The sequence below is a fragment of the Anastrepha ludens genome, chromosome 4 (genome assembly GCF_028408465.1).
Source record: "Anastrepha ludens isolate Willacy chromosome 4, idAnaLude1.1, whole genome shotgun sequence".
Classification (NCBI taxonomy): Eukaryota; Metazoa; Arthropoda; class Insecta; order Diptera; family Tephritidae; genus Anastrepha; species Anastrepha ludens.
Genome location: NC_071500.1, coordinates 16,673,627 through 16,803,417, shown reverse-complemented (window position 1 = coordinate 16,803,417; position 129,791 = coordinate 16,673,627). Strand labels below are relative to the sequence as shown.

The following is a 129,791-nucleotide window of genomic DNA, read 5'->3' as shown; positions in this document are numbered from 1 at the left end:
ATTCAAATGCTCGACAACATTTATAATGTCTTCTTGGCTCATTGAGTTTAAGTTAATGGTTGAAGTAATAAGGGCTCGGAAATACGTCCAGTAGGTTTTACTGTTGTGGAGACAATTAATTCAGCTGAACCAGATACACACAGATCGGCCTCTCTATCTGTTTTCCACAACAAAGTTCATCGTTTCTTGAATAGCATACACCTCCGCTTAAAACCTTGCCTTACCTTGAAACCATTACCTTACTAAATTTTTGTCATAGATGTTTCATGTTCCGTTTGACTCTTCATTTTGAAACACAATAAATGTCGCAGGCTATCCAATTAAAAATACAAAGGCGTAAATATATCAGTATTAACAGTCAAATGCAAGTTTTAGCGCCCTAAAATAGAGGATGATTTTTTCAACTCCCTGATTCAGTTAGTTGATATCAGAGTTGGGCATATTGCAAGAACTACCACCACTACTTCCATAGTAGTAGTTAAAACACGCATTTCATAATCACTGAAAATTTAGAGATAGTGAAAAAATTGCACTATCACTTAACAATTTTCGTTATCACTAAATTTTTAGTAAGATTTTGCCTTGTCATTCGATTGATCCTGCCGGCAAAGCATACAGTCTTTGTGAAAGAACTATGCTGTACAAGGTGAAGTCCAAAACAAACAAGATTGGCGTCATAAAAATGTTCTTGACGACGCCATCTTTTTCATGAGTTAGTGTGTTGGAAGTTGTATCCCTAGCTGACTTCCAGTGAACGTTGGTGTCATTCGGTTTAGTGGAAGCGAAGTTATTGTGTCTAAAGTGTCAGTATGTTTGTGTCTAATATCAAATTTTGTTTTAAAATCGGTAAAATGATGAAAAAAGTTTAGGGAGATGATTGTCTACCTCATGACAGAGTTCATGAGTGGTTTACGGGTTTCAGAGATGGTTGTGAGGATATAAATGGCAATGAACATACGGGCCGCCCAAAATCAGTAATCACCGAAAACTCCATCGAAATTGTTCGTAAGTGTATCAAAAACGAAAAGAAATCATTGAATATCTCCAAAACATCGATTTATCGCATCTTAACTCATCATTTGGGCTTACGAAAGGTCTGTGAACGTTTCATTCCCCACAAGTTAACTGAGGACCAAAAATTGCTCAGAATTCAACATTGGAAAGGCCTCATTAAAGAGGCGAGAAGAGACGAGAACTTCTATTGCAACATTGCAACTGGTGATGAAATGTGGTGTTTCCAACATGAACCTGAAACTAAGCGTCAAAGTGCCGAATGAAAGGCCCCAGATGAGCCACCAACCAAAAAATCGCGTTCGAAGAGGTCAAAATTCAAGTCGATGCTCATTTGTTTTTACAATTCCAAGGGAATTGCCCACAAGGAGTTCGTGCCAATAGGTCAAAGCGTCAATGCAATTTTCTATCTTGGCATTTTGAAGTATTCGTCGAATTCGCCCTTAATACCGCGAGTGAAGAAGCTGGCGCTTATTACATGATAATGCACTATCTCATGGATCCACTCTTGTGACTGATTTTTTGAGTAGAAATCGCATATTAACCATCAATCACTCACCTAGTATTTACTGATTTAGCTTCTTGTCACTTCTACTTATTCGGAAAATTGCATTTGGTCATTAAAGAAAAACGTGTTGCGTCCATAGAGGCCATCCAAAAGGCTTGTACCGACATCCTGAAAGACATTCCGGATTCCGGTCACTGACCGGAAACACTCTTTCGTAAGGGTTTTAGATCGCGCAAAACACTATATTGAGGCCAGACTATTTTGAATAAATAAACTCGAAGTGTTTTCTATAGCGATGGTCTCTCGGCAGGCAAATGCAAACCTCCGAGTGTCAAGAAAAAGCTCCTGACAAAAACCGAAGGGGTCGGCTTAAAGCTGTAAGTCTTCCTTCTTTTGTGGAGTAATACTAAGACGTACCCTACAAATAGAAGAAGGAGCTCAGCCTAGCCCCCAATTAAGGATGTAGACGCCAATAAGGGTATATTAAATATATTCATTAAAATTTGAAGTCACCACCATTAGCTATAATGGCTACACATCTTCAAGTCATATTTTTTGTTGACTACTGCACAAATCGCAAAATCGGTCGAATTCATCTTGATAACTATTTGACCATCCATATATGTTTTCCTATGGTTTCAATCCCACTTTGCTGTTCTCACTCTATGCATCTTCGGTTTCGTTGCTTCCGGTCGTTGTTTCTTATGCAATCCAAAGTTGGCTAGTCCACCCAAATATCTTCGCAGATGACGGTAATAATGCTTTTTGGCAAATTTTCTTCCGCAAAACTGCATCCAAATTGGTGGTAAACACAAATAAGCGGCTAAATCCTTTTTCGGATAAGCGGTGTGTGATACTGAGAGTAGCGATTTTTTCACTGTGCTCCGGATTTTGAGGTCTCGTGTACATAAACATTCTCGAATTGTGTCTTTCGATACATTAACAAGACTTTTTCATAAAACTGATTCGGTTTCATCCAACGATAAGTTCGGTTTTGTCACACAAAAGTCAGCGATCTTCTGGGCTTGCTTTGCAGAGATACTTTTTTGCCCTCATCCGGGGAAGTCGTCAGCGTTTTTTGAACTTCGGTACACCATTGCATCCATTTATTTATGAATGTCTTCGACTTCTTCAATATTTTTCTACAAGTGACATTTTTGGATCTTTAAGTTATGTACATAAAAAGACTGCTTCAAATGGTTTTCATAGGCGGAACTCATTTTGTAAGAACAACGTGGGTTTTATAAATTAGTTACAAAACTATATTAACAAATTTCTCAACGCATATTACGAAAGGGAAATGCCTTTTTAGCAGCATTTAAATTTGTTTCATAAGGGAATTTTGAATTTTGCCGGACACGCTTCTATTAGACAGTCTGTCCATTAGTAAGCAGATGCGGTGTATTTTTCACTCGAATATAACACGAAAAGTTGATGACGACACGCAATACAACTTTCAGGGATTACCGAGCATAGTTTCAGATATTAATGAAAAAATAAAAAATTTTAAAAATTAAAAACGAAAAAAAAAGAATCTCAAAAATTGCTAAACCAAAAAAAAATTTTTTTTTTGAAGAAGAATGTTTTTAAGAAAGTTTATTTTATTCCAAAGAAAAAAACTAATTTTTACACTTGAAAAAATTCTAAACACAAAACTTGGAATAAATCTGAAAATATTTGAAAATGTTTCTTACTTCTACTTTATTTTACTTCTTTTTATACTCAAACCTACAAACAAACCAATTTCGGAAACTTTTACGAAAATGCCAAAATTCCTTGAATAACTGAACGTAGAATCGCTTCAAGTAAAGTACGATAATTATGAAGTCTTTATAATATTCTTTGTTCTAAACTTATTTTAATCCAATTTTTAAACTATATTAAAAACATAGAATTGACCGATAAGACTTAAAAAATATGTAATTTTTATTACCAGATTCATTGTCAGAATTTGTGAAGTAGACTATTAACATTCTTTTGTTTTGCACGCGTATTTTTCAAGAGATGAAATATTCGAAATATTTAGCGCTAGTGGAAGCGCTAGTCTAAAGTGATCCGATTACCATAACACCAACGTAGTCCAACTTATTGGAGCAGCGTAAAAAGTGTGGATGAACTTTGGTCACTCTATGGTGAACACTAAAACTGTATCGAAATATATACACACACATACATACATATTGTACATATATATAATTGACGCATACACCCTTGTTGGGGGTTTGGCCGAGCTTCTCCTCCTATTTGTGCTGTGCGTCTTGATGTTGTTCCGCAGTTTCAAGCCGACTCCGAAGGGCAGATTTTTTTATGAGCAGCTTTTTCATGGCAGAAATACACTCGAAGGTTTGCCATTGCCTGCCGAGGGGTGACCGATATTAGAAAAAGCTTTTTCTTCATTTTGGTCTCTCACCGAGATTCAGAACGTAGGAATGGTAGTCACGCACCAACACAATCCAAAGAAATAATTTGTTAAATATCACATTTGAAGCCAATCGTGTAAGATTTAGACGTTTCGACTTGCCTCGAAAAATTAGAAGGTCACACTCGAGTCGTTTACTAGAAGTTATTGAAGCCTACTCTGAATTTTTCCGGAATGGCCGCCAAAGAAAAAGTTTGCTTCCACTTGCCCGAATCTATGCAGCATGCACATTGGATATTTAAAGGCATTTATCTATTCCTTAAACATTTATGTTTTTAGGGACGAATTCAAGTTGACAATGAGAAAGAAACCAATCGGACATACAAAAAATTCATGTTTGTGGTTCTGCTTATGTTTCTAAATCTGGTAATGGAATAGAAAATACCACTTTTAAAAGCTCACGGGCATTTAAGGGTTTCGAGCTCTGATTAGATGATAAACTAGGGTGACTCCCGACCTTGGCAAATGACCAAAGTCCTGGAGGAATGTCTTCCCTCCTATATTCCTATACTCGTACTATTATCTTTAGCGAATCACTGATTTTTTGAAATTTTTTGATAATGAAAAATTCTTTTGGCATACCGTCATAAGTCTGGAAGCAATTCAGATGTACTAAATTATCGTCCGATCCACAAAATCTCTAGTACACCTTAACCGTTTGAAAAACTTTTCTTTTTGTCGGGACAGCCTAGCAAGTACAGCACTCAGACACAATTAAGTCCCTTGTACTGCACTCGGTTTCCCTGTTTAATTTTCTTTAAATCTACTCGACCTCCGAAGGAATATGACTAGATCTTGTAGTGCCAAGAGGCCAAGGTGGACGCTTCTTAACATATCAGTGTCAAAGACCTTAAACCTAATTCGAACGAAGGCTGAGCAGACGCATTGAAAGTGGTCCGCCGTCTTGGTTTGATTTTGTTCCAAGTTTCAGATCTCATATCGCCTTATCAGCACGACTTTGTTGAGGGTAGATCTACTGTTACGAATTTAGGTTTATTCGCAATTTTTTTCTTTAACCAAGCCAACAATGATGTCTTATTTATCGATGTCGGTATGTATGACAGGCGTACGATAGAGTCAGCCGTAGTATCCAACTTAAAAAACCGGGTTCCATTGGTCTTACTCCTAGCTTACTTAAGTGGCTTGCATCTTATCACACAGATAGAGCTCAATTCGTTCGTATAAGCAATATAAAATCAGATGCCATCAAAGTTACCTCAGGTGTGCCTCAAGGTAGCCACTTGTGCCTCTTGGGCCACTATTCTTCTAAATCTTTGCTAATCCTATTCCAGGCGTTATTGTGGCATCGCTTTGTCTGATGTATGCAGGTGACTTGAAAATTTACATTCGTATAGAGGACGCAGCTGACTGCATAAGACTTTAAAAGGATTTAACACGATTGGAAGCTTAGTATTATGATAACTTTTAATCTCTTAATGCTGGTAAATGTCAGCACTTGTCCTTCAGTATTTTAATGTATTTAAATATATTTGTAAGCACTGTAGAGAAGTGGAGATGGGACTAATCTTGAGCTTCATACGCGACTAGGGATAGTCATGATTTTCAAAAAACTGGAATTTTGTTTTGCATTTTTTTTAAGTATTATATCTTAAAATTATTGTGGGAAAATCTGAAGTGAATCCGAAAAATACTTTTCGAGTTATTCAAGAATCAATAAAGGGCGATCGGGCGCTCCGGAGTGTTCGTATGCTGAAAAATGGGATGCTGAATGTATGAATGTGGCAGATAAGCGCGCTAACGATAACATGGGAGATGGTAGAATACTACGTAGGCAACAGCAAATCGATATTTTGGTAGCTGCTATGACGGCTGAAGAACTATTATATAGCCCAGGAACAGATAACAGAGTGTAAGTAATTAAATAATTAGTATAACTAAATCGATAAATTGCTAGCAAAACTTTAAATGCGTTTTTCTCAAATCCATGTTTTTTGAACTGGTGATTACTGTAACTTAAAAGCCGCTTGGTAGATTTCAATAAAATGTATACTGCTTTTGAAAAACAAAATAAAACGTGCCTGATCAAAGAAATTTTTTATTTTTAATTTCAATTTCTTTTAACAATTAATTGTCGGTTTTTTCTCGAAAATCTGGAAAATATTTACTGAGGCCGTCATATTGTTTATTCTGAGAAAAAAAACAATCTTCGATCAGGCAAATGAATATCGTTCCGCAAGCACCGTATTCGCCTGATATGGCTCCATGTGACTTTTTCCTGTTTACCAAGCTCAAGTTGCCGCTCCGTGGAAACATTTTGAGACAACTGAAGCCAGAAAAGAGAATTCGAAGAACACACTCGAGCTTGACTTGTTTACAGTAGCGCAGAAAACAAACTATGTGACATATCACGCTGAAATTTGCCATGTAAGCTTATAACAGTCCTACCAAAAAACAAAAAATTTATTTTTGCCATATGTCATCCGCGGACCGTTTTATTGATAACGTCTCGTTCATATTTGAGCAGAAGGTATTAATAAAACTAATTTCTCTTGTCCCATTGATTTTACATGAATCTCCAAGGACTTGTGATGATCACTGCAATGGACTTCTGGAGCAACGGGCTCCACACAAACAGCGATAACTTTTACAATAAATTTTTTTTTTTAAATTTTACTTAATTTAAGTCGAAACATGATGTATTGAAAATCATCATTTTTTCGGCCCTCTGATTACCCCTAACCCCATAAGAGCCACAAAATGGTTCCACAAAGGAAAATAAACGAGGTTCCCGAGGCATCACAACAGGCCTGTAAGGTCTAAGTGAGTTGGTCGTACAGACCGACTAGCACCATAACCCAACTTCAGCACTGTATAGTCGTTGTTAGAAAAAAAATATATGGTAATCATATTATTAAGCTAACTTTTTGCTATGTAACGTAGCTAACATCTACATGTGTCCGGCCCCTCTGTCAGCAACATTCTGCTGTATCGTTGTCGGTTTCTTTTGAATTCCCCTTCCTTCCTGTAATGCCATTAAATGTTGTTATTTACTACGAGCTGCCTTTATTCGCCTATTCGCGTTGGTCCCTCTTTCCTGTTTTATGTCTCTGTTATTATATTTTACTTGTCGTGTCAACATGTAAGCGATATTGCATGAGGGGAAGTGGAGGTTTTTATTTAAAATTATGTTACAGTATTCACATCCATTTATGACATTCAACAACGGTGATTGGCCAAAGGAGAAAGCAGCAAAGAGTAAGCGAATGCCACTGGTACAAAGTATATGTATGTATGTAGGCTGGCAGGTCTGCTCGTAAGCTTTACGGCCGGCTGCGCCACCTGCCCCGGCTTTGTGGTATGAGACGTGTACTTAAGTGTAATTTATGTTGCAATTAAATAAACATGAGCTACTTTTCAACAGGAAAAAATGATTTGGCATTCTTGACTTGTTCTTTGCTTTGGAGGAAATAAGTTATCATTATTTTTCTACACGCTTTCACGACTCACTTACACATACACGTCAACTTTGTGGCTTGTTATCGCAAACTTTTATTCACATGTACGTACATATGTAAGCACAAACACCATCTTTTTTGGGCTATATCAACACCTCGTTTGCATTTTCACTACACTCACTTTTCGGTCGCCATACAGCCTTCTGGTAGGCAACAGATAACACTGGCGGTTGGCAGCTGGCTGATGGCACATAAACTAACACATCAATGGTGCAGCGGCAGATTCATTAACTGCAGTTTATTTCTCGCTAACCAAACGGACCATATAAGAGCCCATGAATGAAAGTGGCAACTACGTAATGCGGCTGGTGTATTCTTGTAATGGGTATTACTTGTACTTAGCTACCTGATCAATAGCGTTTTAATTATCATCACCTTTTTTATTGATTTAATTAGTATGCTAGTTTGGCTTAATATTGCTCTACACGCATTTACATATATTTATTTACTTTAATTCGTAATTTTATGATGCACTTTTTAATAGCCCCTTATTGTGATTTTCACATACAACCGCACGCACGCACGTTATCCGAACTACGTACGCAAGAGCAACAAATTAGCAACATAACGCACCACAGCACCGGAACACAATATGGCTTTAGCACTTTGTTCACTTACACGTGTACTTCCGGCGCCAGTTGTATTTGAACTGAAATTGGAATTTGCCGAGCAACGAAGCTGTGGCATCGTACTCATATTTCCTTCTAAGCAAGCACCAATGCGACTGTTGCTGCTGTAACGAAGTCACAAAGGAGTAACATTCGGCCTCCAATCGGTTTAATCGTCATGAGAGTTTCGAATTCGTTGTTTTTGGTTTCGTACGAACTTCGAATGAAGAGTAATAAAAATATTGTTATGAGCGCCAAAAGCAGCAAAAAATATGTTCGTTTTTCGAACTTCCCTTTATACAACATTGTTTTTTAATTTACTCGAAATTTCGGTATTTTGATTTTACTAGCCGGCATTTTCAGTTTTTCAAAGAAAGAGAGAGAGAGAGAGTATTTCCTACTGATAAATACTGTTGCTCCAATATGCGATTTTAACTATAATGTAAAGCACGTGTTTATGTTCCTCCTATAACAAAATTGTACTATAATGCAATGATTAGAAATTAAATTCTGCTGCTGACTTCAACAAAAATGCAAAAACATTTGTGGCCACACAAATCACGCCCTTTCTATTAGTTCAGTATTGTTATTGAGAACATGTTTTCTCTCGCTGTTTGGGAACACCTATCTCATCCTAATAAATTCTTCGAATGTGACAGGTGTGGAATGAGGATATAAACCTGTTAGTCTACACATATTTCCAAAGTTCTGTAGTATTCCTTGTGAGAACATTGTTCTCTTTCCTCGAATCTGATGCGTTGTTATCTAAACTCATCATGAGCTGTATGATTGATATCTGCCATAAGTTCTGTTACAAGTTAACTCCGTTATAGATATGAAATTATAATACTTTTTATAATATAGATGGTTTTATTTAATCACGCAAATATTAAAAAAGAAAACTTTTAATTTTCATTCGAAATGGTCACCATTTACTTTTACACAAGCCTTCAAACGTTTAGGCCACTCAGCTATTGCCGCACGCACGGCTTCCATGGATATTGACGCTGCTACTCGAATCAAAGATTTTTTGAGACCCTCCAAATTTCTGTGAGGTCTTCAACAGGCAATGCTCTCCAATTCTGACCACAAACTGTAGTCCTATGGATTCAGATCTGAACTTCCAGAGAGTCAATATTCTGCGGCTATGAACCCAGAAATATTGTTTTTAGCCACTGCTGAGAGGTTTTTACCTTGTGGACTGGAGCGAAATCTTGCTGGAAGATCCAACGCTCTCTATTGAACCGAGTACTACTCAACTGCTGCACTACGCCTTCTAAGGCATCTTCCAGGTACACTTTTGCTCCGGTCCTTACCTCTTTTTCACACAAATGAAGAGGTGTAACGTCTTTACAAGGCTCTCCGGAAGCTAGTTGGTGGTCACGCTTGGAACAACATTTTTTGCGTCTTTAGAAGTTTAAGCATAGATTTTGTCATTTTGCTCATTAAAAACTTCTTCAAACGTGAAAATTTTCTCATCTATGAAAGGAATATTTTCCCGGCCGTTGATCGCGTGTCACCGAAGAAGCTGCTTGCACCTGTCGAGTCTAATTGTCTTCAAGCACCTTTTCAAAAGATGACCAGTTAAGCGGCTGAAGGCTTTCATGTGGAGATCATCTTTAATTAATCGTGACATGGATCTGGTCGATACATTCATTTCCCTGGATAGGATTTTTTGCTTTATAAGGGGATTTCTGCGAATTCTTTCTCGAACGGCTTTTATGGCTGCACTGGTTCGAACCACGCGAGGACGACCACTTCTTTTTGTGTCTGTCATTTCAGACATTTGGAAAAAACGATTGATCGTGCGGTGAGCAAGCATTCTCGAAATACTAAGTTTTCTCATAATCTCATTTGCACTTTTACCACTACAATACGATTTTCCTTAGCTCCCCACTTCAAACGAAATTTGTCACGAAACTGAGTATAATTTATGAGTAGAAAATGCATTCGAACAAAGATTGATAGAAAGAAGATTGCGCCCATCAGAGAGAGCGTGACTTTACATTAGGCGAGTTGTGCAGTGTTGCCAACATTTGCTCTTCGCCATAAATTTACTGATTTTGTATACCCAAAATGCATAAGTTTTTCAGTTTGGTGTTTGTTTTTTTTTTTCATTTAAAGCTACCGAAACTGTAAGCTAAAACAAACTGTAGGTTAAAAAAGTTCACTCTGAGATGGTTTTAGTGCTAATGAAAATTGTTGATTCTTATGAAATTTGATATTGAAAGTGAAAATTTTATTTTTTTGCTCCTTTTAAGGTTAAGCAAAAATATTAAATCTTTCGCTCTCAACTCTTGTTAACATTGAAAACCTTCTCACACATTCTAAAAAGCGTTTACATTTACTGAATGCGAGGAGGTGTAATCGTGTCTTCCGGTCCTCCATCCTTAGTGAGACTTAGGGCATGAAGAAGTGTATTCATAGTAAAAATAAACCACAAAATACCTGAAAATACTGAAGGAACAAAAGAAATTTTCACAAAAAGAGTACCTTATCTTATAACATAACCTCAAATATAGCAAAAAAGTCCTTTTCTTAACAAAAGAGTTCGTCTTAACAAAAAACTCATAAATTAAATTGTACAAAACCATAAAACATTTATTTAAAAAAAATGCACATTTTAAACACAATTTGCCACGCTTACAAAGTTCTTTAGGTGATTCAATTAAAATTTGGTATTTTATTTTATTTAAATGGGCATTTTGGTGTGTTTTTATATCCAAAGCTAGGTAGCACTTCAGTAGCGAGAGAGAGAGATTTTACTGGTCGAAGGACCGCAATAACCGCAATCGCGGGCAAAGTGACCAGATGTTAAAAAAAGTAAAGCTAAATAAAACTGAGTGAATTATTGAACTAATTTTCAAAAAATGTATATTTTAATTAGAACAGGTTAGAAAAATGTCTTGAAAAAAGAACTAAAACTACAAGACTACGAACTTCTCGCCGTATGCATTGCATTCAATTTCCAAACTCGTAGCCGTGTTTCCCGGACACTGGACGATCGGCACTCACGCGGAAAAGCTAGGCTTACCATTTAACCTCCATTGCAGAAGCTGTGGGGACCTTTCAGAGCAGGACACTGTTGAGCATTTCCTCTGTGAATGTCCGGGTTTACCTGCTAGGCGACTAAGGTCACTGGATGATCCTTTCTTCGACAGCCTGGGGCTGTGTGCCAACCTCAATCCCATCAATCTTCTTCATTGCATCAAAAGCTCTGGCTGGCTGTAGATATCTGCCTGTTGGAGGCCTCATATTGTTATCAAAACAGCTCTTCAGTGCTACTTGAGGAGTGCCAAACTGGCACTTCAATTATTTCACCCTTGGATTACACAGTTCGTCACAGAATTTATGGCAAGACTAAGTACATACTCGTACGTCCATATCTATAAAGATTCCTTTATGATGTTGCATTCAACCGTTATATACTCAAGTGTGTTCGAATATAAAAATTATGGCCATACATTTTAGTACGGAATTCTCTCAAGCATCGAGAGCGGATTATTCTGTTAGCTACTGAGTGATAGTAAAATATAATATTAAGTGTTACCACTCGCTCACGACTCAGAGGGCATGCATGCTTGTTTTTTTATTTCCACTATAAATAACACGTGCTTTTCCACTTTAAGAGGCATTTAATAAACAAAAACAGTTTTCGAAAATAAACAATTTGTAAGCTTAGTTAGAATATATACACACAAACACGCATATCTATCATAAATACTGATACGTATGACAATGAAGCCTCACCGTTAGTGTACGAGCTTTAGATAAATTGTGATGGTAAAGTATTGTGTGAGGTCTTGGAGACCTTTGAGACTGTCGCTTAAGCACCAAGCCTTGGCACGTTGGTGTCAATTGTTGATTTTCCTGGACTTAAACGATACTGATAAGGTTCACTAAGTTGATTAATGTAGGCTTCAGTTTTTCGTTCGATAGTAGTTGGCGCGGATGGCGGGGTCACACCTCTTATGGATTCCATATTTTACTGAGCGCTGATGTATACACTTCCCAGTTCCATGTTGCCATGTTTAAATAACTGAAACCTCCGTCGCCTCCCTCCGCTTTGTTGCTCTTTCACCACTTTATTGCTATTCGCACTTCGCCTTGGTCGGCTAACGGAACGATAATCCCATCGCCAACGATTGAGTGGTCGGAGTCTTTATCTTCTCTGGGCTAGCTAGGACACGACTCCGCTCCTTCGGTAAGCCTTTCCTACAGCAAATTAAGGAGATCTCAGACATCGATATAAAGGATTTGCTGTTATACTTGAACATCACTAAATGGATCTGACTTGGAAACAAAAAAAGAAAACAAGACATCATCACACGAGGCAGTGGTAGTAAAACGGTGCTGGTCACTAATTAGGAGTATTTCAGTGCAAATATTCAACCATTTCAAGAACAACAACAAAAACAACAACAACCACCACCACCTTAACTTAAATTCTTATCCTCTGGATGTCAGTTACCAGTCTTTATTCTTACAGGAGATGGCCGCGGCCTTGAAACGTTCTACATACTGCCAAACTTTTTAATAAAACTTCTGGGCAGTTTTCCTCTTCACGAGCATCTCGAGTTATTCTCACTCACGTATCTCGGTTTCTCGCCTTTTCTTTCGGATAATACGTCTCTCTGTCTTCCGTTAGCGATTCCACATACAGTGGCTCACAGCTTATTTCGTGTGCCCGTTTATCAAAATAAAAAAGTTTAATATTTTTGTATAAACTTTATTTAGAAAAAAAACTTAAACGTACATTCAAAGATAAATTATTTCTTGTTACAAACATACATAAATAAACTTAAATTATTTCTTCTTAAGTAATATATTTACAGCAAAATCAAAATTATAAGTAAATCCACGTCACACCTTATTTCGTGTGCTTAACCAAACTAGAAAAAACATGATTTTTTTTATTTAATTTATTAAGTTTTTACTAATCTAATATTTTGTAGGGTAGCGTTTTTGTTTTAATACAGCTTTTAACCGGGATTGCATGGAGCTAACAAGTTTTCCAGTGTATTCAGGAGATATTTTCTCCCACTCCACTTGCAATGCTGTTTTTAGATCTTGTTTGTTGCTTATGTTATGTTTTCTAATTTTTTGATCCAGAATATTCCATAAATTCTCAATTACATTGAGATCAGGTGATTGTGCTGGCGTTTTTACCACATGAGGGCAATTCCATATAAGCCACCGTTGCACTAATTCCGACTTATGCTTCGGATCATTGTCCTGATAGAACCTGAACCTGTACCGAATGCCTAATTTTTCAGCACTTTGTAGTACATTATTTTTTAGTAAATTCAAATAAACTGTTTTATCCATAATTTCGTCGATAAAAACCAAGTTTCCGACACCAGCTGTTGACATGCAGCCCCAAACCATTACATGGCCCCCACCGTGTTTTACTGTGCCACGCAGATTCTTCGGGTCCAGCTCCGCGTTGGGCTTACGCCAAACGAAAGACTTTCCATCGGAACCAAAGAGGTTGAATTTGCTTTCGTCGGCGAAAATAACGTCATTCCAAAATGTTTGGTCTTTATTAACATGGTTTTCGGCAAACTCCACCCTTAATCTCCTGTTACGCTCATTAACAAACGGTTTGTTTCGAGCTGTACGACCATGGAAATCAGCTTTGCGCAGAATTCTTCTTATTGTTTCAGGATTACATGACTTACCAAGTACTTTTTCAAGCTCTTTTGTCAAAGCTGGCGCACTAATTCGTGGGTCTTTTTTAATTTTTCTTAATATGCACCTTTCATCAGCTTCTGTAAAAATTTTGTTTGGAGCTTGGCGGCCTTTGTCAACCACTCTTTTTTCACGAGAAAAGCGTTGAATAATGTTCTGTACTGTGGAAGTACTTAAATTTACAATTTCGGCAATTTTTTTCTGCGACTTTCCATTTATGTAATGCGTAATCACTAATTCGCGCCTTTCAATCGACGTACGACGACCCATCATGGTATTTTTAAATTAAGCTGGACAACCGACTACTTTCAATGTGTAAACTAAATAAGGATATAATCTAATATACTATGCAAAACAAATTTCCTATAATTGCTAACCGGTTTACTGGCGCCGATAACGGTAAAAGTGAACACACGAAATAAGCTGTGACGTCAATTTACCTAGTATTCTGTTTTTGTTGTAAATATTCTACTAAAGCAGAAAAAATTTGAATGCATTTATACATGATTGTAATTAGAAATAATTTATCTTTGATTCTGCATTTAAATTTTTTTTAAAGTAAATCAAATAAAAATAATTTTACAATTCTTTAGTTTAACATACAGCCACACGAAATAAGCTGTGAGCCACTGTAGCTCGTGTTACGCCCGGTCGTATCTATATGCAGCGTCCTTTCTTTCTACGAGAGCCCCTTTGGCTGTACCGCCGGTTTTTTGAGCTTGTCGAAATCCAATATATGCTACGTAGAGATCGAGAAATATGGCTCTATTGCTCACGCATACCGGCTTGTTGAGCAGCACTAGCTGAGAACAGGATTAACAGTCAAGTGGCGAATCTTCGGGTTGTCTGTCGTGATTACAGCTTTTTGTAGTCGAACTTTCCGCGAATTGCCGCATAAAGACTTATACAGGCCTTGGCTGCATCAAAATAATGATACAAGTAAATGTTGGGCTCTCAGGTCATACGCACGTCTATAAAACTGGAAGCGGTCTCCCATTTATATCAGTAAGATCGATTTGACCAGGATTCAGCCACGCAGCTCGATGAATACTTTTGTGCTGACTTTTGGTGCTGAAGACTACCACGTATCGGATCCCGGCAAAATCGTTCAGCCTCAGTCTATTAGCGGATGTTTCATCGGGTAGGCTGCCTTTTTTGGACTGTGTGGTGTTGAAGTCGGCAAGCACGACTTTTATTTCATGGCAGGAGCAGCGTTTACAGGCGCGTTCTAGGTGCTCGTACAGGCGGTCCGTCAATTACATCTCCTGAAACCTTTTCAGCCTTTGGTCTCACGACCACATCTACCAGCTCTGTAGAGGCACATTTCCCATTAAGGAACCGGATATTCTGCCTACATGACCTCAAACAATTTTGGTATCTGATTTCTGGGCTTAGACGATCAGGAGATTCAAAGTGTGATCTCATTAGCATCTTTATATGTCCAAAATATATGTCCTCTATAACTAAAAACCCCTGTAACTAGAAACTTGTTAAAAAAAAAACATCAATTAATTCATTGATGACGAGAAAAAGTTTCGACCGCTTCAGCTTTTCTTAGCCAAATTTGAGTGTACTTAGTTTTAAATGTCCAAAAGAGAGTACTATAGATATTTTAGACATAAGATACGAGGGTTCAATACGGTTCAATAAGTATCAGTGTTTGATGAAAGAGGGCGTTCCTGAGGGAAGTTGGTATCAGCATCGAATGCTACCATCTATCAGACTACTGCTAAACAAATTTCAGACTCAAGAGCAGAATCGTTCGGTAATTCGCTTTTTGGTTTTGGAGGGGAAAAATGGACCAGCTAAAGCAAAGTTGGATGCTGTCTATGGGGCCTCTTCGCCTTTTATAGCCACAGTTAGATATTGGTTCAACGAATTTAAACATGGTGAGGAGCGATCTGGACGTCCGATAGACGTGGTTACCGAGGAAATCATTCAAAAAGCCCACGGCATGATTTTCGCTGATCGACGAACGAAAGTGCGAGAAGTAACAGAGGCCGTAGGTGTGTCGATCGGAACGGAAATTAATATTTTACATGATAAGCTTAGCTCTGAAAAAATTGTCGGCCCGGTGAGTGCCGCCATTGCTCATGGGGGAGCACAAGCGGATGCGACTGTTAACTTCGAAGCAGTGTTTGGAGCAATTTAAGCAAAATGCGAAGAAATTTTTGCATCGAGTTGTCAAAAATAACCAACAATCAAAACAATGGATTTCTCCTGGTGAATCTGCTCCAAAGAAGGCGAAGACAGTATCATCGGCTGGAAAGGTCATGGCGACGATTTGCGGCAGAAAAATTTAATTGAAACGAGGAAGCCATAGCCGAGACAGAGGTGTATTTTGGAGAGTACGACAAATGCTATTTTTTGGAGTGTTTAAAAAATGGCTGGAGCGTTGGGAGATGTGTAACTTTCTAAACGGGGACTATGTTGAAATATAAAAAATAGAGAAATGGTGTCTTCATTTCAAACACGCTTACTTAATAAACCCCCTTCGTATTACCGCGATGGACCCAATAGAGTATGGAGGCAGCCGTTGAAAACACGGGAAGATGGAATATTACCTGTATACCGAAAATGAAATTTAGTAACTTCCAGTTATAGTGTGGGGATGCGTTTCCAGCAAGGGAATGGGTGATTTGGTGTTTATAAAAGATAAGACAATATTTGAATATTCTGCAATGCCATTGGAAAAATAGTGGAACAAAATTTGTCTGCATTGTTGAAACCAAACTTGAGTTTTTTATGCGTGTGACCTCTCCATCGTCACTTTCTGCGTTTGAATTGCCATAGAATGGTCTCTTCATTCGTTGATCCCCACAGCGCTTCATTGCTGATAGTATTCGGTCAGAATATTCTACAGATGATGCGGATGTAGTTGACTTCCGTGCAATGATACTGACTTCATATATGAGCAGTTTAGAGCGCATGAGGATTTGCGAACTCGCCCATACTGTATGCATTCGTCCGAATGCCACCCTTGCTTTGCTTGGACTCTAGTTGACATCTTCATCTGCTATGCCGTCTGCCGCGAGAGTGAAGCCGAGCAAATTCCACCGGGCACCCGTCAACCTCCCTGGACTCCCCAACAACCTCAAAAAAAAAGTCAACATTGGTTAACATGCACTGACTGGGCGCTTGGAGATTCACGGTAGTCACAACTGGCTGAGACAATGTCAGCCCTGGGCAAACCGCAGTTCAAGAGTCTCGAACAACTGCCTGGCTTAGATGTCAACAACCGAATAAGGTTCTAGAACCGCACAGACTGGATATAGCCATGCTGCAAATAACCATTAAACAAGTTGGTAGCGAGGGGATGTGGCAAATGGTGGGCAAGCGCTACTAGGATACTGGATGAGTCACCATTTCAACCAACCTACCAAACATGGGAACGCACGAAGTTCCCGGAGTTCAAGTTCTAGTACAAAACTGTAGGTACGTCCACAAAGATATTTTGATACGCTTCATTGACTTTGAAAAAGATTTTGATAAGGTACGGCACACGAAACTATTTGACATTTTGAGAGAAATAAATATTCATGAAAAAAAATCCAACATTTATTGGCGCCAAACTGCAGACGTGAGACTACAAAATGATGTGACGTGTGGTGTAGCTATCAAGAAGGGAGTTCGTCAAAAACGTCTGATTTGGTATCAAACCTTTATATGGTTTGGCAGAGAGCGGAAAATATGACAGTCGGTCGGTGCAAGGTTCGAAAAATATGACGGATGCCGAAGGACCTCCCATTCGAGCTCTTGGAAGTATAGACACCATTTTCATCTCTCATGATGATGTGGTACAAAAAGAAGAAATTTGAAGGCGACTTTCTTTGCTTTATTTTTTTGTTGAGTTCGTGAGGCACCCAAGCTCTCAGGCTTCCGATTTTTTGCTAAATTCCATTGAATGATGGTGATTGAGGTGATTTGAGACGTTCCTCATCGAATTCAGAAAGCCTTCCGCCGCGGTGTGTGTCAGCGACGTTAAAGTCACCTTGTTTGAAATTTTGAAAACCATTTCCGAGCTGTAGACTCGCCTATGACACCTTTTTCATAAACGTTACAAATATAACGGGCTGCTTAGGTAGCTTTTTGAGTTCCATAAAAGCAAACAAGAACAGGTGTCGACAATGTTTTTTCTTTATTTTTGCCTCCTGGGTATTCCATTTCTAAGACTCAAAACTAAACAAAAACTAAATAACTCAACAATACAATTAATATAGTTTTGTAGAGCAAAAAGGGTTCTATCGAATGAATACTTACCTTTTGCCAAAGAGCGAACAAATCCAGGTAAACTAAAGAAAAACCAAACGCACGTTTGTTTCAAAAAAACTTACAACAAATCAGCAATTCAAATAAAGGGTTTTCCAATAAAAGGTCTTATTCCCGTAAAAGATCAATGGTTTCGTTGCTTGCGTTGTCCAGATCAGTAGCATCCAATTCTGGCCATGAAAAAGAGGTTGTCTGTAAAGTCGGTTTACTGACGATAGTTTAACGTGACAACGTCATAAGAAAATATTGATGGAATGGTTGCATTTTACAAAACAAAATTTTAATTTTATTTGTTTGATAGATATTTTGTATGGATATAGAGGAGGAGGTAAATGGAATTGCAATGGAATAGGTCAAGTTACATTTACACAAACGTGAAAAATTACGAAACATTTATCAAATTCATGAAAGATATGTTTAATTTCGATTGGGCATCAGACATTAATAAGTCAACAACACTAAGAGGCACCATCATCGATTTGAGTTTTTCAAAACACATTACACTCGAAACACCTCCTTTCATCTCCTACTTTTCCTATCATCGTCCTATTCTCAACAGAGAAATGGTTCATTACCATGCACATAGGAAGAAGGCATATGCAAATACAAATACGTGAATTTATATACAAATGCGCATATACATACATATATATGCTCACTCAATTAGGAGAGAGCCAGATGTCGAACGTTGCCGAACGCGGGGGCCGATTGTGCCTCTTTGTCGTTCGTTCCGCGCTCTCGCTTGCAGTTCAAGCAAGGTAACGACGAATGAGCAAGATAACGACGATTGAGCAAGATAACGACGATTGACCAAGATAACGACGTATTTTTTCGTGCGTGCAGCCGGCTAAATCGAATTATAAGGAGTTATCACGTCAAAAATCGTTAATCATCTCTCGATCCATTCACCGTAACTTTTGCTCCAGCTTCATTTTCGAAAAAGTAAGGTCCAATGACTACGCCGGACCATAAACTGCACCAAACAGTTACATGTTGAGGATAAACAGGCTTTTCAACAATAACTCTTGGATTTTCTGAGCTCCAGATCCGACTATTTTGCTTGTTGACGAAGCCATTGAGGGGGAAATGGGCCTCATCACTCAAGATGATTTTTCGATGGAATTCCGGATGATTGTCATGCATTTCAACAACTCAATCAGCGAAGACACGACGTTGTTGATAATCGACCCGCTTGAGTTCTTGTGTTAACTAGACTTTATAAGCCTTAAGACCCAAATTTTTAATGCAAAATACGGTGTAATGTCGTTTGTGGAATGCTTAACTCCAAAGAACGACGAGGAATGTACAAATCTGAGTTTCCTTCAACACTTTCGGCTACAACAGCGATATTTTCGGTTGTTCTTGAGCGACGTGCACGGGCTTTATTCTTCACATCACTAACTTGTCCCAACAGCTCGAACTTTTTCACCAATTTCTGTATTGCGGTCCGATAAGGTGCTTCACGATGCCCCAAAACAGTTCGAGTTCCACGAACCGTCTCTGCCAAATGTTCACCATTTTTATAGTGAATTTTAATAATTTCAATGCGTTGTTTAAGCGTGTATCGTTCCATTTTGATGAATGGCATAGTTTCTTCTTGTCAAATACTCGTATCGAAAAATGACAGCTTCAAAAGTGGCATCTACCGAAATAGCGGGCTATTCACAATAACACCTGTTATTGGAAAACCCTTTTTAAAAATGCTATGAACTTATTCCCCAACGTAATATGAACACACAGAAAACCAAATTCATGGTTGTTTCAAAAAAATCGTCAACAAATCACCAATTCAAATATTTAAGTATACCAGAAGCCGATCCAAAGAGCGTCGCGAATTAACTGCCTAGAATTTGGGTCTAGCGAAAAACGGACAAATGGCAGAGAAATTTGCCGTCGGGTTGAATTAATTTTTAAATTTTTTTCCTTCCCTTACCCTTGTCACTCTGGTTTCCATTAGCTACTCTGCTCAAATAAAATTATACGCTCCCAAAAAATAAGATCCAAATTTTAATTGGTATTGCCATAATGAAATTCTGCCATGAAGTTTGCAAAATTATCACGCTTGAAAATATGCCTTCGAGTGTTGCAAAATTTTGACGGCGTGATACTTATTGCAATTTTATGTGGCAAACAACAACACCACAACTATTTCGGTTACAAAATGCTATAAATATGATTTAATGGACATTTTGTAGCGATTTGGGAACACCTTTGCCATTTCCGTTCGGTAGAATTATTAAATTGAATTATACATTTTACCGCAGCGAATCATTGCGAATGGTCGGAAGTAGACGCAAATAGCACACAACTTTTCAAATTGTTACATACATGCTCTTATTTGAATCCGTAAATGTGTGTTTGTGTGTGTGTATATGAAGTAAAACAAATGCTCACATTGTGCGCACAAGCGCTTCACTGCATAGGAATTAAAAATTTACTCTATTTCATTTGTCAATGCTAGATTTCATTATCGTTTTTTTCCCATCAGCATTCATTAATTTAAAACAATAATAATAATAATGCATTTTGCGGTGGAGCAGGTTAACGCGTTGGCAAATTGAACCAATAATTGTAATTAATCACGGCATAGTTAGTGGCGTGCGAGCACACACGAACGCACGCACACATACACTTAACGATTCGTACGTGATTTGCAATTTCAGCAATTAAGTGCTAGCTATTAAGTAGTAACTTAAACAATTGCACAGTTTTTTATAAGCCTACATATACGAGGTGTGTTCAAAAAGTATCGCAAATTTTGTGTTTTTTCAAAAACTATTTATTTCTTCATTAATATCTATTTTGTCCCCTTCAAAGTAATCCCTATGAGATATTATGCACTTGTGCCAACGTTTTTTCCAATCTTAGAAGCACTTCAAAAAATCATTTTTTTTAATCTTGTTCAGCTCCTCCTTCGATGCCGTTTTTATCTCGTCAATCGTAGCGTAGCGTCGTCCTTTCATGGGCCTTTTCAGTTTCGGGAACAAGAAAAAGTTACATTAGGCCAGATCTGGGGAATACGGTGGCTGTGGCACCATTAGTGTTGTTTCTGGCCAAAAAGTCGCGCACAAGCAACGATGTGTGAGCAGGGGCGTTATCGTGATGCAAGAGCCAATTTTTGTTCTTCCACAAATCCGGGCGTTTCTAGCGGATTGCTTAGCGCAAATTGATGCACAATGCCCCTGCAATCGAAGAAAACGGTAAGCAAAACTTTTACATGCGACCGAACTTGGCGCGCTTTTTTCGGTCTTGATTTGTGCGGCAGCTTCCATTGAGATGATTGAGCTTAGGTTTCCACGTCATAACCAAAAAACCCACGATTCGTCACCAGCTGTGACCCTCTGGAGCAACTTTGGGTCGTCGCGGACAGAGCCCAACATCTCATTAGAAATGTTCATGCGATGCTGCTTTTGGTCGAAATGGAGCAGATTTGGTACGAAATTTGCGGCGACCCGTCTCATGCCCAAATCATTGAAAAAAAATCGAATGGCACGAGCCAATCGATATGTCTAGGTCTTCAGCAACTTCTCTAACAGAGATTCGACGACGGGCCAATACTATTTTCTTCAGTTCATAAATTTTTCGTCTGTTGTTGCGATGCTCGGGCGTCCGGTACGCTTCTCGTCGCTGGGCCGTCTTAGAACATTTTGTACCACCGATAAACGTTGCTTTGGTCCAAAGTAGCTTCTTCGTATGACACAGTCAACATTTGAAATGCATCCGCGCACTTAATTTCGTTTTTTCACTCAAAATTTGATACAGGTTCTTTGATCCATCTTTTTGGATAGGTAAAAATCGAAGAAATTCAAATATACGTAACCTGCGAAAATTAAATACTTTTTGAACACATCTCGTATAGGCGTGCTATACATGTGGGAACGATGAGTAGTAGAGAGAGTGAGCAAAACTTGTCAGCAGTTGAGTTCTAGCCGTGGACGTGGACGCAACGAATTGTGTGGCTGAGCTGTTTGAAAAGGCGCTGTGGAAACGACTAAACGGAAAATTTATCTGTGCTGTACTCTATTCAGGGCTGCATAGTAACATTAATTTTAATAATAAACAAAATTTCGTTATTGCTGAAATAATTGAAATTGTAAATGAATTATACGTAACTTTGAATTAAAAAATAAAATAAAAAACCAAAACAACAAAACCATATACATACTTATTGCGCCTTGTGTGTATGCAACACAAATGGACATGTGAAAAAGTGGTAATAAATTACTTTAGCGCATGAATTTTTCATTCATTTCAGGACTAAGTATTTTGGGTATAATTTTTTGTATCTATTTTTTTATCTATTTCATCTTTTGTTTTTAATAAATTGTTATTATATTGCCTAACTTTAGTTCAACGGATTTAATGAAATTAAGATAGGCTATAGTCAACAATACTAGGTTGTTCAATAAGTTTTGTGGTTCGATAAAAAAAATACAATTTTATGGTTTGAAATGCTCTTTATTATTTAGTATCGTCTCCCTGAACATTAACACACTTGTTCGAGCGAGACTCTAATTTATGAATTCCATCCCTAAAGTGAGAATCTGAAAGGGCTGCAAAATATGCTTCCACATCTGTTATGACCTCATCATTTTATCAGAAACGCTTTCTTGGCATGAATTTCTTTTAGGTCTGGAAAGAGATTGATGTTGCTAAGGACAAATTCGATAAATACAGTGGATACTTCAATAATTCGCACGTTTTTCATGGCCAATCTTAGCGCCAAAGTCGCCTGTTATTAAATTCCTTTCGTGGGCCTTAAGGGGTTATAAATATAAAGGGTTTTTTAATAAGAGGTGTTATTTTGATATTCAAAGAAAAATGCTATTTTTTAATATAAATGATCGAATGTTTATTTCATTATAAAGAGGAAGGTATGCCGTTAATACTGAAAGATAACATCAAGAAAATTACCACCACGACCACGCTTACAGGACAATATCCTTTTCATGAAATTTCCATAACCGAATTGCAAAGTGGCTGCCCTATGTCCTGGATAGCCTCACGAATTCCATCTTTGAGGTCTTAAATCGACCCTGGGCTGTTGGCTGTTGGCGTAGACCTTCTCTTTCACGTAGCTCCAAAGAAAGAAGTCACAAGATGTTAAATCACAAGATCTTGTTGGCCAATTGTGATCACCTTTGCGAGAGATAATACGTTGCGGAAACTTTTCCCGTAAAAGATCAATGGTTTCGTTGCTTGTGTGGTACATAGCGCCGTCTTTTTGAAATTAAACGTTGTCCAGATCAATACCATCCAATTCCGGCCATAAAGAATCGTTAATCATCTCTCCTGCATCCTCTGTAATCAAGAAACCAAACAGATTTCGTTAAAGTAATGATAAATCCAGTAATTAATCGAAGAAATGAGCAAAACAAACTTTTTTGATAAAATGGCGATTTCTCAAACACAAAATCGATTTTTGACCAACATTTCGGCCTTAAATTGTTTATAAAAAAAATATATTTATCGGTGAGTAAAAATCGTCGATTAATTACTAAAAGATATACTTAAGAAGCTGGTGTTAAAATTTGTTGGTTTTTAAAACACCATTTTGAGAGAAACGCGTTTGAAGTTTGAAAAGCACTTTTCATAGGATACAATGTTTTTCTTTTAACTTACATGGAGTTCTCTATTCCAAGACCATTTGATACACCCTCCACCGCTTCGGCAGCTTCTAATAACTGCAGCTGATGTTGTCTGCGGGCCATTCTTCCATTTCGGGTGCTCTCGCGAGCTCTGAGATCGGAAATATTTACACGCTGTTCATCTTCTTTTTCGGCATATGAATGCGCATTGGGCCCAAGTGCAATTCCTATTGCCTTCATATAATACAATAGTGATTCCATTTCTTTATAAAATTTCCGTCACAGATATTACATTTCACATGTTCAGAAATTGCTGCAAACATATAAAATTTATATATTTTATAAAATTTCAAATGCGATACTTCCTCAGACGGATCTCGCAGAACTGAGATTTCCTCTTGTTCTTTAAATTTTTTCGCCGAGGCTCTAAAACTATTTTCATCCGTTTCAGCTGTTTTTGGATTAAAAACATTTTTGCGCTTTTTTTGTTGTCGACTTACGTGTGTTAAGAGATTTTCTCATTTCTCTAGAAGACTTCATTTTCGCGAAAGAATTACAGCAAAACAATATTAACGAATTCACAAGTTTACTGCTTGGCTTAGCTGCTTATACTGACTACCACTTCTTAAATATTCTCAAGTTTGGGGAGAGAAAAATAAAAATTTACCTTTCAGGTATAAAAAACAAACAAATAACACACTGCTGCTTTAGCCATCTAAATACATTAGAAGGCAACATTTACAATAATTATGTGCATAAAGGGGACAGCGTTCCAAGTAAATGCTGCCGCTCCGGCCTTGTACTTTCAAGCACTCTGAAACGCCTTTTCAAATTTGTGTATAACTTCGAAAATATTCACCGATATTAAATTTTCTGTGTGTATTCCTAAAGACAGGTACATTAAGAAAATAAAATTAAAAAAAAATCGATTTTTTGAAAATTTCAACTGTTTTCAACTTTTTTACTTCATCATAAAACTTTTCTATTTCTGCATCTGATTTTTCTTATGTCGGAGCATAAACCTGAATTACATTGAAATTAATGGGATTGGAGTTAAATTGTATCAGCATGGCTTCATCATTACATCACAAAACAAGAATGCTATATTACTTTTTTAAAATTTCTCAACATGCATCGACTTTTAGCCCTTCAGTTGCAATCTGTTGCTCAATGCATATGTATGCGTGTATATTTCTCACGTACAGCGAACGAAGCAAATACATACGAAATATCGCTTAATACTGGGAAGAAAAATTAATTAATCAACTTCAACTGCTCGTTACGGATAAATTAAAATCCACATAAGAGCTGAGTGATTAATACATTTACCTGCATTTACTTACATAATTCAATTGCCGACTAGCATAAGTACGATGCTGCTCATTACTTCAGAATTTGTGTGTTCTTTTTTAAGATGTGAAAAATGTGTATTTTAATTACTTACCAAACTTTACTGGGGTGATTTTGTTAAGCGACAAAGGTTAAATGTTTATTTAGGTTGGGGAGTAAGTTTATAGCATTTTTACCGCAGATTTATATTTAAACAAAACACATAAACTAATCAATAAGTTAATCAATTACATATTCGCCGTTGCTGTTTGTAACCCCTTCCCACCTCTTGACTAATTTGTTGATGCGGTTCCGCCAAAAATCGCCTGGTCTGGTGTCAAAGAAGTTGTTGAACCAGTTTTTAAAGACCTTTTTGTTATCGAACGGCCTTTATATGATATGACAGGGAGCAGAAAAGATGATAATCGGACCGTGCAAGGTCTGGAGCATACGGCTAATGCCGAAAGACCCCCCATTCGAACTTTTGGAGTACGACTTTGACGACCTTTGCAACATGGGGTCGGGCGTTGTTCCATAAGGAGTGTGGTTTGACCATTTCGATCGGGTATTTTCAATAGAATCACCTCATTCATGCGGACCGTGGCATTCTTTGCGAGCATTTCACAGTCCCCCCAAGCATATCATGATCTTCTTCGGATAAAGATCCGGCTTGACTCTCGGCATTGGCGTATCTCCTGGAGCCACCCACTCCTTTTTTTTGCTTCATATTGATGTATAGGCACCATTTCTCATCTCCCGTGACGATTCGATACAAAGAGCGCTGTCTATGACCGCTTCTTGCTCGATTGCGGGCGACATGCTGAGAAGCAATTTGATAGCGGCTTTCTTTGTTTTTTTTTTTTTTTTTCGTTGGGCTCGTGAGGCTTCGCTAAATCCCATTGAATGAAGGTGATTGAAAATCGTTTTATGATCGCAGTTCATTTTTTACGCCAATTCACTACTGGTTTGACTAGAGTTCTCCTACAAAAGTGATTAGAGACGTTCTTCATCGAATTTAGAAGGCTTTCCACTGTGGGACGTGTCATCGACGTCAAAGTCGCCTTGTTTGAAATTTGCAAACCATTTCCGTGCTGTGGACTCGCCTATGACATCTTGTACATACACGTCGCAAATGTCCCTGGCTGCTTCGGTAACTTTTTGACCTCGATGAAAAGCAAAGTAAAGCAGGTGTCGAAAATGTTTGTTTGTTATTTTTGCCTTCTGGGTATTCCATTTCTAAGCCTCAAAAGTAATCAAAAATTAAATAACTCAAAAATACAATTAAGGGGGGGGTAGGGTCACAAAATCGAAATTTTTTTTCTTCACTCATCTTATAGTAAATCATTTCAAGAATGTTGTGTCAAAATTTTAAGTGGATCAGAGCAGAACTCTCAAAGTTATAGCCTTTGTAGGCACTCTACCTCGAATGCGGAGCATCGATAATTTCTCAGAGTCATTTTTTCAAACACGTTTTTCCCGAAACGACTTCTTAAAAGTCGGTGCCAATCACAACTCCGAAACAATTCAACCGATTCTTTTCAAATTTGGCACACGTTTTCTAAATCAAAAATACCTCCCCCCTACGCTGTTTTTTTTTATTTTTTTTTTTAAGGTTGTTTTTCACTTACAAATATGGCGAAATTTTTCGCCAAAAATGCTCGTTTTACGTTTTTTTGCCACCAAAACTACAAAAATTAAAAAAAAAAATTTTTATTAATGTAGGGGGGAGCATTACGTCATACTTTAACTGAAAAATTCGACTTTTTTAGTTTCAGATGATTCTACGACGAATGCCGATTGGCACCGCAGAGCGCCTCTCGAAAAACATATCTCCAAAAAAACTCTGTCATGGGCTTATTTGTCAATATTTTATTATTAATATTTTTTAAAAACTTATTGAAAAGATGTACAATAACATGCAACTTATTTTATTAAAGTATCTTAAGCCATATTTCTGTAAAAAATTCAAAAAAAAAGTGTTTTTTTTTTAGCGCTAAACCCTACCCTCCCCCTTAATACAGTTTTTTTGAGCAGAAAAAGTCCTATCGAATGAATACTTACCCTTTGCCAAACAGCATCCAAACCATTTAAAATAAGACAATATGTATATAAAAACGTTATGAACTTATTCACCAACCTGAAATTGAAATTAAAATTTGAAAAGATCGAGCCAAGGAGCACCAGGAGATTTGGTAGCTCCTAAAACACTTAGGCTAAAAAGCCCATTGTATGTATTTAAAGTTCTGGAAAGAAGATAGATAGTATGGGAGGGAAGGAGAAAAGTATAAAAGTATCAGAGAAAGAGATAGGAAAGAATAGAGACAAAGATAGAGATAGTTAGTTCTGTGAGAATTTTCCAGATTCTTTGGCAAATCTGTAAATATCCTCCAGTTTTAGAGAACGAATATTACTCATTCTGACCACATCGGAACCCAAAACTCGTAGCCGTGCTTTAGCAAAGGCAGGACACTCACAGAGAAAGAGATAGGAAAGAATAGAGACAGAGATAGAGATAGTTAGTTCTGTGAGAATTTTCCAGATTCTTTGGCAAATCTGTAAATATCCTCCAGTTTTAGAGAACGAATATTACTCATTCTCACCACATCGGAACCCAAAACTCGTAGCCGTGCTTTAGCAAAGGCAGGACACTCACAGAGAAAGAGATAGGAAAGAATAGAGACAGAGATAGAGATAGTTAGTTCTGTGAGAATTTTCCAGATTCTTTGGCAAATCTGTAAATATCCTCCAGTTTTAGAGAACGAATATTACTCATTCTCACCACATCGGAACCCAAAACTCGTAGCCGTGCTTTAGCAAAGGCAGGACACTCACAGGCAAAGTGCTCAGTGCTAGCCGCCTCCTCCAAGCATGAGGGTTGTGTCCCAACCTAATAGTTTGTTCATTTTCAATTGAATGGAATTCTTGAATAATTTATCAAGGAATAAAAAAAAGTTTCCCCTGTTGAGCGCGAAAATAAAGTATATTTTCAGTTGCATAGTTGTACTTTTCCGGAAGATACGAAGTAAAGGGGAAATAATTTATGAAAGGGGAAATAATTTTAGGGCATGCCTTTTGAAAAACATTCACAAAATATGTTCTTTAAACTTTTAACCAAAGAAAAAATTAGTTTATGAGCATAAAAGAAAGAGGTATTCGTTGAACTGAAATAAATCAGGGTTTGGTATGGAAATTGGGAAAAAACTATGCAAAGTCCTACGTTGCATTTTATACCCTCTTTTCATCCATTAACTTTGCATCTTTGACACCGACACAATGTCTCCGATTGGCCAGTACTACAAAATGTCCAGTCTGATCATAACGAAGAGTGTATTAAGCTCGATCTAACTTTTGTGCATATCTGTGGCAGCACAACGCATCAGATGATTTAGGTTTAATACCTTAATGCTTGCAATAGTATACCGCTAATTGGCGTCGTAACTCCAGCTGTGTCATTGTCGGTTGCCCTTTTCGATTAAGCAGCCAAGCATTTTGAGCACCAGCATCTATCAGCCAGGAAAAAATGCTGGACGACGATATTTGAATCCTCTGCATGCGATGCGGTATTGGGAAAAATTTTGGTCGAGTCAGTCTACTCCGCACATACATTTATGGTATTCCGTGAGCGCACAAGTACAGGGTACATTTAGTTTGGCTCCTCGGAATAACCCCGTGCCATTCATTCCGGATTTTCACCAATGATGGTAGATAACATGCAGGCAACATTATTATCGTTCCATTTCACCAAACAAATGTCAATTCTTCTCATCGCAAATAACTCCGCGTAACCTCTTTCCACTCACTTGAAGATTTGTGTATGCAGCAGTGGAGAGCCTGGCGGAATACGATTTGTGCGCATTGTTCCCGTCGCATTATATCCGCGTAGTTTTAAAAAAGACAACAAGGGATAACTGCAAATAAAATGCGAAAAACATGTCCACTAGGCAGCATAGGATTGCCTTAAGTAAAAATGTAAAAGCAATAATAAATTTTAGTTTATTTGTTCAACAAATATAAATTCGCATTTTGTGGTTTAGGTATTTCATGAGCCACCAATTAGTGTAATTATTACTAAAATCGTTTTAAAAAATATTAGTATTTATGTCTACTAACTGCTGTGATATATAGGATAACAGGTATTAGTTACTTTTTTTGCCACCTCAATTTGACATGCGATAACTTTGCTAATTAAACTCTGCTAATAACAGAAACAAATTTTTTTTTGCCAATCCACAAATATTTTGTATCAAACAATGTTTTTCTATTGTTATTGCATTATGTAGAGTATTGCGCTGATTGTTGTGCGGGAATGAGTTTGGATAGGATAGGATTATTTTCTTTAGGGTTTAGGGAGTGAGTTGGGAGATTTTGCTGGGGTTGGAAAATTTATAGATACAAAGAATGCGATGCCTGCACAAATGAGGCATCATATGGAGTTTCATCAGACAGCTTGAGCACCTGAACTCCGCCGATGGCATTTGAATCCTCTCTCTTAAACTCACTGATATGCAAGCGAAGGCTGACAGACTAGTCACGCTGGTACGCACTGTCACGCAACATCACCAATGCAAAGGCTATGAAAGTCAATCATAACAAAAAACCTATATTGGTTGACGGATGTCCGGTGGAATTTGTCGAAACCTCGGGTGTACTATCACGGTAGATAAAGATGTCAACTACAGGCAGAGCAAAGCAAGTGCGGCGTTCGGGCGAATGCATTCAGTATGGGCGAGTTCGCTAGTCTCCAGGCGTACTAAACTGCGAATATTCAGCTGATGTGTAAAGTCAGAAGTAGTAGTAGTAATTCTTAATTTATTCATAAATATTGCATTTTACATTTCAAAAAATTTTACAAAAATTCATTTAAATATGGGCATGAATACATAAAGAAAGAAATAATAAAGTTGTGGCAATAACAACGTTGTCTGTCACACTCAAAATTAAACAAAAATTAAACTCTGCAATAAGAAATGCTTTATGGCGTAAGATTGAGTATATAAAACAAGTTAGTCTTTTCCAATTGCGGCCATTAAGTATATCTATCTCTTCTGCTTCATTTAGCTTCCTAGCGAGTAAGTATTTGGTTCTGATCTCCTTCAGTACCGAACATCTTCCTAAGAAGTGGTGCATATCTTCTTCCGCGTTTAAATTGCAGAGGGTGCATATTTTCTGGGTATTTCCATACGTAGGTGCATTTAGCTTTAGTAAACTATATTTTGCTCTGAAAATTGTTGTAATGTCAGCTAGTCGCATATCTTCTTTAAGGGGGTACTCTGGTCTAGAAATTTGAAAAAAAAACGATTTTTTTTTTGCATATTTTCATACCTTCAAAAATATGCCCTTCAACGGATTTTTCAAAATTCGAATTACTTTAGGAGATTCAGCGGATTTCGTGCATTAAAATTACCTTCGTTGAAGCGACGGAACCAATCTCGGCACGTTGTTTCACTTAAAGCGGCAACTCCATAAACTTTTCGTAGCTCTCGATGCGCTTGAGCCGCCGTTTTTTTTCGAATGGAAGAGGAAAATCAACATTTCCCGCAAATGACGATTATTCGGTACAAAATCAGACATTTTTACAAAACCAAAAGTATCTGATACCAAAACAAAATCACTAATGTGTCGAAGTATGTTTACCATATGTCGAAACTTGGCGATGCTGGCGGCATCTATTGACAAAAAGCGGAAACTTAATATAGTTGCGCACCTAATAATATTTTTTCTTTACAAAAAAGGAAGTGCAAAAGGGAATAACTTATTTTAATAAACAAATTTTGTCTGATTTATTTATGTTGATTACAAAAGGCAGTACATTCCATGGCGCAATTTAATGGAGCCCTGTTTGAACAGCTGTAGCGCCACAATTTTTCTTTTTTGTAAAGGGTGGTTAAGTTTTAAGGGCCGGTGCTGATTTTGAATAAAATACAATTTTTTTAAAATATTATTGTCATTTCTCTTTATTATGATAATACTGGTATGGCTCAATTACGCATGAGACAAAGTACGGCCTAAAAGCCGCCGCGGCTTCGGCGGCACACCTCCATCCGATGGTCCAAATTTTCTATGACGCTGAGGCATAATTGAGGTTCTATGCCGTTAATGTGCCGAATTATCGCATCCTTTAGCTCTTGAATTATTGCTGGCTTATCGACGTACACCTTTTCTTTCAAATAACCCCAAAGAAAGAAGTCCAACGGTGTCAAATCACATGATCTTGGCGGCCAATTGACATCGTCGCGACGTGAGATCATTCGGCCATCAAATTTTTCGCGCAAAAGAGCCATTGTTTCGTTAGCTGTGTGACAAGTGGCACCGTCCTGTTGAAACCGTATATCGTCCACATCCATATCTTTCAATTCGGGCCATATAAAGTTCGTCATCATCTCACAATAGCGAACACTATTCACAGTAACTGCCTGAACGGCCTCATCTTGGAAAAACTACGGCCCAATGATGCCGCCGGCCCATAAACCGCACCAAACCGTCACTCTTTGTGGGTGTATTAGTTTTTCGGCAATCACTGTTGGATTATCATTCGCTCAAATGCGGCAATCTGCTTATTGACGAATCCACTGAGGTGAAAATGTGTTCATCACTCAAGATGATTTTCTTCACGTTGTGCGCGATATGCATTTTGATTTGAACGGCAGTTTTCACAATAAGCCTGAATAACTTTAATGCGTTGCTCGATTGTGTGCCTCTCCATTGTTCAAATTGAGTTATTTTGAAATTGAGAATCGTCAAATGAAATGTAGAAAAGACTTGACGTTTAGGTGTAGTTCACATTCAACATCGGCCCTTAAAATTTAACCACCGTTTTTAAAAATAGAAGTGGTGTATATTCATTTAAGTATGAATATTAATATGTAATTTATTTTAAGTTAATAAATACTCTCAGTTTTTCCGCAAAAATTATTGAAAAACTCCTTGTCTCGAGGAGCTGCCCCAGTGTTAAAAGATTTATTTGCGAGGCTGTCTACTCCACCTTAAAGCCAGAAAGTATGCACCCAAAATAATTAAAAACGCCGAAATTTCTAAACGCCATTCGAAATATTTCACTCAAATTTCTGACAGCAATAAGCTCCCCGCTGCCTCTGCTACCTCCCAAAATGCAAAAAATTCTAGGTACCGAAATACTTTTCAACCGCATAAAATTTATTTCAATTTGCTCAGCTTACCAATAAAATGCGCTTCCCAAAAGAAAAAACGAGTTGTCGTAGAACCGTGAACTTTTTCTCCCTCATTGGGCGTTTATTACATACAAACATATTTATGTATATAAGCAAATATCGCCACTTGGAATTTCATGGTCCAAAAACTTTAAGTGCAAATTAATTTTCCTCATCGATGCTTAGGTTAAAATGCAGTTTTTGGTATGATATGAAAAATTTTGAAGTACATTTTTATAAGACACGCAATTAGAGCAAATCCGAGTGTTGATTTGAGTAGCTGATGCAACAGCAGTAGTCTGAAAATAAGCAAAAACAAATAGGAAGTAAATAAAAGTTCCTGCGCAAACAATAACAATGTGAATATGGGTCTAACAGCGAAAGAACATAAAAGGAAATTAAAAAGCCAACTTCTATTGTACGTACATAGTGTGCATTTGCGCTTAATCTACATATATATGTGTGTATGTATATATGGCAGCTTAAGCGCAAAGAGGCCATACGGCCATATCTTAGCTCACCTCAGGCCAAAAGCCATCGAGTTATGTAAGCATAAGGCGAAAAGCGAAAAGCAACGATCATAAAGTAATTAAAAACTACTTAAGATGGAAACAAATAAGCGCTCGTTTCCATACATACCTGCTACACACATACATACGTACATTTAAACAGATAACTGAACATTTTTGTATACGCAAATATATACATTCATACCCAAATACTCGTACATACTTAAATGAGGAAAACTTATGTACCTGCGATAAAATATACGTCGCTGCTGCAATTTATTATCATTATCCTTGAAGAAATATCGCCGTATACCACTTAGATACGAACGAAAATATTCCTTCCAATTAATGGTAGCCATATTGAATTGTAATAAATTCCGTTCTTGTGTCTTGCCAACCATCGCATCCAATTCATCAATATTATTGTGGGCGAATCTCCAGTCTTTCAAGCCAAACCAAGACATCATATAAATGACGCGCGAAATTTTACGATACGCTTTTATATAGCTGAGCAGGAGAGAGAGAGAGAAGTAGAAGAGAAAACCAAGAAACGTGAATTAAGTATTAACGTCGAAAAAAGCCATGAAAAACATACCACAGATACACACAAGCATATGGGTTTAAATTGTATTTCCGCGAAAGTTGGAGGATACCAACAAAATAAATATGTACTTATATAGGAGTAAATGAAATGTTTAATGGTAGCGTACACATATTTTTCAGGTAAATATTTACTGTTGTTGCACGGTGCCGCAAAATGAAACACCTATTAGGTACTTTTAAGGTGGCGTAGCAGAGATTGTTTTGATATTTCTCGACGAGTATAAGACCAAATCAAGACTAAAAATTTCGATACAGTCTAGGCTTTCCTATGGCATTAACAGATAATCCAACTTCTATATTTTTTTTTAAATATGACAACAACAAATTAAATTTTATTTACACGACATTTAGGTTAGATGAGGTAAGCCTAGTTGGCAACAAGCCACGCATAGACCTTTTGTTCCCTAGCGATACCAGATGGAGTTACAGGACATTTAAATTTTTAAATAAAAATTGTGCCTATGTGCTAGAGCTCCAGCTACCGGGGTAGAGCGCAGCGTCAGTAACTCGAAACTCGTTCACTGCTCAAATGGTAAAATGTTTGTTCGAAATTGCCGAGATTTCGAACACTTTAAGCAAGTAAACAAAAATTTTCAATTTTATTTAAAAGCATTTCTGAAAATAACCCAAAACTAAGAATCAACTTAATTTTGCTCGATATTACCACCCTTTGCCTTGACTATGGCCTTGAGACGGTCCAGAAACAAATCGCAAACTGCCCAAATGTGACTTCCAGGTATTTTGGCAGACTCGCGGACAATGTCTTTTTTCAGCGCCTCGAGACTGGTGAATCTTCAAGTCGGACCTTACTCTCCAAAATGGCGCAAAGCGAATAATCCATCGGATTCGCGTCTGGTGAATTTGATACCCATTGTGTGGATGTTATGAAGTTCGAAACGTTGTTTTTTAGCCATTCTTGGTGCACTCGAGCTTTGTGAGACTGTGCCAAGTCCTGTTGAAACGTCCATGATCTGCTACCGAAATGTTTGTCTGCCCACGGCTTCAAAACAATCTACAGAATATTTTCCCGATACTCTTTCACTTCTACCTTAACGACAGGCTCGACAAAAATGATTGGAGAGCGTCCAGCTGCGGTTACAGCGGCCCAAGCCATTATCTGTGGTGGGTATTGTCTCCTGGTGGCCAATCGATGACTCAAATTCTCGTATGAACGGTCGGTCAAATGGAAGTTTACGAATTGCTCAATTTGAAAAATTTTCTCATCAGAAAACACAATGTTCGGAAATTGACGGCTTACGGCCAAGCGAAGCAACTCCTTCGATCTCTCAAGTCTGACTTGTTGATCCTTTGGTGTGAGATCGTGCGCCTTTTGGATCTTGTAAGGCTTGACCTTGAGATCATATTTCAGTATGCGGCGGATGCTACGGTCGGTTATTTTCAGTTCTTTCGCCATTTAATTGACACTTCGCCGGGGATTTCGCTCAAGTCGCTTCTTCACTTTTTGAACCATTTCACGTGACGTTGCAGTCTTTTGTTGACCACCTCCATGACGTTTCCCGATGTTACCAGTATCATTGTAACGAGTAATGGTGCGATAAACAAAAACTTTATTTACTTTAAGGAGTTCGGGCTCACGAACAATCGGTGGTTGTGATTTTCCAGCCAAATATAATGCAATCACACTATTCCGTTTAAAATCCATTACTGACTTTCTTTCTTCGCGTTTACTCTCGGCAAAATGCTTCCGCGCGCTTGTAGACAATACTGTGGACTGTCATTTAGCCAACTGACAGACAGCTGGTGGCCGTGCATCAGCTGCGCGAGAGGTTTCAACTCGGTTACACTTCGAGTGCCGGACCCTGTAGTGCTCGAATTACTCGAAAAAGCTCAATGTTGTCGAGTTCAAGCTCAAAACTTATCAAGTAATATAATAATATGAAATTGTTATATTGGGTATGGGAATAAGTTTCCGCCCTAAAAGAGGTGTCGCTGCTGATACTATTTTTGTGTTCGCTCTAGTAATATACTGGTGATTTGAAGGTGTATATGTGTGATCTCGATCGCAGCAGTCAACATTCGTTTGAAGCGTAAAGATCGTTTTTTAACTGACGTCAAAAATGTCTACGCTCGTCTCGAAGAAAACAACATTTGCGGTAAACGTCGGTAAACGTTTGCACGCGATGGGAGTGGTCCACAAAGCAGATAACTGGGTGCCCCACCAATTGAAGGGTAGGGATATCGAGAAAGGTTTGGTGACGTGTGAGATGCTTCTTGAACGGCAGAGATGAAAAGGTTTTCTGCATCGCATCGTTGTCACTGGCGATGAAATATGTATCTATTATGATAGCCCTAAGCGTCGAAAATATTAGAGCCTGCCAGGTCAACCAAGTCCGTCAACAGCGAAAAAAAATGTTCATGCTGCAAAGGTTATGTTGCGCATCAGGTGGGATCAGAAGGGTGTCATCTATTATGAACTCCTTAAACCATCTAAAACCATCACCGACAATCGTTACCGACGGCAGCTAATGCGTTTGAGTCAAGCTCTCAAATAAAAGCGGCCGGAATGGGACGGTAGACATGACAAACGAGTTTTGCTGCATGACAACGCCAGGCCACACGTTGCTAAATCGGTCCGGAAATATTTATAGGGACTAAATTGGGAAATCTTACTCCAACCTCTGTATTCCCTAGATATTGCACCTTCGGATTAACATCTGTACCGATCAATGCAGTCAGCCCTTATTGGAGAGCGATTCACTTCTTAGGAAAGCATCGCAAACTGGCTCCATGAATGAATCAAGTCAAAAGAACTCAAATTCTTCGAAAGTCTAAACCTTTTTCTTTATAACACCAACTCAAATAGCAATTTTTTTAAGGCAGCAAGTACCGAAAACTTATTTTTCTAAAAGGAAATAAAGATTTTGTAGGTACACTACTTATATGTATATGGACGGTAACCATCAGTCCTCTTTTGCGCTGGACTATGCTCTTTTTCAAGCGGCTGTCCTACTTAATTTTTCCAGGTAAACCGGAAAATGTGCTACTTTTTCCAGAAGCCCTGCCTACATTTTATTTATTTAGATGCACACTCGTATATTAATCTAAAATATGGATACCTGGTTTGGTGGGTAGCTCTTCGGAAGGGCTATAATATCACTAGACTGGGGGAAACGCAAAGGACTGCTTATATTGGCATCACCGGAACATATGGAACTTGTCCCAGTGCTGGCCTTAATGCCGTTTTGCACTTACTTCAGATTGACGTTATTTCCATCGCTGGTCAAAGTGCAAACAGGTTAAAAGAGGTTTGCCTCTGTAGGCAATCTCTCGAGGGACATGATAGCATTTTTGGCCAGTAAAAGCCGCATTTCTTGGAACTTCGTACATATCTCTCTATCCGAAAACTGGAGTTTGAGGGTCGTGCTACGACAATCATTCCAAGCAGGCAGGATTGAAATGAGTCAAAAATCTCTAGCGAAACTGTTATCTCTGACTTCACTCACAGCTTCTTGGTCAACGCCTGTAAGGAGGAGATCAAATCTCTTGGATGTGCGGGTAACATTTCTCTGATTTGGATTCCAAGACAAAGGTGCATAGATATACTTCTTTTACTCCGAACGGTTCGTGTAAGTCCCGCTGTGTTGGCAGCGGAAAATTTACTTCGAATTCAACACAAATAAGTTCACAAAACATTAGCGACCTACGATAAGAATTTTCACGAAATTGAGGAGTAATAAAAACAGCAGTAAGCAGTAACAAAACAGCTGAAAAAAAATTGTCATATTAAAAACCTTTAGTTTGTGAATCCATGTTTATTCAGACTTATTTGCTCCTTTTCATCCATACTAATACTTCTTCAAATATTTTCCATCATTTTCTGAACACCTTGTATATGTAGGCATAGAATTTCGGTATTAATGAGTGCGTTATTATGTTTCCAAGCTCGATTTTGATGAATTTCTTGCTTGCACATATAACTAGAAGTGTTTAATATTTATAGGACAACTTGAATGCTTTACAGCAACGGCTGAGTCTGCTGGGTAGTGTCGGAGTGGAGCTGTTCAGATCAGATTTCGGAGCTTTAGACAGATCGTTTCTATGCTTCTCATTGGCTACTACGCGGGATTAAAAACTTAGCTAGCTAAGAGGAAATATTTTTGGACAAGAATTATACCGAATGGTTCCAATACCAGGGCCTTTTCCTGCAGAGATGTAAACGGAAACCTGATAACAGACGTATAGAGCATGCTGATGATATGGAAGAGTCACTTCTCAAAACTACTAAATGTGGTGATGAGCTATTGCCCGGCTTAAGAAAAACAAAGCTGGGGATGCGGATGGACGGCCGACAGAGCACTTCAAGGCAGACCCACGAAAAATGACCCCACGAACTGCGCCAACTATCGTAGGATAAGCCTTCCGAGTATCACATACAAGATCTTATCAAGCGTTCTTTGTGGAAGGCGGGAGCCCCTCGCCAACAGGCTGATTGAGCTGATTGAATGTGGTTTCAGGCCTGGTTAATCTACTTTCGACCAGCTTTTCACATTCCGCCAAATCCTGGAGAAGATCCGAGAGAGGCAGATCGACACCCACCATCTTTTCGTTGATTACAAAGCTGCATTTGACGGCACGCAAAGGGTTCAGTTGTATATCGCCATATGTGAATTTGGCATTCCCGTAAAGCTCATCAGGCTTTGCAAGAGGACCTTAACAAGCGCCACCAGTGCAGTGAAAATTGGCAAAGACCTATCTGAGCCATTTGGAACGAAGCGGCGCTTCAAATAAGGCGATCCCTCAACATGAGCTTTTTTGATGATGGTTAAAATTATTTGCGCCACCCACGACAGTCGGTTCTGTGTAACCGGAAGTATCCAGATTTATATCCGGCAAAGGATTGTCACTTCAGCAGCATTCCCCATATATAAATATGGGAAATGTTTACGCTGCTACAACAACAACCTCTCCGGCACTGTCTTCAATAAAAGTGTCATGCTGCTCGCTTACCCTGGTCTAGTGGGTCGTGCGGTAAACGAGGGAAGGCAAAATACCTTGTGCTAACAACCAACAAGTATTGGACAACAGGTTGCAATTGACAATTACGAATTGGACGTAGTCAAGGACCTGGTCTTCGCAGGATTCAGCGCAAACACGGGCAACAACGCCAGCTAATAGATCCAGCGAGGAATAAGTCTTGCCCACAGGTGCTACTTTGGGCTAGACAATTGAAAAGCAGAGCCCTTTCTTGATGCTCTATCAATCACTCATCATCCCGCTTTTACTGTATGGCGCTGAATCCTGGACATTGACGAACACCGATGGGTATTTATTAAAAGCTTTCGAGGGAAAAATTCTTCGCGGGATGTATGGCCGGATTTGAGTGAATGATGCATATCGAATAAGGTGGAGCCGCGAGCTGTATGAGCTGTATGTGCGGATATCCATGTAATCAAGCACATCAAAATTCAGCCGCTGGGCTGGCTAGATCACGTTGAGCGAATGGAAAATAACTCTCCAGCAAAGAAGGCGTTCTTTTCGGAATGCATCTGTGGAACAAGCAATAAAGGACGGCCTGACCGCCTTTGGTATTTCTAACTGGCGTCAACGCGCGCAATGCATAGACGATTGGCGCAACACTTTGGTAGTGGCCAAGACCGACCATCGGGTATATCAGCCAGCTAAAAACTCAGAAAAAAACTCTGGAGGTCAAGAGTAGAGATTTAGAATACTAAAATTGCCTTTTTTTTGTTTTTGTTGAGAAATTCTCAGTTCCGCGTTGATATCCATTGTGAGCATGGAAAGCTAACTGGTAGAAGAAATTGTTCCCAACAGCAGGTGACCCAAATCAAGCAATGGCACAACCGTATTGAATAAAGTCGATATTTTTCCACATAATTTTTAATATTTTTTTCCTTTATAACCTCTACAAATGCAGAAAAGTATTTCAAAAACGTATACCCAACCTAAAAGCTAATATCCCAATTTCAGTGTGCAAGCATACGCCCGTAGGTATGAAAGTATAAAGACACATTACCTCTACCACTCCATTTGCTACAGACTATTTATACTTACATGCGCTTTTGTCCAGTGACCATTGCGATAAAATCTAATACATAAGCCGGTATATTGTGTAGGAAGAATGCAACGGTCGAATGTATTGGCTTTGAAGGAATTATAACGTAGGAGAAACACCTGTGACAACAATGGAATTTCAACAAAGCCAAATACACGACCAATGAACGGTGTATAGATGCCCGTTGAATAATAGTTCGAATGCGGTCAAGTCAATTTAAACGGCAAAAATACCCATGCAATTGTGGTAAATACAAATATAAGTGCATTGGTGGCATACGGAAGATAGATGGCAATGCAGTGTATTGGTTAAATGTTGCTCATACGCCAGGTGCACCGCAAAAATAGTGGTATTTGTTGAATTGCATTTGTATATCCGTATTGTTGTATTGTTGTTTTCATGGTTTAAGTTTTTATTACAGAAGCATTGCAGGTGAAATACGCATACCCATATTTAGGTTACATTACCAACGGCGAAACGAAACCATGAAGCAGCATCCATTCCGAAGTATGCACAAATAGAAAAAAATATGAGGGGAATTAAAATGGTATTAAATTATTTTTTATAGGTAAACAGATTTAAAAGTGAAATAGAAATATTTTTTAAACATATAAATTTTTTGCATAGATGTGGTGCATATTTGGGGTTGTGGTGGAACTACTTTGTTTTGATACATAAAAAAATAATAAAAGAAAGTACATACAAAAAATATACTTAATACTACCAAAATGTAGGGTTTCCCATATTCGACGAACCCATCTGGCAATCCTGTATCTTTTTACAGAAGCGTTAGATCGCTTAATGACATACCGCGTTGGAAGCGTCAGTCCAAGCAGAAGCAGTACACGCCACGCGAATTAACGCCACCTGACTTCTTCTTGTGGGGATATTTAAAATCAAGGGTTTATATTAATAAGCTAAAGACCATAGAAAAGCTCAAGAACAACATCCGTGAGGAAATAGCCACTATTCCAGCCGAAATGTTAGTTAAAACTATGGAAAATGCTGCAAAATGGGCACAATACGCCGTACAGGCTAAAGGCGACCATTTGAGAGATATCATATTCGAAAAGTGATGTCAACAAATCTACTTGAACCAAATAAATAAAATGATTATTATCGTCAACATCAAAAAAATTGTGTTTTTCTTTGATTAAAAAAAAAACACATGGGTCCGTCGAATATGGGCAACCCAGTAGTCTTCATCGTTGTCGAGTATAGCCTGGCATCTTCTACATGCTTTGAACCAGCTTTTCTGCAAAGCTCGTCGACAAACAAGGTCAAAGTTTGCGAACTTGATGCAGGAGCTGCCCTCCAGCAAGATGCATTTTCATAGTTCTCCACACATTTTCTATGGGGTTGACGTCTGTGGACTGGGAGTGACTGGTCAATTCTTGTTCTGTTGTTTCGCAATGCGTTTTTTCCGAGAGCAGTGATTTCGATGTTGTCCCACACCTATTCCCGTTTTAGCAAGAACTGATGGTGCTTGGCGTAGTCACAAAGCAGAATCCCGCTTAAAAAGTTGGTCGATCACTTTATTCTGCCTTTGTTTTGTCATCACTCGCTTCAAGCCGCACTCGGAAAAGTCATCAACACTCTTTTAAACCTTAAATCGCTTACTCCACATCACAACAAACTTTTTTGATTTTTTAATTACTTGTGCAGCCGCGGCGTAAGATAATTTCGGCCCTTTTGAATACGTGTATAAAAATTCCGCCTCAAAACGCTTCGCGTTGTTCTCACTCATATTTGTTTGGTTGCGTTTACGGGAAAGTCTCGAGCGACACTAAACTGAGTTAGCACTGGCGTCGTAGCCCTTGAGTGGGACTATTACGCAGCAAAAAGCAGTTACAGTGAAGTTAATAGGTCTATTTATAAGTTCGTGCGGTTTTACAACAGATGGCGTAACTTGATTATTATTCCATCGATCCACATTTCCAAACATTCATTGGAGAGCTACTGTCGTAAGGCACAAACGTCAGTATAAGTTTTTTATTTGAAGCGTAAACAACAATATTTTTACCACACTTGAAAATGTCGAATTTCGTGCCAAATAATGTGTTTTTGCGGGGAATTCTTCTTCATTATTTTAATATGAAGAAAAAAGCAGCCGAAAGTCATCGTATCTTGGTGGAAGTTTATGGTGAGCATGCTCTATCTGAGCGAACGTGCCAGAAGTGGTTTGCACGCTTTAAAAGTGGTGATTTTGGCTTGGAAGACGAAGAACGCGAGGGTGCGCCGCCAAAGTTCATGGATACCGAATTGGAGGAATTGCTCGATCAAGATCCGGCTCAAACGCAAGAAGAGGTTGCAAAAACTTTGGGAGTTGATCAATCAACCATTTCCAAACGTTTAAAAGCCATGGGAATGATCCGAAAGGTAGGCCATTGGGTGCCGTATGAATTGAAGCCAAGAGACGTTGAACGCCGTTTTATGGCATGCGAACAACTGCTTCAACGGCACAAAAGAAAGGGTTTTTTGCATCGAATTGTGACTGGCGATGAAAAGTGGGTCCATTACGACAATCCAAAACGTCGGGCAACGTATGGATACCCTGGCCATGCTTCAACATCGACGTCGGCGCAGAATATTCATGGCCTGAAGGTTATGCTGTGTATCTGGTGGGACCAGCTGGGTGTTGTGTATTATGAGCTACTGAAACCGAATGAAACGATTACGGGGGATGTCTACCGACGACAATTGATGCGTTTGAGCCGAGCACTGCGAGAAAAACGGCCGCAATACGCCGATAGACACGACAAAGTTATTTTGCAACATGACAATGCTCGGCCACATGTTGCACAAGTGGTCAAAACATACTTAGAAACGCTCAAATGGGATGTCCTACCCCACCCGCTGTATAGTCCAGACCTTGCGCCATCCGATTACTATCTCTTCCGATCGATGCAACATGGCCTGGCTGACCAGCACTTCCGTAATTACGATGAAGTCAAAAAATGGATCGATTCGTGGATTGCGGCAAAACCGACCGAATTTTTCACAAAGGGAATCCGTGAATTGCCAGAAAGATGGGAAAAAGTAGTAGTAAGCGATGGACAATATTTTGAATATTAAATTTGTAACCATTTTACGTCAATAAAGTTTCAAATTTCGAAAAAAACCGCACGAACTTATTCATAGTCCTATTACAAGAAAAAAAAACCGGTTCTTTCTCCTGACACCTCATCATGTTGGTCTCCTTGCCGCGGGGATGAGGCTTAAGTGCTGGTTTAGCCCCCATATCATGAGGGTTAACCCACCACGAACTAAGAGGGAAGCTCCACATGGGTATCGGCTGGCCAACCATCCGGAAAACGGCGGAGGCCAGTCAATCACCATGTGGAGAGTACCGTACCGACGATCTCCCCACTGCTATCCCTAACCTGGTATCCCATCATCTCCTCTCCTGCACCCCCCTAATCCAGGGTGTTACGCGTCACCGTGCCCAATGGATGGTTTGCAGCCAGGGGTATCCGGCTGTATTTTAACGGCGCCCTTCTGAAACTGGGTCACCTCAGGGGACTGCCATGGTCGACATCTCCCCTCTCCCCCCTAAAAATCTTAGTCCGCCACGTTCGCCACGTCGAGCAGTGCGGACGATTATGAAATGAATATGAACTCTAAAAAAAACCTAGCCTCGGACAACCAAGGCACCCACAAATTAAGACCAAATCCCTCAGGAAGGTCAGGTCTTTCCATAAGGAAGACCACGAATGTAAGCGGAGTGAAGCCTGTGGCCAAGCCAGGGCCTAACTCCCGCTCCGTCCCTTCGGGGACTGCCTCTACGGCAGCGAGACCTTTCACTGGCAACAATCCCAACCCTGTCCTAAGACAAGTTGAGGATGACACACCATCTACGTCTGGTGCCAGCAATAGACCCCCCCTCGCAACAAAATCCTTGGGAAGCAAGAGCTGCCCTGTCAAAAGACAAGCAGACCTTGCTGTCCCTGTCACTCCAGGTGGCACGGGAACTCCGAAAGGAGAAACACCCCCCTCAACGTCGGCAGCATCGGGCCACATGGCTAAGCCAATGGCTTCCGATGTCTGCCCTTCTGGCACTATCACTGCCCCGGGTAGTACCCACCCCCGGAAGCAAATAAGTGCATCAGAAAGGTACTATCGTACCAGGCGATCGGCCTTCAGAATCCTGGAGAGACTGAAGGACACTAGAGAAGAGGATCTGACGGAGGAACAGTCAGACTCCAAGGCGTGGGCTGAAGCCTTCATTACCGAACACCGGGAGAAGGCCAAAATGGACTCCGCACAAGGCAAGCGGAAGAGATCGAGTGAAGGGACATCGGCTGAAGCCAAACGAACTAAGGTGTCCGCCACTCAAACTACTAAAGTCACTCCGAAGAGGTCTTTCGCGGAAGTAGCGAAAGGAAGCCATGTACGGGCAGTGATTGATCGCAGTTCCCATGATGGTGCGATCTCTCAAGCAAACTGGGACTTAATCAATAGGAGCCTCTGGAAGGTGTATAGGGACATCCTGAAAGAAAATCCAGGACCTCCACCCAGCTGCTCGGATGCGGGATGGTTTCAATCCCGCGTCAAATTAATAAGGTGCGCTGAACAACGTTCCGTGGACCTTTACACCCTAGCGATTAATCGCATAGGGGAACCTTGGCCGGGGGCCCGCCTTGATGTGGTCCGCCGAGAAGACATTCCCAACCGGCCAAGATCTAGAGCCTGGATACCAGACTTCCATTCGGATCCAGAGGAAGTCCTGGATATAATAAAGCTAGGCAACCCCGAACCACCTACCAGCGACTGGAAGGTAGCAAAGATTGGCGAAGTGGACGGCATGAGGAGACTGGCCGTGATAATCCTCAATGAGGAATCTTTGGACCCACTTGCCAACAGGAAATGGAAGATTAACTACGGCTTCCAAACGCTGACTCTCCATGTCTACAGACAGGATGTAGCTAGCAAAAGCACCTCCGCAGAAAATATAGCTACATCTGCGGAAGTGAACGAGGTTGTCACAGACAACGATGAGGTGGCTTCCAACTCCGGCATGGTAGGCGAACTCTTCGAAAGGGTTACCTTAGAGGACATGGAAGGGGAATACTCCGATCTCTCCGCTATGGAGGATGAGGAGTCTCTCCCCCCTATATCCGATGAAGAGAACGCAGACCAAACCGTGGTTGGCTGCCCTTCAATAACCTACAATAGCGATGGTGAAGATTGTACAAATCAATCTCCACCACAGTAAGGCGGCCGCACTCATCCTCCGTCTCGCAGAAAGAGAAGAGGATATCGTGTTCATCCAAGAACCATGGGTCGTAAAAGATCGGGTTTGCGGTTTGAGCAGCAGAGAGTACAAATTGGTTTATGTCACTGACAAAGGTAAACCCAGGTCGTGCATACTAGCAAAGAAATGTATTAATGTATATTTACTAATACAATTTAGCGATGCGGATAACGTAATCACGGCAGTGGAGTCCTGCGGAAGGACGATATGGCTTGCCTCATCTTATATGGCACACGACGCGGAGCAACCACCTCCATCACAACTCATAAGAGACGCAGTTCATGAAGCATCGAGACGTGGCACCCCATTCATATTGGGAGCAGATGCTAATGCACATCATCATGTCTGGGGCAGTTCAGACACGAACGCACGTGGTGAGTACATCTTTGAATTCATTATGTGTAACAATCTTCATATTAGTAACATAGGTGATACCCCTACTTTTGTAACAACTACGAGAAGTGAAGTTCTAGACATCACGTGTGTCAATGAACGAGGGTCTCAAATTTTAAAGGATTGGATAGTGTCTACAGACAACTCCTTCTCAGATCATAGGTACTTAACGTACACCATTTCATTGCCAACTAAACAGTTCAAGCCGGTTATAAACCGCAGACGCACAGACTGGGGGATGTTTGAAACCACGTTATCCAGCAATCTCCCAGCAGCGACATACACAATTAACTCCGAGCCCCAGCTCGACTCAGTGGTTGATGAGCTGACTTCAGCATTTCAACAAGCTGCGAAAGCAGCATGTCCTCAGAGAACAAGAAGAGGAAAACCGAAACCTCCATGGTGGTCCACTGATATAGCAAACCTCAGAAGGGAATGCAGAACTATGTATAACGAAGCGAGGAGAACCAACTCGTGGGACAGGTACAAAGAATGCCAGCGTAGATTTAAGTATACCATAAGGGCAGCGAAAACGGCGTCTTGGAGAGACTTCTGTCAAAAAATAGAAAGTGTTTCGGAGACCAGTAGACTCCGGAAAGTAGTATCAACAAGTCCCAGTAACCCTAGCTACCTCATAAAAGAGAATGGCAACTGGACAACCAGCAGTGAAGAAACACTAGAATTACTAATGCAGACGCACTTTCCAGGTTGTCTCTGCAACGAAGACAGTAGAACCCACCATATGGTTCACTACGAGAGTCCCCCAACAGATTTCATAACGGAGGACAACATGAAATTTGCCATTGGCAGCTTTAAACCTTACAAATCACCGGGACCTGATGGAATCATTCCCGCTGATTTGCAACACACAAAAGATATGATTGCACCTACACTCGCCTTAATTTTTGAGGCAGCGATACGTCTTAACTATATCCCCAAGAAATGGGCAGAAGTAAAAGTGGTATTCATTCCCAAAGGGGGGAAAACCACACATACGAAACCGAAGGACTTCAGGCCAATTAGCCTATCATCCTTTTTGTTAAAATCTTTAGAGCGGTTGCTAGATGTGCATATCAAAGGAAGGATTAGCGACAAACTATCACCTTCCCAACATGCATACAGCAAAGGCAAATCAGTGGAAACAGCGCTCCATGAGCTAGTTCACACAGTCGAGAAATCACTTCACTACAAAGAATTTACCCTCGCTGCCTTTCTAGACATCGAGGGTGCTTTCAATAACATATATCCGGAAGCAATTACCACTTCGCTAACGGAAATGGGAGTAAGCAATGCAATAGTCTCGTTTATAGAACGAATGCTAACTGGGCGAACGATAAACGCAAATTTGGGTGACACATTTGTTAAAAAATTTCCGATCAGGGGTACACCCCAAGGTGGGATAATTTCTCCACTTCTGTGGAACCTAACTGTCAACAATCTTCTACAAGAACTGGAAAAAATTGGAGGTAAAATAATATTATACGCCGATGATATCGTAATAGCAATCTCGGGGAAACACCTTCCAACAATATGTGACCTCCAACAAAGATCTCTCAACAGACTATCACTTTGGTGTAAAAGTCGAGGACTAGAGGTAAATCCGGAAAAAACGGATCTGATACTTTTTAGTAGGAAACACAAAACACCTACTCTTCAACAAATATTCCTAGGAGGGAAACCACTTAGAGTAACAGAAAGGGCAAAATATCTAGGACTTATACTAGATAGGAAGCTAAATTGGGGGCTCACAGTCGCAGACAGAGCACGGAAAGCTATGACCGCAACATACTCCTGCGGAAGGCTTATTGGGAAGAAATGGGGATTGGAACCCAGAATGATATATTGGCTCTACACAGCAGTGGTTAGGCCAATTCTCTACTACGGTATAGTAATATGGTGGGATGCCATTCAGAAGGGTGTGAACATCAAGAAACTTGACGAAGTGCAAAGACTAGCATCTGTTCTGATAACCGGCGCCATGTCAACCACACCATCGAAAGCATTATATGCGACACTAAACCTCCTTCCGGTAGATCTGCAGGCAATATATAACGCACGCAGTGCGGCAATAAGGCTGAGCACTCTAAACAAGTGGTCAAATACGGATTATGGCCACGGTAAAATCCTGGCTGGCACTTTGGGGCTTCCCGGACTGGTGGACTATGCACTCCCGCCTATACATGCCATTACATCGTTTACGACCCTCCTACCCTCAAGGGAAGAGTGGGAACGGGACGACGTGAGACAGGGCGAGTCCATCCATGTTTACACAGATGGCTCAAAGCTCGAGGGCAGGGTGGGCGGAGGTGTATATTCTGAACATCTGGGGATCTGCTTCAGTTTTCGGCTCCCCGACTACTGTAGTGGCTTTCAGGCTGAACTGATGGCAATAATAAAAGCCGCGACACTGATACAGTGTGATGCGATATGCGGAAATGATATCTACATTTTCACTGATAGCCAAGCGGCGATAAAATCCCTCACAAAACAGTCGACAACCTCCAAGGTAGCCATGAAATGCCGCACATCTCTTAACGAGATGGCTGAGTCATTTCACCTAAAGGTAACATGGGTTCCTGGCCATCGCGACATTGAGGGTAACTGTAGAGCCGATGAACTAGCAAGACTCGGCACTAAATTGTCTGACGAACACATAGACAATGACATAGGGATACCCTTACAAACATGTACGCTACACATCCTTGAAGAAATTGTAAAGAAAGCAAACGAAAGATGGCGAAATGAAGCAACCTGCAAAATCGCCCGTCAACTTTGGCCGACTCTAAATGCTAAACGCACAGAATCTCTGCTAAGCCAAAATAAACACAGTCTTAGCACATTGATCTCAGTCATAACGGGGCACTGCCTAATAGGCAGACACGCCCAAAGGATGGGTGTGCAAACACATGACTTCTGTAGAAGCTGTCTAGATGAGGACGAGGAAGAGACAATCTCGCACCTACTGTGCCACTGCCCTGCTCTATCCAGACGCAGGTTTACTATTCTGGGTAGACAATTTTTTAATGAGCTAGAAGACCTCAGTACCATAGAAATCAGAGATGTTCTAAAATTTTTGAAAAACACACACTGGTTTTAGGAGAGATAGGGACAAGCTCCCCACGCGGTATCACAATGGGCTATGAGCCTGAGTGTGTCCCACAGGACAACCGCTTCAACCTAACCTAACCTTCTCCTGACACACACTGTATAATCAACGCAGCATCCAAAACTAATCACTAAGCTTCAAATTTAAAGTAACCCCAAGAAATAGTATATTTCGTTTATTTTACATAAAGGTTGGTTACATTTCAAGGACCGTTGTTGAATGTGAGCCACACCTAAACGTCAAGTTTTTTTCTGCATTTCATTTGACCTTTTCAATTTCAGACTAACTAAAGATCATGTGATTTGACACCGTTGGACTTATTTCTTTGGGGTTATTTGAAAGAAAAGGTGTACGTCGATAAGCCAGCAACAATTCAAGAGCTAAAGGATGAGATAATTCGGCACATTAACGGCGTAGAACCTCAATTATGACTCAGCGTCATCGAAAATTTGGACCATCAAATGGAGGTGTGCCGCCGAAGCTGCGGCGGCGATTTGGTCTATATTTTGTTTTGTACGTAATTGAGCTGTACCATTATTATCATAATAAAGAGAAATGATAATAAATTCATAAAAAAATTCTACTTTAATCAAAATTAACACCGGCCCTTAAAACTTAACCACCCTTTGTAATAATTTTGGTGTTTTATTTTTTCGCTCTATAGCTTTAACTTTTCTTAATGTAATAATTTATTTAAGTTTCGTGCTTATTTGTGGATGTTTGTAAACAGAAACTGATAATAAAAATAAAAGAAATTTAGTTAGTCTTTCAATTTGTTCGTGCGGTGTAGAAACTTCATGGCGCTGAAAAAAAAGATGTCAAAGGCGTACAGACTCATCTTCATTACTTATTTAGTTCAGTTGTTTCCCTAGTTAACTTCCACAAGACAAAAGAGTTTACTACTCTAAACTTAAACTTAAACTGTACAGATAACATGTCAAGTAGGCAAGAAATAAACCAATAAACCAAAATAAGCAATAGATGTGCAGCACAAGTAAATATATTTTCACATACACACAAATGTACTTAAATATGTAACCATATGTATGGCATTATACAAGTAAGTTAGCATGCAATTTGCTTCTGTTTTTCTTTTTTTGTTTTCTTTTTTTGTAATCAGACTCACCACAATGCCTTGTCAAATGGTTCGTGAAATCCCTCACGCGACATGCGCATATATTGGCCCCATGTTAAATTGTTCCGATCGAAAATGTAATTGTAGACAGGTAATTCCTCCTTGGATTGTGTATCACTTTTGCGCAATAAAAATCTGTCGAGTAAGGAATGAGTGAGAGAGTGGAGTGAATGAGTAGTGAAAAAATAATAGTGAAAAGGTTAAACACTGACAATGGCGTTGCAAATTTACTCGAGGGTAAATGCTCAATTGTAGGAAGTAAGTGAGCAGACCGGCATGGCACAGCCATAGCAATAAATTCTAGTAACTGATAGTAGACGTTGCAGTTTTATCGGTGGCATGTGAACTGTAGAATGTTGTAAGTTTAATGCAGTTGTTTGTTGCATGAAAATACTCTGCAAACCAATCGACTGGTTTTTAACTGCTTTGTTCCTAATGAATTTGAAAGCATGACTGACTCGTGCGCTCCCAGCGATTTCGCTTGTACAAAATTTTATTTCCATGGCTATTTTTATAGCTTCACAAAAACGAAACGATGATTTATTTTTCGAGTGATCGCTTTCGAGAGCTTGAAATAACATAGAAATGAATTACGCAAGGGGAGATATATTTGAACTAGGGCCAATTAAACATTTCTATTTACAGCCAAATTTTTTTTAAATATTGTTAAAAAATAAAGGTTGGTTAAATTCCAAGGGCCGATGTTGAATGTGAACCATACCTAAACGTCAAGCTTTTTCTGCATTTCATTTAACCTGTTTCAATCTCAGACTAACTCAATTTGAACCATGGAAAGATACGTAATTGAGCAACGCGTTAAAGTTATTCAGGCTTATTATGAAAACGGGCGTTCAAATCAATATGCATATCGCGCACTTCATCTTCAGTGATGAGGCACATATTCACCTCAGCGGATTCGTCAATAAGCAGAATTGCCACATTTGGGCGAATGATAATCCAAGAGTGATTACCGAAAAACCAATGCACCCAGCAAGAGTGACTGTTTGGTGCGGTTTATGGGCCGGCGGCATCATTGGACCGTATTTTTTCCAAAATGAGGCCGGTCAGGCACACAGCTAACGAAACAATGGATCTTTTGCGTGAAAAATTTGATGACCGAATAATCTCACGTCGCGGCGATGTCAATTGGCCGCCAAGATCATGTGATTTGACACCGTTGGACTTCCTTCTTTGGGGTTTTTGAAGGAAAAGGTGTACGATGATAAACCAGCAACAATTCAAGAGCTAAAGGATGAAATAATTCGGCATATTAACGGCATAAAACCTCAATTAAGCCTCAGCGTAATCGAAAATTTGGACCATCGATTGGAAGTGTGCCGCCGAGACCGCGGAGGCCATTTGGCCAGTATTTTGTTCTACGTGTAATTGAAATATACCAGTATTATCATAGTGAAGAGAAATAATAATCATTTTCTAAATGAATTGTATTTTACTCAAAATCAACAACGGCCCTTAAAACATAACCACCCTTTATATTCGAACAACTGCTTCGTTTTCCTTCGAAGTTGAAGTAAATTCAGATAGTACGGTTTTGATGAAATATATGCCATTATGTTTGACACCTTTTCTTTATTTTGAAAGGAATTTCATTATTGCACGGCTGGAAAGTCTTCATTGCTCTTTCTCAAAACATACTTGCCCAGCTCATTTTGACAAGCTAAATTAGATAATATTAAGGCCCTCACCTCATTTAAAATGGTGTTTTTTGGATGTTTTTTAAAAGCGTGTAAAACAAAAACGGAAAAACCTTTTGTATTTTTGTTTTGAGTGTTTTGTTTCCTGATTCATTATTGAAAAATAAAAATGTTTATTTCAGCATACGAGGTTCGTTCAAAAAGTTGTCAGCCTTCAAAAAATGGTCTTTCAAAAACAGATATGTTGCGGCGACAGGTATTCCGGAACGAACAGGTATCTGAAATAAAAATTTAACAAATGGCGGACGTTCAAAGATGAAAAACCGTTTTTAGAGCCTTTTTTTACTTTAAAAGTCCAAAAAAAATATCAAAAATTTTGTTTCCGAATTATCGTAGTTCACACGATAGGGACATCACTTCTATGTCATTTAAATTTTATTTCATGAAAATTGGTTCAAAATTTTATTTCATCAACCGGCTATATCTGGGTCTATTGTCAATGTGAAAACCATTTTTTGAAGACTAACAACTTTTTGAACAAACCTCATAGGATCAAAAAAATTTATATATTTTAACAATGGATCAAAAAATAAAATACTCAAAATAAAAATTAAAACTGGTTTTTCGTTTCCGTCTTACACGCTTTTAAGGAAACACTGAAAAAACACCATTTCAAATGAGACGAGGCATTTTGAAAATGTCTGAAAAGTTGATAAGCGCTTGGCGTCAGATTTCAACTCTACGGCGCATGCAATACAACCTCCCATGCAAACTCGCGGGGTGTTTGGTGCCTCTCATATAAAAGGTGATCAGAGCGGAGGCATTTTTCCAATAGGGGTTTTTGACAGTAGCAAACTAAATAGATATTTTTTTCAGTATTAATTAGGAATTCATCATGGAAAGTCTTACGCCTGAACAGTGTTTTCAAATCGTGCAATTGTTTTACGAAAATAGACACTCTGTGAAAAGTGTTGATCGCGCTCAGGCTAACTTGTGGTGTACATAACCGTCCGAACGTACTATTCGGCAAACCATCGGCAAAATTGAGAATAGTTTCACATTACCGCATGATACTCGACCGATTAGATCACGAACAGCTCGAAGTGCAGAGAATATTACGGCTGTAAAAGAGAGCTTTGCCGAAGACCCGGAATAATCGAGCAGGCGCCGATCTCAACAACTCGGCCTACCTTATGGCACTAGCTAGGCGATTTTACGCAAAGATCTTGGTTTGAGAAAGTATAAAATACAGGTAGTGTAAGATTTGAAGCCATACGATCTTCCAAAGTGTGATAATTTCAATCGTTGGGCTTTTGAAAAATTCGGTGAAGATCCGCATTTTGCTACCCGAATTTTGTTGAGCGATGAGGCCCATTTCTGGTTTAATGGCTACGTCAATAAACAAAATTGACATATGTGGGTAACCCCAAGCCATTTAATAGCAGCCATTACTTCCATTGAAAATAATCATTTGGTGTGGCTTATGGGTTGGATGGGTCCATATTTCTTCAAAGACGAGGCGGCCGCCAATGTCACAGTGAAGGGCGAAAGCTATTGCGCCATAATACACGATCTTTTGATGCCGGAAATTGAAGCCTGTGAACTGCACAACATCCATTATATGGTACCAACACGACGGTGCTACTTGCCATACAGCCCCTGAAGCAATGGATTTCCTACGTCGGCGCCTCGGTGAGCAACTTACCTCTTGTCGCGGATCAGTGGATTTCCCACCAAGATCGTGTGATATCACATCTTTGGACTTTTATTTGTGGGACTGTGGGGATATGTAAAGTCTAAATGTTTTGTGGATAGAGCTTCGACTGAGGTATTGGAAGCCAACATTACTTCAATTATTAACGAACCGAACGAAGTCCTCCAACGAGTCGCGTGTCACTAAGAATTGGTGGTTACGGCTGGCCGAATTTCGGCGCAGTTGCGGCTATATGAAAGGAATTATTTTTAAAAAATAAATGTCATGAATGGCTTCACACAAATATAATATAGATTGCACAATCAATTTGAATTTTCTTTATTTTATTTTAATTTAAAATCTTATACTTCTAAGTTGATTGCCCTTTAGTAGATGTGTGCGGCCTGACTTTAGATTGATGTCCTTTTCACCTATTACAGAAACTGCTAGACGTCCAAGTCCAATGTTTGGTCCTATAGATAGGTAGAGTAGATCAGAATGAGTAACTCCTCCTTTGTGTTAATAGGGGCTTGGCGAACATTTGGACCAACTCACAACGATTTGCCCATGAGCTTTATCGGTAGTCCAACTGCACGATTCACACGTCTGCACCGACATCTTGGGCGACCAAAGAGCACCACATCTCCAACATCTATTTAACAAGACAACGCCATCACTTTGCTTTTGCAATCGATAATATAAAGAGTTTTCCAATAACAGATGTTATAGATGAATGGATTGCGCTATCGAGAGATGATTAACGATTTTTTATGGCCGGAATTGGATGGTATTGATCTGGACAACGTTTGTTTTCAACAATACGGCGCTACGTGCGACACAAGCAACAAAACCATTGATTTTTTAAGGGAAACGTTTCCGGACCGTGTTATCTCACACAATTATCTGATCACAATTAGCCACCGAGATCTTGTGATTTAACCTCTTGTGACTTTTTTCTTTGGGGCCACGTGGAAGAGAATGTCTACGCCAACAGCACAGGGTCGATTCGAGACCTCAAAGATGGAATTCGTGAGGCTATCGAGGACATAGGGCAGCCACTTTGCAAATCGGTTATGGAAAATTTCATGAAAAGGATATTGCCCTGTCAGCGTGGTCGTGGCCTGATGTTATTTTCCACTATTAACGGCATACCTTCCTCTTTATAATGAAATAAACATCCGATTATTTATATTAAAAAATTGCATTTTTCCTTGAATATCAAAATAACAACTCTAAAACCCTTTATTAAGCCCATAAGTAGCACTAATTTTTCGAACGCCTGCGTTGATTCTTCAAATTGTTCGTCATAGTATTAAAGATATATCGCATATTTTCTTTATTTTACGTCCATTTATAACGCTTCCCCAAAAACAAAGCTGATTTCTCCAAACACAAAACTGTGGAACTACTGGTTTCGGTAGGTGACGTCATCTGAACCAATGCATCACCGTGAGATATGGCGAATTAAATAGATCTCCCTGACGCTAGACATCAGAGCTAGTATTTTTCCTCTACATATTATATATTATATAAATATTTCTGTATATGACGGGACAAAAGTTCAAGTATCGCAGGTGTAAAAATTTTTCCTAATTTTTTCTTCTCCAATTACTGGTGCCGTTCTTCTAATGACTGGCCAGATGGTTTTTCTGTGAAGCTTTTTCATAGCACAGATTTTCTATGGTTGCTTATTGTCTACCAAGTTGTGATCGCATCATCTGAATTGGATCTTAATTCTCTTAAATTCTTCATACATCACCATCTCAACCATATAAGAGTCTTTAAATTCAAACTTCAGAATTAGAGCTAACGTTCTTGGTAGATCTTGCAATCTTTTACCAACAAATTTTTGCTCCCATTTCCCTTTTTTACTACTGGGCCAATCTTACACCCCCAAAGATTACACTTTAATATTCTAATGAATACAAATGAGTCTCAAATGTGCGCAAAAGCTTCGCTACGCTCTTACTATTATTTACAGTTAATACAACGGAAAATGCCCACTCGTTTACATCGACTTTTGACTAAAACTTCTTATCAGTTTTTGCAGAGTTTTTGTTATACGTACGAGTATTTAATCCGGCGTTGGTGTAGTGGCAAAGGTTGCTTGAGTGATATGGTGGGGTATGTCGCACCCCATGACTCAATATTACTCCATACACACTAAATTACACAAATACCATCAAGATGATGCAAATTATACCATCAGATAAATAAAGTAATAAAAAAAATAATCTAAATGTTGCATGTTTCGAAAGTAATATTCGAGAGATGGCCGTCACCAGAGTGGTCGCAAATTTTTTGACCATTTTTTGATTTTTGATTTACTTTTTTTTAACTTTTTGACTAACTCAAGATCTTTGACGTCAGATTGCCGATTTTTTGGCGCACCGGGAGAACTGTTTTCGTAAATTCTTAGTAACCCCACAGCAAAACGTATTGGGTTCTGAGAAGAGGCAATTCCGCTAGGCAACAAAAATTCCTTTCGCGAGAAATCAAATGCCAAAAGAAGTAGTTCCACAAAATGTTCATCGGATTGCGCGCTGTGTGAAGGTTGAGCACTGTTTTACGGGAACCACTTATCCGGTTTTAAAAACTCGTTGTGCACATTGGATATACGTCACGAAGCATGCAACAAAGCAGGCGAACACACAATTTGAACATAAAAACTTATAGAGAAAGGTATGGTTAAAAGATGCAACATGGACTCTGATACAACAGCGAAGACCACCGAAGAGCTTATTGTTCTTAACACAGATCCTCAATAAAAAGTCAGAGCTCCAAACCCAATCCAATCAAATTAACTAAAGAAGTTATTATGATAATAACACTGCACATAATTTGGAGGCTGAATCCTTTAGAAATAATTTAAGAGGTGTGTAAAACGCTATAAAATCAATAACAAATACCAAACCCAGCGTTTCATCGCTAAGGGGCACAAATGGTAATAGTTCGCATCTGCGCAATTTGATCGACGGAGAGTATATTTCGTAGAATCAGACGTTACAAGTGAATCCTCCGTCGGTAGGAGCCCCGTTTTAGGGCGCAACTCTAACATAACCACAAAGTCTCATAGAAATTGAAAAGGCCATACCGAGATCGTTTGACACTATTAAGAAAGGCGATACATCGAGCCCCTCAGTCATTTTGGGGTTCATGGAAAAATCATTGGCATGATACGCGAGCCTTGTAGGGCGAGCCTTGAATGCAGAACTCGTTTCAAAGGCAAATATAGCGAAAGATTTGCCATAGTAAATGGTGTAAGAAAAGGTGCGTTCTCCCCCTCTGCTATCGCAGTACTGGATTCTATAATAGGGAAAACAAATCGAAAAGCTCCGGACTGCATTCAAAGGCGGCTGTTCTTAACTTAGTGTAAGTAAACATTGAAAAAACTAAAATAATGGGATGTGCAATTAGCAATACCGTGGGCCTGGTTGTAAACTCTGCTAATACGACTGTTGAAGTAGAATTTTGATCTCTGGGTATCAGAATTGCCAAGAATAGAGGTACTGAAAGTGGCGTATACAACCGTATAAACAAAGCCAGAGAAAGTTTTTATAAATTCAGCAAAGTTTGGGCCTCGCGAAATATTTGTATACATACCAAACTAAGAATTTTTCGTACGAGTATAAAAACGATCCCCTTGGATGATTGCGCAACCAGGAAAGTCATTAACAGATTACGTCAGAGTATGCAAACCTTTGCAGACAAATTTCTTCGATAAATTTGCCAAATTTTCTATCATGAAGAAAAAAAACCAGGTTGCCCAATGCTTCCTATTTTGCTGCAGCTGCGAACCCACAGAGGTGAAAATGGGGATCGTTCCTAAATTCATGTTGTGTTTAAATCGCTGACGAAATATTTCCCAAAATATTTACGACATTTTTCTATTGGGTTGGGCAATAAGTTCAAAGCGTTTTTATATTTTCTTTTATTTTACAACAATTTGTTTGCCGTCTGGCGAAGGATAAGTATTCATTCGATAGAACTGTTTCTGCCCTACAAAACTATATTAATTGTATTTTTAAGTTATTTAATTTTCTATTAGTTTTGAGGCTGGAATACCCACGAACCAAAAATCAACATTTTCGGCACCTACTCTTCTTTGCTTTTCATCGAGGTCAAAAAGCCGCCGAAGCAGCCCGGGACATTTGCGACGTGTATGGAGAAGGTGTCAGAATCGAGTCTCCGGCACGAAAATGGTGTGCGAAGCTCGAAAATGGCGACTTTGCGAGTGACACCGATGACACGTCCCACAGCGGAAGGTCTTCTAAAATCGACGTCTTAGATCACTTTTGAAAGAGTACTGTCACCAAACCAGTCGTAAGTTGGCGAGAAAAAATGAACTGAAATTAAAAAACGATTCTCAATCACCTTCAGTCAATGGGAGTTACCGAAAAATTGGGATCCTAGGTCCACGAAAAAAACATAAAAAGCCGCTTTCAAATTGCTTCTCAGTATATCGCTCGCCATCGAGCAACACGCGGTCACAAATAGCGCTTTTTGTACCGAATCATCACGGGAGATGAGAAATGGTGCCTATACATCAATATGAAGTAAGGAAAGAAAAGAGTGGGTGGCCAAAGAAGATCATGATATGTATTTGGTGGAACTGGGAGGGCATGATGCTCTGGGATATGCTCGAAAAGACTATCACGATCAAGAAGAAGATCTACATTCCCAGCTAAACCGCGTGAATGAGGCCATTCTACGAAGAGACTTCATCGATATGAACAAACCTTCACGACAACGCCAGGCCTCATGTTGGGCAAGTCTTCAAAGCCGCTGTCCAAGAGCTCGAATGGGAGATCCTTCAGCATCCGCCGTATTCTGCGGACCTTGCACTCAGCGATTGCCATCTTTTCCCCTCCCTGTCAAACCATATGAAGGGCGTTACCTTCGATAACAAAGAGGTCCTTAAAAACTGGCTCAACAACTTCTTTGACACCAGACCAGGGGATTTTAGGTGGACCGGCATCAACAAATTAGTCGAAGAGATTGTAAACAGCAACGGCGATAATGCTAATAATTATTGTTTTTTTGTCCAACTTAACAAGACATACCCCACCACACCACTGCCGGGTTAACTACAACATTTTTTTTTTTTCACTATTTTCTCACAAAACTTCGGCACTGAGAATCAAGTATAAGAACCCAATTTGTTGGTACACCTACACACGTATCTGCATATACATATGCATGTATTAGTACACAGCTACCCACAATCCACCGAATACTCACTTGAAGGAGTCAACTCTTTGCACAGCTTCTCTTCGCACTCACCTCCTCGCTATATCCCATGCACTGGCAATCATTGCATTGACACAGTAATCTGCCGGTACCATATTGGCCTTGCAATTTGCCCGACCATAGATGCAGCGCACTAGACCGCGCGCCGACCAAGTGCACAAACCTGATGGCCCGTACAAATTATCAGTCCAGCCGGGAACAGGATCCTTATACGTTGATATAACTGAAAATAAATTAGAATTAATGTATGGGTAAGAGTTTGCACGTACATGCATACGTATGTCTACTGCTATTTAAATACTTTGAAACTTATACGAGGATGCACATTATGGTGTGTATGATTTTTATACATAAACGCACTTGTGCACGAGGGTATGACCATTTTGTACCCATGACAGTGATAAATAAGGTACAACTACGCACATTTGGTGCATAAATATAAAAAAGGAACTACGACTCAAGCGCAATTTTGGAAAATGGGTGGTGCCACTTAAGCCTAAATTTCCTTCTGTCTAGCCGTCTAATCTTAGATGCTATTACCCTAATTTAGTATGAGTTTTTTTGATTTCAAAAATTAACAGCCAGCCCAAACTAAATTTTACTTATAATGTTACTATTATACAATAATAAAGTTCAGTTTAGACCGAATTTAGCGCTTCTTTCATAATCATCAGAAACATTCCACTTTATCCACGCCGATCAATCCTCTGCTACAGCTTTCCAGTTTGCGATCCCCATTTCCCGTAAGTCGACTGTAACGTCATCAATCCAGTGTTTGTTTGGTCTCCCTCGGTCTCTCCGTCCAACCGATTGCCTATGGAATGCTAGACTGGCATCTCTTTGAATCAATGCAACGAGCTTGTGATTGTATCTTATCCGATATGTTCCGTCATATCGAAAGCGACCATCAGTATTTGGTCGATGTGTCTTGCTTTAAATTCCCATACTTCGCTGCTGTGTGTAGATATGGGTCGTCCAAGCGCTTATAAAGGGTTTTTCAAAAATTGGTGTTATTTTGAATGGCCCGCTATTTCGGTAGATGTCACTTCTGAAGCTGCCATTTTTGGATATTTGACAAGTAGAAACTACCATTGGAACGCTTAAACAACGCATTGAAATTATTACAATTCACTATAAAAATGGTGAAAATTTAGCAAAGACGGTTCGTAAAACTCGAACATTTTTGAGTTATCGTGAAGCACCGCGGTCCGACATTACAGAAATTGGTGAAAAAATTCAAGCTGTCGGGACAAGTTAGTGATGTGAAGAATAAAACCCGTGCACATCGCTCTAGAACAGCCGAAAATATTGCTGTTGTAGCAGAAAGTGCTGAAGAAAACCCAGGTTTGTCCATTCCTCGTCGTTCATTGGCATTAGGCATTCCACAAACGTCATTACACCGTATTTTGCATAAAAATTTGGATCTTAGGGATTATAAAGTCTAGTTAACACAAGAACTCAAGCCGGCCGATCATCAACAACGTCGTGTCTTTGTTGACTGGGTCGTTGAACTGCATGAAAATGATCCGGAATTCCATCAAAAAATCATCTTGAGTGATGAGGCCCATTTCCACCTCGGTTGCTTCCTCAACAAGCAAAATTGTCAGATCAAGAGTTATTGTTGAAAAGCCTCTCTATCCTCAACGTGTGACCGGCGGAGTCATTAGACCTTACTTTTTCGAAAATGAAGCTGGAACGACAGTTACAGTGAATGGATTGCGCTATCGAGAGATGATTAACGATTTTTTATGGCCGGAATTGGATGGTATTACACCGCTTATTGGGAAACACTTTACATTGCAATCTTTTGACCTTTTGATTGAAATCGAGACTGGAATAATTTTATGCGTGCATAGTGTGTGCATAGTTTATTTGCCGCGCTTACTCGGTCATTTGTTGCCACGAAAGTGTCAGAATAACTGCTGATGAAGAGATCTAAGCACAAGTCTTTAAATTTGTCAACCTTCTGAACGCATTCACGATCGAATTCAATGTGTGCATCATCGCTCGGTTTATTTGCGAAGTGCTCGTATATTTCGTATTCTCTGTGTTTACCTTCTTCGTCTGTTTCCTCGTCTTTGGTGCTACTTTTAAAGCTGAGTTTTTCAAACACTTATACTTTATATTGTCTTAAACTCTTGTTTATTTTGTAAAATCTCGACAATGTCATTGGCAGCTGCTGTGACAAAATCGAATTACCACATTTTAGTTGACATGCTACCTCATTGTCATAGGCAAACCTCCGAGAACCGTCTTTCTGCCAGCTCCTCATAAAAACGATTTGCCGTTCGAGGTCGGCTTAAAACTGTAGGTCCCTCCATTGGGGGAACAACAGCAAGACGCACACCACAAGTAGGAAGTGGAGCTCGGCCTAACAAAAGTGTGCGCGCCTATTATTTATTTTTATTTTTGACTACCTCAATAAATTAAAACTTGTCATTGACGGTGAGTCGCCTTGTTTTACACCTGATGAAGTGCTGAATTCGTTGGTAACATCTTCGTTTATCATAACCCGCGAATTGCTGTTTGATAGCTTCATCTGAATTAGTTTTAAAATTTTTAACGGCATACCTTCTTTAAACTTTATATCGTTCAGACGGTTTCTATTAATGCCGACGAAAGCTTGCTTCAAATCCATGAACTGACAATACAAATTCAGTTCGAACTCTCTGTGTTTCTCTATTATTTGCATGAGTGGGAAACATTGGTCTGTTGTGGAACTACTCTGGCAAAAACCGCACTGGTAGTCATCCAAAAGTTCCTCTGCATGTACGCTCAACCTTTGTAAAGACTTTATAGCCAGTGTTGAGGAGAGCAACTATTACAGTTGGTTTTGTCGCCCTCCATTTTTCTGGTAGCTGTTCAGTTACCCAAATTTTAGGGCCCGAATTGGAAGATATGGATGTGAACGATATGAGGTTTCAACAGGGCGGGGCCACTTGTCACACAGCTAACGAAGCAATGGCTCTTTTGCGCGAAAAATTTGATGACCGAATAATCTCACGTAGCGGCGATGTCAATTGGCCGCCAAGATCATGTGATTTGACACCGTTGGACTTCTTTCTTTGAGGTTATTTGAAAGAAAAGGTGTACGTTGATAAGCCAGCAATAATTCAAGAGCTAAAGGATGAGATAATTCGGCACATTAATGGCATAGAACCTCAATTATGCCTCAGTGCCATCGAAAATTTGGACCATCGGATGGAGGTGTGCCGCCGAGGCCGCGGCGGCTTTTAGGCCGTAGTTTGTCTCATGCGTAATTGAGCCATACCAGTATTATCATAAGTAAAGAGAAATGATAATAATTTCTTAAAAAATTGTATTTTATTTAAAATCAATACCGGTCCTTGAAACTTAACCACCCTTTATTAGTGAGCGCTTCAACACCATATTTTAAAAGTTACGCATTTATTTGGTCACTTTCGCTGCTTTTATTATTTTTTTAACTCTGTAAGACTTTCTTTCACTTCGTTACGAGCCGGTGCTTCTATAAAATTTTCTGCTGTTGAGTATATCTCATTTATATTCCCGACATATAAAGTCCGAAGTCTGTTGGATTATCTATATTCAGAATATCACTAAAATATTCCCCCATCTATTCAGTATTTATTTCTTTTTCTGTTATAATTTCACCTTTTTTTCCTTTTTTGCACAAATTTTTCCGAGGTTGGTGAGCCTTTGTTTGGCTTCTAATTGCCACGGAGCCAGAGCTTTCACTAACTCTATGTAGCAAAGATCCTTCGTTCTGTCCTTCTTTTTGTGCATTTTCCAGGCAGCAGTGCCGAATCGCCTTTAGATGCGTGCAAATCCAAATATCTTCAATACGATTACTTGCCCATATTTTCAAGTATTGTGACTGACTAAACGAAAGTGATGGGCATAACTGATGTTTCCTGTCATGTTCGACCGATTACACAGGCCGATAAAATTTAACCAACATTCAGACCCAGAAACCAGACTATATATTTCCGAAGGTTTATGATGCGCTGAATTGAGTCTTATTTTTCTTAAAATTTTGTCTCACACCATAAGTGTGCTGACTCACCACATCCCTACACTATCTAACCTTTGGGTACCGAGTCACACACAGCCCTTACCCCTAGAAACCACCCCTATCATACCGCGAGCAGGCTAACCCACATAACCGCAAGCAGGCTTTCCCACAAACTCCAAATTTACATACTATTAATCCATATATTTCAGGCCCTCAAACCCAAGAAAATTAGTAAGCGACTATATCATGTCTATGTTATCTTAATCGATTTTCAGGTGTAGGAAAATTTCGAAACATGAAAATTTCAAAATGCGATATCTCTGCGAAAAAAAATGATATTTGAGCAAACAAAACGCCATTTGAAAAAAGAAGGATTGTATTTAAAGATGCCATCCTTTAATTTTGGTGAAAGAAAACATCTGCAAGGCTACATATCCTCAAATATGGGCAAAAATGGGGTTTTTTGCACTTTTAGGTTAGGATATCTCGAAAACTCAAACTAATAAATTAATTTTAGTTATCAATCCGAATTTTGCATGGACAGAGAAGCAGATATTAGTTTAAATTATTTCGGATACTTTTCCTTGTAGACTAGTGTTATCACAAATCAACCTGTCATTAAGCAGAAGGGTCTGCAAGCAGCTGGTTGAACTGGACGAGCTACTTTCCGTGAGCAAAGCACTTGAAAAAGGTAGGCATCTCAGGTAGCGCACTCTGCTTAGCAGATGGAGAGGAGGATGCGACGGCGAACCATTTTCTTTGCGCCTGCTCGGCCTTCGCTCGGATCAAGCTTGAGGTTTTTGGCACCAAAAATAATAATTTCTGATATAAATCACACCTTAATGCAGTTATGTATTTATGCTTAGGTGTATCTAAGTATACAAAAATATATACTTATAGTTGTATAACAACGTTTATAACACTGTTGTTTTTTTTTTGTTTTGTTTTGTATGAATTCAGTTGGCTTACAATGGTAACCAAATCTTGACTTCTGGTTCAATGATTTTTTTTTTTGTCTCTTTGTTATTAGGATATTTTCTTTATTTGGGTGTACGGGTATATTTTAGTTTTGAAATTTCTTTTTTCATGGATTTTCTTAGTCATTCATTTAATAGTGATAAATAGTTCGAGATTCTTCGGGGATTCCGCTTCTGGGCGTGCAAAATGGTGAACGCCTCCATTTTCCACACCTCCCTTCCGCACTAGGCGCTAGTGATTTTTGTTTATACTCCGGCCACAATTTTTAATATGTGTATGTGTTTGAGTATAAGTTCACAAAGAGTACACGAACTTAAATAGGAACACAACTACAAGATTGTGTCTATTTTATGTATTGTATATGAAACTGATAAGCATTCTTATGTTTTGAATTTTGCAACTTTAAATATGTTTATCTTTGTTTTCATATTTAGGGAACTTTGTTGTGCATTACCTTGCCATTTTTAGTTCTATTGGCACGGACAAACAAACTCTGTCCTTTTGTGTTATTTTTGTGTTATTTTTGTGTTTTGTTGCATTTGTGCACTCCAAAAATTTCGTATCTCTAACAGATGTGTCCTTTGGGACATTTATGCCATTGAAGTGTAAATGCGCTTGCAACATTTTGCTGTATTTATTTTTTGATGTAAAAGTACGTCTTGCCTTCCAGCATAAATACTAAAGATATATTAACATAGTATTTATTCTTTTATCGGCAACTATCGGGTGTTTTTTTTAGCTGCATGCAAACTAACGATATCGAAAACTATGGTTTCTCAGCTGAGAAAGGCGAACTGTGTTGACATTTCCGTGGAGGAAGGCCGCTGTAGCCGAATGGGTTGGTGCGTGACTACCGTTCGGAATTCACAGAGAGAACGTCGGTTCGAATCTCGGTAAAACAACAAAATTAAGAAAAACATTTTTCTAATAGCGGTCGCCCCTCGGCAAGCAATGGCAAACCTGCGTGTATTTCTGCCATGAAAAAGCTCCTCATAAAAAAATATATCTGCCGTTCGCAGTCGGCTTGAAACTGTAGGTCCTCCATTTGTGGAACCACATCAAGACGCACACCACAAATAGTAGGAGGAGCTCGGCCAAACACCCAGAAAGTGTGTGCGCGCCAATTATATATAAGGCGTTTTTCAATAGGTGCGCTTCAACTTTTTTCCGATAGGGAGGGCAAACGACGCAATATTTTTTATTTTTCGCTTGTCATTTGTAAACTTCATTAGTATTCATTTCATCATGGAACGCTACACACTTGAGCAACGATTGCAAATCGTGCAAATTTTTTATGAAAATAATCGTGTAAATTTTTTTTGAAAATTTATAAATTTTCCAAAAAATCATCTTCAGTGATGAATCTCACTTTTGGCTCAATGGCTTTGTCAACAAGCAAAATATGCGTTACTGGGCAGAAAGCAATCCACACGTGATTCATGAGGCACCGTTGCATCCCGAAAAAATCACTGTTGGTGCGGTTTACATGCCGGCGGCGTAATTGGCCCATATTTTTTCGTTGACGAGAACGATCGCCACGTTACTGTGAATGGAAATCGATACCGCGACATGATAAACGATTATTTTTGGCCGCAATTGAATGGTATGGACTTAGACGACATGTGGTTTCAACAGGACGGGGCCACAAGCCACACAGCACACGCTACAATTGATTTGTTGAAGAGTAAGTTCGATGAGCGCATTATTTCCAGAAATGGACCGGTCGAATGGCAGCCACGCTCGTGTGATTTGGAGCCTCTAGACTATTTTCTTTGGGGTTATGTGAAGTCATTGGTCTACAGTAACAAGCCGGCGACGATTTGTGAGCTCAGAGCCAATATTGAACGCGAAATTGCTGGAATTTCAGCCGATTTATGCAAAAGAGTGGTCGAAAAATGGGTTCAACGATCAGACTTCGTAAAACGTGCACGCGGTGGTCATGCAAAAGAAATCGAACTTCATACTTAAATGTATATGTTCAAACTCGATAATGAAAAAAAATTAGTTAAAAAAGTCAAACCGGTTGTGTTTTATTCAAAAAAAAAGTTGAAGCGCTCTTACTGAAAAACGCTTTATGTATATAAGGTTTTGCGGCGTCAGGTTCCGATTCGTTAATGGGTTTCAGTTGTCATGTTTGTAGATTAGCTTGAGTCTTTCAGCCGACACAATCTTCTCAACTATAGCAAGGTGGCTCTAATGGCCGTTTGATTTCATCTATGAGAAGGAACACGCGTGAACAGGAGTACAAATGTTTGAGTAAAAAAGCAACGGTAAGGCACCGAAGCTACACTGACTGTCAGTGTAACCTTAGGTGAATATGGGTTTTGCATATGTAATTCGAAAGGACTTTTGGAAATATTTACGTGCTACCTAAAATAACAAAACTATTCTGTGTTAGAGCTTAAATGCGAAGTAAAAAAAGAAAATAGACATAAATTTATATTTAATAAAGGTTGGCCAAAAAGTCTTGTGGTATTTTTATTGAATTTTCAATTGTTCATAAAATTGGTTATAATAATGCGATTTAAGTCAAATATGCGCCGTTTTGTTCGATGACGAGTTCCCAACGAGATGCCAACTTCATAATGACCCTCTTATAGAAGCTCGCTTCCCTATTGTCAAAAAACTCGGAGAGCCAATTTTCACACGACTCTCTTGAGGACAACTTCTGACTACCAAGCTCGTTCGCCATGGACAGAAATAGGTGGTAATCACTTGGTGCAAGATCCGGACTATACGGTGGATGCAAAAGAACCTCCCATCCGAGCTCCCGGAGCTTCTGGCGCGTCACCAAAGATGTATGTGGCCTGGCGTTGTCCTGATGGAAGACAATTCGGCCTCTGTTGATCAAAGATGGCCTCTTCTGCATGAGTGCTGCATTCAAGCGGTCCAGTTGTTGGCAGTACAGGTCCGAATTGAGCGTTTGGCCATAGGGGAGCAGCTCATAGTGGATGATTCCCTGCCAATCCCACCAAACACACAGAAGAACCTTCCTGGCCGTCAATCCAGGCTTGGCCACCGTCTGGGCAGCTTCACCGCTTTTCGACCACGACCGTTTGCGCTTCACGTTGTCGTAAGTGACCCACTTTTCATCGCCAGTCACCATCCGCTTCAAAAACGGGTCGATTTTGTTGCGTTTCAGAAGGGATTCGCATGCATCCATACGGGCAAAAATGTTGTTTTGCGTCAAGTCGTGTGGCACCCATACATCGAGCTTCTTTTTGAATCTAAGCTTCTTCAAATGGTTTATAACGGTTTGATGACTCATGCCCAGCTCTTGGCCGATGTTACGGCTGCTACTACGCCGGTCTCTTTCGATCAATTCAGCGATTTTATCGCAATTTTTGACGACAGGCCTTCCGGACCGTGGCGCATCTTCGATCACCTCTGCACCAGAACGAAAACGTTGGAACCATCGTTGTGCGGTGGATATGGAAACTGTATCGGGTCCATAAACTGCACAAATTTTATTGGCAGAATGAGATGCATTTTTGCCTTTATCGTAGTAGTACTGTAAAATGAGCCGTATTTTCTCTTTATTTTGCTCCATGTTTGCGACGCTATAACTCACGAACGACTAAAAGCAAACATCAATTAATCAAACACGTGTTAGCACGTGAAAAGAGCTTTCCAAAAAGCTCTAGCGTGAACCGATGCGGCGAATACAACTAGAACTACGCGCTTGCAAAGACAAGCTTGCGGAAATACCGCAAGACTTTTTGGCCAACCTTTACATGTTATTGCCCACTGAAAATGTCAATAGTTTTTATCTGATTCTACTTACCGATGGGCGGCCGAAAAATTCCCGCTGGCATGTAAAAGGCTCGATGATTAACTAAATTCTCAGCGCATTTTTTGGTCATTGTGTATGTATTGGGCATATCGCCAACTAGGCAGTGACGAAATTTTTCCAGCGTTTCATCGTCAAAAATGCGAAAGATCTAAAAAAGTAATTTAGTAGAAAAGTTAGAATGAAAATTTGTTTATTATATATATGTATGTACAATACAATATCTGATAAATATAATTTCATTTCATTCATCAAGTCTATGGTTACAAAACCACATTAACTAGAGGTTGGTTGGATGGTTGATTGAAGTGATGATTCACCAAGGGTCCAATCCTCGCTACCAACAAGTCATACGATTATTCCTTCCAGGTAGTGGTCCACATTATGGTATCAAATCGGCACATAAGTGCTACTTGAAGTGTACCTGGGGTACTCTTGCCATTTACATAGCTACCTGCCATTCCTTCACGTCTGTGCGATTCAGAAACTTTGTAAGATTGTTTACATACATTCGAGAATTGCTCATTTAAAAAGCGCACGTTACATATGTCAACATTTTTTTTGCTAGAATGTTGGTACAGCGGTCCTCTACAGTGTCTCAAACTCTGCGTGATCTGTCAATTAGCCTGTTTTTGGCATTTAATACTATCAGTCAATCGCAGGTGTGCTCTGCGAGTTTCACTATGGATTTGTCTTAAATTTTGTGTGTTTGAACGGGATTTCGTATGCCGAATCGTTGAAAATGTTGCAGAAATCCTATGACGAGTGTGCTTTATCAAAGCACGGCTCTACTAGTGGTATAAGGCTTCTGTAAAGGGCCGAGAAGTCGTGAAAGATTTTCCCCGATCTGGTCGCCCATCAAAGTCTTCAACGTCTTCAACGGATAAAAACGTCGGCAAAGTCAAGGAAATGGTGCTGAAAAACCATCATTTAAGTTTGAGGGAGGTAACTCGTGACCTTAACGTGTCTCACGAATCAATTCGCAACATTTTACACCATCAATTGGTCATGAGACGCGGGGCAGCTCGATTCGTTCCAAGAGATTTGAGTTTCTTTCAAAAAATTCATCGGAAGAAGGTGGTTGAAGACATGCCTGTGCAAGTGAATTCGGGCCCAATGCTTATCCAGCGCATCATAACAGGGGATGAGGCGTAGGTATATGAGTTTGACATGCAAACTAGTCAACAGGCGACTGAGTGGCGCTATCCACCTGAGCCGAAAGCCAGAAAAGAACCTCAAATTCGGTCAAAAGTGAAAGTCGCGCTACTCGTTTTCTTTGATTATCGTGGTGTTGTGCACTCGGAACTCGTTCCAAATGGTTCTACGGTAAATAAAGAATATTATTTGGAAGTTATACGACGCTTGACAGAGAATGTGCGTAGGAAACTGTCAAAGTTGTCGAAAGAAAACTCACGGACCTTGCACAATGTTAACGCACCGTCTCACAAGACTTATAATAGGACTATGAATAAGTTCGTTACGGTTTTACAACAGATGGCGTAACTTGATTATTATTCCATCGATCCACATTTCCAAACATTCATTGGAGAGCTACTGTCGTAAGGCACAAACGTCAGTATAAGTTTTTTATTTGAAGCGTAAACAACAATATTTTTACCACACTTGAAAATGTCGAATTTCGTGCCAAATAATGTGTTTTTGCGGGGAATTCTTCTTCATTATTTTAATATGAAGAAAAAAGCAGCCGAAAGTCATCGTATCTTGGTGGAAGTTTATGGTGAGCATGCTCTATCTGAGCGAACGTGCCAGAAGTGGTTTGCACGCTTTAAAAGTGGTGATTTTGGCTTGGAAGACGAAGAACGCGAGGGTGCGCCGCCAAAGTTCATGGATACCGAATTGGAGGAATTGCTCGATCAAGATCCGGCTCAAACGCAAGAAGAGGTTGCAAAAACTTTGGGAGTTGATCAATCAACCATTTCCAAACGTTTAAAAGCCATGGGAATGATCCGAAAGGTAGGCCATTGGGTGCCGTATGAATTGAAGCCAAGAGACGTTGAACGCCGTTTTATGGCATGCGAACAACTGCTTCAACGGCACAAAAGAAAGGGTTTTTTGCATCGAATTGTGACTGGCGATGAAAAGTGGGTCCATTACGACAATCCAAAACGTCGGGCAACGTATGGATACCCTGGCCATGCTTCAACATCGACGTCGGCGCAGAATATTCATGGCCTGAAGGTTATGCTGTGTATCTGGTGGGACCAGCTGGGTGTTGTGTATTATGAGCTACTGAAACCGAATGAAACGATTACGGGGGATGTCTACCGACGACAATTGATGCGTTTGAGCCGAGCACTGCGAGAAAAACGGCCGCAATACGCCGATAGACACGACAAAGTTATTTTGCAACATGACAATGCTCGGCCACATGTTGCACAAGTGGTCAAAACATACTTAGAAACGCTCAAATGGGATGTCCTACCCCACCCGCCGTATAGTCCAGACCTTGCGCCATCCGATTACTATCTCTTCCGATCGATGCAACATGGCCTGGCTGACCAGCACTTCCGTAATTACGATGAAGTCAAAAAATGGATCGATTCGTGGATTGCGGCAAAACCGACCGAATTTTTCACAAAGGGAATCCGTGAATTGCCAGAAAGATGGGAAAAAGTAGTAGTAAGCGATGGACAATATTTTGAATATTAAATTTGTAACCATTTTACGTCAATAAAGTTTCAAATTTCGAAAAAAAAACCGCACGAACTTATTCATAGTCCTATTATTATAAACACTTTTTTGAGCAAACACTCAACAAATATCATCAAACAATCATCTCATTCACCGGATTTAGCCCTGTGTGACTTTTCCCAAAAGTGAAATTGCCACTCCGCGGACACCGCTTGGAGTCGATAGAGGCCATTAAAGAGAATTCGCGCAGAGAGCTGAAGAAGATCTCTCCAAACGCATTTCAAAGGTGCTTTGATGACTGGACTAATCGTTGGAAGATGTGTATTGCTTCAAATGGAGCCTACTTTGAAGGCGACAAAATAAATTTTGATGAATAAAAAAGTATTTTACGTTTTATTGAACAATTCCCGGTAGTTTCCTGACAGAATGTATATACCGACCAGCTATTCGAGGTTTTCAAAAATCGGCTTACCCAAGGTGAACATTCTCGCCTTTTTTTATTATATTCCGGCAGGGCATTCACAGAAGAATAGAAAGATAGTCTCCTCTTTTTCCACCAGTAAATTTTGTAAACCGTAATGTACTCGTAACGTTAAATTTTACGCTCAAAGTGGTAAGGCTATTCCTGCTGTCTACCAACAGTTTTGAGCTTGTTATAGCCGCAACCAGTTCCGGGACTGCAGCTTGGCCATCCGATTGAATAGCGATATGATCCATAAGGGACAAGTCTGCGATTAGTAGCTGTGGAGAACACTTCAAGTATGAGTAAGACGCACAGATTTTTCTGTTCTAAATCTATGAGGATATGCTTTATATCTGCTCCAATACCACAATTCTGGAGTTAGACTTAGAGTAGACTAGAGCTACAAAATGGCTTAAACATAATATTTAAAGATAAGACTAGAAAGTAATTCGACTCCAAGTTAGATAAAAAGAGATTTAGGTGGGACGAAATCTAGATCGAGACCATTAAAAATGCTATTAATTTCACTTACATTAAGCATTTTTTTTTGTGGGGACAGACTAGCAAGTACAGCATTCAAACAACTTTTTGTCCATTGCACTCCGAAGATCTCAGTAGATTTTGTGGAGCCAAGGCGGTCACTTCTTGACACATCAGTACCAAAGACCTCAAACCTGAATCGAGCGAAGGCGGGGCAGACGCACAGGAAGTGGTCCGCTGTCTCATCCTCCTCTTTACAAGCTGAGTGGAGTGCACTGTATGAGATGCCTACCTTTTCCATGGCCTTGCCCATAGAAAGTGGTTCGTCTAATCAGCTGCCTATAGTCCCTTTTGTTTGACGACGGGAGGATCTGCGACATTCGGCCGGACATAACAGATAACATCAGTTTTGGCCATCTGCAGCCTCACTCAGCCTCGCTTGTGGATTAAAGTAACCCGTTTGCTAGCCGTGGCTTTGAAGGCTGCAGAAGGGAGTGGCAGAATGGGCTCCTGCTCAAAGAAGTGGGCCTAAGAGCCCATCCTAGCTAAGGACTCAGAGACCTCGTTACCCACGTGTCACGGGAACCATGTTAGCATCATGTGATATTATGTCTACCGACATGATTCTGCTTGGATTTACAGAACTCAACTACCTTTGAAGTGGTTGGAGAGCTGTCTAAGACCATGAGCCCAACTTTGCTGCCACTGCAGACACATTCAGATCTGCCTCTCCATCTATTTTCCACAACAAAGTTCATCGCTTCTTCAATAGCATATATCTCCGCTTGAAGCACAGGTGCTTGCACTCTCAGAGTAAAGTGTAGTTTTGTTCCGCTGGATTCCACGTATTCACAATAGCCGGAACCGTGCTCGGTCCTGGAGCCATCCGTGAAGCTGCGAGAACAATGTTTTCCGGCCTCATTTTCAGAGTTTAACCACGATTGAGCCTCGGGCAGCACCACACTGTATCTCTTTTCAAGTACGACTCTTGATGGCATACAGTTAAAGGGCACTGAGAGAATCGTTGGTGAATTCTCTTTGTGTTTCAGCCTGCAGACGGCCCTCAAGCCCTCTCTTTAGATGAAAACATCAAGTGGTGGTAGACTAACCCGAGCATCTAATGCAGGGCCTGAAGTAGTCGAGCCTTATTAATGGGTGCATAAATTTAAAAATTTGATTTAAAAATTTTAACATGCAAGGGAAAGTAAAAGCGCAAAAGCCTTTGGGGAATCTGCTGTAGCAACCACATCGAGGTTTTTATGAACAATGAAAGTATGTTGGGAAAAATCATTCCCGATTATGGTTTGGCAAACGGGCATAAGGACGAGCAGGTGTATCTTAACTGAATAAAAATATGATTTTAACACCGCATTTCAATTTATAAAAATGTTTATTTTCATTATTTTTTTTATTTTTCCCCAAATGTGCTTGTGTTGTTTGTCGAAAAAGTATAATTTGAAATATAGAAATTTAATTTTTTTGAGAATTTATTTATTTTTTAATGTTTACACTTCATCCGATTCGAAAGTTTGTCGCTCGACGAGGCCCGAAGATAGTCGCTTCTTTCTTCATAACTCGCGGGGGTCTTACTTTTATTCAAAGTTTGCATTTTATTTGAATTTAAGAAATTAATTTGAACTTGAGCGCAGTCTGGCTGTATTTGTGCTAGCCCGAACTTTGAATTTCCAATGCAATGAAAAAAAAAAAAAATTTTTTTTAGATTTTAATCCATGCATCAAAAAGTTAAATGTACAACCATTTGTATGAATGCCCAATGCCTATCTTGATAAGTTTTTATTTGCCATTCGAACTGTTTTTTGAAATAAAACGCAGTATGCAAAAACCCGCTTTTTCAAATTTTAAACTAATTTCTTCTAATACCAAAGCAATTTTTTTATGGTTTTTTTTACTTTATGCAAATTACAATAATTTTTTTCTTTAATTCTTTTTCACGAAGATCAAGCTTTAATTAGACAAATCAATTTAAATATGGCGAGTGAAAAAATTTGGAAATATTGCACATACATCTGCAACATGAAACGCTAGTACTTATTTTCATATGAAAATTTTATCAATTAAAATATTTTTTTTATTATAATCTGCCACGCGCCGTATACCTTTAATACCCAATGCACTCACAATTATTGATGCGTGGAAAGGAATGTTTAGCTGTGCAATTTCAAGTTTGGAATTTATAAAATGATATTTAATTTTTTGGCCATCCTAGCTGAATGGCTTTGTGCGTGACTAACAGGGTTAGGAACCTATTGAGGGTGTGTAACACCAAATGATTTAAAAATGATTTTTTCTTTAACGGTCACCTCTCGGCAGACAATGATAAATGCCTTAGTGTGTGTCTGCTATGAAAAAGCTCCTCATGAAAAACCAACCGCCATTTGGAAACGACATACAACTACAGATTTCTCTATTTGCAGAATAGCATCAAAACGCCAGGTCACAAAGTGTAGAAGCAGCGCGGCCAAATGCCCAAAAAAGCGTTGTGCGCATTAAATTTATTTTTCTGATTTAAAATTATTAAATTCTCAAGATCTTTTGTGTAGAGCGCGAATGTAATTTTTATTAGGAAAAATATGAAACACCCTTTCCCCCATATAACCCCATTCTTTTTTTTTTGAGATACCTGCATAATTTTTTCATATCCAATGTCGTTCTCATATACGCGCTCTTTGATGAATTTCCGATTGCAATTGCAGTAAAGTGTTGAAATGTGCACGAGTGACTGCAAAGAAAAAATATATACCGTCAGTGTCAAATAAAAGTGTACACCACATATTGATATGTTGATAACTTTGCTATGACTATTTGCTTATTTATTTTTTAATTTGAATAATTGTTTTATAAAAGCATAGTTCATATTACAACAAATACCGGATAAAGCAAAGTTTCGTACTTCGTATAAAAATTGTAAAAAATCGGTAAATTTTCATCAAAACTTTTTACTCAAAATTTTTAGAAACATTTTCGGTATGCAATTTTAGAGATCATTGAATTCTGATCCAATAAAGTGCAAGTTTCAGGTGGTTCAGAAATCGCGTTGATTTTTGATCATTTTTTCTGCTAACGGTGCTGGGTGTTTTCTTCCATATAAAAAAAATTTATAGCAGGCTTTAAATGGAGAAAATGCACAAGACCGTGTCCGAAAATAGTTCTCAAAAATCAGTACCATTTTGACTCTACTTCAAATTTGCACTTTTTTAGAATGAAATTTATTAATCCATAATATTGTGTACACAAAATTTTTCTAAACATTCTAAAAAATTAAAAAAAAAATTCTGACCAAAAATTTGAAATTTTTAGGACGTTTTGCCGAATTTTTACAAATTTTATGCTAAATTCGATACTTTGCTTTATGCGATTATTGTTGAATTATGGACTATATTTTTATAAGAAAAATAATTAAAATTACAAAAGATATAAAAAATAGTCAAAACTTATCAGTATGTGGCGTGCACTTTATTTTGGCGCCGACTGTATGTAAATATGTATAAAAACATGTAAATATGTTAACTGCCACTAATTTTTTGTAAAGCCTTCATATGAGAGTTTAAAAAAAATACAAACAACTCAATAGTGAATTCCATGTGAAAAATATTTTTAAATTTGTTTTTGCACTGCATTCTAATTTGAATGGAACAAATTATTGAACTAAATTTGCGAAAATGCCGTTTAATTAAATTTTAAAGTAAAGTGAAATGAAAAAAGAATTACCACGGCCAACAAAAAAGTAACAATACCTTGAGTTTTTTCATTTCCATCGACAGGTCAAGAATCTTCTTGGTACCTAAAACGTTGATATCGATTGCATCTCTTAGCTTTTCGTTGAATTTTACCGAGGCCACAACATTGAATATTATCTGAAAATAGTAAATCAAATAACTGTTATATAATAAAAACTCAGTAAGAGTGTATATATATTATTACAATAAAGGGTCTTTAAAAAGTGACTGCTAGATGTCAGCAGTAAAAAATTCCTAGACGTCATATGTTTTTTGAGTCATCTTTGGCATTCGTCAAGTAGACTGATGCAGAATTTTACGTGATAGAACAACGTCTTAAAATTATTAAAACTTATTATGAAAATTGTCGATCTTTAACCCTTTCGATCCGTATGGTACACATGTGTACCACTTTAAGATTAAATGTCACAATAATAACTCAGTGAATTTCTTCTAGCTTATGCTATTCACCTGATCATCTCTACTTTTTTCTAAATACATACTGATAAGTTCCGTTAAGTCCGTGAAGCTATCGGAAAAATCATGGAAGACGAGGCTGATAATACCAGCGACTCAGAAGACTTCTCGAAGGGGAAGCTCCCACAATTTTCTTCCAAGTGATTACGCTACATCGAAGCGAAGATTCAGTAAACGAGGAGAATTAGGATGCTGTCGAGAGATTCTTACCTAGCGGTGTCTTGAGCTCTAACAGCGGTAACAATGATACTGAAAGCTACATTGATGATGTCGCTTCGAACCCTAGCGCATCGAAAATAAATATAATATTACTTGGAATACTCCGGATTAAAATTTTGTACCAAAAAAAAAACTGTTTATGGACTTCGGAACTGTACAATATCAAACCACATACCAAGACATTCAAGTATAGATCAGATACGACGCGAAAGAAGTATTGGTATTGAGTAATTGTCACGAACCTTCTGTGGCTAATGTTACAAAAAGGTTGAAAACAGGAGAAAAAATTCTAGTGCAATGGCCCAGTCAAATAAAATGTTATAGGGAGATTGTGGGAGGATTCGACTTGGCTGAGCAGATGTCTGGGCTTTATGAATACGATAGGAAATCGGATAAGTCGTGGAAGAAATTGTTTTACCGTCTGATAATGATGATAGCAGTGAGTTATTTATTTCGACCTCAACCGAAAAAAGATACCATTCAAATCGTTTTTAGTTACTTTGGCTGAGGCATTGATCCAGCACGACTTACAAACTACAGCCGTTCGACGGTCAAAACCTGGACGAACACCACAAATTTCCAAACACAAGGCAATACACCTTCCTGTTGAAGCTACTACTCGACGTCTTGGTACCAATTGCAGTTCTCAAAAAATTTAGAGTCGCACTAAGACAATATGTAAAGAGTGCTAAGTACCGCTTTGCAAAACGTGCTTCGCACCTTACCGTACGTGAATTTTATGTATAAAGAAATTTTTCACTAAAATTTTCTTGAATAATATAACAATTAAAAAAATATAAATAGAAAAAAAAATTATATGTAAAATAAAATATAAATTTTTTTTTATATTATTTCTTATTTCTAAAGATCGTTTTACAAAACGGCTGTTACTTATTTGTACCACATAACATCGCGAGTGGCACAACAGTTAACCATCACCCACCGCGCCACCCTCTTATTGCATCTCATATTTTTAATAATTTTTAAATTATACATCACCTAATTAACCAACTTTGATAAACAATTTTATACCAGGATTGCTGTGCGAATGTCGGGTCGAAAGGGTTAAGAGAAACGTATCGCAAAATTCGTAATTTTTCAATTCAGTTCAAGAAACTGGTTCTGCCGATTATAGAAAAGGGACTGGCAAACTAGAAACTGGATGCCCAGTTGAGAACATTGCCGCTATAGCGCAACCTTCGCATCGATATCTCGATATTCTCAACAATAAGGCATTCATGAATCAACTATTTGGCTGTAAACAACAAATGGCGTAATTTTTCATATATAATTCCTATGAGCCGTATTTTGAATTAAAAAAAAAATAGTGAAACTACTGAGCTCAAAATTTTAGTAACTCTAAGTATGGTGCGGACCCTGGATTTGACCCCCTCTCACATATATATGAGGAGGGTTCAATAAGTTCCCGTGTTAGAAATGAAGACACCATTTAAAACAAATATTATGTTTCAATATAGTCCCCTTTTAGAAAGATACACATCTTGCAACGCTCAGGCTATTTTTTTAACTCCTCCAAAAATAGAATTTGTCGAAATACGCCTCTGCCACGGCGATGACTTCCTCTTTTGAACTGAATTTTTTTGCCGCGAACCATTTCTTCATGTTAGGGAATAAGAAAAAGTCCCAGGGAGTCAGTTCGGGTGAATATGGGGTGTGCGGCAGCATTCATAACGCAAATCATGCAATTTGACGGTGAGAACTCCGGATGCATGTGGGGGTGTGTTGCGAAACAGCACCTTCCCTTTCGCCAAATGTGGACTCGTCTCCTTCAATTTTTTGTGAAAGCGGTCGTATAACTTAATATACATAGTACTGTCCAGTGATAGTTCTTCTAAGCAATCCATGAGGATGACGCCGTTGGCATCCCCTAAAATCGTCGCCTTGTCCTTTCCGACCGATGGGACGGTCTTCACCTTCTTTGGAGTAGATTCACCAGGATAATTCCTTCGTTTTAATTGTTGCTTAGTTTCTGGTGTGTAGTGATGAATCCAGATTTCATCAACAGTGACAACTCGACGCAAAAACTCTTTCGGATCTCGCTTTCTCGCTTAAATTTCTCAAAACACTGGTTCGAAATTAATAGCCGCATCCGCTTGTTGTTGCTTGTGAGCAATCGCGGCACCCATCGGGCCGAACATTTTTTCATCGCTAACTTATCACGTAAAATATTAATTACCATTCCAGTCGACAGCGTCTTGGATTTTCAAGTCGTGGATTATTTGATTGATTTCCTCGGTAACCATGTCTGCCGGACGTCTTAGTCGCTCCTCATCAAAAACGGATGTTCGCCCACGTTTAAATTCGTTGAACCAAATTTGTAATATCTGAAATTTGTTTTGCCGTCGTTCACACCAACTTCCTCCAGGAACACCCTCTATCATCAAACACGGGTGCTTATTGAACCGCCCTCTAATACAGTATCAGGAATTAAAAGTAACATTAAAAAAGAATTACTAAAGATAAAAGTTTACTTCAATAACAATTACAAAGAAGGTAAGTGTGGATTTAATTTTTTTTTAATTATTTCCTTTAGATTTATTGGTGTATACTCAATGCTACTCGCTGACAAGCTGAAGTGATGCCGGGGTGCCATTAACCTCGCGATGGCATTAACGATATTTCAGTTTAGTGCTGAGATTATCACTACTTTTGTTTCATAGGCTTTACTTTTGAGGTATCTCCACAGAAAAGAGTCCATTGGGCGGCGATGAGATCGTGCGATCTGGCTGGTTAGGATTGTACCCGACTGGGCTGATTGTACCCGCTTTATTTGGCCTTACAATGGGCTCCGGTCACATAGAACGCTCCAAGGAATTACTGTTGGTCAATTCATCAGCCATTTCGTTTAGGTAAACAACGCAGTGTCGCATCCCCGCAACGGAGTACAGCCTCAACTTACATTTTTGGGTTACTTTTGAGAAGATGCGAGAGATTTTTAAGGTCTTTAGGGAAAGCTGGCTATCACTACAGACTTTTATTTTATTTGCAGGATGACATAGTTTTATTTTCGAAATTCGGAATAGTGCCACAAATCACAAAAAGATGTGGATTTTTATTAAAATTCCGCAATCATTTATTTTGTTTATTGGCTTTATCTGCTATCGTGCCAATTGACCCACTTTAGCTTAGGAGGGGATGGGACCAATCCTGCACTTCATAAGGGCCACAAAATTGGTCCACAAAAAAATAAGGTTCCCGTGTCGCATAGTAGTATCACAACGGACCTTTAAGATCCAAGTGAGTTAGTCGTACAGACCGACTAGCCCCATAACCTAACCTAACTTCGCGTGCTACCTTCGGATACCTGACAGCTCGGATATGTACCACAGTTTAAGAAACGCTGTGCTAGGGCGTTGTGGTCACTTGTGCGAAAGGCATATTGATTGTAAGTTTTTAATGATCTGTATTGTTTTTATATTGTATAAAAAATTAAAATGTCCCAAGGCGAATCTTCTCAAGGTGGTATTATTTCATCAGTTGATTGGTGTCTGTTTTTCAAAGTGAGGACATCTGTATTTTTGTTTTCCTATGTGGTATTGTGAGCTCAATATCAACTTATATAAATTCCAAACGAAAACCAGTTAAGGTGCCTAGAATTCATCACATAAAAATGTTTAGTCTCAGAAAACTCTATAAAATTATTGTAATGCAAAATCACTTCAGCAAAGACTGTGGGAATTCCTAATAGCAACTTACCTCTACTTCCTGGCATAAAATTTCACGGTCTTCTGGGGAAATGTCCAGGTCAATGGTGCTGTAGTCCACACGCATTGCATGCACTTTTCGGAATAACCCAGGCTGCTCGGCACGTACAGAATCGAAGATCTGTAAAAAAAAATAAAACAAACCAACGAGATCAGACACAAATGTACGGAAATGGTGCAACATACGAGTATACGAGTATCACACACAAATTAAATACAAAATGAGAAAAGAGTTACGCATTCAGTGATTTTTTTTTCTTTTTTTTTTGTTTTGTAATTTTGTAAAAGATATGTAGGAGATGGAGCTTTTGAGGGATTCCTGATTTTTGATTTTTAATCTCATTTCCTACAAACTTCTGTGACTTATCGCGCTAGACCAATTGATCTCTTTTTATAGTAAAAATATTAGTATCTCCATAAATTAAAAATTCCGGCCGAAGGGACTGTCTTTGCCTTCTTTGGAGTAGATTCACGAGGAGAAATCGATTGTTTTGATTGTTGCCTAGATTCTGGTGTGTAATGATGAATCCGGGTTTCATCAGCGGATACAACTCGACTCAAAAATTCCTTCGGATCTTGCTTAAATTCCTCCAAACACAGCTTCATGTAAAATATTATTTGCCATTTCGGTCGACATATCTGTGGCCTCTGTAACTTTGGGCACTTTCGTTTGGGCACTTTCATGTCGTCGTTTTTTCACTTATAAGCGGCTTCACCCGTGGAGTTCGCGTTCTTGGCACAGTTTCAGCACTACTGCTTCATCTACTAATCTCAGCGAGATTTCTATTAATTTTTGAGGCAAAAGTGCCTGGTTCTCGCTTGATTTTTCTAACTATCGCAGGACTTCAACTTTTCAGGATATCGGTCTCTACAGAACTAATTACCATTTAAATTTAACGAATTATTTTATTTTTCCAAGGTTAGGTTAGATTAGGTGAATATGGTTGCCCAGGGAATGGGCACACTTGGACAAGAAGGATTCGTCCTTTGTGATGCCATTGTGGAGGGGTGAGGCGGGAGAGAAAGACCGATGGGATACAGGGAGAGGGCGGGGAGAGATGGTGCTGGGATGGTTAGGAGCGTGTGGATTACGAACGATGACTATATTTGCGTCGACCGCTTAATGCTGCTGATGAAATTCATCAGATTTTTAATGTCAGCACCAGCTATATCAGCAGGCGTGGCAAAAAAGTAGGAGCCAAGATGCCTAGACCTCAGCCCCGCCAGAGCAGGGCAGCTAAGGAGAAGGTGCTGAGATGATTCCACCTCATCCTCCATACATCCAGCGCAGAAAGGACTCGAGGCGATTCCAAGTCTCACAGCATGCATTCCTCGCGCATTGTGTCCTGTGAGAGAGCCCACGAGATTCCAAGAGAAAGTTAAATATTTAAATGTACTAAAAAAGGAGTTTTTGAACGTAAACCCGAGATAAAGACATCTTTTTTAGATTTTCTACTAGAAAAACTAGATTTCCGAATACTTTTGAGAGGCACTGTACATATATATTATTTCTTTAAATGAGTTTGCACTCCAAAAGTTGGTAAATTGTCAAAATTTTCATTTCCCCGTTTTTCAATATATAAAAAAAGACACCTCAAATACATCTAAATCTTTGCGCAACGAGAGCAGGGCAGCTGAGAGGAAAGTGCAGAGATGATTCCACCTCGACCTCCAGACAACTTCTGCAGAAAGGACTTGAAACAATTCCATGGACATCTAACCGCATGGGCATCTAACGTTCAGCGTCCGGTAAGGATACTTACCTAATTCGTGAGCTGCAGCTTTGTTACCTTTTGAAATTCCCTCTGATCTACGTGGTCAGACGGATCTCGCGACTTTGTACGTTTGCGCACTAGGCCAGCGCTCGATGACTTGTTGCGAATCCCATCTTTTCAGGAGTATACCACAGGTTCCCAAGAGCCCCCTGTCTAGCCGGCTCATCAGCTCAGAAGTTTCCCTCTATTCGAATACCATCGCGAGAGAAGTCAGGCAATTTCTGACTAATTTCGTACGCATAAAAAACTTGCCCAAGGCTCTAGTTGCCGCTTGGCTGCCGGAGTAGATATTAACGTTTTTTTAAGTAATTACAGAAGTAAGCAACCAATCCACTGCTTCCTTAATTGCGCCTACCACCGCTTGGACGACACTACAGGGGTCCGGAAGCCTAAATTTGGGGGCAGAATACTCACCCAACAACTCTGCCGGCCTACTTCGAGCAATACGTAAACCTGTTTGTCAAGCCCAATTCTCCCTTGAGAAAATATGAATGGCAAAAGTACCGCTCGGACCCACCAAGTATTACAATAATCCAACACCATGTAGGTGAACTCAAAGTTTTGAAGAAATCTAGCTTATGGCTGGAACACCTCAGTTTGATTGTGGCGGATGGAGTGGCAATTTTTCCTGCGACACTCACGGGTATCACATTCTGCATAGCCTTAAGCGCTAGAGTTGGCGTGGTCCGTAGCGCCTCAATGGTTTCAATGGGGGCAGCCTTTTGGACCCTCTCCAGCTTCTTAACAGATGACGTCCTTTCCAACGAGTTCCACCAGGCAAAAACTCTGTGCAACAAAATTGGTTTTATAACTATGGTATATAGTCAAAATGTAGCTTTAGGCGAGTAGTCCATCTTTTTTCGATAGCGCTCCTACATCCATATAAGGCGACTGTTGCCTTTCGTCCCTAATTCTCTCGCTATTGAGGGTAGATAGGCTCTAGTATTTTACATTTTTTCGTAAATTAAACGAGCTCCATCTTCAGAGGATTCACCATTTCACAACTAAATATATAACCCTGCATCAGTTCAACCCGAGTATTTAAAAACTTCCCTCTGACAATACGTCACCCACGTAAGCAATTGCAGCTTCTCCTCTTCAGCTCCAATATACTACGAGGTGTGTTCAAAAAAAATCGCGAATTTTGAACTTTCGCAGGTTACGTATATTCGAATTTCGATTTTTGTGTGGCAATATGTTGGTACTCATGTCTCTCACTCATGCCGACGAGTTCGGACATTTTGAATATTCAGTTAATTGTTGACAGCTTCTTTGCTTGCACGTGTTTCGGCTCGTCTTCGATTTTTACCTATTCAAAAAGATGGATCAAAGAACCTGTATCAAAATTTGTGTGAAAAACGAAATTAAGTCCGCGGATACTTTCCGAATGTTGACTGTGTCATACGGAGACGCTACTTTGGACCATAGCAACGTTTATCGGTGGTACAAAATGCTCTCAGAAGGCGACGAAAAGCGTACCGGACGCCCGAGCACCGCAACAACAGACGAAAAAATTGATGAAGTGAAGAAGATGGTATTGACCAATCGTCGAATCACCATTAGAGAAGTTGCTGAGGACCTATACATATCGACTGGCGATGTGACATTCGTGTTTTTTTTTTTCAATGGTTTGGGCTTGAGACCGGTCGCCGCAAAATTCGTACCAAAACTGCTCAATTTCGACCAAAAGCAGCATCGGATGAACATTGCTAATGAGATGTTGAACTCTGGCCGCGACGGGTAGAGGGTCATAACTGGTGACGAATCGCGGGTTTTTTGGTTATGACGTGGAAACCAAAGCGCAATCATCTCAATGGAAGCGGCCGCACGTACCAAGACCGAAAAAAGCGCGCCAAGTTCGGTCGAATGTAAAAGTTTTGCTTACCGTTTTCTTCGATTGCAGGGGCATTGTGCATCATGGGTTCTTGCCACAGGGTAAAACGGTCAATAAGGAATATTACTTGCAAGTTATGTGCAATTTGCGCGAAGCGATCCGCCAGAAACGCTCGGAGTTTTGGAAGAACAAAAATTGCTTCTTGCGTCACGATAACGTCCCTGCTCACACATCGTTGCTTGTGCGCGACTTTTTGGCCAAACAGAACACACTAATGATGCCACAGCCACCGTATTCCCCAGATCTGGCCCCTGTGACTTTTTCTTGTTCCCGAAACTGAAAATGCCCATGAAAGGACGACGCTACGCTACGATTGACGAGATAAAGACGGCATCGAAGGAGGAGCTGAATAAGATAAAAAAACTGATTTTTGAAGGGCTTCGAAGATTGGAAACAACTTTGGCACAAGTGCATAGTATCTCATGAAGATTACTTTTGAAAGGACAAAATAGATTTTAATGAATAAATAAATAATTTTTGAAAAAAACACAAAATTCGCGATACTTTTTGAACACACCTCGTATGGCGAACTCGCAAAAAATTAGCCAAATAAAAACTGTGTCGGTGGGTTTGTAAAAAATTGTAAAAGAACTCATACACGCATACGATAAATATTCCTTCGCACTCACCGATTCCTTGAAGAAATTCTCCAAACGCTGCTCAACGCTCATATTATCTTTGCAACGAATTAACGTATAAATTTTGCGCACCTCAAATGCACGCAACAGTTTCTGTGTAAGTACTTTACCAACGAAACCGGTGCCGCCAGTGATAAGAATTGTAGCGTTTCGATAGAAATCACTAATTGGTGTTGTGTTGGCGGTTGTGTTTGCGGTTGCGACGGTGGCCATGGTGCCAGCTGCAATTGATGTGGTGCTTACTGCAATTGGTTCATTGCAGTGTTGTGTTGAGGTACTAAAGGAATTGTTTGAAGTGGGATTTATTGCTGTTGGCGTTGTTGTAGCTTTAGTAACACTGCCTGTTGTTGAAGCATTGCTATGATAATTGTTCATGGTCTCTTTGTGTGTGCTGGTAGTTTTATTGGCAGTTTGGTCAATGCTATTGGTTGTGACTATTGTATGTGTAGGTGTATTGATTTCATTAACGTCATTGTATACACTTTCCTGCCCATATCCGCCGGCACAACCACCATTGATAGACTCAATTATTGAGGCTGCTGAGTTTGTATGAAGTTTCCGATCAGGATTCTCTGAAATCAGTAAGTACATATTTATATATTTATTTAAGTACTGGCGGTTTATTTAAGTATAACTTTTTTCTCATAAAACTTTTTTTTTCAAGCAATTTTGAGCAATCACACGCAACAAACCGAGGCACAAATTGAATTTACATTTTCTTCTTCTGAAATCCATTATTTTTAGGCCAAATTTTTGCGCAAGTGATTTCAAACTGTTTTATGCTCGATCTTTAGCTCCTGGGTGATGCTACGACTACTAACATCCCGGCTAACTTCAATTATTTTTGTGATTTTACCGACATTATCGTCATTTTCTTTAACACCAAAAATGCCTGAACGCAATCGTCGAAACCCAAATTGCACGTAATTACCTGTTACAGTATCGGCACCATTCTCAATTTCTGTGGCCTGGCTTGAGTTTTCGCCATTATACAAGAAAATCAGTATAATTTACCGAATTTTCTCTTTGTTGACTTCCCTTTAACTCACAACTGAATGGAACAAACAAAACATCAAAAGTTTAGTGAGAACTGTCACCTTGACAACGAGCATAAACTTTAAATTGTTTGATCGTTTTTTGATACTTTACGAGATATCGATCACTACAGCCATCTACCCAGAAAATAATGCCTCTCTTTTTGCCCAAACAATATTAATATAAGTATATTATTTTTGCGCGGAGGCCGAGATGCTCAAAATTACGATATGCCTCCGGCCTTCACTGAAGAGGAGCTTAAAACTGCGGCCAGAACTCTCAAAAGGAACAAATCTCCTGGGCCAGATGGCGTTCCAGCTAAAGCTCTCCAACTTGTGGCCGAAACCCGACGGGATGTGATGCTCGAAGTTTACCATGCGTGCATTGTTCAAAGCATTTTCCTGTGGAAAAGCTGTAGAAAAGGCAGAAGCTAACGCTAATCAGTAAGGGTAAAGACCCGCTTTGCATGCTGGAAAGCGTCGGAAAATTCCTAGAAAAACGTATATAGTGCTTTCCAATACGAGGTGTTATTTTGATAAAAGATCAATGGTTTCGTTGATTGTGTAGCACGTAGCGCCGTCTTGTTGAAAATAAATGTTATCCATAAAAAATCGTTAATAATGTCTCGATAGCGCAGTCCACTCACCGTAACTGTTGCTCCATCTTCTCCGGACCTTAAAACATATTCTCTGTTGAGGATAGAGAGACTTTTCAACAATAACTCTTGGATTTTCTGAGTTCCAGATCCGAAAATTTTGCTTGTTGACGAAGCCACTGAGGGGGAAACGGGCCTCATCACACAAGATGATTTTTTGATGGAATTCCGGATCATTTTCATGCATTTCAACGACCCAGTCAACAAAGACACGACGTTGTTGATGATCGGCTACCTTGAGTTCTTGTGTTAGCTGGACTTTATAGACCTTAAGACCCAAATTTTTATGCAAAATACGGAGTAATGACGTTTGCTCAATGCTTAATTCCATGGACAAACCTGGGTTTTCTTCAACACTTTCGGCTACAACAGCAATATTTTCGATTTTCGGCATTTCTTGAGCGACGTGCACGGGTTTTATTCTTCACATCACTAACTTGTCCCAACAGCTCGAATTTGTTCACCAATTTCTGTATTGCGGTCCGACAAGCTGCTTCACGAAATGTTACATATCTCGTGGAGGAAGCTGAACTAAGTCATATTAAGGCCACAATTGTGGTTGGAGGGCCATGGTCTGGAGCTCGCCGAACATAAGACCGAAATAATCCTGATGACACGAGGTCACATGCCACTCGAGGTCAGCATGCAACTAGGCAGCACATCCCGATTGGCTCAAAAAACGGTGAAATACCTGGGCATTCAGCTAGATTTCAGACTTAAGTTCTGGGTCCAAATACGGCACGCGACTACTAAAGCAGCGTAGATCACAGGAATGCTGACTAGTGGACCAACTCAGAGTTAAAGAAGGTTGATCATGGCCACCACAAGCGCAATACACCTGTAAGGCAGCGAAATATGGGGAAAGGAGCTAAACTGCGCAAAGCACTGGATGCTGTGGATGCGAACAGCGGCACTCAGAGTTGCTTCAGCCTACCGCACTGTCTCAGACGCAGCCGTTTCTGTGATCAGCGGGGAGATACCCGTCAAGCTAATGGCCCGAGAACGAGTGGATGTATGGGACTCCAGCAAAAACACGCCACGACTTCGATATTTTTTCGTTTTTTTTTATTTATTTCTTTAACGATTCTTCACATGACTTATGATGTGAACTATGTTCCCCTAAGATTCTAGGAGTACTATTTTCAAATATTACCTTGAATTCACCAGGCATTTTTAATATTTTCAAAGCGATCTTTTAATCTACTCGTTTCCTTTTTGTTTTGGAAGGTATATTTTTCCTAATACTTGGTCCAAATATGTCAGCTCTCTTTGATGGCAACATAAAAGTGTCCATCCAGTATTATATTTGCACAATTTGTGTCTAAATTTTTGAAGAAGTCACTCAGAACTCTGCGAACACAAACAAAGTAATTGTGGTAAGTAAATGGTATGCAGAGAATGGAGCTAGAGGAAGTCCTACAAGGGGAAAAGTACTATACTTTACTTCGTTTGCCTCTTGACTCTCTTTTCATTGGTTTGCGTCTGTTTTCTCCTTGCCACCAACCAGATGATGGGTGGTCCATTTAGTGGAATTTCTTTTTATTCTTAATTCCTTTGGCATATTATTAATTATTATTAATTTTTTCGAAAGAGTAAATATAACCATTATTTCTGGCACGAAATGAAGGCACTTGTAGCTGTCTCAGTTGACTTCGCAGTAATGCAACCTGTTAGTCAAATTTTCCATGAGCTTGGTGACGGTTTTTGAATATATCTCGTCTTAAGGACCTGAATCGTTAATGAATTGTTCGTCCAGAAAACAAAGCCTAACGACGTAAAATCACACCACCGAAGTGACCAATTGGCATCGCTGAGAAGGCTGATGACTGGATTATCAAACTTGACACTCCAAAAATCGATTGTGGCATGGGTTGTGCATGGCACGCCAGCCTGCTGAAACCAAAGTGCGTTCAGTTATATGCCTACGATTTCCGGCTACGAAAAATCGTTCAAAATGCCACTTTTGCGCTCACCTTTGACCTTAATGATGTTTCCAGCAGCTAACAATGAAAATGCGACCCTTCAGAAAAGATGATTCTGACGCTAATTGGGCTACACAGCAGTGATAAGTTTTCAATATTTTCGAACGTTGTTCAAACCTTAAGCGATTCATTTCGTTTCGCGGCAAAGAGCTTTCACTAAGTCAACTGATTTGAGTTCTGCTTTTTTGTTTTGTTAGGTTGCCACATCTGTGATTAACATTCCGATCAAAATTATGCCGCCATTGCTTGAAATTTCTAAAAGTTACTCCGTTTTGAATCTAACTCTGCGCGTGATTTAGATATTTTATAGTTTTAAAAATGGTTTTGAATTTGTGACAACGAGTTTGTGTTCAATTTTGCGTTAAAAATAAATTCAATGATGCGAAACCCTTAGATACTCGTATGTTAGGAATATATTTCGGTAATGATACTCTAAAGAAAACAACTGTTGACGAGTGGTATGAACGCTGCAGAAGTGTTCGAGAGCCCAACGAAGATGAGGAATGTAGTGGCAGGCCGTCGACAGCAAAAATGCATGTAAAACATCAATAAAATGTAAGAAAAGTTGATTAATAACCGCATCTGAGAGAAAGCTGGAAACTTGGTTCCAAAGGACCAGAATTTCATGCATAAAAAGGATAGCATGAATATCGCCAAAGATATGATTTACAAGACCGAATCCGACCCTGCATTCATCAAACGCATCATTACTGCATACGAGACGAGGGATCTTAAGTACGACATGCAATCCAGACATCAGCCGAGTGAGTGGAGAGCTCCGTATGTACCAAGACCAAAACAAAGCACGTAATTTTCATGGTGAAGCAATTCGCCAAAAAAGAAAGAATTTATGGGAAAACAACTCTTAGATTTCGCACTAACCCACCGTCGTACAGTGCCATCAATGTCCGTGAATTGTCGACCAATAACGAAAGGAATACCATTCCAACGGGTCGATAGCCGTCACCTGATATGGCTCTTTGCGTTTTTTTCCAATTTGATAGAGTCTAAAAACCGTTACTTGAAACGCGTTTTAACAGCCGAAAGTAAGTGATGGAAACATCGGAAATGGCTCGGCAGGCTTTACTGAAAATACAGTTTCAGAAATGTTTCGAGAGCTGGATCGAACGTTGGGATAAATGCGTTGCAGTACTTTGAGGGTGATACTATCACTTTTGAGAAATAAACTTGTGTCTTGAATTTTCCGAATATATTCCGGAAACTTTTTGATCAAGGTGGCCATGGTTCAGATTGGCAGTACGTGCTAGTGTTTTTTTTAATATCCAACAAATGAAGTCGCACGAGAGTGAATCGAAGTGTGTAAACAATCATTTTGAGACGATCTCAATTTCTCATTTTGAGATTTTACGCGTTTTTTTATTTAGTAGCATTTTACATTTATTAATTAAAATCGGTTGCAATCTGGGTGGATTATTTTCTGCAGTTATGTACAAACATATTTTACTTCAACCTCCTACTCACCATTAATATTCTCTAAGCTACACATTTTGTTTTAAAATTTGTTAAAAATTTATTTTCGCAATCCAGTCGGTTTTTTTTTTATTGTAACTGAATAATTCCTTAAAAACTACAATTTAATAGATCATTTGTGCTTTGTGTCACTTGAACAACTGACTCAACTAAACTGACGAGCAATCGCGGTACATTTGATTTACTTATGGAAATCAATAAGCAACACTGCATGTGTTTGTTTTAAATTTTCCCACAATTACAAAATTTATTTATTTAAAGTTTTTCTACCAACCCTCTTTGTTCAACTGCCTGACTGCCTTGAATGAAGGTGGACAGGTGAACAAACGAAAGTGATTCCCTTATGTGGTCGCTTACAGTGAGCAACTTTAATATTCGGTTTTTTCATATCGCAGCAAAACTCATCACTTGTAATCACTAGGTTAGAAACCACGACACGGCGGTGGGCATGTAATGGTTTCGGGCTGTATTTCATACAGAGGAAGCGGCAATTTAGTTTTTATAGAAACGAGTATGAATAAGGAGATATATTTTTATAAATTGAAAAGGAATTCGAAACAATCATAATTATAAATAAACTTAATTTCAAACTGTACCGAAGATAATGACCCTGAGCTTAAAGCCCATATCTTACGAGAATAGCTGCTCTATAATTGACTGACAGTTATTGCTATCCCTTCCCAATCATCCGTTCTAAGCTCTACAGGGTTTGATTGAAAAGTAATGAGCCTTCCCGCTCGGAGCGTCTGCCAAGCGATCAACCGAATCGGCTGGTGGGGAAAAATGATCGTTGGACCTTCCCCTTCGACTAGAAACCGGTCCTAGTTCGCTGGCAACAGCGGTGCAGTCAACATCGCTCTGCGCGTGAAAGCTGTTTTAAAAGTGTGTTAGGATTTTGTAGTGGCGAAAATGCAGCGATCGTTGAAGCAACGTTACTCGATCAAATTTTGCGTAAAGCTAAACAAAACGAGTACCGAAACCATTGGGCTACTCAAGGAGGCTTACGGGGACCAATCTCTTCAATCAAACCCTGTATACTTGAGAGACAAGCTGCAGCTACGTGCGTGACAGGGACCAGTCGCTGCTACCAGGGAATTAAAAGAAAGGTTCCACGAGGAATGGGCGAAAATCGGGCCTGATAATACGCAACAAATTATTAAAAACCTTTAAGTTTTTAAGTTTAATGTTAGATGAACTGCGAACTGATTTCCGTTTTCTTGTCCTATTTTGTTTATGGCAATTAAATTTTTTTAACTATTGTCAATATATTGAATTGAAATAAATATGTCAAATTCAAGGATATTCATTAAAGGTGGTAGCACTAGACCAACAACAATGTTTTGAACGTTTGATTGTCAAAGCAAAGTATTGGCAATGTGGAAAACAAAGAATGAATTCGCCTTGTTTCATTCTGGGCTGACAGTCACATGGACACGGCGAAAGAAACAAAATTTGTCAGCTGATTTAGCGATATCAACTTTAATAGATTCGCCTTGCGTGAAACTCCTATATAATGGAAAAATATTGATGTTTTTTTTCAAATTTTTTTTTCAGAATAATTCAAATTTACCTATTTATTTATTTTATTCATTTAATAGTCTACAAAATACAGTATTTCTTAGAAACTATGAAAAACACATTAAAGCTAAATAATTTAATCAATGTAAAATTAAACTAATCATTAACTAAAGGGTTTTCCAATAAGAGGTTTTATTTTGATATTCAAAGAAAAATGCTATTTTTGATATAAATCATCGGATGTGTTTTTCATTATAAAGAGGAAGTTATGCCGTTAATCGTGGAAAATCGCATCAGCAAATGACCACCACGGCCACGCTAACAAGACAATATCCTTTTCATGAAATTTTCCATAACCGAATTGGAAAGTGGCTGCCCTATGTCCGCGATAGCCTCACGAATTCCATCTTTGAGGTCTTGAATCGACCCTGGGCTGTTGACGTAGACATTCTCTTTCACGTGGTCCCAAAGAAAGAAGTCACAAGGTGTTAAATCACAAGATCTCGGTGGTCAATTGTGATCACCCCCTAAAGTATCTATGATTTCGTTGCATGTGTGGCACATAGCGCCATCATGTTGAAAATAAACGTTGTCGAGATCAATACCATCCAATTCCGGCCATCGTTAATCATCTCTCGATAGCACAATCCTATTCAAAATAACACCTGTTATTGGAAAACCTAGTTTCAATTGTAATGAGTGAAAGAAAAGGATAACATTTCTTATAATTTCAAGTATAGAGAGAGATTATTAGATAGTATTAAGAACTTAGTTCAACTCTTCATTTAGTAACAATTTGAAGTGGTTCTTTGTTGATGAAAAATCTAGGCCAGTATGACTTGAAAGCGAATTAAATTCTTCCAAAGTTCTAGAAATTGGAGGATTGGAAGCATAATTAGTTATTACCATCCCTAACCAGAAAAGAGCATGATAGGATAGACTTATTTACATATATATATATTTTTAATTTATTTTTATTTCATTCAAGCTATAACTAGTATGGCTTAAAGTCACAGTCTTATAATTTTTTTATATAAACACTAAAATGTCATTTCATTTAATATCATAAATTACTTTATAGCAAAAATGCAGAGCGACAATTGAAACACGTCCGATCGTTATGCTTTAGGACCATATAATAAAAACCCGAATATTAGAGTTACACACTGTACATGTATTCATACATACATACATGAGTGCAAATGGCAAATAGGATTTCAACTAACTTAGCAGCTTACAACGCAGGGAATAGCAACTGGCTACTTTTTAATAAGTAGTTCCATTGAGTTTTATTTGCGCTAGATAAATGTAATTCCTGCTGGTGAAACTAATGTATGTCGGTGGCGCAAAATTAATCGCCCTATCTGTGGAAATGGTGTCGTACGTGAATCATATTTGTTATTTGTGAATTAAACAGCTGCCAGACAGCAGACAAAAAGACAAGCAATGGAGCGTTTAATGATCCAAATATACTTACCACTATACCAAATACTTCTATCACTCAAAATCGTTTTTTTATGTAGTAAAAAAATGTTACAAAAACAAAATATGATGATTAATTTTGTGCCACCTTGCATATGACACCGTCAATTTTGCACACGACAAAATTTATATACTAGCGGAACTAGGATAAGAAAATTATAATTTTATATTTGTCCCTTTTCGTACGATGCAAAACATGCTTTCATATTTAGAGAAGTGTTACAATTTTTTTTATTTACACAAATTTGACATAGTTTGAAGATCGAAATTCGAGGACGTAGTAATGTACAGGTGATATACAGGATTGATAGAAAAAAGATTTCGCCCATCAAGAGAGCGTGACGTCACGTTTTTCCGAGTTGTGCAGTATTGCCAACCATTTGCTCTTCGCAATAAATTTAGTGCTTTTTTATACCGAAAATGCGAAAATTTTTAAGTTTCGTGCTTGTTTCTTTTTTAATTTAAAGCTACCGAAACTTTAAGTTATAAAAAACTGCATTTTTATACAAAATAAGGTTAAAAAAGGACCACTCTGAGAAGATTTTAGAGCTAATGAAAATTTGTTGGTTCTTATAAAATTTGATATTTTGAAAGTGTGAATTTAATTTGTTGCTCCTTTTAAGGTTATGCAAGAATATTGAATATTCTTCCCTCAACTCTTCTTAAGATTGAAAACCTTTTTACAAATTTTAAAGAGCGTTTGAAATTACTGAATGCGGATTAAAACCATAGAAGTGTAATCGTTTCTTCCGGCCATCAATCCCTAACGGGACATAGGGCATCAAGAGGTATATTCCATGTAAAACTAAGCCACAAACAACCAGAAAATACTGAAGAAACCAAGCATTTTTATATAAATAGTACCTTATCTAGTTACATAACCTCAAATATAGCAAACAAAGTCGTTCCCTTAACAAAAGAGTTTCGCTTAACAAAAAAAAAACAACTAATAAATTAAATTATACATAACCAAAACACATTTATTTAAAAAAACAAACATTTTAAAAATAATTTGTCACGCATACAAAGTTCTTTAAGTGATTCAATAAAAATTTTGCATTTTATTTTCTTTAAATGGGCATTTTAGTGCGTTTTTATATCCAAAGCTAGGGAACACTGCAGTAGCGAGAGAGAGATTTGACTGCCGAAAGCAGAAGAACACCAACAACAACTGCAATCGCGGGCAATGCTGCCAGATGTTAAAAAAACTAAAGCTAAATAAAACTGAGTGAATTATTTAACTAATTATTAAAATATTTATATTTTGCGAAATTATAAACGTTACATTTTAATTAGAACAGGCTAGAAAAATGTCATGAAGGAAGAACTAAATAACAAAAAAAAAAAATGCTTAATCAAGTTACGAAAATGGTAATCTGGCCATACTGGTGCTAAAATCACGTAGCTCGTTGTCAAATTCGCTGAGAGCAAAGTAACGGGACCACGATAGACGCCATCTCATTATTTTTTCCATCATGGGTGATATATATTTTTTTGTTTTTGCAAAAACAAGTGTCGAAAATTTAAAAGATATTTCAGGATAAAGTTTTAAAAGGACAAGTTGAATATCTCTTCATCCTTGTTCACCATATTTTTTTTTTCAATTTCACAGAATTGTTTCTCTTATTTTAACATTGTATATATCCATATTATTATTCTAAATCACCTTAAATTTCTTAAATATTTTTTTTAAGGGATTAAGGGTAGTCAGAATTTTCAAAAAATTGGATTTTTTTCGTGCCTGACCGAAGGATTTTTTTTTTCTCAAAATTTCGATTTTTTTTTTAAACAATTAATTGTCGGTTTTTTTTTTGAAAATCTAAAAAATATTTGCTAAAGCTTCGATCAGGTACAAGATTATCTATTAATAAAACTAATTTCTCTTGTCCGATTGATTTTAGATGAATCTCCCAGGACTTGTGATGATCACTACAAGGGACTTCTGGAGAAACGGGCTCCACACAAACAGCGTCAAGGTTTGCAGTTATTAATTTTGTTTTTTTTTTTGGCATTTGGCTAAAGTCAAGTCGAAATATGATGTATTAATGCTACGTTTTTATTTTTGTAAAATAAAGCAATTGACTGGCAAAAAAAAAAATTATTGAAAATCCTCTTAATTAAATATTATATATCCTTGAAGTTTCAAACTCCTTCTGCAAAAACTGTGACGTCAGAGACAAAAACTAGAAATGTAGCTTTACTATATTTGGCCCATAGCTTCGCGAGTATTTTGCCTTTATCGTTTTTTTTTTTTCGTTTCCACAATACATTGCATTCCGCACATTTTATTTGCACGAGCCACTATAAAAACTAAAAACAAAAAAAAAAACCATAGATACTTCGTAAGCTCCTTACTTACAAATTTTCCAAATGGGTATGTCCTGGACACATGGAAGGTAGTAATTTAACTCCCATTTATGTATTTTCGATACATTAAAATATTATTTAAATACCCTCGCACAACTGTATTCAACTCTGAGTAATAATTCCACGGAAATAACGGAAATATTAACGAAGAATATCATGGAAGGTATTTAAATAGATTTTATAGGTCAACCAATACGCATACCTATGTTGGCAGGAATAGATATGTAAGCACATGCATGTATGTATACACACAATTTAAGGCAAGTCATAAGGGAGTGTTAGCTTTATAAATGTTCATCCATACGTACATATGTAACTACTACTTACATACATTTGTTTGCTATGAACCAAAAGTAAGCTAAAATTGCATCTAACTCTTATAGATCTTTATTTATTATTCTAAACCTATTTCATTACCTTTAAAGGCCAGTCGATTTCGCAATTCTTGAAACAATTAGTCAAATCAATATCCAAGATGCCTTAAAACAATCAGCGACTCGATTTTAGCTTTTTAAGGGGACCTGGTGGTTTAGAAATTTCAAAAAATCGATTTTTTGTTTTCCCGATATTTCGAAAGTATGGAATCTGAAGAATATACTGTGAATTTTCCATGCGCAAGTGCCCAATATTACAGCTTCTACAGCCCATTCCCTAGGTAGAGAGCGGTCCACGCGAATTATATATTTAAAAGCAAACACTGAGTAGTTTGCAGAAAACATGACTTTAATATTCTATGTCAACTTAAGAATAATCTGTAAATTCTAAAATAAATTGCTTATTACCTAAAACAAAGCTGCATTTTATGAAGAGTTAAACAAAAAGCATTACGTCACCTAAAAGCTCTGTTCCAAAGGTATTTTTCCATCCAACATTCCTTTTTTACTAATTGTGTAGTTGTTGTTACTAGAACTGTTTAACTTCGGTTCCACAACATTGTTTTTCCATTAACAGTTCTTAACATTTAACATCGTTGATATTGTTTAACATTTGCTTAACATCACTATTGTGTTATGGCCATGTTAATAACATTGGCTCTGTTATTAACAGAGGCTTATACATAGCTAGTGCTCCTGCACCGCAAACTTTAAACTCATTTATCATGAAACGACAATTTTATCGGTCTGGTGCTGTCAAAAAAAAAAACTATTCAACCGAATCGTCTGAAATTTTAATATGTTGTTCACAACATAAATGGCTATCGCCCGTTGGTTGGTTGGTTGGTTAAAGCGGTGATTCTTCCAGAATCCAACTAGCGCTCCCTAAGTACTTTGCGCTGGATGATAGTGAGAGAGTTTGTCCGTTAATATTTGGTAGGGTAAAAGTTGGTAGCTTATATCTGATAGTGAAAAGCATAAGTTCTTGTTTTACGTGGGTTTAAACCTAGGCCACAGCCTGTGGCCCAAGAGTTAAGCTCGCCTAACGCCCTTAGCACATCATCAGCGTACGCCACCGTTTTTACCCCACCTCTACTCGTATTAAGTTTTGTTAAGACTTTGCTAATAACGCATAACCAGAGAAGTGGAGACAATACTTCCCAATGTGGGGTGCCCCTGTGGACCTTCTTGGTTATGCTACAATAATATTACCCATATTAGCTTTAATGATCCTGGTTTCTAGCATAGAGATCACCCAATTACTGATGCAATTGTCCACCTCTAAGTCTATCAACGCCCGTTGGATCGCATCTGTACTAACATTGTTAAAGGCGCTTTCTATATCCAAGAATGCCGCCATGGTATATCTCACGAAGGGATTTTTCCTAGCACTGCGCCCATGATAACCAGCACTATGCAAAACCCGGCGTATAGTTTGGGTGCTTAATTGTTTTCCAGTCTCATTTTCAACTTCAGATTTCAATTTGGGGGCACTTATTTTGGGGTTTGTCTTGATTTTCCGTACGATTAAGCTTTTTTCTCTGGAGCTTAAGAGCGGCGGACGCCCACAACGCGCTTTATTAGTGGTGCTTCCCGCACTTTTATATTTATTCACAATCTTTTGAACTGTAGCAAAACTTCTATCTATCAAACGACCGATTTCTCGCAATGTTTTATGTTCCTTGTGATATTTTATAATCAGTTTTTTAAATCATCAGAAAGCTCTCTTCCTCTTGGTGTCATTACTAAAAATGTCGGAAAAATTAATACAAAACGTACTTCCCTAAATTAGTATACTCACTTTAATTATTTCCTTTTAATAGCTTTAACATTTTTAATCAATGCGTAAAAGTAAATGCTATGCTAACTGAACAATCGTTTGCCGTATACTCACTTAAGTGACATAAATTTCGCTGGCATCAAAGACAAAGCAAAGCGTGGATAACGGTACCTAAAATTTACAGCTAAATTAAGGCGCATATGAAAGCTTATCCCAGTACACAATTACCATGTGTAAAATATTTTGATTACTTATTAACCCTAGAACGTCATCCTTATTTATTGTACACTAACGTCATCCTTCGTCATTTTGACTACGATGTATTTTAAAAAGCTGTAAAAAAAGTTGTCAACAAAAATAGGTATCAAAATTGATTTGTTATTTTTATTTAGATACTTTAAAATTAATATTTAACGAAACTCATAAAATTTTATTATTTTTTTGTCGTAAAATTAACATTGAATAGCCTTCTTTCAATTGGCATGGTTTTTTAAACAACTTATTATATAACATTTCAAATAAAAAATAAATCACATTTTTATCCATTAAGTCTTATAGTTTCTTATAAATAATACATTAAACTAAAAAAGGAACATTAGTTTTAAGATAAATTATTTCATATAAAGCATGAGTCACAAACTTCTATTTTGTGCTCGCCGCACAGAATTTTCTTGCACTTTGCACAAACGACGTTTGTCATTCTTCGTTTAGCAGAAGGACAAACTGCGCATATTTTTCTTTTTCCAGTTGAACTTTTTGGTATTTTGTTTTCAGATTCTGTAGATTTATTTATTTGAAGCTGATTCTCGATATCATTTCTCATAGTGGATGTTATTGTTGGCATAACAAGCCTGTCCTTTAGTTGCTCTTTTATGAGTTCCGCAAAAAGTTTTTTCATAAAATTAACGCGATTTAGTGGCTTTTGACCACCTTGAAACACATTATGGGTATAAATTATATATGAATTAATGAAAGCTATGTTTAAAATTCCGAAAAATTGACATAATGGCCATCTGTTAGTTTTTCTTGAACAGCTCATAACACTGCACATCTGATCGAATGTATCAACTCCTCCTTTGGTACTATTATAAAACTCCACCATGTTGGGTTTATTTGTATTGGAATTGATAGTGCCCTGTTCGTTACATGAGGATAAAAGATAAACCATTTTGTTTGGCTTCGGCTTATACAATAACAATACTAAGTTGCTGTCGTAGCAAAACATGGCCGAACCGCACTTACGACCCTTTTTTTCTTTTAGCTGAACTGGAATTTCTCTTTTATTTGACCGAAGAGTGCCGACAATTGTCAAATTGTATGGGCTCTGCCCTAATGATTTTGCCAGAGGTATTGAAGTGAACCAGTTGTCCATTGTAATATTTCGGTTTGAGCCATGTACAGTTTTCGTAAGCTCTTTCACATAGAACTCTCCAAGAGGCATTGTAGTATTGTTCGAATTTTTGCCCAAATATGGAATTGCGTCCACCATATACTTGGTTCCACTATCACATAACATCACATATACATCTTGAAACTGCACTTGCCTCGGAAAGCCAAAAGCTGTTCGTCCACTGTAAGGTATGGACCAGGACTGTAATTTTCCCTGCATTTTTTTACAAACATTTCCCATATTTTTCTGATGGGTGCGAATTTATCACCCACTAATTGCAGGCGCAGAGATTTATCGTCGAACCGCAGGCAGGACATAAGAAATTGAAATCTGGCTTTGGTAAGAACGCTTGCGTAGATGGATGCAGAATAACACCTGTCAAATAATTCCTCCACAGATAAATGCTGATCTTTTTTAACAGCGGTCAACACCAATATACCCATAACTGCATATATTTCATTTGCATTTGTGTTACGTCGTTGTGTCTGATCCGTATTTGCTAGTAAGATTGATTGGCGTTGATTTATTTCAACATTTGTCCACTTTACAACTTCGTCGACGATATCTCCTGTTATGAACAGTTTGAAACAGTCGAACGGATCAATTATGTTTTTACACTGACGGGTAGGCCCTCGACTTTTATGTACGATATTTAGCCCATAATGATGAGTTGTACCTTTAACTGATGACCATTTATGACCATTTTTCCCTCGAAGTATAGTTTTCTCACATGTTATAACGTTATCTTCATCCTCATCAGTTGCTTCATCTGATGAGCTGGTGTTTGCAACGAAATCCTCTTCCTCAACTTCTGTGTCACAACCTATTTCACTGCTTTCGCTTTCAAATTCATCGTTGCTATCACAACAAGAGAGAAATTTCTCAATTTGTTTATCTGTTAGTGATTGTTGATTAGCCATTTTAGAGTTACGATAAAATTATTCGTACTAAAAAAGTACCCCGTCAAAACTGGAAGTTACACAAACGTCATCTTTCGTCATTTTGACCACGGCAAAAAATTATAAGCGAAAAAAAAAATACTTACAATGTGCGTTGTTTGCTGTACGTCTTCGTCCACCAACAGCTTCTAACCAACTAACGCTATCAGAAAAATCAGACCAAAACAATCTAAAAAAACCGGTTTTAATTTTAAAATAAAATCGCGCGTAGTCATTTTGACGAAGGATGACGGAGCAGGGTTAAGGAAGGCGTTAGCGTCAAACAATTTCATAAATTTATTGTTCTCGATTTTTCGCATTCAAGAGTAGCATTTTTAAATCTCTCGAATGCTATATTATAGTTGTTTTTAAATAATTGTAATACCATATATCAGTAGTTTCATCTAAGCAACTTTCGTATCATAGTCTGTAAGGATTGTAATTCATATCTCGAATCTTCACTCAAAATTTACTGTATTCTTCTTTTCGTAACATTAAGAAAAAGTTCACATCTAATTTGGTTAGCGCTGATATTTTTATTGACAACCAACCGTCTTATTTCTCTCTTACACCTGTCGTCAATCTTAGGCTTCGCACCAGTTCTTTTGACTCTTCCATATCCAACTTGATTTTTCAAAGATATTTTTATTTCGTGACCTGAGACGACTCCGGATTCACTATAAGCTAGAATACTTGCGCACTCCTCGTTAGATAGCTGCGTTCCTCTTACTTATTTGCTAATGGAAACTAGGCAACTTACCTTAAAGAATCTTTGAAATTGTGAAATGAGTTTTATTGTGAAATGAGTATTTCACGCAATTGCCACAACAAGAAATAAAATCTTAACGAAAGCAATTGCTCTTTATATCTTTTGCCTTCAAGAAGCTCAAATTTCAACCAACTCTCAAACGTAACAAGGCTTGAAGCAAAATAAAAATAATTTAAGACTACCGCTAGTTCGTCCACACATTTAAATACATTATAAGGCAACTCACGAAAATATTTTACAACTATTTTAGAGGAAATTTTTTGATTAGCTATTTCGCTTAGTGCAACGCCTAACTGAATAAAATTTTGAATTTATGCGCGTAACTAACACCCGCCAGGTGTGTTTCCGCTGGATTTCCTCTGGTCTTAGTAGCAACAAACTCCCATACGAAACTTTTCGTTCCGGTTGTTACAACAGGTTTCCCCAACATTAACATTTTAGTCAAGTTCGCCAAAAGCTCTCACAAAAAGCTTTAGTGCAGTGCTATTTTTATAGCTGCCGGTTATGGTTAACAAATGGTCCGTTGAATTTATCCTCTTGCCATTTAGTACGATTTGGCGTCTGCTGGCTTCATACTTCTTCTTCTTCGCAGTTCAACGTGCTAACTGTCACCAATTAGATGATATCAAGTGAGGCCAAGTCTTTCACCACTTGGTCATTCTAATGCAGAGTAGGATTTCCTGCGCCACTATTAAGTACTGCAAGTACTGCACCGCATACTTCTAACTATGTGCAAGGTGGCGCAAAAATAATAACCCTATCGGAAGATTTATAATTCTTGCAAATGGCGTCGTACGTGAATCACATTTGCCACTTGTGAACCAGACGGCTGCATTGTACAAACATACAAGCAATGGAGCGCATAAAGGACGAAATGAAAATCTTCATCAATCAAAATCATTTGTTTTTATTTAGTAAAAAAGTTATTCAAAACCAAAACTGGAAAATTAATTTTGCGTCATTCTCTGTGACGTTATTACAGAAATGAGGAAATTATTGTCGGTAGGAAATAAATTAAGAACTAATATGGTAGCGAACCTTAAGTTATGCCGTTTAACCCTACTTTGACAACCCTATTGGAAGTTACTGAGAAGATATCCATGTAATCCAGACGTTATATGGTTTTTCTTTATGGGGCAGCATTTATTTAACTATGTTTTAGCTTTTTTGTATATTACTTATGTGAATTCTTCATATATTTTCTTATTATTTGACGTCATTTACTAGTAAACATTTTTTATTAAAAAAAAAAAAAAAAAAAGACAACTAATTCAGTCTTCTTATAAAATAAGCAAATTTCTCTAAAAGGAACTGCCGTTTGCTTAAAAACTAAAATGAACACAGTTCTTTGTTCCCCCCATATGGGTTTGTTGCATTTAACGCATACCATTTTTGAGATTTGTCATTTAATAGAGGGACGATATGAGCAACCTCTTTGTTTTTAGTGGTCCAGATTCTGCTCTGTTTTCATAATGAATACTGTATTTGAGCTCTTTGCATTTTTAATATTCCGCTTCAAAGCATTACTCAACTTCATGCTCATTTGAGTCTCTAAAAGTTATTTTTGCCACGTTATCTCTACGATTCAGGGGAAAGGGCTCAATCAGGGATTTACCAGGTAGATACCTATGAAATGAGACTTTCAGCTATTGGTCCATAGATGTCGCTAGGAGTATTTTTAAACCTTCCCAAATGTCTTGCTTTTTCGTCTGTCATCTGTCAACAATATTCAGCTCATTGTTTGTTACGTTTCATACAACAATGCATTTTGGTCGCTTTAAAAAATATCGAATTTCGTGCCTTCAAACTACGGTTTGCGGACATCGTTAATTTTCTGATATCAATTGAAAAAAAAACGCTTCTCTAGAGCACAGAGCTTTAGGTGGTTTGAAAAATTCCGAAGTGGTGACTTTAGCGTGGAGAACGAGGACCGTGGCCAGCCACCGAAAAAGTTTGAGGACGCCGAATTGCAAGTACTGTTGGATGAAGATGATGGTCAAACGCAAGAAATGATGGCAGAGCAGTTGGGAGTGACCCAAAAAACCCTTTCCAAACGTTTGAAAGACATGGGCATGGTTTTAAAGGTCGGAAGATGGGTGCCGCATGAACTGACTGAAAGGCAGGAAGAGAACCGAAAAACCACTTGTGAAATGCTGCTCTCCCGGTTCAAAAGAAAGTCTTTTTTGCATCGAATCCTTACGGGTGATGAAAAATGGGTGCATTTCTCCAATCCCAAGCGTACACGATCGTATGGTCCGTCCAGACTTGGCGCCTTCCGATTATCATTTGTTTGCATCGATGGACCACGCACTTTCCGAGCAGCGCTTCAATTCTCACGAAGAAGCAAAAAAATGGCTCGATGATTGGTTTGCAGGACAAAGACGGTCAATTTTTTTGGCGCGGCATCCGCACATTGCCTGAGGGATGGGAAAAATGTGCCGCTAGCGATGGCTATTGTTTTGAAGATTAAATTTTTAACTATTTTTTGTTAATAAACGTTTGAAATTGAAAAAGTCTCATTTCATAGATATCTGGTTGGTACATGGTCTAAGAGGACCACTTGTCGTTCGGACAATATTTATCGAAGAAACTCTTCCAGCGTGTTTACCTTTCGTTGTTGTCCAGCAGTACTTAATTTTGATAATAGTAGGCTGAGAGGACGACTGAGCAAACTAAAAATAACCTAGTGAGTCGAAAACACTCGCGAGAGACAGAGCAAAGAATTCAAAAAGCATACGTCTCTCAGACGTACGTAGGTCATTAAAGCAAGGTTAATGCTGGAAACAGTCACCGACGTAAACGCAGTTTCTGTCAGCTGTTACGATCAAACTCATGAGAGCCCCATAGAAATGAAAAATGACATTACTTCCGTATCGTAGTATCGTCGATTTTGCAGCAGGATTTTTGAAAATTCCCGTAGAATCCTGTCAGCTGATTGCTCTCTCACCACACAGTGTTGTCAAGCAGTACATTTCGAAATCATTTGCAAAATAAGCTTGAAAAAATTTAATTTTTGTTAAAATAACTTAAAAACAATGTTGAATAGTGTTAATTATAGATAAATGAACTATTTGCATTTGTTGGTTTTTGGCTTTGGTTTATTAAACAATGAAAAATTGTAACTGATATCGCGGATGTGTGAAAAAGTGTGTAAGCAAAAATATCTACGACGGCATTGCGTAGAGACAACCAAACACATACACACACAAGCCGATGTATTGTGTAAATATGTAACTAAAATAACGCCGTTGTTCTCTACGGGATGAGTTTTGTTCAGTTTTGTGCTCTCTAGGAGCTGCAGTAAGGGACTACGTACGTCGGTGACTGTTTCCAGCATAACACTTTTACTGCTACTGCAGCTTTTTTTTCGCTGACTAGTGAAGTCTTGCCTTTATATACTTATATAGTATATATGTTTTCACAATCCAAAAACCAAAAAAAGTATCAGAAAACAATCAAAATGTTTGTTATGCTTCGCAGTTTCGAGTATCTACTTCTGAGACATTAATATATTTTAACAACTCAAAAGCTTGTAAACGATTAGATTAGACTCAGTCAGGAAGACCATTGTACTGATAGATTACAGTGGAAGAAATAGATAGATAGGATATATACAACATAAATGTTAGGGCGGGCAAATTTATTGGCGGTCACTCTTCCGCGAATCTTTTGCATTCATTGATGAATGAGATCCGGAAGACCAAGAGTATGAACTTTATCCATGCTCAGAACAGCGCAGCCCAGCAGCTTAAGTTTGATTCTAGAGAACGCCGGACAGCGACAAAGAAAATGTTCTGCAGTGCCTTCATTTTCACGATAAGACAGGCATATTGGGTCCTCAATGATTCCCTTGGTAGCCAAATGCTGACCATAGGCGTTGTGCCTTGTGATAACACCTACAAGTCCTTTCTACTAAGTTTTAGGAGAAAGGTCGCTAATTTCCTATTTGGTTCTTTACAAAGCACTTAGTTACTCTGCAGAAGCTCAACTCAGACCAATGCCTTCTATGGGTTGATTTCATCACGTCGTCAATCCATAGTTGAACCGATGCCACCCAAATAAGACTAACTGTTGTGTTTTGCAACACTGTTCAGTTTTGTCTTACATTCATCGACTAACTTCGAAGAGCAGCGTGGGTTAGCAAGGGCTGTCACTACAAATTCCAATACTACTACCCCGCCACTTTTTCTCAATCAGCCAGTATGCTACATTCAAGATGCCATAGACTTCCGTTAAGAATACCGTAGCCGTCTGTCCTGGAGTACTTTGGCATAGGAGTACTTTCGTTTAAGTACCATGCAGATCCGATACCATCGCTGGTTTTGGACCCGTCGGTGTAGAAAGTGTGCGGAAGTTCCTAAACTTTCTTTTCTAGCAGTCTTTACTATCATGTAGGAATTTTGTTGAAGGCAATAAGACCTTGGTTTGTAAATTTTAATATTTAAAATAATTGACCGCCCGGTTCTGACTGAGTGATGCTGCGCCCATCTGGTCACCTGTCATTAGTTATACGGAGTGGACAAAGCTATAGACATGTGAGAATACTGCAACTGCAATCAGAACAGCCACGGGATGCCCCCTGATGTCGTCCCTGCAAGACCTTCCCAATTAGGCTTCCATGCTATCAATTAAGGAGTGTAACAAAATGCTCAGTAAACAATTTCTGCTAAGGTGCTACCGAAGGTATTAACCCTGCAGACACTTGCTAGAGTCTGAGCCACCTCCGAGGCACGTCAGGAGACATCTATTCAACTACACTGACGAGATCCAGGACAAAATACATCACCAACTACTGGACTGAACAGTATACAGCCAGCCATTTTTATTTTTTTTTTTACGAGATGTAAAAGCAATCGAGAGCCTTAGTTAGTGTGGGACTTTAACGACACTAAAAACACCTCAAGTCCGACGGTTCATCCTACAGGGAAACGGTTTTGGTAATTACGTCTGGAGGCCGTCGTGAGCAATAAGCTCAATCGTCAGTTATATTCGTCTACTGTTCATCTTGATGCTTTTTACCAATGCGATAGTTGTGGTTTCTGCCGCGTTCGTCTCGCATCGTTCCTTCGCCTCCAACTAATGTTGCGAAGTTCCACGATAATTCGATTTGCAAAAGTTTGCGCTGCCCTCCATTTTTCATCCGACTCAAGCATTTGTGGAACTAAGTTAATGGGCGTCAGAAACACACCAGTTGTTCTTGCTAGGTCATCGCGTTCCTTAATGAACCTGCTACAATAGAAAGCCACATGTTCGACCATCTCCTCATCGTCCAAGCATTCTGGACAATAAGGGCTACCAGCTAAGTCTAGGCGATGCAGATATTTTTGGAAACATCCGTGTCCACTTAATAGCTGCGTTAGGAAGAAATCAACGCCTCCGTGGTTCCGAGAGATCCACTCGTTAATCTGCGGGATCAACCTATGCGTCCACCGGCCAGCTATCGAGATAGAACGTTCTGCTTGTTTGAATTCGTCTGTCGGTTTCATGCCTTGGGAGCAGTACAACCTCTTCTGTAAGTTTGCCCGGATGTTTAGAGGCATTTTGCTAGCTATGACGCAGATTGCATCGACCGACACCGTTCTATAGGAACGCGCTTGTTCTACTGGCCTGCAGTAGTTCTTTAAAATGACACTTTTTTGCTCCAGCCCAGATTGGAGAGACGTACAACATTATGGAGCCTGTCACAGTGGAGAGAATTTTTCTCCTGGCACCCTGTGATCCTCCAAAGTTCGGTTGCATGTCCATAAGTGCGTTGTTAACCTTTGTCGCCTTCACACTAACACCTTTAAGATGTTCCCTGAATGTTAGTCTGGCATCAATGTACATACATGCCAAGATATTTTATAGACTTCTGGGATTCTATATCGTGCCACCAACTGATATTGACAGCCTTTAAACGACATTCAAGGGGAGACCCTTACTATCTTTCTAAGCTTTCGATCCCCGAATGCCGTGATCGGAGTCCAACCGCCACCTATAGCAGATGAAGAGCCCCAGCTTCCCCGAGAGACCCGCGTAACGCTGGCACAATTACGATCTGTAGAATGTTAAACTCTTACTTATACAGAATCGACCCCGGCATACTCAATATATGTCCAGCATGTGAAGACAAGCGAGTTCGACAGGCTGAGGGAGGCTGCACATGAGCAAAACTGATGTTATCTGTTATTTTCGACCGTCTGTCTCAGATTCTCCTGCCACTGTAGGATTGCTAGTTGGACCGATGTGAAGAGAAGGATGAGACGGCAGACCTCTTTCTGTGCGTCTGCCCGGCCTTCGCTCGAATCAAGCTTTAGGTTTTTGGCGCTGATGTGTTAAGAAGCGACCACCTTGGCTCCTTGACACCACAAGATCTACTCAGATTTCTTCGGAGGTTAGGTAGATTTAAAGAAAATTAAACCCTGTATTTGCTAAAAACAAAAAAAAATCGCACTCCCCAAAATTATTAAGTAGTTATTTATATGAAAAAAATTTGTAACATAAAAAATTTATAACATTGTTTCTTATTTTTAATATTATTTTTCTCAAGTCCGCATATGTATGCAGATGCTTAATGGGTGTGAATTTCAATACCTATGTATGTCTGGAGTACTTGTAGGAATTAAATCGACAAACGTGGCATAATCTGTGTAGATAATTCAAACGGGTCACTCACAATCATATCGCACTTCACATGATATGCGAAGCAGGTGTCGAATGCTGCTTTCTACGCTCCTATGTAGACTTGACGTGTAATTCTTATTTAAATTATTTATATTTGCATACACAATATACTCATATGTTTGTATGTAGGTGCACCGTGCATAACTAAAGTCGTGATTTGTCGGGTGCGTAAACAAAGACTCACTACTGAATACCTCATATTTGATTTACACATTTTCATACCCGTGCGCATTAGACGAATAAGGTATTTTTTACCTTTATTCACAAAATTTATACCATGAGATTAGAGTAGAATATAAAGAGCAAATATATGTAGACAAATGTACGCGGCATATTCTCAAAGAAGTAAATTTTCTTGGAAAGCCTTGCATTTGATCCAACGGGCTGAACGTCTGGCTGAATGCTGTTGGGGTTTGTTTTAGTTGCATTAGAACAGAAGATGCTGATAACTATGGTTTGACAGCTCAGAATGGCTAGGTGTGTTAACATTTCTGTGCAGTAAGGTTTGGCAAGTCATCATGAATCGTTTAAGGCCAGAACCACGCTTACGTTAGTTGTGGAAATTTAATTTGAAAACAAACAAAAAATCGTTAAGAATCACGGTCGGCCAAGGAATACTCGGAGTCTTGTGAAGGCCGTATGCTCCCGAGCGGAGTGAACAAGGGAAAAGAAAAACCTCGAGGCTTGATGATAATACAATAGTAAATTTAAATAAATTTCCAAAAACATGCACTACGAAATATTCATAATTTATTATTGTAACTATTCTAGCAAATCTTCCCATAACAACTGCAAGAATAAAAAAAGTGTATGATAGTGGAAAATCATTTGAGGATAAAATTTTATTACTTGAAGCAATTAAAGCAGACTGTTTCTCAATTTCTTTAAACTACTTTAAATCACTAAATGGCTGTGCCAAATTGCATTTTTTAAATTCCGATACGAAATCATCCAAGTCTTCTATGAAGAAAACGGAAAAATAAGTTAAATAACAAAAGCAAGCAATCAATAAAAGATTTAGAAATATCACAAAAAGTCAATTTAACTTACCACACAACTTTTAAGTTAATTCTTCCTTCGACTATGTCCCGACGTTTGCTAAAATCTGAGCTTTTGTCCCTGTTGAAGTTGTCAATCACTTTCGTTTTAGTTTGGTTATCAACTTCATCATCAGACAGTGATAGAATGCCTGTCTCTTCACATAAATACCACAAGGGATGACTAAACTTGCTTATAAAAACTTTAGAAATTGTTGCGTCAACTTTTTCGTACTCTTTGAACATCTTCAAAAAACATAAATCTTGGTTAGGTGTTTGGATCGCCATTGCTCATTCGAGCCAAGCTTTAATATACAACTACACGACAAAAAAGCAAACATCTTGTAGAGCCTTTTTATCCTTCGCAGCCATTCTGCGGCCGCCGTAGCCGAATGGGTTGGTGCGTGATTACCATTCGGAATTCACCGAGAGGTCGTTAGTTCGAATCTCGGTGAAGGCAAAATTAATAAAAACATTTTTCTAATAGCGGTCGCCCCTCGGCAGGCAATGGCAAACCTCCGAGTGTATTTCTGCCATGAAAAAGCTCCTCATAAAAATATCTGCCGTTCGGAGTCGGCTTGAAACTGTAGGTCCCTCCATTTGTGGAACAACATCAAGACGCACACCACAAATAGGAGGAGGAGCTCGGCCAAACACCTAACAGAAGTGTACGCGCCAATTATTTATTTTTTTATTTAGCCATTCTGCATTATGACTGAAGTAAACATATTTTTAAAAAGTAAATCGCTCTCGCCATCCCTCATTCTTAATGCACAGCTCCGACGGGCCTTAGTTTTGATTTTTCCTCTGTGTCTCCTCCCAAAACTATTACGCAGAGTTCGACCAATTCTCTTATAAAACCTTTGCCTGCCTAATTCTGGCTTATAAAACATTAACAAAGCTTGAATGTCTGTCTCGGCGACACGTTTTTTTATGGAAAATCTGTTCGCGAAGTTTCTAGAGTACTGGCAACATCATCGGCTCTTACTTCTTTCGAAAAGAGGATGGGGCCGCCGTTACGGTGAATGGCGGACGCTATCCAGCCATGTTGAATGAATTTTTGTTTCCAAAATTTAATGAGTAACTGAATTTTTGTTTGCAAAAAGTAATCAACTAAACATCGACGACATTTTGCCCCAACAAGATGGCGCAACTTGCCACATAGTGCGTTTAACAATCGATTTGTTGCAATATTTAAGCCACCATTGATGCCATACTTTCAGAGAAAGCAGAAAAAGCAGTAAAAAATTGGATTGATCGAATGAAATCGTGGCTGTGACTGACATTTTTTTTCTTGCGTTGGGGCAACTAGCAAGTCAAACAACATTAAGTCCACTGTACAGCACGAACCCGAGTGCCATTTAATTTTCTTTGAATATACCCGACCTCCGCAGATATCTGAGCAGATCTTGTGACGGACATATGTCGGAGATCATATTCAGAAAAGCACTGCCATGAAATGATCACTCGATTATAATAAAAAAAGTTATTCCCACAATATTTCTGCTCTTTATTAACATTTTAAGTTCTCAAGCCCTTAAAAAAAGTGTCCGATACATCTTTTCATATCACAAATTTTGACATGCCTTGATTCGACCACTTGTACAATTAATAACTCGAGTTAGAAATAATTTGTTTACGAAATATCCCACGCATATTATAACAATGTGCGACAAATCGATAGGGCATTCACATTTTAACCAGTGTTGACTATTTTTCTTATTTATACGAATCTTCTTAACTTATGTTTTTCTAAAAGTATTGCTCATTGCAAAAAAAAACCATATAACAATAACCAACCGGCCTCGGTTGTCTAATAAGAAAAACAATCTCTTTCCTCAAACTCAAAACCTTATACATCCGATTCTTACTTCCGCACATTATTCAGCGCATTACTTGCATTGTGGCTGCTAAGGAAGCAAAAACAAACAATGCAAACACATTGCATGAGTGGTGCCAGCAAGAGGAAGCGGGCAACTGCGACAATAGCGCAGACACACCAAATTTAGCGAAATTCTCAACCATCTGTGCGATCCTTCTGTGGCAGAAAAATGTGAAACACAGATGGCGCTCGAAACACCCAGAATGAGTTGTTCCTAAGCAACGACTGGTGGGCGCTATTTAGGACTGGTAGCGGCAGGCTAATCACCTACCCTGTGAGGAATCAAATAGATTAACGAAACCAATGCAAGGCAAGTCTTGTCGAGGCCCTATGCTCCCGAGGGGAGTGAACAAGAAGAAAAAACAGTACAACAATTAGAAAAATTCCACAATTCCTCCCATCCCAATTTCTTGACTTTTATTCAAAATTTCCAAAAAGATTTTGGCATGCAATTTCATATCTTCTAAAGAGGTTGGTGCATGACTGCCAGTCGTGAGTGATAGAAAGGGTTTTTTCTAAAGCGGTCGCCCCGCGGCAACAATCGCAAGACTCTAAATGTACTATATTCCAGCCTCAAAAAAAAGTCCCTTATACAAAAATTAAATGCCGGGCGGAGTCGGTCTGAAACTGTAGATCCCTCCATTTCTGGAACAACATCAAGAGGTACCCCACAAGTAGAGTGCACCTCTTCCTAAAAGAGTGCAAGCGCCGTTTATTTATTTTTTTATTCTTTATTTGATTAAATCTTAGTCTAATAATGAGAAAGCTTAAAGTTGCTGCAAAAAAAAATCATTAATTTTTTATAAGGTTTTTCTTTGGCAATGTTGCGCATTTTCTTCATATAAAAATATAACGTTTCTCTCATTATCTATAAAACACGGGCATGGTCCATCCCCGCTTGTAAAAGGATCCCTAAACGATCGTTAATACTCTTTTATGAGCTAAAAAGCATTTCCATCACAAATGAGAGCTTTGGAGCTCTAAATGAGCGAATTTTCGTTCTAGGCGAGTAGACTGAATTTAAAATGAATTCGGCACATTTTTAAAATAATTCTCAGTGAAATTCGGTGCTTTCGTGGAGTTTTATTTGAAACTTTCTAGGAGTATTTATGGAGCAATATTTTAGAATTTTTTTATTCTCTTTTGATGGTTACCTTGATGATTATTTTGGAGTCATATTTGAGTATTTGTTGGTCCTTTTTTGATGTTTTTCAAACTCATTTTTAATGTAGCTAAAATCCCATACTGTGGCCGCCGTAGCCGAATGGGTTGGTGCGTGACTACCATTCGGAATTCACAGAGAGAACGCAGGTTCGAATCTCGGTGAAACACCAAAATTAAGAAAAACATTTTTCTAATAGCCGTCGCCCCTCGGCAGGCAATGACAAACCTCCGAGTGTATTTCTGCTATGAAAAAGCTCCTCATGTCATTCGGAGTCGGCTTGAAACTGTAGGTCCCTCCATTTGTGGAACAACATCAAAACGCACACCACAAATAGGAGGAGGAGCTCGGCCAAACACCTAACTAAAAACATGTTCTCTCTCTCTCTCTTTCTCTCTCTCCCTCTCTCTCTGTCTCTCACTCCATCTCTCTGTCTCTCTCTCCCTCTCTCTCTCTCTCTGTCTCTCTCTCCCTCTCTCTCTGTCTCTCACTCCATCTCTCTGTCTCTCTCTCCCTCTCTCTGTCTCTCTCTCCATCTCTCTCTCTCTTTCTTAGCTACGCAGTCTGTGGTGGACCATTGCTTCATCAACAATCCTCCTCCAATTCAGTCTCACTCTTGTCTCATTTCTCCAATAACGATTGTGCATCGGTTTTAAGTCTGCTTCTACGTCATCAAGCCATCTCTTTCTTGATCGACCTCTCTTTCCTCCTCATATAAACTAAAAACATGCGCTGGGTATAAAAAGTTCTCCTCAATCCAAACTTAGACACCTTTTTACTTGTTTTATGTTAATTCGTTTTTATTTATCACCTTCGGGCATGTCAATAAAATGTTGTGTTCTCCAATAACGGCGAATCGAAATGGGATAAAACAAGCAGTGTGTGTGATATTATAATGGACTATGAATAAGTTCGTGCGGTTTTACAACAGATGGCGTAACTTGATTATTATTCCATCGATCCACATTTCCAAACATTCATTGGAGAGCTACTGTCGTAAGGCACAAACGTCAGTATAAGTTTTTTATTTGAAGCGTAAACAACAATATTTTTACCACACTTGAAAATGTCGAATTTCGTGCCAAATAATGTGTTTTTGCGGGGAATTCTTCTTCATTATTTTAATATGAAGAAAAAAGCAGCCGAAAGTCATCGTATCTTGGTGGAAGTTTATGGTGAGCATGCTCTATCTGAGCGAACGTGCCAGAAGTGGTTTGCACGCTTTAAAAGTGGTGATTTTGGCTTGGAAGACGAAGAACGCGAGGGTGCGCCGCCAAAATTCATGGATACCGAATTGGAGGAATTGCTCGATCAAGATCCGGCTCAAACGCAAGAAGAGGTTGCAAAAACTTTGGGAGTTGATCAATCAACCATTTCCAAACGTTTAAAAGCCATGGGAATGATCCGAAAGGTAGGCCATTGGGTGCCGTATGAATTGAAGCCAAGAGACGTTGAACGCCGTTTTATGGCATGCGAACAACTGCTTCAACGGCACAAAAGAAAGGGTTTTTTGCATCGAATTGTGACTGGCGATGAAAAGTGGGTCCATTACGACAATCCAAAACGTCGGGCAACGTATGGATACCCTGGCCATGCTTCAACATCGACGTCGGCGCAGAATATTCATGGCCTGAAGGTTATGCTGTGTATCTGGTGGGACCAGCTGGGTGTTGTGTATTATGAGCTACTGAAACCGAATGAAACGATTACGGGGGATGTCTACCGACGACAATTGATGCGTTTGAGCCGAGCACTGCGAGAAAAACGGCCGCAATACGCCGATAGACACGACAAAGTTATTTTGCAACATGACAATGCTCGGCCACATGTTGCACAAGTGGTCAAAACATACTTAGAAACGCTCAAATGGGATGTCCTACCCCACCCGCTGTATAGTCCAGACCTTGCGCCATCCGATTACTATCTCTTCCGATCGATGCAACATGGCCTGGCTGACCAGCACTTCCGTAATTACGATGAAGTCAAAAAATGGATCGATTCGTGGATTGCGGCAAAACCGACCGAATTTTTCACAAAGGGAATCCGTGAATTGCCAGAAAGATGGGAAAAAGTAGTAGTAAGCGATGGACAATATTTTGAATATTAAATTTGTAACCATTTTACGTCAATAAAGTTTCAAATTTCGAAAAAAAACCGCACGAACTTATTCATAGTCCTATTAGATAAGTTCAAATTCTATTTGGAAAACTCAGATGGTAAACCACATCACATATTCAAAACTCTACTACTCATATCTGGCTGGATGTGAGAAATGGCCTGCATTATGTTGCCGTTGATCACTTGAGTTAATTGTAGCTTATCGGTATGGCTCTACGACTTCAGAAAACTTCACAAGAAAAAGTATAACAGGGTCAATTTGCACGGTCTTAGTGGCCAATTAACTTCGCCGAAATACAATCTTGACCTCAAATCGTTCATAAAAATAATGAATTGCTGCGTGATCGCGTTGACTCACTGATAAGTAAAAGATTTTAATGAAGCCATCAAAACAAAACGCCTGTTAAATCGATCTGGCCCTAATAAATAACCCTTTATACATACTAATTATATGCCATCGTAGACGAGTTGACTCATTTGCGAAACTCATGGCTAATATTCTAAAAATATTGACTTACTTAGATACGCACTGTTAGTAATGGATGGAAAAAAAAATCCATTAAGTCCTGTAATGTATGAAGCCGACTGCGAGTAAAACTTTGTTTCAGCCGCATTTAAAAAGACTGGTGCGCGATTACCATTCGGTAATGCACGGGTTCGAAATCACTTTCCAATCGAAGTCATTTTTTCTAATAACCTCTAAGTTGCAATGAAAAAAAAATCTTATAGAAATGCTATTTGCCGTTCGGAGTCAATTTAAAACTCTAGGTCTCTCTAATTGTGAAACAACATAAAGACGTACGCCACGATAGGAGGAGAAGCTCGGCCAAATACCCCACAGATGGCTCAAATTTGATTCCAAACATCTGGGGATCTTCTTCGGTTTCCAGCTTCCGATTACTATAGTGTCTTTCAGGCTGAGCTGGTGGCAATAATGAAAGCCGTGATACTGGTACAGTATGATGCGATAGCTGGAGATGATATCTACATTTTTACTGACAGCCAGGCGGCGACAAAATCCCTCACAAACCTCCAAGGTGGTAGCCATGAAAGGCCGCAATCGCTTAACGAAATGGCTAAGTCATGGCTAAGCAGGAAACACGAGTTCCTTGTCTTTGTTTGTGGTTGGTGAGGAGGGTTCAAAATTCGTTCGCACCGACAGCGACCGTCGTCAACTGCATCGAATGATGAAGCCACTAAAACTATCCCTCCTCCTCTTCTGGGGAGACTGCCTTCCCGGAACTATCTTGCATTACTTCGGAAAGATCCATTAATGTGTCCATTAATCGGTATCCATTAAATGGACCAATACTATTCACCAACGTCTGGGTCCCCCATATTTGTAGCCAGCTTCATGCTATAGGCCCGTCTTTATGTCTTGCGCCTTCATACCAGTGGTATGTGTGGCATGCTCTCAGGTTCCTCTCACATGGGCGTATGGATGTTATACGCTATCGAGGTTTCTTTTGCATCTGCAACAAAGAAGATGTTGCGGTAATATTACACCGTCTTATGCCGTCGTAAGAACATGACTCGACCGTCTGTGATTTGTCGTCAGCTCGTAGCCGGTCCACCTCCTGTCGAGAGCCAATTTGTTTTTCTCTGCGTTTTGCGCTGCCTCTCCGCGTGTTGCAGGTGCAGCATTATCCTCTTTGCAAAACTTTTAACTGCGTTCCAATAGTCATGTGACGCGCACATGTTATTGATTAAGCTGTCTGGGCTCAGCTGTTCACCCAAGACTAACTCAAGCGTTCGGCGTTCTTCGTTGAAACGATCACAGTAGAAGAACACGTGCTCCGCGCTTTCTATTGCATTGTTACAGCTTGGACAGAACAAAATGTCCTCCATGTGAAATCGATGGAGGTACTCCAAGCAACATCCACTCAGTATTTGGGTTAAGTAGTGGTCTACGTCTCCGTGCCTTCTGGTAACACATCCCATTGGCTAATTTTGGGGATAAGTCTATTGGTTCAACGTCCGTTAACAGACGAGTCCCATATCTTCTTTGCCACTTTTCTAACGAATACAGACGTTCTGCAGCTTTCGCTTTAATTCTCGGCCTACTCCTTACACCTTGTCTGACATAAAGTTGTCCCATTTCCTGCACAAGTATATCTATTGCGAGCTTTCGAGCGATGACGCAAACCGCGTCGTCTGATACAGTTCTATATGCGCACGCGACTCTTATTCCATTTCGTTGTTGCACTTGAGCTACTGGTCTAACGTTCGATGGCTTAGCTCCTGCCCATATAGAATCAGCATAAGTTCCTGACCCTCGCGACATTGAGGCTAACTGTAGAGTCGATGAACTAGCGAGACTCGGCACCAAATTGACCGATGAGTACATAGAGAAAGACATAGGCTCTTTGCCCTTGCAAACATGTAAGCTACCTTTCTTTCAGGAAATTGTAAGCGCAGCGAATGAAAGATGGTGTGATGAAACCACCTGCAGAATCGCCTGACAATTGTGGTCGACTCTCAATGCTGAAATTGCCTAGATGGGGAAGAGGAAGTGACGATCCCACACTTGTTGTGCCACTGACCCGCTCTATCAACAATTTTTGAAAAGTACACGATGGTTTTAGGAGATGTGCCGACAAGTTCCCCACGCGACAGGGCCTATGAGCCTGAGAGTGTCTCATAGTGGGCAACCGTTTCAACCTAACCTAATCTAACCTAAAAAGTCCATTATTACAGTTCCATAACTGAAAACAAGTTTTTTAAAAAAATTTGGAAAAACTAACAGTTACGCGTGGCAGCTTTCAGCTTTCTTTATATTTGAATAGGCCATATCACAGTTTTACTTTTCCTCAAAAGAGATTAAAGATCTGCTCAGATTTCTACCTTAGAACAGTACTCTCTTTTTATGACAAGCTCGTCGACAGGAGCCGAGCCCCTACCCCTTAGGGTGCGAGCAGAGTGAGCGCTGATGCCGAGCGGAGCCGAGCCGAGCTTATTGACGCTTATTTTCATGCGAGAAGAAAATTTGTATATAACACAGTGAATGCGAGAATCAGCGCTGAAATTCTGTTTATTCCATGTGTTTTGCTCTTATGTCATTTAGTTTTGTTGTTCATTTGTGTTTATAAAATTGCTGTACACGGTAATGGATTCATCTGATGAAGAGTATTTTGCTTCTTCTAGTGTGATTAATGCAATTATTAACACAAAAGAGTTTGGAGAACACCCAATTACACTGAAAAGGAATGAATTTGGTGAATTTCATCATTTATATAATGATTTAAGAAAATATCCAGCTAAATTTCAACAATATACCCGAATGAAAATTGAAACATTTGATTACATTCTGGGCAAGATAGGTGTGAAACTAAACAAAAACTGGACAAATTTTATTAAGGTGTCAGTAACTTCTTGCGAAAGATTGATAGTGACTCTGAGGTAATGTTTTTTTGGTCACACAAAGCAGGCCGGGAAAAAATTTCACTTATTATTTGATCGATATCCATTTTTGTTTATTTTTAAACCATTAAAAAACACAACTGCACTCTAAAAAGTAAACATCAACAATGCAAAAAAGCACGCAAAACGCTTTGAAATTGTTTTCTCGCACTCATCGGCTTTGCTCTCTGCTCTTGTCGGCGTTCACTGTGTTATACACAAGCTTATTTGTATTGACTTGTATGTAATCAGTTTTATCGCACTGACAATCTCGGCTCGGCTTTCAGCGCTCACTCTGGTCGCACCCTTAGGCTGGCATAAAATGTACACACAAAAAATTGGGATAGAAGCTCATCGTAAAGACTGATCAACCACTGAGCATAAATGCCCACAGAATTGTGCTCGTCCGTCAAGAGGTTAATCGCTCTTTTAAAAAAATTTGATATTTTAAGTTCCCTCCAAGAGCCAAAGTGGTCGGAGCTAGGTTTCCGAAAACTTTCTAAATAGACACACCAATAAAAGATGGACAAAACTCTCGAATACCTCCACTTCTATTTTAGTTGAACGTCTGCAAGTAAGGAAATTAATGCAACTAACCCAACTACGATAAATCTTAGCAAAAACTACTTTTCCGCATGAAAATGTTTGCGGCGAAATTGCATATAATAGCTAAATACTAGGTTATTCAATAAGTTTCGTAGTTTGATAAGGAAAACACAATTTTATGGTTTGAAATAAACTTCATTATTCAGTATAGTCTCACTGAGTATACACAAACTTGTTGCAACGAGATTCAAATTTATGACTCCCATCCCTGAAGTGAGAATCTGGAAGCGCTGCAAAATACCCACCCCTAGATGTTAAGAACTCATCATTCGATGAAAAACACTTCCCACTCATGCATTTTTTTAGGTCTGGCAACAGACGGAAGTGGCTAGGAGTCAAATCTAGTGAATACAGTGAAAGCTCAAACAGTTCGAACTTTAATTCATGGATTTTAGTCATTGTCAAAATGCTCTTGTGACGCGGTTCATTGTGCTCATCAAAAATAATTTTCTTCTTTTTCAAACTGGGTTTCTTTTCGTGAATTTCGTCCCCTTCAGTTGGTCGAAAAGATTCCAGTAATATTCAGAATTTATTATTTTACCAGTTTGCAAGTATTCCTTTCGCATCCCAACACACGGTTGTTAACACCTGCATGGCCGATTTCCGGACATGAACTCGTTTCGAAATCGAAGAACCAGGTTCACACAACTTCATAGCCTTCTGTTTTGATTTAGGGTCATAGTGATAGACCCCTAACCTCATCCATAGTGATGAATCGATGCACAAAACTCACTTTATCCTTTCGAAAATGCTCTAAATGTTGCTGAGAAAGCTGCATTCGAATCTTTTTTATCATTTCATTGTAAGCGAATGCGGCACCCATTCTGCACACAGCTTTCTGAAACCCAATACTACAGTCAAAATGTTGCTTTCGGTGCCCAATGAGATGCCGAAGGCTTCTACCAAATCTCTTTCAGTGACTTGACGATTTTCCAATATGATATCATCCATTTTTTACGATTTTTTTGTTGCTGCTTTTGGACGTCCTTGACGTTGTTCGTCTTGAATAGTTGTACATTCACGTTTATATTCAACAACCCATCTTTCTGCTGTGCTAATTGATGCCGCAAAGCCCTAATACACTTTCAAAATTAATTCACAAATTTCCTTTGCTTTTAAGCCTTCCAAATATAAAAACTCAATCCCTCAGTGCACTCGTCAATAAGCAGAATTGCCGCATTTCGGCGAATGATAATCCAAGAGTGATTGCCCACAAAGAGTGACTGTTTGGTGGGGTTTATCGGCCGGCGGCATCATTGGGCCGTACTTTTTTCAAAATGAGGCCGGTCAGGCAGTAACTGTGAATAGTGTTCGCTTACTTTCTATGGCCCGAATTGGAAGATATGGATGTGGACGATATGTGGTTTCAACCGGACGGTGCCACTTGTCACACAGCTAATGAAGCAATGGCTCTTTTGCGTGAAAAATTTGATGGCTGAATAATCTCACGTCGCGGCGATGCCAATTGGCCGCCAAGATCATGTGATTTGACACCGTTAGACTTCTTTCTTTGGGGTTCTTTGAAATAAAAGGTGTACGTCGAGAAGCCAGCGACAATTCAAGAGCTAAAGAATAAGATAATTCGGCCCATTAACGGAATAGAACTTCAATTATGCCTCAGCGTCATCGAAAATTTGGACCATCGGATGGAGGTGTGCCGCCGAGACCGCGGCAGCCATTTGGCCGATATTTTCTTCTATACGTAATTGAGCTATACCAATATTATCATAATGGAGAGAAAAGACAATAATTTTCTAAAAAAATTGTATTTTACTCAAAATCAACACCGGCCCTTAAAACTTAACCACCCTTTAGAAAATACGTCGATACAAAACGGCTTGTAAACAAGGAATGAATTGACAGATTGAAATGGAAATTCACGTTCGTTTATATGAAGAGTTTACCAAGAAAAACAAAAAAATGAGGCTAGCAGTGACGCCCTCTCTTATCGACCAGCAAAACTTACTGAACAACCTAGTGCAGCGGCACCAACTTGCAATTACGTGATAACCATAGATCTTGGTCGGATAATGATAAAATGTATAGACAAGAGCTTATAAACTCATCAAATATACGGACTCATGCTGGTGGATTATCACAGCACACAAAATTGGCTTTTGGTAGGTAAGCTAAAGTTTCTCTGTATTACTTAAAATGGTAATTATGTTGCTGTGTATTTTTTTCTATTGCATGATTGCTCTTAGATAGACACATACATATGTATGCAAAGAAATATTTCTAATTAAAGAAAAACTTTGCCGCCATAACATTGTTTATATGGACGCATTGAATAAGAAATATCACGAAAAAGTTTCGAATAAAAACGGCGGAGTGCGCACTCACGCGGTTTGGATGTGGGTTTGGGGATTAATGTAGGTAGGTAGGTAGGGTGGTTGTCGTGAGACACACTTAGACCTTCGGCAGGTCCATTGTGATACCACTGGAGCTTATCCTTACTCTACGTGTTCCCTTTCAAACCATCCGGTTGCTTTAATAAACGAGCAGAGCTTCGTTAGTTTTAGATGCGCTATATCCGCTACATCGGTTAGAAATGCTGTATCGAGGGTGCGCAGCCTTCACCTAGCTAGGCTTTCACACTCACATAAAAGGTGTCTGACTGTTTCCTCTTCTTCTGTATTTAGACAGCTTCTACAGAAATCGAAGTAAGGTAGTCCTAACCTTCTAGCGTGGCTGCCTATTAAACAATGACCTGTTAATACACCTATCATTTTTCTTATAGATTCCCTGTTGAATCTTAGCAAGATCTTCGATCGACCGCTGTTCCAGTTCGGCCATGTCTGTCTGCTTAGTTCGCATGTTGTGAGGTTTTGCCAGATTGTATTTACCTTTTTGATGGTTTCCCTGCCTATAAGTAATTTACAAGTGGCTATAGGCATGGGTATCAGCGCCTTATCCGGTTCGAGATCGAGCGTTGTACCGGCTCTTGCAAGTTCATCCGCCTTACAATTTCCTGGGATGTCCCTGTGGCCTGGTACCCAGATAAGGTGCACCTTGTAGCACTTAGATACGTCATCTAGTAGTTTAAAACATTCTAGAACTGTTTTTGACGAGTGCGTTTTTGATTCCAGCGCTTTTATTGCTGCTTGACTGTCCGAGTAAATGAAGATATCATTTGTGGATAATACTCTCGTTTTTATTTCTTTAAGCCCCTCTTTTATGGCAGTGACTTCCGCCTGAAATACACTGCAATGATCAGGTAAGCGAAATGATTGGCGTACTCCGAGTTTGTCGGAGTAGACCCCTCCACCTACTTTATTATCCAGTTTTGAGCCATCTGTGTAGATGTTTAAGTCATTTATCTTAACAATGAGCCCGTTATCCCATTCCTCTTTGGAAGGAAATACTGTGACGAAGGATTTAATTATTAAAATTGATGTCCTTGGTCCTACAGAAATCCGTTGTGTTGGGAATGCAGGGGAATTGTTCTAAAATTGAGGAGTGTCCTCTTCGGTTCGTTCTGAGTAGGCCGATTTCTCTTAGTCTGAGAGTTGCTTTGGCAGCTGTTTGCTTACCGTACCGTATTGGTAAAATGTTAAGCATGATATTTAGTGCATCTGTGGGTGTGGTTCTGAGGGCCCCACAGATGCAAAGACTGGCCATTCTTTGTACGTGTGCCATGGTTCTTTTAGTGTACAATTTATCTAAAGCTGGCCACCATACTAATATGCCGTATGTTAGGATAGGTCTGACAATTGCCGTGTACAGCCAGTATACGATAGATGGGGAGAGACCCCAACTTAGTCCTATCAGCTGTTTGCAAGAGTATAGTGCTATTGTCGCCCTTTTTACTCTATCTTCGACATTTGCCTTCCATGTTAGCTTTCGGTCTAGTATTAGACCTAGGTAGCGGGCCTCATCGCTAAATGACAGTGCCGTTCCACCTAGAGTCGGAGGAGTTATATTTGGTATTTTGTGTTTCCTGGTAAATAGGATTAGTTCAGTTTTATTGGGGTTGACGCTTAGCCCATTTGCTTTTGACCAGTTTTCAACTATATTTAGTAAATCCTGCATGACTTCTATGAGTGTATTGGGGAATTTCCCCCTTACTACCATTGCAACATCGTCCGCATATGCTACTACGTGTTGTCCTCTCTCCTCTAGACTCTTTAGCAATGAGTTTAGTGCCAGCACCCATAGGAGAGGGGACAGCACGCCGCCTTGAGGTGTTCCTCTGCTAACTTTTTTCTTGATCTCTGAGGCCCCTAGGGTTGCGATCACAAATCTGCTCAAGAGCATGTTTTTGATGAACTCAACCAGAGCGCCAGAGATCCCGAAATCCGTCAGTGCCTTTATTATGGTATCCGGTAGGATGTTGTTGAATGCGCCCTCGATATCTAGGAAGGCTACCAGTGTGAATTCTTTATTATACATTGACTTCTCGATTTCTGTAACAAGTGAGTTAAGTGCTGTTTCAATTGATTTCCCTTTACAGTACGCATGTTGTGAGATGCTGAGCTTATTAGGGCTGATGTTAGCCCTAATATGCTCTTCTAAAATTCTTTCTAATGTCTTTAGCAGAAAGGAGGATAGGCTTATTGGCCTGAAATCCTTAGGTGTTGTGTGTGAACTTTTTCCCGCTTTAGGGATAAAGACCACTTTTACCTCTTTCCATGTTGATGGGACACTTTTCAGTTTCAGAGCGGCCTTAAATATGGCCGTCAACCACTCCATGATGTAGTTGAGTGAATGTTGTATTTGGGCCGGGAATAATCCATCTGGGCCCGGTGATTTAAATGGTTTGAACGTGTTCACTGCCCAGGTTATCCTAGTTTCAGTGATTATTTCTTCAATGTCAGAGTTTGGTCTTTCTGTACCATTGTCGATTACTACGTTAGAAGATTCGTTGCAGGGAAAGTGTGTGTCCACCAGCAACTTCAAAGTTTCGTCACTCGATGTAGTCCAACTCCTGTCCGGATTTTGGAGGTATCCGGTGGGATTGTGTTTTTTTGAGAGGATTTTGCGCAGTCTGGAAGCCTCTGTGGTTCCTTCGATTTCTCCACAGAACGTTCTCCAACCAGACCTTTTCGCTTTCCTAACTTCTTTTTTGTAAATTTTTAGTTTACTGTAGTAGCAGTCCCAGTCTTTACTCTCACGTGTCGCTTTCGCTCTATTAAACTGTTTTCTGCTGTCGTTTCTTAATGTAGACAGGTCTTCTGACCACCAGGGCGGCTTTTTCTTCCCCTTATACCTAATTAAAGGGCAAGCCTTGTTTAGTGCAGCTCTACAGACCTCCGTAAGGGTTTGTACGTGTTCGTTCAATGATTCTCTGTCTTCAATAGTAATATTTTGGGAATTTGGAAGTCTTTCCTTAAGTTCCCGTTTATATATATGCCAGTTGGTCTTTTTCAAGTTCCTGTTGGCGGGTGGAGCCCGTGGGTTGTTTCCCCCAAATTTTATTTCTATGTAGCGATGATCGGAGTAAGAGTGTTCATTCAGAACCCTCCACTGCGTCATCTTTCCGTAAAGGGTTTGACATGCTAGCGTAATATCAAGAACTTCTTGTCTATTGCGCGTAATAAATGTAGGTTCGTTGCCTTTGTTACACACTAAAAGCTTACTACATATAATATAATTAAAGAGAGACTCACCTCGTTCGTTGGTATCCGAGCTCCCCCATATGGTATGGTGGGCATTGGCATCACCTCCTAGTACTAGTTTGTGGTTGTGAGCTTTGCAGTCTTCCACAAGGCTTCTTATTAGCGGCGACGGCAGTGGACCTGTGTCGTCTCCGGCAAAATAGAACGAGGTTAGCCAGGTGTTGCTTCCGCTCACTTCCCAGCTAACCGTCGTAGTATCTGCGTTACTGAAATTTTGAATCATAAATATATTAAGATGTACTTTTGCCATTATGCATGCTCTTTTAGTACCTTCACAATTAGTCTTATATACTTTATAACCTGATGTCCTCAGACCGCAGATTTCGCCATTCCGTACCCAGGGTTCCTGGATGAGGACTGCATCCGGCTGATCTTCTGCCAGACGATCCAGGAGGGCAAGGCAGGCTTCTTTACAGTGGTGTAGATTTATCTGTAGAAGATGCATCAGCTGTTAATGTTGTGTCTGGGTCTTCTTTGCTTTCGCATAAGAGTTCCCTTTCGGAGTACTTACGCTGTTGTGTAGGATACTTACCCTCCCGTTCGAAGTACAACCTCCCTAAGCCCATTTCTGAGCCTGAAGAGGCGTATTCTTCTTCGGTGGGCTGGTCGTCCTCGCTCATTGGCTCGGTTTCGCTCATGGGTTCCAGCTCCCTCATGGGCTTTTCGCTTTCCTTCGTGGCGAGGAACTCAATTGCATCCGTGTCGGTTTTATAAATGTGGAGCTTCACCTTTACAAAACCGTACCTCAGTTGCCCATCGCATTTCGCTAACGGTTCAATTGAGTTCTCCGTGAGGAGCAGGAGAGCCTGCATGGTGGCGCGCTTCTGCTCTTTCGATTCATCTGCGCTGTTTTGGTTGGTAATGGTTTTGACGTACCTCCACTCCTGCGTTGGGATATCCGGATTGCAGACCCAGATGAGCTTCATAATCTCTACCGGGTCTTCGACGGTTGAAGGCAACCAAACCCTTGCTCGCGGCCTGGACGGAATATCCTTCCTGTCCACGACCACTAGCTTGGCATTTGGGTACACTTCTCCAACTTTGGAGATGGCCTCTTTGTACAGATGGACCGATCTCTCATCGTCGCATGCTATTATTTTTATCTGGCCTTGGTGCCAGCCTAGGTCTTCACACGCAGGCGGGGGGCCGGGGTTCTCCAGAATAACCTTCAGAGCCACTTTCGTTAGCTCGGCCTCTATCCATTTCCATTGGGCCTTGGGGATCATACCTTCAGGATGGTTTTCGTCCAGGACCCCTATGATAAAGCGGTCTTTTGCAACCTCCGCAAATGATCTTCTGGGCGTCACGCCCATTGATTTGTGTCTTTTTGCACTTGGCTTATTCTCCTCCAAGGACCGCTGTCGCTTTGGAGCCGATTGTATTTGTTTGAAGTCGGGGTTGAAATCAGGAATGATCGCTTTCGCTCTATCAATCGCCTCTTTCAACTCCTGAGACAATTCCCCTTCCTTTGGGTGAGTTTCGTGCACCCTCCTTAGGAGCCTGGCTGCATTTCTGCGATCCTGGTAGCTCGCTTTCGCTGGGTCTACCACCCTCACAAGCGGCCATCCTTCGGTACCGGAGCTAGCAGTAGCTGTGCTTCCGGTCGGGACCGTTTTTGGGGGCTGAATCACAGTTGACTGCCGGGCTAGTGCACCCCTACTTGTGCTTGGACCTGTGTCCAGCTCTGGTTGTGTGGCAGCTGGCCTCGCTTTCGCTGAGGCTGTCGCTGTGTGTTTTGATCGACTTAATTGGCCGATGGATGGATTTCTCTTTGAGCTCAGTGCGACCGTTGCTCTTATTGCGGAACTGTTTGTTCCTGTCGGTCTTTTCGAAGGAGGACCGATCTCCTTTTTCTTGTTTATTTTTTAATAGTCTGCTTGCATATTTGGACCCACGAGTGTCGGAGAAAGGATGTCCGCCCGTGCATAGCTCCGAACTACACGGGTAAGGCTAGTTATTACGGAGGGCGCCAGGTATCCGTAAGCTCCGTTCGAGACTTGGTTATTTGTTAGAAGGGCCCCAAGCCTGACAGATTCTCGGCACGGGTCGCATCACACCTTAATCCAGCCCTTCACCCCCGACCACGTTAAAAGTACTTTGGGTAGTGCTGTACTATTGAGGAGTATCGAACCCAACCCATAGTACCCTTAACTTAGCTAAGTACCTCCTGTAAATAGGAAAGCTGTGGTACTTATTACCAGCTGGCACCCTCGGGGAGGGTTCAGTGGAGGATTTTCGCCAGCCGGGATTAATGTAACTTCAACGAAATATAGATAGGTACGTATGTATGTGTAAGTTTGTATTAAATTTGAATTTGGTCTATTGCAGCAAAGTTCTCACTTTCAAGTCCTCTTTGCGATCACAATAATGTTGCTTCAGCTATTAGATATTAGAAATTTAAAACTACCAACAACAGACAATTCCGAAGAATTTCCGATTATTTCAGTTATCGTTGTACAGTTGGTATTAGCAAATTACAACCTGCATTACCGACAGGTTTAAGTACTTTTATATGCACTGAATAATACTCTGCCAGTACATGGCGCGGTCTTGGTTTGACGAATCGTCAACCACTTGGTATGCATCAAAACTAAGGACCAAATCTAAGTCTGTCTCAACTCGTCTTCAACTCTCGACAGAAGCGAACTATCTTGGCGTCAGAATTGACAAAACGCTTACGTGAAATTCCCATATTGAGAGAGTTACTTCAAAAGCCACAAGGGCATTCTTTGCCTGCACAAGGCTTTTTGTTAAGACATGGGGACTAAACCCTAGAATGACCTTCTGGACATTCACCACAGTTGTGACACCCATAGTCACTTATGCATCCTTAGCATGATGGCCCAAGGTCAAGCAAAGAAAACGTCAGTAAAAGAATTAAACAAACTGCAGCGCCTGATACCTATGTGTTGATATTACAGGGGCTACGAAAATATGTCCCACGGATGCATAGGGTGTGCTCCTGAGCATACCAACGCTTCCAATCTTGATTGAAAGGGAAGCTCGCTCGAGTGCCTTAAGATTAAAAGATATATCTGATCTTAAAAGTGGGGATATGAAAGGACATTTAGAGATCTTACAAGACTTCCTACATAGTCCCATTGTTCATAGGGATGATATACTATCACCCAAACCAATACTCTTCAGGAACTTCCAACTTATAATTCATGAGCGCACAGACTGGAGAACTAATTCCATCACTTCCAAGCCTGGCTCTCAGCCATGTTTTACTGACTTGTCCAAATTGGAAAATGGTAGAACAGGAGCAGGAATCAATGGGCCTAAATTCAAAAAATCGATTCCGATGCGACTCTACCCAACAATATTCCAGGCAGAAATACATGCCATTGAAATATGTCTGAGAGAATGCCTTAGCAGGGAAATGAGAAGCACTCACATCTACATACTTTCAGATAGCCAAGCGGCTCTAAAAGCCCTTCTATCAACAACTATCACCTCTAAATTGGTAAATGATTGCCTAAGCCTTCTCAATACGTTAGGAAACTTCAACATAGTAACACTGGACTGGATTCCGGGGCATGAAGGACATGACGGAAATGAAATGGCTGATGATCTTGCAAAACAAGGAGCAAATATGCAACTTACTGGTCCTGAGCCTATCCGTGGACTCACGAAAAGCCACATCAATGAATTCCTTAGGAAATGGGAAGAGAGGAAATTTGCTGCACACTGGCTAAACTGTGAAGGTCAGCGTCAAGCCAAACTATTCCTAGGCCCCAACAAAGGAATATCTGACAAGCTACTCTCACTAAGCACAGTAGATCTGCGTCTTTTAACAGGATATCTTACAGGTCACTGCAGCCTGAGGTATCATCTAAATAATATTGGTCTATCTGTGACCAATGTCTACCGCTTTGCGAAATAGACATAGAAAGCTCAGAACATGTGCTTTGTGAATGCCCTGCTTTGGGCAGACAGAGACTTCATCACCTTGGTGGTATCGTAGTATCTCCATGCAATCTTTTGAACAACAAACCCAAAATTGTGCTAAAATTTTTAAAAAGCCTAAAACTCTAGGGATACAAAAATAGGCCTTTCACAATAGATCAGCTCTGGTCGCAGTGCATAGTGGCCTTCCCATAATAATAAATAATAAGTCTGTCTATATTTTGAGTTCACAATGGGATTACGACTGTTTCGTCCTAAATTTTTTTGATGTGGAGTTCTTTCACACACCTCTCTTTGACGCTTTTCGTAAAGATAAAGATTTTGATAAAACTGGTGTCCGTTCATCTTAAGGAGGTCTCAGCTAATTCCATTTCTGATGCTGTCAATATTTTTGCTATTTTTTATTTCTTCGAATTTCATTTCAGGCAATAAGGATTTGGAGTTTGCTTATGAAGATATTCTCTCTAATTTAGATACTTCCAACAACTTTGAGAAATTAAATTTGGAGGTTATCATTGTTGGCATAAATCAGCTTAAGCAGTCCACTAGTATCGATGTTGATGGTATATCGGTTATTCTAATTAAAAGTTGCCCAGCTTTGATTACTTCTTTAAAGGACATTTTCAAAATGTGACTTTCCGCTGGAGTTTTCATTGAAAACTGGAAATTAGCTTTCATTAACTATCCTTAAAAGCGGCAATAAAAATACAACTTTATTCTGAAAAAATGGTTACAAGTGAATCATTGAAATTATTGCCCATCGCAGGCTACTACTTTTCCACATCTTTCTGGTAGATCTCGTATACGCGGTAAAACGGTTCATCTTTTGAGGCTATCTAGGGATCAAGCCATTTTTTCATGTCTTCTTATGAATGGAACTGCATGTGCCATCGATCGGAACGGGTGATAATCGGACAGCGCAATATCTGGAGAATATGGCGGGTGAAGTAAGATTTCCCATTTCAGTGTTTCCAGGTAGGTTTTAACGGGTTTAGCAACGTGAGGCCGAGCGTTGTCATGCTGTAGAATCACTTGTTCATGCCTCTTCGTGTATTGCGGTCGCTTCTCGCCCAGTGCTCGGCTCAATCGCATCAATTGAAGTCGATACCGATCCCCAGTGATAGTTCCCCTTGGTTTTAACAGTTCAGAATAAATAACACCAACTTATGAATAAATTTAAAACAAGAGGAAAATAATAAAAGAAAAAAGGAAGGAAATTAGCAGACAGAAAAAAGATACATAAAGAAAAACGGTATTGCAAACTGCCGAAGTTGAGTTGGGCACACTACCCGGAGGCATAACCTAAGGTTTGAGTAAACCCTGACCAGGAGAAGTACTGTAATTAGATTTGCGTTTGCGCAAGGCGAACAGGCTGCTGGAACTGCCGCCATTAAAAACAGTTACTTTACTCTGACGTCAGCTCCCTTCGCAATACAAAACAAATAAATGTAGGATAAATTACATGTTTTTCGAAAATTCAGTAAAGGGCTTGGCATCATTGTGATTTGTGAGATTAAAACTAAACAAACTAATGCAAATTAAATGAAGCATGTTAAATCATTAAAGCAAAAATGAATATAAAGCCTCCAAATGGAGTTTTAACGTTTTTTTGGCGGATCCCGCAGTGTGCGTGTATAATTTTGTTTGTTTGTTTGCTTCCATTGCTTTCGCCTACTCTTCTTGTTCACAAACAAGTAATTTCTTTTGTTTGTTTATTAATGGACTCTTACGACACGGCGAATTCGGAAGGCTCAATCTCTTTCTCAATCAGTCTGGGTCGTTTGCGATATTTTTCATTGTTGACGCTTAAAATTCTCCTTTCGTATTTAGCATGCCGCATACAAAACCTAGTCGTACGGCGGAGTAAAGTTGTCTCCGACAGCTTAGGAACGGTACGAGTTAACGACATTAAACTGGAAGAAGTTCGCCTCTTTCCATACGAAACACGCTTTTAATTTATAACCAAGTGATTAAACCCGTGTGGACTTATGGCATACAGCTATGAGGCTTTGCCAATCAAACGCATCTTAAAAAAATTCAAGGATTTCAAAACAACTTCTCAGCAGTGAAATGTTCTTGTTACAAAAACTTTAGCGGCTGGCAACCAGATGTAAATTTCTATCAGCTGTCCTAGAGTTATTTAAGAATTTATAACATTTCAATACAAAAAATCCCATCCCATACGATCGGTCCAATTTTTCAACACATTTTCGATTGTATGCGGCTGTATTTCAGCTATGACATCGCGTATGTTGGTCTTCAGTACATCAACTGTTGCTGGTTTGTTGGCATAACACTGACTGACTTGTTTTTGGTCAACAGTGAGCAAACGAGGCACCCACTTTGAATAGTGCTAAAGTTAATACGTTCTTTTGATATCTTTTGCGATGTCAGCTTACTCACGCCAGTTCACTTTTCGATCTTTCATTTTGTGAACTTTCTTGATGTTTTCTGGTGTTACTTATGGTGTTACTATTTGAACGTTCACTGCGTTGTGCATCATCGGTGTCTCTACCTCCACGTTTGAAGTCAGCAAACCAACGTTTTATTGTTGTTTTTTAATGGACTGGAGTCTCCATAACACTTTTCAAGCTAGTGCTTTGCTTGAACGGTATTTTTTCCCATCACGAAGCAGTGTAAAATTAAAACACAAAATTCTTTTTGATCCATTGTTTTGAAAATAACAAAAATAGCGTCATTCTTAACAAATTAAGTCACGAATTATTGAATATAGTATCATAAAATTTTAGCAGCTGTCTTTGAAGGATAGTACTGATTGGAAAATAGTTAAATGTAATAAAGCATGTGGCATCTACGTACATATGTGTTAGGCCCTGGACTTTTTCGCCCATGTGTTATTTTCTTTTTCTACGAAAGCAGGCCGTACATTTGTTTTACGTTTTCCAAAGATGCAAATTTACGGCGAACCCCGTCGCAATTACATAATTCTGGTGCACTATCTAATCAAGAGCCACCTTCTTCTTTCAAATTTATAAATCACGCCTATGCTCTAGCGCAATCTGCACAATTAACATCGAAAAAAGGTTAAAATTTAACAAAAATGTTTAATTAAAAACAGGGCGTGTAGCTTAGTACACATAACAGAAGTGCAACATTCAAGGCAAACAAAAAAAGAGGGAGAGACCCAAGAGATAATGAGAAAGAGAGAGAAACCGAAAGAATATATATTTAAATAAATTCACAACAGTTGCAGAGAATACAAATAGACAAAACTTACAAAAAACGGAGAAGAGTCGACCGGTGTAGGTAAAAGCCGGACACAAACCGTGGCAACAAAAATATATTTCCTACAAGTTTGCACCAACAAAACATGCGCCAAAAAGTAGACAGTGTTATTTCTCACTAGAAATTAACAACTACAAGGAAAAACTCAGTAAAAATAGCCTAAAGTGTAATTTAGATATACCCGTATGTTCAATAAATAACATAACTTTTCAGATGTATAATAAAACACGTATCGTACTGTGTTTGAAAAAAGTAGTCTCCATTTAACTCGATACAACGTTCAGAACGATCAACCAATTTCTGCATGGTCTTTTTTATGTCATCGAAGGGAATGTTCTTTAACACCTGTGTCACGGCTGCTTGAATGGCTGGAATATCATCATAAAACGCACTTTTCATGGCAGAGGACAATTTAGGGAACAGAAAATAGTCGCATGGTGATAGATCAGGAGAATACGGAGAGTGGTCGATGACACAAATATGTTTTTGCATCACAAATTCACGAACGTTTTTGGTTTTATGAGGTGGTGCATTATCATGCAATAAAAACAGCTGTTTCCCCTCTGGATATTCAGGTCTTGCACGAACAATTCTTGACCACAAACGATGTAAAACTTTTAAATAGTATTCACCATTAATAGTTTGACCTTCTGCAACAAATTCCTTGTGTGCAATACCCTGGGAATCGTAGAACGTGATCAACATTGTTTTGATTCTTAACTTCTGAAAACGCAATTTCTTTGCTTTTGGCTCCCCTTTCGTCAGATTGACGCTTAATTTCAGGGTCATATTTGAAGCACCATGTTTCCTCACCAGTTATGATCGAATTAAGAAAATCTGGATCGTTTTCAGCTGTTGAAATGATGTCTTTACAATGCTCTACACGAGCGATTTTTTGATCTTCATTTAATTGGTGTGGAACAAAGCGTGCACAAACCTTTCTTTTACCCAAATCGTCAGTTAAAATTTTCCAAATAGTATCAGTAGATGAATTTAATTCTTCAGCCAACATTCTAACAGTGAAATTTCCGTCAACAGCAATGATTTCGCGGACTTCTTCCACCAATTCAGCACGATTACTTGCTTCTGGACGACCAGGTCTTTTATCATCGTTCAAATCTTCACGACCATTTTTAAATCGTTTAAACCAATTATATACATTTGAACAAGCTAAACAATCATCACCATAAACTTTTCGCATCAATTCGTGCGTCTCACTAAATGTTTTTCCAAGTTTAACACAGAATTTAATATTTGCTCTTTGCTTCATTGTATTCTTACGACACAAGCACGAAACATACTGTCAATAAAAGGCGCGTAACTTTTTAACCTGTCAAACGATTTGGCTGCGGTTGAAAGCTGACGCTTGAACTTTATAAATATGATCAAGGTTTAATAGATAGCTCTACGTGTTCCATGATTTAAATAAAAAGTTCTGTTATTTATTGAACATACTGTGTATATAAGGTATAGCTCTCTCTCTCTCCTTTTCGTCTACGGTACATCTTTTTTCTCTCTCGCGGAACGAAAATACCCAAAACGTTGCAGGGCCTTGAAATTTTACTCTCCATTCTCGCTCGTCCATCGACGCCTAAGACGTTTCACTTCAAAAAAATTTTAAGAGAAATAAGCAATTACTTCGAATTTACCAGAAAAAGGATAATAATGGAATTAACTATGTAAAGTAACTACAAATAGTTTCTTAAAACCATCGTTAGCGATGGAAAATCAGAACCATCGATAGTTTTGCCTCTCGTTTTTGGCGTTTTTTTTCTTGTATTTTCTCTTTTTTGCTTGTCCACCCACCCTAGTGTGGTCATATTAGTAGTATTTGGTTGTTTTCGCCTATTT

The 129,791-nt window shown here is 39.3% G+C and overlaps 1 protein-coding gene across 1 annotated transcript; it reads right to left on the bottom strand.

Moving 5' to 3' along the window:
- Positions 1-32,128: 32,128 nt before the first annotated feature.
- On the bottom strand, positions 32,129-97,513 carry LOC128861059 (fatty acyl-CoA reductase wat). Its single transcript, XM_054098948.1, has 12 exons — positions 96,969-97,513; positions 83,376-83,491; positions 82,511-83,091; positions 78,205-78,333; positions 73,810-73,929; positions 72,696-72,794; positions 66,454-66,610; positions 57,731-57,920; positions 49,091-49,234; positions 39,211-39,330; positions 32,821-33,081; positions 32,129-32,364 (listed from the first exon to the last, which is right to left on the bottom strand). Exons 1-12 carry the CDS (start codon positions 97,511-97,513, stop codon positions 32,253-32,255), a joined length of 2,574 nt encoding a protein of 857 aa, XP_053954923.1. The 3' UTR covers positions 32,129-32,252.
- Positions 97,514-129,791: the final 32,278 nt, after the last annotated feature.

Excerpts from the sequence above, each read along its gene's own strand:
- LOC128861059 (XM_054098948.1), bottom strand. The coding sequence starts at position 97,513 with ATGGCTAATCAACAATCACTAACAGATAAACAAATTGAGAAATTTCTC. Across the intron at positions 78,334-82,510 it reads AGAATTTCTTCAAGGAATCG|ATCTTCGATTCTGTACGTGC; the intron begins GTGAGTGCGAAG and ends TTTTTTTTACAG. Across the intron at positions 49,235-57,730 it reads GCATGGGATATAGCGAGGAG|ATTTTTATTGCGCAAAAGTG; the intron begins GTGAGTGCGAAG and ends CTTACTCGACAG.